This window comes from Amia ocellicauda, chromosome 14 (assembly GCF_036373705.1).
Source record: "Amia ocellicauda isolate fAmiCal2 chromosome 14, fAmiCal2.hap1, whole genome shotgun sequence".
In the NCBI taxonomy this organism is placed as follows: Eukaryota; Metazoa; Chordata; class Actinopteri; order Amiiformes; family Amiidae; genus Amia; species Amia ocellicauda.
This window is the reverse complement of record NC_089863.1, coordinates 15,115,319-15,259,497: the sequence shown is the minus strand read 5'-3', so window position 1 is coordinate 15,259,497 and position 144,179 is coordinate 15,115,319. Positions and strand designations below refer to the sequence as shown.

Genomic DNA, 144,179 nt, shown 5'->3' with positions numbered 1-144,179 from the left:
ATAATAATAATAATAATAATAATAATAATAATAATAATAATTTAGAAATACATTGTTCGTTAATATCACCTCCTAGTTTTATAGGATACTACTTCAGTAATTAATTAATTGATAGGTGCCGAAATGTTTTTTGGCTGAACTTTCTAATCATATATTTAAATCATGATTATACAATAACTGTATATTATCTATCTATGTATTATAATGTCCTCGATACATAATTGAACAATTTCTACAACTGTCTAGATAGCATTACATTACATTTATATGCACCGCTGCTGTTATATTTTCCCAGTTGACATGTCTCCTCCTATAACACACAGAGATCTGGGACTTCAAATTTAAACAAAATGGTCAAATGCATTGAAATTTACTGAAAATGCACCAGATAAAACCAAAAACAAATAAAACAATAAAATAAAAACAAAAGCAAAACAATCTTATGCATTTAAAATTAAAATCCACACGGTCAATGCATTTGACAAAGGAACAGAACAAAAACAATAACAAAAACAAAACAAAACAAGTGTTTTTAAAATCAAAACATTCTTTAAAAGCAATTAAAATTCATTTTTGAAATAATTTCTAAAAACAAATCAATCAGTAATAAAAGATTAAAAGATCTCGGACTCAGGCTCCAGCAGGGGGAGATGGCCGTCCTTGGAGGTGGGTCCCATCACGGGATTCTCTCTTTGTTGATCTTTCAGGTCGTAGAGTCTGGAAAGGCCACCAGAGGGGAGCGAGGGGAGACAGCAAAAAGTCCAGGGTCTAAAGTGCAAATGCAAATCTTATCCAAGACAACCGTTCTGTCATTACCACTTCCTGGTGTGTATTTAATAAAGTATTCCAAGGCCGTGTCAGTCTCTTAATTTCAATGACCAATACTGCTTCTCTCTTTCAACAAGAATTAAACAAAGGTACTTATCCACGCAAAGAGCCTCTGCCTTTGTCCACGGTCTCCCAACGCCAAGTCTTTGCTTCTCTGGTCTAGTTCCATAACTTTAATGACTTATTGTGAATGAACTAAAATAAATACATGTTTAAACCATAAACCAATTCAAAAGCAATTAAGGAAATAATGGTGAAAGAAACCAAAATCAAGGTGGATTTATAAGTGAAAATAACAAAGGAAAACAGTGAATTATACTAATACAGTGCACACAGCAAACCAAGTGAATAACAATCAATAATTCAATATTAAAGTAATCAAGCCAGTCACGCCTCGCTCGTGACACAAGTTGTATATAGTCTGTTTGTTATATCACAGTAGAGCTTGTGTTGCCCCGCTCTCAGTTGGTGGAGCAGGAGGCTGTTGCTAATGTGTCGGGCAGAGGGTGTAAGAGTTGCACTCTTCCCATCCCGCCTTGTGCATTGTTAGTCGTAATGACGCAGTCAAGCTCATTGTTACTTTGCTCCTAGCTGTTCTAGTTGAACAGGAGGTCCCTGCTCCTGTGTTAAGCTGAGGACTCACGAGTGCTTCTTGTCATCTAAAATCCGTATTAGCACAGTAGAGCTGTGTTGGCCTGCTCCTGGTTGTACGAGTTGAGCAGGAGGAGCCCTGCTAGTGTGCTCGACTGATGATGCAAGAAGTGATGTCAGTACAGTAGAGCTCTGTTGACTCCGATATAAACTGCTGGTACTTCCTTTCTCAGATAACCAGGGAATCTTTCACAACCTATCTTTTTATAAAGATCTTATCTGAAAAGAAAGCAGCACGTTTTTGCAAAATGAGAGTGTTTCATAGAGTCTGAATATAGCTGTTAATGTAGCCTAATGGTTAAAACACACATAATATACCGTAATAAATGTAAAACATATTAGTTATTATCCCAACAGCAGAGCTTAATTTGTAAATGAGGTGCCGGAGCTCAATACGATTGGGAGAGAGCAGATGTACCTGATGGAGTGGATGAACCAGAGTACTAAGTTTGCAAAGCTGGAATGGGGGGTGGGGGCTGTCAATGGATTCATATATTTGCAGAAATGTAATTAAGAAGTCAATGAGGTAAAACAATTACTGTTTTCACTATTATTTTTAAATGATTACATTTTTCATGTCAAATAAAGTATCTGTGTTATGTTTGTATGACAGAATATTAGCTTGCAACCCACTTCTGCCACTTCAGGTCCTCTATAGTTTGCGCCTGAAAATAATGTTTCCAGTTTAACCATTGTGAACACTAAGGGCCTGAATATACATTGTGGATAATTTGTCAACATACATTTACTATGGCATCTGCAATTAGCACACAGTGGAAAATATAGGCCTAGATGTTTACAATGTTGATTGATATGGAAATCCTAGTAAATGTTCACTTTACAGTAACTACAGGTGTCTAGACATGCTTATTTAAAGTTTACATAATACTCTACTGCGCAAACTGTACACAAACCTAAATTGTACAACCTGATGACCTACAATGCTTGTGTAATTTAACTTTTGCAAACATAATGTTTACAACCCATCATGTTTGTGAACTGATGTTTAACCTTTCCGGATTCAGTAAACTTTGTGTGAAACATAACTTTAACAGTATGTAAAAGTGCTGTACAAATACACATTGTGAGCTAGAAGGTAATCAGATCTTTATAAACACTGTATAAACTAAATGTATAGAAATCAGATTACACACTGCGTAAATATATTAAACTTGTAGGTTACTTGAGTTTACAAAAAGTTTGCCGGTTTTGAAAACTTCTAATTTCATGCATTGTCAGTTAGTCCCACACCACCACTCTGTTATCAGAAAAATATACACATCTCTATTTTTACAGAAAAGCACCGAGCTGTTACAAAAATGTACAGCTACTCAGCAGATCATGATGGAGATTTCAAAGTTCAAACTCAGATAGTTGCCCTGAGAGAGTGACAAGGGTGGGGGAGGGGGATGGGAGAGCTGGAAGTGAAGATATGATGCTGCCGGGACTAGGATGCTGATCTGTCGCTACAGCTGTTGTTGCTTTAAACTGCTGACACCACTTTGAACGGTCCAATTGAATATGCTAAATCTAATCAACCAAACAATTGATCAAATAAGTGCAGCCCCAGACCAGGTGTTTGAAAGCTTTGCAGTTTTATTGAGCTGATCAGCAGAGTCTCAGTACAACTGATCTCTATTAGCAGAGCAGAGCGAAGAGCAGCAGCTGATATCACAGTGGGAGAGGAGAGAGCAGGGAGACCCTCAGGAATGAACACAGAGTCTGATTTGGAGAAACAGAAATACACTCTTTTCCCAGAAGTGTAATTACTGTATTATTATTATAATCGTCTGTTATTATCACTTTTCACTTTAATTTAGAATACTTCTTGGTATGTCAAAATTGTATACAACCTTATTTTAAATGTATGTATTTTATCACACTCTACTAATTATATATAGAATAGGTATCTTAATTCCATCTGTTATTGATTGTTATTGAATGTAGTGTGCTTGTTTTAGCAATAATGGAACTTGATTTTGAATATAATAGATGAGATAATGAGTCCCTCACTAATAACCACACTAGAGCAGAGCATGCAGTGAGACAGCCAGCCAGGTAGGGGGCGCTGTCCTCAGAAGGGAGCCTCAGACACCGCTGTGCTTCTTTATCCAGCGGCGAAAACTGGAGACCCGGGTCTTGATGCTAGGTCTCTTGGTTGTTGCACAGAGATAGCCCCTGCTGGTAATCCCGGCCTGGATCCATTTGAGCCTTTTTCCCTTCCTACACACCAGAGGCCCCCCAGAGTCACCCTGCAGAGAGAGAGACAGAGAGGAAAGAAACCAAGTACGATGAGACAAGCACTTCAGTCAGACATTTGTATAATTGTTATCTGTGCTCTAAAGCAGTACAGTTTTTCACATGTACTGCAGTATTTGGTTTAGAGTCAAAAATCAACACAGAAAAATTCACAGTTAAGAGATGTGATTGCTGAAATCAAGAAGTGCTTTAACATTATATATGTTTAGTGAGTATAGTTGGGGGATGGAAAATATAATAATAATCATAATCATAATAATATTAATAATATAATAGTGTAAAGGCTAATTGCCTTGGCTGTGACCCACCTGGCAGGTACCCTTCCCTCCACTCCCAGCACACAGCATGTCATCTCTGGTAGGAAGACCACGCAATTCATTACATCTGCTGTTGCTTATGACAGGGGTCTGGACTTCCTGTAGGGTTTTAGGGAATAGTAGAGACTCTGGAGAAAGAGAGTGTGTGTGTGTGTGCATGTGTGTGTGTGTGTGTGTGCGTGTGTGTGCATGTGTGTGTGTGTGCGTGTGTGTGTGTGTGTGTGTGTGTACGTGTGTGTGTGTGCATGTGTGTGTGTGTGTGTGCGTGTGTGTGTGTGTGTGCGTGAGAGAGAGAGAGAGAGAGAGAGAGAGAGAGAGAGAGAGAGAGAAGAAACACTCCTAGGATGTCACACTCAAAAGTAAAATGAGAGAATGGACACACTCCTGAAAACTGAAAATAAAATCTACAACCTACTACTGTATAACTGTGTAGTGTTGTAATCTAATTAAATCAGTGTAAAGTCGCTGCTCTCCTACCATTCACTCCGATTCTCCCCCAGCCTGTAGACCAGCACTCCCAGCCCCGGGTGAAGTCGTCAGCATCAGGCTCAGCCAGAGTGACAGGGCTGATGTACCGGGTGTAGGACACTGGTGGGATGAGCTCCACCAGGGCGATGTCATAGCCTTTGCCGGATTGATTTTCCATGTAGTTCTGGTGTATGATGGGCTTCCTCTTCATGGTAATTGTTTCTTCATGTGGATTGCGTTTATCTAGCTTGTATGCTCCCAGGCGCACACTAGATGTCTCAAAGATATAAGGTCTGGAAAACAGGAGATACAATTAAGGCCTGTGTAATAGAGTTCATTGTGACAGTATTGATAGTAGAACAATGTATAACAGGCCATTTTATAATGGATTTTCAGTTTTTTTTTATTATTTTATTTATTTTAGCTGATGCCCTTGTTGCAGTATATCACATTATTTTTACATACATCATCTTCTTTATCATCATTAATAAGACTACAAACAATGTTCATCTAAAAGTGTCAATAGTTGCAGGAGTGATACTCGAATAATCTGATTTATTCACTGCAGGAGATGTAATAGGGCTTATAGGTATAATAGTGGTAGTACCGTTTTATTGTTTGAGTATTTTACATTACATTTTAAAAAACATTCAAAATAGTAGTAGTAGTTGAAGTATTAATAAACACACAAAGAGAGACACAGGAGGAACTCACGTGTCAAAGCAGTGCGCCGCAGTGAGAACCCAGCGCTGACTGATCAGGGAGCCACCACAGCTGGTATGTTTATTATGCCCATATTTCTGACTAATCTTGAGATAGGCCTGCCAGGGCCACTGTCCCTCCTTTGCATCATAACCCCCGACTATGAAACTCCTGGACAGATGACTGCTGGACACTGGGGGGAGAAAGAGAGAGAGAGAGAGAGAGAGAGAGAGAGAGAGAGAGAGAGAGAGAGAGAGAGAGAATGAATCAGAAAGATAGAAGGGACTGAATTTATTTATTTCCCTGAGAAAGTAAAAGTAACCAGTGAAGCTTCACTTTAAGATGATGCTCCTACATACATTGTTTTTTTTATACTTTAAAGTAGTTTTTTGATTATTTTATTTAGTTTAAAAATGACAGTATACATATAATATAAGATATCTATGGCAGCCTATTTTGATACATTGTTGTTACAATCTGTCTATAACACCTTATAAACATTAGGGATGGTGAAAAATACAGTACAGTGTCAATATTAAAATCGATTCTGTCTCCACAAATCGTTTTCTTGTTTGCATTTTCAAGCTATTAACAGCATTGCATTGACACGCTCTCATGCTTACATAAAGATGTATTACATTCATATTTAATTTTGAGTTCAATCTTAGAAATTCTAAATAAATGTAATTGACAGACTCATGGTTTTAATGATATTATTCAATGTACTTCTGCAGAAGTTGGAAATTGGAAGTGTGATTTAACTGTTTGCAATGGTTCAATTATGAAAATAAGCAAAACAGCACAATACCGAGTCGCAATACACATAGAATCGTGAGGATTGTGAAAATCCTAAGTATCATGCTAATATTGTATCGTCTCTTGCAATTCCCAGTCCTAATAAACATGCTATAACATCATTATATGCAGTACAGTAATTCTGCATTTGTTTCAATATCGCAAGTTAGAGAGACTGTGTGGATAATAGAGTAAACCTCACTGAGAAACAGGAAAAACAGGAAAGGAAAGAGAGAGAGCAGGGAAAAGACTAAACATCCTGGAGTACTGCGCATACAACACAACACAAGAGACGGGGTGGGGGGAGAGGGGGACCAAGGTAAGAGTATGATTTGGCTTGAGTTACATTTTGTGTTTCAGGTTACAGATATTGTGTTTGATTCCTTTTTCTCTCCCCAGTTAGTTTCTACTTGCTCTCTTACCTTCCAGGGTGTTCAGTGTCAGCAGGCAACACAGCAGCTGCAGGAGGAGCATCTTAACCCAACAGGTCTGTGAGTCTGTCTGTGGGCCTGACTGTACAGCTCTCTGGGCTGGGGAATCGGTGGATTTCAGTGTTGCTTCTTTGTGCAGGTCTCTGTCGCACTGTGTACCTGGAGCGTGTGCACAATTAAGAGCTTTTTTGCAGCTGCCAGTGTTTCCTGTTGTCTCCGTTGGCTGATAAGAAAGTGTCTAATAGAGTCACAGTGAAGCCTTATGTGATGACATTATCTGTCTCAGTTTATCTCTACAGCTCACTTCTCATAAACACCCCTGGCTGTGGCTTCTGTCTTCTTCCCACTTTCCCCCTCACCAAATAGAAATGTGTTGCAGTTTGCTTCTTTATTTTTGATTAGAAAATGGTTTACAAGTGCATGGTTACGTAGGCAAAAATAAATTTAATTCACAAAGTAAAACATCAAATAATGTGTTAATAATGTGTTTTCAATATAGTACAGGGTGAATTGAATTGTTTTTTTTTTTTGCATTTTCCACACTGTCCCAACTTTTTTCGGAATTAGGGTTGTATTATTCTTGTCACGTGTATAATGATGTTTCTTTCAGCCTGGGCTGGCTAGGGCGTGTAAGCGGGTGTCTTGGGCTTCATCTGTCGATGGGGCGCAGACTGGTGAATAAAAAAAAGGCTCCGGCGCCCCCTTTCTCCCTTCACAGCGAGTCATGCGCTCACCTGTGTAGTACCTGACTGAGAGCAGTGTGGGATGGGCAGTGATTCAACTGTCTGCTTCTGGGCTGTGCACAGGGGCGCAGACAGGGGCTGGGCCACTGGGGCACTGTCCCGTTCTGAAATCTGATTGCCCCCTTGAGTGCCCACCCCCCATGTCACTCAGAACTTGTCATATAATTAATTGTCTGTTTCCCGTGTCTGTATTCTGGACAATGGGGTATGTTAGTTTCTTTCACCAAAGTTGACTTTTTGTGTGTATACTGCCTAGGAAAAAATCCAGGTGAGACAGCGCACAGCCACAGCCAGACTACAGGTTAGTTTCAAGACAGTTTATAGTAAAACGATCGTTTAAATGCTCTTGCTGTTCTGAATTTTATTTCTGCTAAGACATTGGCAATTTGATTAATGGTGAAAGCTTAACTACACTAGCTTAGGGTTAACATACATCCAGTTTATACCACAAATGCCTTGCTTGTCCTTTTTCCAACACTGAACTACAGTTCCCAGGGTGGTTGTTTAACCCTTCCACTCTGGCAGCTCTACAATTCGATCATCTGTGAATGATGATGTGTAAGGTGAGAGTGTTTGCCTATTTTAAGCCTTTTTGAACAACTGATGTCTGTAAACACTTCAACAACCAATCAGGAAGGTTTGATTTCATTGGGGTGTTATTAATTTACAAAATAAAAAAATATGTTAGGTGCAGACATGAAGGGAGAGTGTGAGTGAGAGGGCGGAATTTGACATGGCAACGAAAAGAGGGCGATTATTAATAGAAAATCTACATTAATTTATTAACTTCAAAAAACATGAACATAATTTGTTTAAAAAAAAAGACCAGTCATTGATGCTATTTATTGTTTATATATTATTGATTGTTATAAGTTTATATCACAATCTTTGTGTAGGTAAAGCATGTTTGCAATTTTTTGCCGTACAACCATGTATGAAGAACATAAGAACATAAGAAAGTGTACAAACGAGAGGAGGCCATTCGACCCATCGTGCTTGTTTGGTGCCAATTAATATCTGAGTGATCCAAGGATCCTATCCAGTCTGATTTTAAATGTCCCCAAATGTTCAGCTTCAACCACATCGCTGGGGAGTTTGTTCCAGATTGTGACGACTCTCTGTGTGAACAAGTGCTGTGTTTTATTTTACTTATTTTATATATTTGTACTGTATAGAATGTTTCATAAGGGTCTAGGGATTGAATATTACACTCATAACATCTTGTTCAGACATTAATGAATTGCATTTTTAATATTGAAATGTAAATATTTGGAATACTGAAATATTTTTTTCGGGGGGGGGGGTCACCATCTCCACAAAAGTGCCGGAGCCGGCCCTGCTTTCAGCAGAGGGCAAATGAAGAATTCTCCGGGACACAAAATTGTTTGCGACATGAGCATAAAATAAATGTTCCTGTTTTTTTTTTTTTTTTTCTTGTTTGTTTTTATTTTTTATTTTTTCTGGGTTTTGTTTTGCTAGTTGGGAGCAATATTTTAATATTAATTAGAACTAATGAATTACATGCAGATAAACAGAAATTCTGCACAGTCAGAAGATGGTCTGTGGTCTCAGTCATCTGATGACAGATGTGTCTAGCAGGGTTTCAGAGAACCCTTATATGGAGTACGGATTGGTCTCTGCAGCGCGCCTCTCCTTCTCCTCTCTCACTTTGGTTTCATTATCACTTATTTTCTGGTCTCCTATATATCTGCTCAGCATATCACAGAAACCACAGCTATTTGCTTCTGAGAAAATATCCGATATCAGTCTGATGGCTAATGTAAGAACTTAATGTACATCCTCTTGAGAAATGTGTGAAATTGTTAGTAATATGTTTATTTGTCCTTCTAGTTTAACCCTCCGCGATCAAACTTTCCTTATGTTGTCCCTGATATATATATATATATATATATATATATATATATATATATATATATATATATATATGTGTGTGTGTGTGTGTGTGGCAGCAATATGCTTCCGTACCTTTCTATATATCAACGCAGAAATTGAAAGTGATATCGCTAACCCATAACAGGAAATATAAAAGCAGAAACCTTGGCAAAGACTTATCGTCATTGTTGTCTATAATAAACTACATGAACCTTGAATGAAAAAAGTGTTTGAATGACGCCTTACTTTTATAAATTATAATGGTGATGACAAAAATGATTGACAAGAATGTCCTGAAAAATTATTGGCTGCATACAAAATTATTGACAATTGCTCCAACGACCAATGCCAGTGCTTTGAATCATGCGTGGGCGTGGCTTGCCGGGAGAAGGATTGGGGCTGTATTCGGAAGCGCATTCTACCCATATTATACGTACTACTACATACCAACATTTCAGTCACGTTTCAATGTTGGTATGTAGTATGTGTAGTATGGGTAGTATACGATTTCCAATACGGCCTGGGTTTCATAATAATGCCCACTGTACAGGTCAGCTCTGTGCGTCTGACGACAGCAGCATGTACATAAGCACGCATGCGCGCAAGCCATGGGATTCATTTCTCAATACCGGGAGGCTATTCTTTACCAAACAGTCCCCCAATATACAGCAATAACTCCATTTCAATAACACTATAATGCATCAGCAGAATATGAATAATTTGACTTCTGTCTCATCAGATAAGCGGAAACAACACAAGCCACGTAAGCCCCGTTTTCACTGGCAGACGTGTCCGGACTTGTGCAAACACGAAGAAATTAGTTTTATTAGCAGTTTTATTTTATTTTATCCACGCACAGAAACATTGCTTGCAGTTAATATCCAAGTGTATTAAAAACTTGGATTTCACAGGACCGGTGCAGTGGCGTGACTAGTTAAAAATAAACTGAAGTATTATAATTGGAGCGGCAGGAACAATTGGACGGTGTTTCAAAAAGTATTGTTTGCAGTTTCAAATCTGCAGAAAGAGTAATAAATTAAGGGAGTCATGTTGTGCCGTTTAAAATACATATATACCAGCACAAATGATAATAATACTAAATAGCAAATATGTATTGTTATTGTTGCACATGGAAACATATTCTTATGGGAACATGCTTGTCTGAATATAATGTTGTCTCTACACCTTTAGCTCGTCCTAATATATCTAACAGAAAAGTGTGTTTATTACACTGTTTACAATCATGTAAAGCACAAAGAATAAAATAGACACAAAAGTCCTCTCCACGTCAGGCTGTGTCGCTCGTAGTGTTGTTGTCTGTCTGTTTTTAAAACGAAACACAAACCAAACCCACAGTCGCTGGTCCTCCTCAGAGGGGATGGACTTCACAATGGTCTGGGGCTGCGTCACAAATCGCACACTCGCTCCTACACCCTTCGACAAGAATACACTTCGCGTGACGTTGCGCTGACGTCATAGTGTGCAATTGAGTGAGGAGGGTGCAGGTGAAGCTAAAAGCGCTCAATGGGACACACTTCATCGCCAGCATTCAGCAAAAAGTGCAAATGCAAATCTTATCCAAGACAACCGTTCTGTCATTACCACTTCCTGGTGTGTATTTAATAAAGTATTCCAAGGCCGTGTCAGTCTCTTAATTTCAATGACCAATACTGCTTCTCTCTTTCAACAAGAATTAAACAAAGGTACTTATCCACGCAGAGAGCCTCTGCCTTTGTCCACGGTCTCCCAACGCCAAGTCTTTGCTTCTCTGGTCTAGTTCCATAACTTTAATGACTTATTGTGAATGAACTAAAATAAATACATGTTTAAACCATAAACCAATTCAAAAGCAATTAAGGAAATAATGGTGAAAGAAACCAAAATCAAGGTGGATTTATAAGTGAAAATAACAAAGGAAAACAGTGAATTATACTAATACAGTGCACACAGCAAACCAAGTGAATAACAATCAATAATTAAATATTAAAGTAATCAAGCCAGTCACGCCTCGCTCGTGACACAAGTTGTATATAGTCTGTTTGTTACATCACAGTAGAGCTGTGTTGGCCTGCTCCTGGTTGTGCTAGTTGAGCAGGAGGAGCCCTGCTAGTGTGCTTGGCTGATGATGCAAGCATTGATGTCAGCACAGTAGAGCTCTGGTAACCAGGGAATCTTTCACAACCTATCTTTTTATAAAGATCTTATCTGAAAAGAAAGCAGCACATTTTTGCAAAATGAGAGTCTGTTTCATAGTCTGAATATAGCTCTTAATGTAGCCTAATGGTTAAAACACACAGAATATACCATAATAAATATATAACATATTAGTTATTATCCCAACAGCAGAACTTAATTTGTAAATGAGGTGCCGGAGCTCAATACGATTGGGAGAGAGCAGATGTACCTGATGGAGCGGATGAACCAGAGTACTAAGTTTGCAAAGCTGGAATGGGGGGTGGGGGCTGTCAATGGATTCATATATTTGCAGAAATGTAATGAAGAAGGCAATGAGATAAAACAATTACTGTTTTCACTTTTATTTTTAAATGATTACATTTTTCATGTCAAATAAAGTACGTGTGTTATGTTTGTATGACAGAATATTAGCTTGCAACCCACTTCTGCCACTTCAGGTCCTCTATAGTTTGCACAAATAGTATAAGCGCAAGAAAATAATGTTTCCAGTTTAACCATTGTGAACACTAAGGGCCTGAATATACATTGTGGATAAAGTGTCAACATACATTTACTATGGCATCTGCAATTTGCACAGTGGAAAAATTACGGTGGCCCTGAAGTGCAAAACACAAGAAATATATTTTGAGAACACAAGAAATAAATTCCGCAACACACGCAACAATTCTCACAACGGAAATGACATCACTCGTGAGACGGCAGGCTGGAGCAGGAGGAGCGGAAGAGAAACGGCTGGAAATCGGTGAGGAGCTTGTTTTTAATGTGAAATGCGCTTATTATTGAAACATGTCACTCGACACACGCTGTCCAGCAGGACCGGCAGCCTTTAGACACGGAGGCACAGCGCGTCTCATCACGGTGCTTCCCGGTGTGTATTTGATATGAATGGAGGCGGCTCCTCTCGCCGGGCTGCGGCCGTGATCACCCCACGCGTACAGGGTGCCGAGCCCCGCTGTGCGGCTGCGCAGTGAGAGAAATGCGCTGATACAGCTCTGGCTTTAGGGGTCGCTTTCCAACAGCACTGTGACGACACTGGAGTAGTAGGACACGTGTATAATAGTGTTTTATTAATGCGCCATTATTGTTTTTATGTGGAAACAAGGACACAGGTCGTGTTCTGTCCAGGTCGGCTGGACCTCCACTAGCATGACCTGAGACATGAGATCTCAGTGCAGTGAGCGGGCAGCGCAGGCCAGGCTTCACTGTCTAGCTCATATTCAGGATGTGACCAATACTTTTTGGATATAACTTAGATAATAGCATTTCTACCAATTGTGATCATTACCGTATGTGTTAATTATTCATTTGTACGATTTTAGGTATGACCGGAGATGGCCTGACTCAATTGGATATGATAAGGGAGTATTTCAGAAAAGGCTACAGCTGTGATGCTATGATGTAAAGTTGGATTTTCTAAAAGCACATCATGGAGGATGAAGAACTTTTCTTTAATGAAGTGGAGAAGTCGCTGAGAAGCAAATCAAATATAATCTTTATTATATTATAATAAAGGACGTCCAAATATAATACAGAGCGGTGTTTCAGGTGTTACAGCACAAACACCAGTTGCGTGTGAGGAGACGTGATGTAATGAAGCTGTATCTGACATGAGTACGTCCTGCACATCTGTCAGCAGAGGAGACGGTTCTGTAGATCAGCTATCATTAAAACCTTATGGGTAAGTGGATGCATGGACGGATTTTCGAGAAAATGTTATCATTAAACTGTTGTCCCACACAATCCAAAGCACACTGACCACTTTTCAAGTCAGGTTTAAATATATAATCCTGGTTGTCAAATTTTAGAATAAAACGGTAAAGTTATAGCCAATACATGTATCATTTTTGTTGTATATTTAAGAGATAAATATGATTACATTGTGCAGTAGTCGTGCACACGATTGTTATTAAAATACATAAATGCATTTATATGAACTTTGGTACTGTATATTACCCTTTCCTTGTTTTTGTACTTTTAAAATAAACTTTGCATATAATTTATTACAATTCAAATACCTTTCACACAATATGTTTAAAACAATGTGTCATACAAGTGAGTTATGTTGAGTAACTAAATGTCATCATATCTTCAGCACCCAGTTTTGGATGGAGCTCCTAGACTTGAAGGATGCAGCTTATTTCAATGGCAGCCATGAACAGGAGTGTTTTCTGTGCTTTGCTTTTGTTAACATCCTCCAAAAGGATTTCAATGAATACAAGCTGCTCTGCAACCAGTACAGAACTAGACCTTAGAGAATGTCAGCTTGTCCTTCCGGAATTCCTAATCAGATATTCAACCTGCTGCACAGGTCAAGTTTATTTTTTATAATAAATATAGTATAGTAAACAAGCGGGGAAACTATTTCTAATATTAGCTTCTTATAACAAACCAATTGAAAACAAACTGCCATACCAATGTTCTGTTGTAGATTTTTTTAAATATTAATGAGTACATCCAAATTTTGTTTTGTTACTTATTTTGTTTTAGCTTATATTTGAACATGAAATAGATGTATCTTGTGTAGCAGTGCAATTGTGCACAGGGACAGTGAATCATTGGTGTAATTGTAATATCTTGATTAGGTTTCAATTGAGGGATTGTGGCAGTGGAGTGTCTGAAGAACAGCTTCAGCAACTTTCAGCTCACTGTGAAGAGATTTGCTTCTGTGGAGATTAAAACATTCAGAACTATTTGAACTCAGTAAAAGAAAAAAAACAAAACACTTCCTAATCCCACTGACACGTGAATGTGCCCTTGACTTGTATTTGAAATTGAAAGAAATAGCTAATGTTTAAAGATTACATAGAAGCTATAGTTTTTAGGAATTAGTGAAAGGGCCATACTAACAGACAAGGGTTGAAAGAAAAAAACAAACTTGTATTTCAATTACAAATTACAAGCATTTGCAGTTTGCATGCAGTATTGGACAATATTTTGGTTTCAAATGCATTTAATTACTGTTCTAAACATTTGATAGGGTGGTGTTAAAATCTCATGGGACATGCCAGTCACACTCTACAAAACAATATTATCACTTTTTGTTTATTTGAGTAGGAGAAATTAGATGCTTACAAAAACAAAAGGCAATAACATTCCATTTTGTAAAGTATGATGGACAGGTGCCGTGAGATTTGATTAGGTCCCAGCCCAAGTCTGTAACTTAATCAAGGTGAGACTTAATCAAACTTCTACCAATTGCCATTGATTCAATCAAATTCACCTGTAAATGTGACAACTTTGCAGTACAACAATATTAATGAAATGTAACTAAATGTAAAGTATGACATGAACATAATTTGCATCTGCTTAATTTACCTGTCTAACTACCTCCTGTATATGTATTGTTCTTCTGTTTTGTATACTTTTCTGTCTGATTCCCTTGAATCAATTACCTTTTCCACCTCACTGCCAAAACCCAGTATAATAACAAAGATGGAAAACTGAGATGCATAAATCTTTTTATATGGTATTGCCATTTGGTCTTTAATGTGAACATGTCTACTCCATTGACCAGTGAAAAATGTTAATGCTTGCTTTTAGTGTACTTTCAATAATAAGGATGCCTTTATTGTACTTCTTACTGTAATTACTCATGTTTTTTGCATTGCAGTATAACAAATAAAACTTGTAGGTGATCCCTTCAGAATCTTTTCTTTTCCTTCAGAAGCTTAGGAGAAATACAAAAAGAGGCAGGGTTTTTCATCTCTCCTTTTTCAAAATGCCATCACACTCGGTCATGATCCCAACATTAACCTGAAAACATACAAAAGAAATCTTAAATACTGGCAAAATATATATATACACTCACCTAAAGGATTATTAGGAACACCATACTAATACTGTGTTTGACCCCCTTTCGCCTTCAGAACTGCCTTAATTCTACGTGGCATTGATTCAACAAGGTGCTGAAAGCATTCTTTAGAAATGTTGGCCCATATTGATAGGATAGCATCTTGCAGTTGATGGAGATTTGTGGGATGCACATCCAGGGCACGAAGCTCCCGTTCCACCACATCCCAAAGATGCTCTATTGGGTTGAGATCTGGTGACTGTGGGGGCCAGTTTAGTACAGTGAACTCATTGTCATGTTCAAGAAACCAATTTGAAATTATTCGGCCTTTGTGACATGGTGCATTATCCTGCTGGAAGTAGCCATCAGAGGATGGGTACATGGTGGTCATAAAGGGATGGACATGGTCAGAAACAATGCTCAGGTAGGCCGTGGCATTTAAACGATGCCCAATTGGCACTAAGGGGCCTAAAGTGTGCCAAGAAAACATCCCCCACACCATTACACCACCACCACCAGCCTGCACAGTGGTAACAAGGCATGATGGATCCATGTTCTCATTCTGTTTACGCCAAATTCTGACTGTCTCAACACTGTCTCAACAGAAATCGAGACTCATCAGACCAGGCAACATTTTTCCAGTCTTCAACTGTCCAATTTTGGTGAGCTTGTGCAAATTGTAGCCTCTTTTTCCTATTTGTAGTGGAGATGAGTGGTACCCGGTGGGGTCTTCTGCTGTTGTAGCCCATCCGCCTCAAGGTTGTACGTGTTGTGGCTTCACAAATGCTTTGCTTCATTCCTCGGTTGTAACGAGTGGTTATTTCAGTCAAAGTTGCTCTTCTATCAGCTTGAATCAGTCGGCCCATTCTCCTCTGACCTCTAGCATCAACAAGGCATTTTCGCCCACAGGACTGCCGCATACTGGATGTTTTTCCCTTTTCACACCATTCTTTGTAAACCCTAGAAATGGTTGTGCGTGAAAATCCCAGTAACTGAGCAGATTGTGAAATACTCAGACCGGCCCCTCTGGCACCAACAACCATGCCACGCTCAAAATTGCTTAAATCACCTTTCTTTCCCATTCAGACATTCAGTTTGGAGTTCAGGAGATTGTCTTGACCAGGACCACACCCCTAAATGCATTGAAGCAACTGCCATGTGATTGGTTGGTTAGATAATTTCATTAATGAGAAATTGAACTGGTGTTCCTAATAATCCTTTAGGTGAGTGTATATACCAACAACTTATCAAAACCATGGGTTTTACAAAATTAAACACTGACAACAAATATATTTAAATCCAATTCACATTCTCTACAAATGTTTTACAATACAGCCATGAACAGTAAAAACAAGTCATAAAAAATATAGCATGTTAGGGAAATATACTAAGCTATATTGAAAACTTTATGTAGATATTTGAATAATCAGGTAAATTTACTGATTTCATACTGCTCCTTACAGTAAGTGCCTACAGTCTACTGTTTTGGATTAAACAACCAACACAGTAAATACTACATAAACTTTCCTATTTAGAATTCCAATATTTGTAATGCAAGTGGAACAAATGTATTGCCTTCACTGATTCCTTAATGTGAATAATCCATGGAGACGTTTAGAAACAAACACCTTACTGATATGCATGAATCCCCGTTCTTTCCATTATTTATTTAAATAAAAGTTTTAACAAATATGCACCTTGCAAACAGATTAATATATATATATATATATATATATATATATATATATATATATATATATATATATATATATATATTGACTTCCAAACAGAAATGCCATCGATTACTTCGTTTAGGACAGAGTTTTAAAGTAAAAGCATACCTGAACTGTATTTCAAATCCTTTTAATGTTTATTTTCGGTTGACCATTTACGTTCATGTTGTTTTTGATCTTTTAATACAGTTATGCACATAATGTAATGTAACTTAATTAATACACGTGTCCTACTACTCCAGTGTCGTCACACTGCTGTTGGAAAGCGACCCCTAAAGCCAGAGCTGTATCAGCGCATTTCTCTCACTGCGCAGCCGCACAGCGGGGCTCGGCACCCTGTACGCGTGGGGTGATCACGGCCGCAGCCCGGCGAGAGGAGCCGCCTCCATTCATATCAAATACACACCGGGAAGCACCGTGATGAGACGCGCTGTGCCTCCGTGTCTAAAGGCTGCCGGTCCTGCTGGACAGCGTGTGTCGAGTGACATGTTTCAATAATAAGCGCATTTCACATTAAAAACAAGCTCCTCACCGATTTCCAGCCGTTTCTCTTCCGCTCCTCCGCTCCTCCTGCTCCAGCCTGCCGTCTCACGAGTGATGTCATTTCCGTTGTGAGAATTGTTGCGTGTGTTGTGGAATTTATTTCTTGTGTTCTCAAAATATATTTCTTGTGTTTTGCACTTCAGGGCCACCGTAAAAAATAGGCCTAGATGTTTACAATGTTAGGATTGATATGGAAATTATTATTATTATTATTATTATTATTATTATTATTATTATTATTATTATTATTATTATTATTAATTTTGTATTATTATTATTATTTCTTGGCAGACACCCTTATCCTCTGGACTGGGGAATCGGTGGATCTGAAGAAAGTAATACTTCTCTGATCTGGTCTCTGTTGCAATGTGTATCTGAAGACAATGCATGAGGTTTTTTATACAGATATCAGGGTTTCCTGTTGTCTGCATTGGCTGATGAGAAGATGCCTAGTGGGGTCTTAACCCTCATTCTACCAACATTGAACCCAGTCTGGATGCATAGATGGTAAATGCATTTATTTAACATGCCAGGCCTGGAAGGGGCCCGACATGGAAGCACTCTACCTCAGCAGAGACTTATTGAACAGCACATGTGGTCAGCCTTATATACATTGCTGGACATGTGGATCTGTGGCCGGGGTCTGTCACTGGGGGTTTGCCAGAATGTTATCTCAAGGTCAGATTTCTGAGCCTTGTAATGTTCATGGTAGTCTTCCTCAGAAGAGGTGTGGGATCCAAAGAACAGATGTCTTCCTTTGATATACTAGGAAAGGTCCGATCCCACGGATCTTATTTAACAACTGTCAATCGCTCATTAACAAAAACAGTTCCTGCCTATCTGGAGAAAAGATTAAGTCCACAGACTTTTAACAAAGAACTGTGGACCCTCTCTCTCTCTGCAGTTTGATATTTTCTATTATTGACAGGAATGTCTAGAGGGTATGCCCTGAACAACTTGCAAAATGGTTGTTGCTACCATAATACATTTACTTTGCTTGGTCTGCATATTATTATTAATATAAAACATAATACAGTTTATATAAAACATTAAAAAACGGCTCTATATTAAAACCATGTTATTGTAGCAGAATTACAGCTAATTTTCATATTATGTAAAATTAAAATATGTTTCCTCTGTATAACTTGCAGTTTTTTTCCCCAGTTACAATTCACATCAATATTCAAAACCTGATTTACTATCTGTAGACGCCAGGTATAAGAATCACGGAATCTCAGGGTTTAGGTCGGTGTTGTCCAGGCTTTATTTAGGGATTCGCAAACTGTCCACAGATGAAAATGTGAAAACCAAGGTAAACACAAATGAAAGGGAGTAACAAAACAAATGATGCTCCAGGCAGTTTTAAGGCACTAGAGTCAGTACTCCTATGTCTTGCAGAGCTACTGTCAGGGGAAGGAGAGAGGGAGGTAAAATAGCTGAAGCACAGCTCGTGCTGATGTCATAATTGCCTCGGTGCTCATTGCCTGCATCTGTGAGCTCGCAGGCTGTTTACGAGGCAGCGGATGAGCACCTACAGTAATTAGTGCGCATCAGCAACATCCATGCAGTGACAGACGGCGTCCTGTCACACTATCATTTGATTGTAGTATAATTTTATTTTCCAGAATTCTGAATTAAATGTGATTTTTTTAAAATTTATATACTAGAACCATTTTGACCCCAAAATTAAACTATTGAAATATACCCACAGTTATTCAAAATTCAACACTTTTTTTTAATATGCTTTCAATAAACAAGTAAATGGTTTGTTTTCCCTCAAAAACAAATAATACAATTTGAACACATTTATTGTAAATTTAAACAGATTTTTTTTTTTTTCATATTTGTAACCAGCATTTTGTGAAACATTGTCAATATCAGTAGTAAAAAGTTGATTTAACATCTGAATTCTTCTCTAATTCATACAGTATCATATATTGTGAAACATTTCATTTCAATATAAACTCAGTGGCCACTTTATTAGGTACACCTATTTAGTACTGGGTAGGATCTGCTTTTGTCTCTAGAACAGCCTGAATTCTTCACAGCATGGGATTTTGGTCCATGCTGACTGGATATCAGAAGGCAGTTCCTGCAGATTTTTCTATTGGATTAAGACCTGGGGACTGTGCCTGTCAGTGGAGTAAACTGAAGTCACTGTCATATTCGTTGAACCAGCTTGAGATGATGCGTGCTTTGTGACATGGTGCATTATCCATTTGAAAACAGGTAGACTGTGGCCATCAAGGGATGTACATTGTCAGCAACAATGCTTAGGTACACTGTGGCATTCAAAGTATACTCAATTGGTATTAAGGGGGCTAATGTGTGCCAAGAAAATTCCCTTCACCATTCCACCACCACCACCAGCCTGTACCATTGACACAAGGCAGGATGGATTCATGCGTTTTATGCCAAATTCTGACCCTACCAAATGCATGTCGCAGGAAAAAAAACGATTTTTCAGACCAGATGACACTATTGCAATCTTCAATTGTCCAGTGTTGTTGATCACATGCCCGTTGTAGCCTCATCTCCCTGTTCTTAGCTGACAGGAGTGGAACCCGGCCTGGTCTTGGGCTGCTGTAGTCCATCCACTTCAAGGTTCGACACATTGTGCATTCAGAGGATGCCCTTCTGCAAACTGCTGTTGTAAGATTGGTTATTTGAGTATGTGTGGCCTTTCTGTCAGCTTGAACGAGTCTGGCCTTACTCTTCTGACATGTCTCATTCACAAGGTATTTTGCCCACAGAACTGCTGCTTTTGTTTATCGCACCATGAAGTGTATGTTGAAATCCTGGAGGTCAGTTGTTTCTTAGATGCTAGAACCACTGCGTCTAGCACCAACAATCATACTACTGTCAAAGTCACTTAGATCACACCCATTCTAATGTTTGATCAAACAACAAGTAGACATCTTGAAATGTCTGCATGCTTTATATATTGAGTTGCAGCTAGATGATTCGCTGCTTGGCTATTTGCATTAATGAGCAGGTGTACCTAATAAAGTGGCCACTGTGTGTAGATGTGTTCATTTGCATATATAATTAATGGCATTTACAGGAACTAGGAACACCACCTATCAGGCCTTATCTGAACAATTCTTATCTGGTTAGGATGAACATCATTACCATGTCTCAAAGAGCTTCAAAAAACAATGAAAATAACACAAAACTTGACAGTCTTATATTGTAGAATAGAACACAAACATATAATACCCTTAATTTTTTTTATATATGAAAATCTATATGGTATTGCTGACTTTGAACATGATCTTGCCTAAGTAAGAGCAGTTTTAGGGATGCTGATAGAGCACATAAGGAGCTCTGTGTCTGCAGCTGATCAGTTTATCTGCTCCAAAGTCACTGACAGTCTACCCCTACCACCCCTGATTGTGTGTGACACTTTAAATTATTACCCCAGAGAAACATGAACTTTGTAAATACTCCCATGTATTAAAACTGCATAGATGGAATTGGTGCTATAGACTGGGCTCAAAATTACTCCGAAACATTGGTATTTGTAAAAAGCAGAAACAAATAAGTTATATGAAGTTCCCTTTCAAATCGAAAAACAGCCATTACCGAATGGGAAGAACCTTCTGACCTGCCTATCAGTGAAAACATGTACCAAAGCTGCCCAATAGGGGCCCTGCGGGCAGGAGGAAGACCCTCCCCTGGCATCTGTGAAAAGTCTCCTTCTGACTGCAGCTACCTGCCATTTCTTCTTTCTCCTTGCCAGTGACACATGCTTTTAGTTAAGTTTTGCTCTGCATGCGTGCTAAAAGTGTGCTCACCGCTTTTCTGAGTTTTTAGACTTCGGTCTTCTCATAGAGCTGTGCTCTTCTTGATGTCGGCACATCGATATCGACCTTGAAATCCATCGACATCGACACATTAAATTGACATTCATCGAGGTTGACACATCAGGATACACTGGAGAGTGTCTTGCTGAGACTTTATCCTATATCAAAGTCGACACTGGGAGACTCGATCTACGGATTGTATGGTAGCAAATATAGCAAACTTTAAAACTGTCTCTCACACAGAACTGTGAAAAGCAATTCATTTGCAGGTATTAATCTGAATTTCACATCAGCGAATAACTTATTTTTTCACACTGTACACAGAATACACCATCAGATTGAGAACCCTAGTGAGACATGACACTACTTTCATTTGATTCAAATATATTTAAACAAATAAGAAAATATAAATAGTTATATTTAACCGGCATCAGGTAAACATATATCTCAATGCATATAAGGCATTTCGATATTCAACATTTTCCATTATAAACTACAAGTGTTGTTACAGGATTTCACTGCCATTAAGAAAATATTCAGCTTCAACTGCTTAAAAGTTGAGGATGAAAGCTGGCTGGTTAAAGAGATTTGGCACATCCAGGGGCACCCTGGCTTTTGTTTTAGTGCCTTCTGTAAGTTAATTCAGTTAAACTGTTAAACATCATCTTACTTTGATTACATTGTCTTTATCTACATAAAAGAAAAATAAATAGTCTACACAGCATGGACAATTACTACTGCTTCTGCAAAGAGTACAATTTAATAGCATAACTACATTTTACAAAAGGTTAAACATGATGTTGATGCATGCTGAATGATAATGAAAGAGGGTTTAACTTTTTCCATGATTACCATTTCCATAATAATATTGAAAAGAATCAGTAACTGCTAAAACAAATAAACATTGAATAGTAGCCTTGTTATGAAACCAAGTTAAAGTTGCAGAAATATATAATTACATAAATAAATCAAAAGTACCCCAAGAAAGACAAAAAAAGGAAAGACTTGTAAGATTACCTAATTTCACTCCAATGATTGCATGTGTGCCCCCCGCCTCAATCTTGTAGAATTCAGAGTGCCAGGATGTCATCAGCTGGGGGGCGGGATGTATCTGGTGGGCATCCAGAGAAGCAGTTCACCTTGGAACTTAAAAATAATAACACATCTGTGCAGAGTTCATGTATTCGGTTTGCATAATGTATCTATTATGGGTTAATAGAGGGATTTTAATGAGAAATCAATAATTGAAGGACAAGGTGCATATCAGTGTAAAGCTTCTACAGGAGTTTGAATGCTTTGCAGGTTTATTGAGCTGTTCAGCAGAGTCTCAGTACAACTGATCTCTCACAGCAGAGCAGAGCCAAGAGCAGCAGCTGATATCACAGTGGGAGAGGAGAGAGCAGGGCAGCCCTCAGGAATGAACACAGAGAATGATCTGGAGACATCTGTAGAGAGAGAGAGAGCAAGAAAGGGAGAAAACAGGGCCATAGCCGGGATTTCATTGTGGGGGTCCCCACCTCGCCGCAAAACATTTTAATGCTGCCCATTTTTATGGCCAAGAGAAAATGTTTATGTAAAACTAAGAGAGACACAAACATTTAAATAGTGCACATCACAGAACATGTATTGCACTTTAACGTACACTTAAATAGATTTAGTAATACATGCACATGTAAAATTTGTAAATAGTGCACTGTGCACACTGAAATAACAACAATAACTAATCAAGAGTTAATGTAAAAACTGCCATAAATACTGAGTAAATACTGACTATATTACACAGTGCACATTAAAAAACTACATGTATTAAAAAAATATACAATACTATCAAAAATCATTAGCTGACAACTGGCAAACTACTGTAGTAGTTAACTACTAGCTAATCATTATCATTTGGATAGCAACTGGCAGTAGGCTAGCTATCACAGTGCTGCTCCACCACAATACCAGTCACATCACCAACATTTTCAAAAATAAGACTTCGTTTGATTGAGCTGGATTATTGCTTTATATATAATTTGTTAATATGTGTTAATTCCTCACACAGTTATGACATTTTAAATATGGAATTTACAAAACGGTTGTTAAAGTTGTGCTGACATTCTCTTCATAAACTCCTCAGCAATATACACTTACATCCAGAGGCGCAGCTTAGGACAAGGCAAGCCAGGGAGCTGCCTGGGGCCCCAAGAATCCACAGCATTGACAGCAACGCACCCCCGCTCTCACCGGGCCCCAATCGATTGTTCTGCCTGGGGCCCCCACAGACTCTAGCAGCACCACTGTTTATATCCATCATATTTACATGACATTTAGCACACATATCCCCTCTCCCTCGGGGTTACAGGCTCTTAGTTTATTGCACTCAGGACGAGCTGCTTTCCCGCAGCCATGCAAAGGAGTGTGTTGTGCATTGCGCCTTGTTTAATACCAGTGTTGGGGTTGTTACTGATAAAACGTTATATAATTGTTGTTATTCGTTTATTGAGAAAAAAGTAAAAATATTAGTATTACATATCAGTTAATTCAAAATGTAGCACATTATATTACTCGTTATATTACCCCCTACATTCCTTCCTTTGCCCTGCAAAACAATGTGACTAATCTCCATATTCTGGTACTGCGTGTTTTAAAATGTGTGCCAAACAAATAAACTGTAACTTAAGCCATGGGTTACCTTAGTTCTCACTTAACGAAAAAAAGTTTTTGAATCCCACCTTACTTTTATAAATGAAGATGGTGATTGGCCACATCAAAAGACTGACAAGTGTCTTTTGCAAATGATTGGCTGAATAAAAAATGATTGACAGTTTTAGTTGATTGTGAATATTTTGTGTAGCATTTGTGATAATTATTTTGTGTTTTGTCAATATAAGCTAGACCTACCTTATTTCAAAGTCAGAAGAGCTTGTTTACAGAAAGGTAAGGTCATTTTATTTGTTCTTACTGGAAATTGTTTGCACTAGAGAAAAGTGCATCTGTTTAACTACTGGATATTTAAAAAGAAATTGTAATAAATGTTGGAATCAGTTAATATCTTTTGAGATCTTTTTCTTGAATTAGAATGCATTCTGTAGGCAGCACTGACTGCATTTTAGCAGCAAGAAGCTAGCCATCTATTGGATAGACAGGCACACTGCATCTGCTAGACTACAAGGTAGTGGAGGGGTCTACAGTTAAAGGCATGTTGTACTCTAATTTAGAGTCTGTGCTGCACACTATTGAGAATATTGAGCTGAAGCTTGACTTTACAAAATTAAATCGCAAATCAAATCGTAATCGCAATATCTGTCAGAAAAATCGCAATTAGATATTTTCCCCAAATCACACAGCCTATAGTTTTAGATATGGCGCACATGATTAATAATTCTTATGGAATGTATTGCTACTTGCTTCCAATTTAAACACCACATCATTTAAATGAATGTATCGAGAAATGTCTTGTTTATTTTATACGGAAAGTAACTGTAATATTATTAGTCGAATTCAAACCCTACTGCGTTATATTAACTCGTTGTTAAGACAAGTAATATTTTTACAGTACCGCGTTACATTACTAACACGTTACCCCCAACTCTGTTTAATACTCAGTTTTAATGATCTTGCTGAGTGGTTTTCCATGTCACCGATGGATACAAAGCCTTGAATAGAAGTGTTTTATAAAGTTTAGATTACAACACGATGTACAGCACTAAACAATGCACAACAGACCCACAACAGAGAGCATAATCATAATAGGAAAACAACCAATAGAAATCGGCAACTTACTTTACCTTGAAATCCACGAAAAACGGACCAGTTCAGGATATATTATTTCACGTGGTGAATGGGCGTGTTTCTGACACGTGTTTGTGGTGGAGTGTCATTTAGACCCAGTCAGCAGGTCATTCATTCTCTTATTGCTCCTTAACATTTGGTTGGCTTGTTATCTGCTTACATGGTCTGTTGTTGATTTCAAAGCTGTACTGATGCATCGATTGAGGTCACACACAAGCATCACAAGCATCACTCGACACTCACTCGACACAACAGGTGAGTTGAAATAATGAATAACGTCTGATACATGCCTGTACCTTGCGCCATCTTGTCCTGGTGCTCTTTTCTGCACTCTCTTTTAAAAGATGCTATCTCTACTCTCATTAGCAGCACCACTGTAACCTGCGCCTCACCTGCCCCTCCACCACAATTTTATAGGCGTGTTCATGCTACATCTCTGTCAGTCTGCTCATAGACGGCAAATTGCGTGCAGTGCAAAAGTGCTCAGTTGGATTTTTTTTTTGTATGTCATATTTTGATATTCTGGGGCCTAGTTTGCCTGTACCTCGGGCCAGCCCTGAGTGGCAGGGGAGACTTGGCAACTAGCGGAGATGCATTAGCACAATTGGTGATTATAAACTTAGGGGGAGAAAAACAACAATAATTGGCGATTCAAAATTGTTAATAGAAGACAACTTACAATGTGGAACACAACACACAGCAGTGCCTGCACTAGCCACAGCGCTACTCATCTGATCGCCGCTCAGATACAGGCTGCCTTTGTGATGTAGAGATTGGCGTGTAAGATGTGTGGTCTGAGAAAGAGGACGAGTGTTGAGAGGAGCACAGTATTTATGTATTAACATTTATTAATGTATGTGCAAAGACTACTTAAAGAAAAATAGGGGACTATTTAAGACATAAGAATTTTGGAGAGGTCTACATGCAGTAATAGGTGATGTTTACATTGATATATTTTACATATACATATAGTATTTCTACTTATGTTAGATATACCATTATTTATATTTGTGTGTATGTGTGTGGGGGGGGGGGGTTGGGGGTGGTTTGATGATTGTGACTATGTTAGGGGGGTCTTTCTGTGACTGTGTGCATCAGTGAGGTCAGTTTATAGCACAGTGTCTCCAGTGGGGTACAGCAGAGTGGGGGGAGTGCAGTAGTTGCTTCCAGTGAGAAGCCCAGAGGGTTAAGATGATTTTCCTGCAGTCACCATCCCTTGTCCTGCTACTGAACAGTGTAGAATAATTAGGAGAGTTAGCAGTGACAATTAAAGGTCTACAATGACATTCCATTGATGTAATTTAATTTCATTTAAAGTCGTACTTAACAATGAGTAGGAGGTCAGGTTGCAAAGGAGAGACAGTAGGCCTGGCAGGCAGTGGCGTCCCCAGAAATGTTTCATAGGGGTGGCCAGATGGGACCACTGAAAATCTTGGGGTGGCACACCAAAATCAAAAGCCAAAACTGAATTTCAGGAATTCTATTATGCTGTTGTATTATGTCAATATCACAAACTGATATACTTTGGTTTCTTATTTTATGCAGTTCATTGTTCTTCAGATAGGCTAGTCCTTTTCCATGAGACAGACTGTCATGTGGCAGTGCACTGTGCAGTAGCAGGAGAGGCGAAGCGTAAGGACAGGAAAGGCAGGCAACTGCCTGGGGCTCCCAAGACTCAAGGGGCCCCCCAGAACCCCCCCAGCTAGTGTAAACATAACATCATCAGCACCCCCCTGCCCTTAAATAGCCATGTGCCCACACTTGGCCACCCCATTGAAAATGTTCTGGAAACGCCACTGGTGTGGGGGGCCCCCACATCTAATCCTGCTTAGGGCCCTCAAAAGGCTAGAAATGGCCGAGTGAGGGGTGACAGGGTTCGGAGTGTGACGCAGTGATGGACTGTCAAAAGTGGCTGGGTGGCTATGCATTTGTTATTTTCTTTCACATGAACTAATATGAAAAATATACATTATTGATTTAAATTAATAGTACCTAATGTAAAATATCAGATAGAAGCATATTATGCATATGCGACTCGCGAGGGGGGGCCAGTGAGGGGAGCAGCGATTGTATCAGGGTGGCCTGAATCACCCCCTGGCCACCCCTTGGTGGTGCCTCTGCTGGCAGGTCTTTCACCCAATATTTAGGATATGTGAGCTTGAACCTGGTGCCAGCCACAGGTAAGTGCTGTTCACACACACTGGAGATGGTACATTTCACGTTCGTTCCTCACCCCTGTATTGCTCTTCTCTCCCTCCCACAGCTGCCTGGTCCGGAATATGCAGTGCTGTCTGCCTCAGAGGGACCCCGTCACACCAGCCCTGTAAGATAAGTTCACAAATAAACTTGAATCCAATCCAATTTGTTACCAACACCAGGAGAGCAGAGCCAAACAGCAAGAGTTTGCCACGCAGCAGTCCACAGGAAAAGCCTCTGAGGCACAGGCTTCTGGCCTTATGTATTCTCCATGTCTGCACCTGAAGTGCATCCTAGGAGGTTTACCTCGGATGGAGCTACATTGAACTTCTTTCCCTTCCTCGGACTATGCCTTCCAGTAGAGCAACCACTGAGCTGCTCCTGGTCTGTGACTGCTCTGGCGAGCTCTGAATTCGGAGTTAGTTACAGTGAGGGAAAAAAGTATTTGATCCCCTGCTGATTTTGTACGTTTGCCCACTGACAAAGAAATGATCAGTCAATAATTTTAATGGTAGGTGTATTTTAAAAGTGAGAGACAGAATAACGCATTTCAAAAAAGTTATAAATTGATTTGCATGTTAATGAGGGAAATAAGTATTTGATCCCCTATCAATCAGCAAAGTTTCTGCCTCCCAGGTGTCTTTTATACAGGTAACGAACTGAGATTAGGAGCACTCTCTTAAAGGGAGCGCTCCTAATCTCAGCTTGTTACCTGTATAAAAGACACCTGTCCACAGAAGCAATCAATCAATCAGATTCCAAACTCTCCACCATGGCCAAGACCAAAGAGCTGCCCAAGGATGTCAGGGACAAGATTGTAGACCTACACAAGGCTGGAATGGGCTACAAGACCATCGCCAAGCAGTTTGTGAGAAGGTGACAACAGTTGGTGCGATTATTCGCAATTGGAAGAAACACAAAATAACTGTCAGTCTCCCTCGGTCTGGGGCTCCATGCAAGATCTCACCTCGTGTAGTTTCAATGATCATGAGAACAGTGAGGAATCGGCCCAGAACTACATGGGAGGATCTTGTTAATGATCTCAAGGCAGCTGGGACCATAGTCACCAAGAAAACAATTGGTAACACACTATGCAGTGAAGGACTGCTCCTTTGTTAAGAGAGAGCTGGTCTCCTCTTGCCCTGCTTGTGTGTTATATCTTAGTAAAGCTTGCTGTCACTCGCTCCTAGCTGTGCTAGTCAAGCAGGAGGTGACTATTCCTGTTTAAGTGTGAGTCACAAGACCTGTCTCTTGTTGCTCCACTATGTATACTATTGCACAGTAGAGCTGCTATCGCCCCACCCCTAGCTGCTAGTTTGCTCCTGTGTTCAGCGGAGGGTACATCCTGTACATCCTGATCTCCTGTCAACCCCACTCCTTATATGGCCTTAGTATTGTTGAAGATGAGGGTAGAGGTGCTCGGGCCATTGCCACATCATGGGTCCTTTTTCAAGGAGCCCCCTTGGCAGACATTTGTGCAGCTGCAGCTTGGGCCTCGACGCTCACATTTGCCCGGTTCTACAGGTTGGACGTGACAGGACTGGTCCCTTCCATTGGGAACCTGGTGTTGGCTTCAGTCGAGCCCCAGTAGCCTGTGGGCTCTGGCTCCTGATCTCTATTCCTAGTCTGCCCCTGTTAGCGCATGCTGGATGGAGTTAGTTTGAACCGTGGTTTCCCTTCATACCGGATTATGCCTTCCAGTCGAGCACCCACGAGAGCTGCTCCTGGGCTTGCTGACTGCCCTGTCAATGTGTTCCCACATGCCTCCATGCCTTAGCTGTGCTAATCTGCAGGTGTCAGCTGCTCCTGTGTTACGCGAGACGTGCATGAACTGGCTCCTTTGGTTCGTCACAACATGGTCGAGCTGGGTGTGGCCACGCTGCTATCTGTGCTAGTAGAGCAAGTGGCCACCGCTCCCATGTTGCGTGAGAGGTGCATGAACTGTTTCCTGCAACCCACGATGTATGTAGTTCAATTGTTATGACATTGTAGAGCTGGTGTGGCCTCGCTCCTAGTTGTCTTAGTGGAGCAAGCAGCCACTGCTGTTCTGTCTCCTGCACCCCGCGATGTATATATATTTTTGTAATGGTAGAGCCCGCTGTTGTCCTGCATCCAGCTTCGCTAGTAGGTGACAACTGCTCCTGTGTTATGCGGAGGGTGCATGATCTGCTTCCTGCACCCCGCGACATATATATTAATATGACAGCACAGTGGAGCTGGCCGCTCTGTACTGATTGCTCCTGTGCTGTGCGGAGGTGGCATGAATGTTCCTGCTGCCTATGTTGTATTTACTGTTTTGCTCAGCTGTGGCCACTCTAGTGTCTGACTAGCCAGCTGTATATTATGTTGAATTACAGTGGGTCTGTGGCTCCACTACTGCAACGGGGCAGAGGTGCACTGCCACGTTAATGCACGGAGGGTGCACAAGTTGCTTGATTGCCTGTGCCATATAATGTGCAAGTAGATTTAGAGACTCGATCCTAGATGCACTAGTAGAGCAGCCAGCATTGCTATTGTGAGCGGAGGGCGTAAGAGTTGACCTCTGTAGCCACGCCTTGTATATGCTGATTGCAGACAGTTCCCCGTAGAGCGTTACTGTGGTCCTCGCTCCTGGGCAGCCCAGGTGTGGCCCCAAGGGGCCTCTGTTACTCCTGTCTGGAGTTGTGTTGCCGAGGCCTCCTAGCGGTACACCTTATCAGCTCGCTGCCTCTTCCCTTGCGACAGTTTTGTTATACAGTCTCCCAGCAAAGAGGAAGTTCCTGTACAGACGCCACGGAAGTAGGAAGGGACCTGTTTTGAGTGATGTGCACAGGGGCCAATGGCAGCTTTGATATAGAGATGTTTTGATTGGGTTCCAACGGAAGTGCGCTGAAACCCCTCCCCCTTGGGCAGTGCTTCCTTTTTCAGATAAACAGGGTTGCATTCGCAACCTATCATTTACATGAAGCTAAAGTGTACAATTTGTAAACCTCATGACCTACAATGTTTGTGTAATTTGTGTAAAAGTTTTGAAAACATAATGTTTACAACTCACCAAAGGTGATGTATATGTTTATGAACCTGAAGATTAATATTTCATTATTCAGTAAACTTTGTGTGAAACATAACTTTTACAGTATGTAAAACTACTGTACAAATATATATTATGAGCTACAAAGTAAGCAGATCTTTGTAAACACTATGTAAACTTAATGTTTAGAAAGCAGATTACACACTGTACACATTTAGTAAACGTGTAGGTTACTTTTGCAGGAGTTTGCAGGTTTTGAAAACTACTAATTTAATGCATTGTCAGTTCCTCCCACATCACCTCTCTCTTATCAGACAAGCCTGAGAAACAGATACGCATCTCTTATTTATAGAAAAGTGCTGAGCTGCTGCAAAAATTGACAGCTACTCAGCAGATAATGACGGAGATTTCAAAGTTGCACTGATAGAGTGACAAGTGTGTGGTGGGGGGCGTGTGGGATGTGATGTGGTCAGGACTAGGATGCTGATCTGTTGTTACTTTAAACTGCTGACACTGCTTTGAGAGATCCCATTGAATATATTATTTCTACATCTAATCAGCCAAACAATTGATCAAATAAGTGCAGCCCCAGACCAGGAGTTTGAATGCTTTGCAGTTTTATTGAGCTGTTCAGCAGAGTCTCAGTACAACTGAACTCTCATAGCAGAGCAGAGCCAAGAGCAGCAGCTGATATCACAGTGGGAGAGGAGAGAGCAGGGCAGCCCTCAGGAATGAACACAGAAATACAGTCCCTCCAAAAAAGTTGTATTACTGTAATTCATAATCGTCTGTTATTATCACTTTTCACTTTAATTTAGAATTCTTCTTGGTGTGTCAAAATATAAACTAATTTTAAATGTATGTATTTTAACACACTCTACTAATTATATATAGATTAGGTATCTTAATCTCTGTTATTGATTGTTATTGAATGTACTGTGTATGCTTTAGCGATAATGCAACTTTGATTTTGAATATAATAGATGAGATAATGAGTCCCTCAGTAATAATTACACTAGGACAAAGGGGGTGGAGTGGGGGGCAGTGCAGGTGATATAAACTGGTGATCTGTACAGATATCAGATCTGGGTGCAGCAGGGTGCAGTGAGTCAGACAGCCAGGTAGGGGTCGCTGTCCTCAGCCAGGTGCTTCAGACCCCACTGTGCTTTTTTATCCAGCGTCGGAAGCTGGAGACCCGGGTGTAGACGCCAGGGAATTTAGGTTTTCCACAGACGTCCCCAAAGCTCGTGATCCCAACCAGGACCCAGGACACCAACCTTTTTCTACAGACCAGAGGACCCCCAGAGTCACCCTGTAAAGATATATATATATATATATATAGAGAGAGAGAGAGACCAGTTGCTACTGACAGTTTATTCAATATATATACCTATTTAAAATACATTCTTGAACCTGAGCTACCTTGAACAACCACAGTTGTAAATTAAATAAACAATAGATGCATATCCATCCTCCCAGCATATCAAACCACATGTAAACTTGTATATAGAAGAAGAGAGCATTAACAGCACTGTGCTCTGGGGTGACATGGTTCTGCAACACTGTCAGAAGCAAAATACAACTGAACTGAAACCAGAGCAAAATATGTGTGCTAGCTTGGTACAACCTTTCTATTTGAGTTCACTCTTTAATTTAGGAAACTTAGAATGAAGGCATTTGCTGATCCAATCAACCAATTAATTAATCAATCAAATAAAACATATAATGAATTACTTAATTAAATACATAAATAGATGGATGGTTAAGATAGATAGATACATAGTACCACATACTGCTGGCGACCCACCTGGCACGTATCTTTTCCTCCATCCCCAGCACATACCATCTCTGATTTGATCCCACCATAGACTTTATCACAGAGTGCATTACCTATGATGGGGAGCTTAACTTCCTGCAGAGTTTTAGGATCAGGTAGAGGCACTGCAGAGAGAGAGAGAGAGACTTTGACTTTTATCAAACTTTATTGTCTTTGTGCAACAAGCCATCATTTATACAAAAATAAAAACCTCACAGAAAGATATACATTTTCTCTCCTTTGTTTGTCACCCCACTCCACCTCCCCAGCATACTATTTTAACTCAGTCTCTGATCTTTACACCTTCAAAGAAAGCAAACCAATACACACAACAAAAACAACCATCGGGTAATAAAACCCAATAAATTAATTACATGGTAAAAAACAACTCCCCTTCATACAGTTCGGAAAGGTCGTCATTAATACACCAGACCTGTTCAAACCTCTCCAAATCAATAGTCTGACTCTACACTTGACCAGCATGGCAACCACTCTCACTGCATCCATCCTCACTGCCCTACCCACACACTCTGTTCCTCCTGCTCTTATAGACAGCCATTTTGGCCTGGCCCAGCAAGACGTTTGCTGGTCCACATGTCTGGTTTTTCTGGAGTATCTCGCCCTTTGTGTTAAAAACCATTGTGTTAACCGTTGTGTTAAAAACCAGGTAAAGATTGGTAAAAAGACGAGTTAAAATACTAAAAAGGGGTGACAACCGAGACCATGTGCTAAAACAGTGAAACAAGGTCTCTCTCTGAGCACAGAATGGGCAGGCGTTGGACACAGCAGGGTTAAGAACATTATTGCGGTCAATTGTTTTATTACTGGAGTGTAAAACCCTCCACTGCAGATTGCCAGCTCTCTTATTGAGGGGGGGCTTATACAGGCTGCTCCAGGCGGGCTCAGTATGCCCCCCCACGCCCCAGCCTGGCTCTCCAGGGCGTATCAGGAAGGGAGGAGAGCTGGCCTTGGTGCTGCACCTTCACATAACGCATTTCCACCAACATTTTTGTGAACCAGTTTTCCGGAGCTTTTCCACCGGTTTGGGAACCGAATGCTGACGTCACTGGATGTGTGGTGTTCCCAAGCACGGAATAGAAGTGGAGAAACACACGGAATAATATTCAGCACCGAGGCGGACTGCGTCTTTAAAATCCTATTTAACCATCAAAATGTTACTCATTCAGCGTGTACACACAGAACAGATACATTGTAAAAAACAAAAACAAAAAACGTGAGATCACATGTAGACAAGCAGAAACGAAAATACAACTATACGAATATGCAAGGATAACTCCTAATAAAGCCTTTTATTTTTATTTATTTTTATTTATGCATTAAGAGATTTACACTGATTTGCTATTTCAGACACTTTTATTGTATTGAATAAAATACAAGTTAGAGTTAAAATGAATTCGTCACTGCGCACACAGTTCATTATGAATATACTTTGTATGAGTGGATACATTTTCATTCATTTTGTGGCGTATTTTTACTTTTATTCTTGTTTAAAAAACAATGACTATAGGCTAGCCTATTCATTATGAATGCGGTTGTTTTGGGGGTATTTGCGGCGCACTCATGGGCAAATCAAGTGCAGCCTCAGCACACCATGCAGACATGCACTCAACCAGCTGCCCTGCTGCAGATCCAGCAAGTGGACTATCTTGGTAAGCCAGTCCCCAACTAGCAGGTGGACAAAGGCGGGGGAGCGGGTGCAGGGCGTGTCCAGCCAGGGGTTGTACACAATCGGCTCTTCCAGGAGCCCCTGCAGCATGAGGGCCCCTCCTCTCTCTTGGCCCTCAGCTGGCCCCAGGCCTTCAGCAGGCTACAGTGGAATCTGGGAAGCATTGACAGGTCCAGTCTGCTACAGTCCATCAGGAACAGCGCTGTATCCATCTGGAGCGCCCCCACCTGGCGAAGCAGGGTGCAGCCCAGCGCCCTCTGGGGCAGAGAAGGGGGGCCATACAGGAGCCGCTTTACTGACTACAAACGAAAGGCAGACACCGAGGTGATACCGATCAGGCCCTGCCCCCCCTCCTCCCGGGGCAGGTACAGCACTCCTCTCCTCAGCCAGTGCAAACCGTCCCAGAAGAAATCCAGGATGGCTCTCTGCAATTCCCCCAGCAGCCCAGGCGGTGGCTCTTCACACACAAACCGGTGCCACAGTGTGGAGGCCACCAGATTGTTGGCGATCAGTGTCCTGGCTCTGTAGGAGTAGGAGAGCTGGAGGAGCAGCCAGTGCCAACAACTCAGCCGCCCTTGTACCCCCTCCAGCACCCCCTCCCAGTTCTTCTTTTCATTGGCCTTGTCCCCCATGTGCACTCCCAGGTACTTACAAACTCCTCTGCTCCAGGTGAGCCTGTCCGGTAGTACTGGGGGGCCGCAGCCTTTCCACTGCCCCAGCAACAGGGCACAGCTGTTAGCCAAGTTCACCTTGGCTGAGGACAGAGTCTGAAAGTCTGTGGTGTGCAGCGCCCTGATGTCCCGCTCCCCCCCCACCATTACCACCAGGTCGTCAGCATAGGCCGACACCTGGACGGTGGTGCTAGGGCAGTGTAGCCAGGGCCGGTGCTACCTATAGGCAGAGTAGGCAATTGCCTAGGGCCTCGGGCTTGGGGGGGGGGCCTCCATAACCGTAACATCCCTATACGCGAGTGTAACGGGGCTCATTCGTGTCATATTGACATCGTTACAAAGTGAGGTAACCCCTCGGTAAAAATAGTATAGTGTTAATTAAGTGATGACATTGCGCAGTTCATGGAGCAGGGGTTCGATGGTAGAGCATGTATGAGAGAGCACAGCCCTGACTGACACCCCTCTTCACAGGAAAGGGAGCACTCAGCCCCCCATTGATCTTCAGTACACTGTAAATATCCCTGTGGAGCACCTGAATGATGGCTACAAAGGCAGGGTTGAAAAGGATCGCCTTTTCCTGGTCTAGAGAAATCACCCCAGTATTCAAACCCAATAACTTGGATACTGCCAAAACATCCCTGATCAGAAAAATTTTGTCAAAAATGTACACAGTACATCTCGTCAGAGTGTACCACAGACCCCATGACCTCTGTTGGCCAGAGCTTTGGAGAGCAGCTTATAATCCACACACAGCAAGGCAACGGGTCTCAAGTTCTTCATGTCACAAGACACTGACCCTCACCTACCGCTGTCTCGACCACACTGCACCAAGTTACCTTCAGACACTCATCTCTCCATACATCCCCTCCAGACTACTGCACTCCTCCAGTGCCAGAAGACTAACTCTGCCACCTCTCCACTCTCCTTCCTCCAGAGCCACTCCTTCTCATCCCTGGCCACTAAATGGTGGAAGACCCTTCAGGGGGTCTGGCCCCCTGAACCGGCCAACCTGGTCTGGAAAAACTACCACCACTTCCCCCTCCCCTCCCCTGTATCCAAACAATAAGAAAAACTAAAAACTGCAAAAAAAGACAATATAAACAAACTGAAAAAAGTAAAACATGAAAAAAAGAAACAGCCAAAGGACAGAGCTCTCAGCAGTACTCCCGCTCACTCCAAGCCCCTCCCACACACTCCCAGCATGCACCAGAGAAAGGGAGAGGCTGTCTGCATCAAAGGTTGTAAAAGTATTCAAAATTGAAAACAGCTTAATTGGAGGAATGGTTAGTGGTGATTGGTGAAAACTAAAGATAAAGTGCTAAGATTGCAAATAATTTTTTTTTGAAATGTGAGTTTTCCAACAGTGATTTGAGTATCTCTGTGGAGAGCTCCGAACATATGTTGCTACAGCAGAGAATTGACTCCATATGCTGAGGCTAGAGAGTTGTTTGCAAACAGGTCACGCATTTGTCTTCATGCCTTTGTCTTTGTGTGTTGTTTCTTTTCATGTGTGAAACGCTGTATCAAGGGAACCCTAAGATACAGAGAATCTTGCAAGTATTAATATTTAATATTTTTTTCTTTTTAGCTTGTTTCTCCTTCCAATAATTAATATTCATGCATACCTTTTTAAACAGGTAATTACATAGAATAAAAATATAAAGAGGATTCTGACCACTTCATTTGCTACTCTCCTACCATTGTCTCCGATGTTCCCCCAGCCAGTTGCCCAGCACTCCCAGCCCCTGGTGAAGTCCTCAGCATCAGCCTCAGCCAGAGTGACAGGGCTGATGTAATGGCTGTAGGACACTGGCAGGATGAGCTCCACCAGTGCGATGTCATAGCCTTTGTGGGTTTGGTTAATCACATACTTCTCGTGTATGATGGGCTTCCTCTTCATGGGAATTTTTTTTTCATGGGAATTGGATTCTTTTAGCCTGTACGCCCCCAGGCGCATCTCAGATCTGTCCAAAACATAGGGTCTGGAAAACAGAAGATGATGATTGTGTTTAAATAATGGTCTGTGTAACAGAGGTCATGTGGCAGCAGTGATACCACAACAATTTATAACAGGCCTCCTCTTCATGTAAAGTGCATTTTCAAATGGAATTTATTTTGGCAGCTCGTACTTAACAGGAATCAGCAGGGATTTCTCATAGTAGTTCTAAGCTCTGAGAAACACAATCATTTTGATAACTATTATTTAGACAAAAAAAATGGTCACCAGAATACAGTTAATAGCAGCAGCAGTGATACTAGACTAAGACATATTAGCAGTAGAAATTAATAATAGCACCAGTAGTTGTAAGAGTATTAATAGTTAAATTATTATTTACACACAGAAGACACTCACATGTCAAAGCAGTGAGCTGCAGTGAGAACCCAGCGTTCACTGATCAGGGAGCCGCCACATGAGATAATATATCTAGGCATATTCTTCAGTATCATCTTGATATAGACCTGCCAGGGCCACTGTCCATCTTTTGCATTATAACCCCCCACTATAGAGTTCCTAGACAGAGGACTGCTGGACACTGGGGAGAGAGAGAGAAAGAGAGAGAGAGAGAGAGAGAGAGAGAGAGAAAAAAAGAAAAAAGAAAGCAGATCACATTGAGTCCCTCAGTAGTCAACTCATAGAGAGAGACTGAGAGAGAGACTTCAGTGATATTTTATTAATGCTTAATTGGAGTAACCCTAATTTGGTCATTGAAGACTCTGTATAGGAAGTTGAAGAAAGTGTTTTGTGATAATTATATAATGTTTTATATTAACACTATCATTAGAAGTAGCTTGTATACAGACTGAGTAGATTAGCTTTAGCAGGCTAAGCAAAAGGTCAACAAGGTTCATTTGTTAGAAACTCCTGTCACTAATAAAAGATCACACAGTGCCGAAATAGCCTACAGCTGTTTTGTTGAAAATCTGTTTGTGACTTAATTGTTTCTCCAGATAGGCAGGAACTGTTTCTGTTAATAAACGATTGACACTAGGTAAATGACGACCGTGGGATCGCATCTTCCTAGTGCACATCAAAGACAGACATCTGCTTTTTGGATCCATCACCTCTCCACGGGAGGACAGATCGTAAACGGACACTGAATTGTACATTCTGATTGGATGAACGACCATAAGATTTCACGTCACTTTCCTATAAAGCTGCACTCATGTTTGTAAACATTAAGACCTCACTGAAGGAGTTTTCCTGACGTGGGGCTTCCAAGCCGGCTTGATTAAAGTTCTATTTGCTTTATCTCGACGACTTCTCCACTTATTTCCGAGATGGTTCTACAGTCACTTGAAATTAAAATAGAGAAATAGTCTGCCTCACAACAAACTTGATATCAACATAAAACTATCAGTAGTCAGAAAACCCACTTTCCAGTATGAGATGAGACGCAAAGCACATGCCACAGCTGTACAATGTTTAATTTGAACAAGTTGTCACAAACCATGGTCTATGTGTCTCAAGTATTATTCTCGCTCATGTAAACCACCCATTCTGTCATTTTCCTGCAAAAACAGCACAAGACCTTGATTTAATTTACATATGAATTTATATATTAACTCCTTTGATCTTAATTTGCATGATGTCAGGTAAACAGCAGCTCATCCCAAGTGCAATAAACTAAAACCATGTCAAACCCCAGTGGGAGAGGGTCATTTCATCTTTGACTCAAACATATTGTCTGGAGTAAAGTCAAAACACACATGTAAACTCTGCCAATGAGACCAAAGGGGGTGTTGACATAATGGGTCAGATAGTCTGTACCTATTCCTGCAAGAGACAAACAAGAAGGTGGCTTATGATACTCAGGTACAACTTAGTTGTTGTTGCCAGATGGAATGCTTTCACTGTGTGCACATCACAGGACAGAACCTGTGCGGGAACTCGTCACGCCACACACAAGGAGTCCATTGGAAAGCTGTCCCAAACTCCCAACTCCTGATGCAACAAAGAAGTGTGGATGTGTGAGGCAAAAACAACAGCCACAGATCCAGAGTTCAGGTCCACCCCAGGAGAGAAGCCTCCACCACTGCCATCACATCACAAGGGCCACAAAACCTCAGTGACATGTATGAAAATGCAAGCATCATGTGTACAAGCCACATTGTGAGAAAACTATATGACAGGTAGTCCAAATACAAAAGAGGAAGTAAGTGTCAAAACCAAAAAAAAAAAAAAGGTACAAATATGTTTAACAGCAAAGTTTCTCATGGAACTATCTGGGTGATATTTAGTTCATCTTTGCCTTTTAATCATTGTTCTTATAAACATTTTATCAATAAACAGATTTGTATCCATCAAAATATTCTGTGGATCCATCCATAAATCTGATGTAATTAAATAATTGAATGAATAATTAACATGTTTCAAAAGAAAACAGTATACTCATATAGGGGTATTTTTAATAGTCTTTTAATAATTATGTTATGGAGTATTAAAAGGATATTATGGATAGAATTGTAACAAGGGTATTGTTTAGTTCTATATTTTACTTTCCCTGACTGTTTTGATCTGTTATTGATCTCCCTGGCTGCATAATTGACCGCATGTATTGTTTTGCATCAAAGATTGGAGACCTGACCCTGGAGACCTGACGCACTTGTCAATTGGTGTCTGCCCGAGGAAGATGAGTGTGGTGTCATTTAAAAAGGGGATTTTGCTGTGTACAAGGGGGGTGCTGTACAGGAGCAGCTGAGCTGGGAGGACGTGTTGATCACCAGCTACACAGAGAAAGAGGCTGTTTGTTTGCTGCCTTAAAGGAGAGCGACTATTACATGAGTCTGTGGCATAGGTTTGAGAAAGTTGGGTTGGTGAGTGACGTGGTTTAGCACCAATCTGTGGATATTATTAGTTGTACACTTCTCCCACCTCAGGTGCTCATTGGTTTTAGTTTGTATGTCTGATTTGTATTGTTTGATCACACGTGCACATATAGTCCTCGTGTGGTATTGCTTTTAAAATATTATTAACGCTATATGTTAGGTAATTGATTGTGTACCCCTGTCTTGTATTTTAAATAGCTGTTATTGTCCGAGTTTTTTCTTGTTCTGGTTCATTTTTAGAGTCTGAGAGTAACATCTGCAATTATTGTGCCCTAGGGTTTTCTTTTGTTTGTTTAGTAAAAATTAATTGTTTTGCTTAATTTATTCTAATCACTGGTTTATAATTTATTAAGATGTGTGTAGGATGTTCATTTCATTTTCAGTTTGGTAGTAGATTTAATCATTTGATATTTTAGAGGTGTATTTTTATAGATTTGTTAATTCACTTACCTCCTGTGGTGTGCTAGTTTGAACTTGCTATCTCTGACTCTTGAGTTAGTAAAATTGTTAGTCCAACTGTGAGGACAATATTTTAACCTTGTGCGTAATAAATAAATATATTATTATAATTGTGGTCTCATAGTCTTGCATATCAATCCCTGCAGTTGCCATTGGTCCACACAGTTGAGATCTGTGCGGGAGATCCTCAGAGGTCCCTCACCTGTTCTAGGGTGGCGTAGTCATTTATATTCATTAAAATTATATTGGTTTAATAGTAGTAACACGCTACAGAATATTATAAGAAAACAGATCACAACCTAATTTGATACCTTGTTGTGATAATCTACCTATATGAATGTATTAATTTGCTATAACATTATTATTGGCAGTTGCATACACAGTGAATATGCATTTGTTTCAATCTTGCAGAGAGATTGTGGAGATAAAAGAGTATACCTCACTAAGGAACATGCAGAATAGGATACAAAAGACAGAGAGAGAGAGAAGTGAAAGAGGGTGGCAAGGAGGCAAGAGTAAAGCTTTCACTTGAGTAAAATGTAATCAATCAGGTTACAGATATTGTATTTGATTATTTGTTGTCACCCCCAGTTAGTTTCTACTTTCTATATTACCTTCCAGGGTGTTCAGTGTCAGCAGGCAACACAGCAGCTGCAGGAGGAGCATCTTAACCCAACAGGTCTGTGAGTCTATCTGTGGGTCTGATCGTACAGCTCTCTGGGCTGGGAAATCGGTGGATTTCAGTGTTGCTTCTTTGTGCAGGTCTCTGTCGCACTGTGTACCTGGAGCGTGTGCACAATTAAGAGCTTTTTATACAGCTACCAAGGTTTCCTGTTGTCTCCATTGACTAATAAGAAGGTGTCTAATAGGTTCACAATGAAGCCTCATGTGATGACAGAGTTTGTCTCTGCAGCTCACTTCTCATAAACACCCCTGGCTGTGGTTTCTGTCTTCTTCCCCCTTTCCTCCCTCATCACAGAGAATTGTGTTGCAGTGTTTGCTTCTTTATTTTCAATTCGGAAATGTTCTTAATATCTCATCCATCAATCCTTGATCTAACTCAGATGTGTAACTGTACACAAAATTGTGGAAATAAGGAAAACAGATTGCATTATAAAAGTCCTAGCAGAGAAGGTCAGGCCATTACACAAGAATGTTATTATTCTTGACGTGTGTATTATAATGTTTCTTTCAGCCTGGGCCAGCTAAGTTGTATAAGGCGGTCACCTTGGGCTTCATCTGTCGAAGGGGCCCAGACTGGTGAAAAAAAAAAATGTCTCTCTCCCTTCCCAACAAGTCATGTGCTCACCTCTGTAGTACCTGACTGAGGGCAGTGCGGGATGGGCAATGAGTCAACTGTCTGCTTCTGGGCTGTGCACAGGGGCGGAAACAGGGGCTGGGTCACTGGGGCACTGGCCCATTCTGAAATCGTATAATTATTAATTGTCTGTTTCCCGTGTCTGTATTCTGGACAATGGGATATATTAGTTTCTTTCACCAAAGTTGTCTTTTTATGTGTATACTGCCTGGCAAAAATCCAGGCGAGAGAGCAGTTATGCATTTAAGTTACCACACCCGTGTTGCTGCTGTTGTGCTCTGCTCTCCTCTCCGCATGCACACAGCCACAGCCAGACTACAGGTTAATTTAAAGAAAGTTTATGGTAAATCGATCCTTTAAATTCTCTTGCTGTGCTGAATTTTATTTCTGCTATGTCATTGACAATTTGATGAATGGTGAAAGCTTAACTACACTAGCTTAGGGTTACCATACATCCACTATTTACCAGACATGTTCAGTTCTTTAATTTTTTAAAAACTATCTAAAAATGCCTTGCTCGTCCTTTTTCCAACACTGAACTGCAATTAAAGGGTGGTTGTTTAACCCTTCCGCTCCGGCAGCGCTACAGTTTGGACATATATGAATGTTAATGTGTAAGGTGAGAGTGCTTGCCTATGTTAAGCCTTTTTGAACAACTATTGGTCATTAATAAATGACTGATGTCTGTAAAGACTTCAACAAACAATCAGGAAGGTTTTATTTAATTGGGGCTGTGACAGGTTGGGGGGCCTGTCGCAAAAAGGGCTTGTTTGTAGGTGGGGTGTGGTCTTGAAACACACAGTAGGGAGGCAGGCAGAGGGTACAAAACAGGCTTGCTGTTTATGGTTTCCCTCAATGGCGGGCGCATTGTGAAAACATACAAAACAAAACCTAGCTCTGTCCGAGCTAATAATAATTACAGTAAATGCAGAGCACCGGGCAGGCTGAAGTACAAAAGGGATAAGGCAGGTTTGTAATCAAACTTTGTTACAGGCAGGAGGTTGTCAGAGAGTCCGGCATTCAAGAGGGAGAATGATCCAGGTCCAGAAAAAGGGTCTCAAGCCAGTGAATTTCTCAACTTCTTTCTCCTGCTCTTCCACTCTCTTGCTCTCTTCCCTTGCTCTCTTCCCTTGCTCTCTTCCCTTGCTCTCTTCCCTTGCTCTGCTCTCTCTCCGTCTTCATCTCACCCTCCCATGCACCTTGTTACCCCAGCCAAGAATACACCACCTGGTCTGTTTCCTGTTTCCTTTTATAGAGGAAGTGGTGGGTGGGGCTATGGCCATCAGGAGCCCTGTTAGCTTCTGGGGTTTGGAGTCTAGGAGGAGAGGTTTTGTAGTCTCCTCCCCTGACAGACCCGGCCTGCCTCCGGCCGTGTCCCTCACACCGTCACAGGGGCATTTACAAATGAAAAAAGTTATGTTGAGATATGAAGGGCGACAGTGAGTGAGAGGGCAGAATTTGACATGGTAGGGAAAAGACATGGTTGCCAAGGGCTATTATTAATAGAAAATCTACAGGATGTTTTAGACATTTTCTTTGAAGAAACGACGACAGCAGTGACAGGCGCGGGTCACAGCAGACTGAACACCTTCTCAAATCACTAGTGTTTAGTTGTTGTTACTGTTTCTTCAGAGTTCTATATTTGTACTATATTACCTTGTTATAGTGTTAAAATGTTTTTTTCATATAATCGTGTTTTGTTCTGCAGTGAATACTTTTGTATTATTCATTAATTTAATAACTTTAATCATGCACATAATTTGTTATTTATTGTATATATAATATATATATATATATATATAAGTTATGTTTTAGCACACAATTTGTGTTGCTAAAGCATGTTTGCATCTTTTTGCTGTACAACCATGTATTATTTTATATATTTGCACTGTATATAATGTTTCATACGTGTGTAGGGATTGAATGTTACACTCATAACTTCTTGTTCAGACATGAATAATTTGCATTTTAAATATTGAAATGAAAATATATGTAATATTAAAATATTTTTTTCAGGGGGGCGCCATCCCCACATCTCACCTAGGGTGGTAAAAGTGCCGGAGCCGGCCCTGCTTTCAGCAGAGGGCAAATGAAGAATTCTGTGGGACAAATAATTGTTTGCAGCATGAGCATAAAATAAATGTTTCTGTTTTTATTTTTATTTTATTTTTTTGCTGGGTTTTGTTTTGATAGTTGGGAGCAATATTTTAATATTAATTAGAACTAATGAATTACATGCAGATAAACAGAAATTCTGCACAGTCAGAAGATGGTCTGTGGTCTCAGTCATCTGATGACAGATGTGTCTAGCAGGGTTTCAGAGAACCCTTATATGGAGTACGGATTGGTCTCTGCAGCGCGCCTCTCCTTCTCCTCTCTCACTTTGGTTTCATTATCACTTATTTTCTGGTCTCCTATATATCTGCTCAGCATATCACAGAAACCACAGCTATTTGCTTCTGAGAAAATATCCGATATCAGTCTGATGGCTAATGTAAGAACTTAATGTACATCCTCTTGAGAAATGTGTGAAATTATTAGTAATTGTGGGGGGGCAGAGGGGCTGTCTATTGCGCTATACAACATTTTCTTTCTCTTGATATTTTTTTGCATACTTCTATTAAACCATTTTGGCCAATGTTTTTTGGTACACATTTCTCCTGAGTCTCAAGTAGTATATTCTTAAAATACAACCATCTATCTTCAACTGACTCTGTATCCAATGTGCTCCAGTCTACCTCTTCTAAGTGCCACCTCATACCTTCAAGGTTTGCTTTTCTAAAATTGTAGACCATTGTTTTAGACTTGGTCCTTATTTTTTGAAAGAATGCCTCAAAGCTAACCATATTGTGATCACAGTTTGCCATTGGTTCTTTAACTAGTGTCCCTCTGACTCAGGGACATGCAGAGGGTGGGTGCCGGGGAGGAGCAAGCCACTGCCCCTTTTCATTCCCCTTTATTCCTGAAGTGCCCTATTTGTCCCGAGTGTCCCTAAGTATACCGATCACCCCTCCCCCGATCCATGTCATGATCCTCAACTCAGAACTTGGACTGCACCTCAGCAGCAACCCTCCTCCCTTAACCGCACTTCGCCAGCACCCCCCCGGCATTTTGCCCCCCAGACTGCACTTCACCAGCATACTAACTCCCCACCCTGGACCGTACTTCGCCAGCACCCACCCCTCCGAACCAAAGTGCCCCTTCATTTGTTTTCGGCTACTGACATTATCATCACTTAGCAGACACCCTTATTCAGGGCAACTTACAATTGTACCCATTTATACAGCTGGGTATTTTACTGGAGCAATCTAAGTGAAGTACCTTGCTCAAGTGTACAATAGCACTGCCCCACCCAGGATTTTACCCACATTTATTGCTAGAAAGCTGACATTTACCATTGATAGCCTAACCACTACTCCACAGTGCAAACCTATGGTAACATGTTAACGGCTATCAATGGTAACTGTCAGCTTTCTAGCATATCTTCAGCTATGGACAATGTAACTTTTAATTATCAACCTTGAGATAGATAGCTAAATAATCCAAGCTTCCATTCAAGATTGCATGTAGCTATGAAAGCCTGAAGAAACTTTACATTTTAAAACTTTTGTGATGAGTAAATTGTAGGCATATGTACTGTGAGGATAACAAATATAATTATAAAAAATAGGTTTGAAGCAAATTTAACCATTTAACTCAAAACATTACATGCAACTTGTATTTTTTTCTCATTGTGTTTATTTGCAAGTCTATATTGTTATACTGCACCAATTATAACAACCTGCCACTAAACAATTATAAATGTAATATATAATTTATCCTCCTATAGAATTATCTGAATCTCAAAGCATACTTATCTCATATAAATGCAATAATTAATGTGAAATAATGCAATATTATCTTGTATTAACACAATAATTAATGCAAAATAATGCAATATTATCTCATATTAACGCAACACATTTGCTAATAAGCTTCCGTAATCATCAACATGAGTCAATGAAGCCTCAAATACATTTCCTAATACTACAAGAGTGGACATTTAATTTGTATCTATCACAGTCATGCACATTCTATCTATGTGTTTTTTTTCTTCCTTTCATTGTAAAGAAGTGTTTATTACTAGGTTTGTATCAGGTTTTTCAATGCTTCCTCATAGTTCTGCTACCTGGTGTAATTTTCAGGAAAGGGTTACACTGCAAAAGGTATGCAGGTTTCCTTTCTTTACGTTAAATCTGTTAATTTCTTTACAATTCATAAAATGAAGTGTTACAAATCACAGGTCCCTGGTGCCCGTGAGAGCAGTGGTTTTAATGCTGTTTGCTAAGTCTGGAGCCAAATAGTGGCCAGCCACCTGTTTGAGTTGTTGGCAGGGGATTAATACTATTATTGTGCTATACATATATTAAAAATAATTACTCATGTGTGGTTATTTTTAGTTGGAAGAGTGCCTTCTTCACCTATGTTGATGTACAACTGCAGAAAAAGAACAAGAGAAAATATGAAAACAAGAGAATTTTAAATTAAATTAAATTCATACAAAGAAAAATATAATATTTTAAAATAAGGAGGAAGACAGCAGGGGCTTAGATCAAAGTGACATTAGTCATTAACACCATTTACTTATAAATTACAGTTAATCTTTCTTTTAGCATTTTAAAAATATGAAGGAAATATAATGAGGGGAGGACACAAATACCATTGTTTATTATTTTAAAATGCAATCTTACCAGAGAAGTCAATTCAATTCTGTGTTATTCAGATTGAGCAGGTTTCTTCTGAACAGGAGAATCCTTGAAACAGTGAAGCTTCAAGGGATTGTGTTGAACTTTTATAGTCTGCTTAGATCTGTATTTTGCATTAAACTGAGTCATTTATTTCAACAGTGAAAGAAAATGTAGTATATTATTGTTATGAATGTTGCCACAAGATGGTGCTGATTGGTGAATTTAATTGAATTTGTAAATGCAGCTGATTCCAAAGGTAGTTTTGTGTTCAGGCACTTCTTAGGATGGATTTCAATTTACACTCACCTAAAGTATTATTAGGAACACCATACTAATACTGTGTTTGACCCCCTTTTGCCTTCAGAACTGCCTTAATTCTACGTGGCATTGATTCAACAAGGTGCTGAAAGCATTCTTTAGAAATGTTGGCCCATATTGATAGGATAGCATCTTGCAGTTGATGGAGATTTGTGGGATGCACATCCAGGGCACGAAGCTCCCGTTCCACCACATCCCAAAGATGCTCTATTGGGTTGAGATCTGGTGACTGTGGGGGCCAGTTTAGTACAGTGAACTCATTGTCATGTTCAAGAAACCAATTTGAAATGATTCGACCTTTGTGACATGGTGCATTATCCTGCTGGAAGTAGCCATCAGAGGATGGGTACATGGTGGTCATAAAGGGATGGACATGGTCAGAAACAATGCTCAGGTAGGCCGTGGCATTTAAACGATGCCCAATTGGCACTAAGGGGCCTAAAGTGTGCCAAGAAAACATCCCCCACACCATTACACCACCACCACCAGCCTGCACAGTGGTAACAAGGCATGATGGATCCATGTTCTCATTCTGTTTACGCCAAATTCTGACTTTACCATCTGAATGTCTCAACAGAAATCGAGACTCATCAGACCAGGCAACATTTTTCCAGTCTTCAACTGTCCAATTTTGGTGAGCTTGTGCAAATTGTAGCCTCTTTTTCCTATTTGTAGTGGAGAGGAGTGGTACCCGGTGGGGTCTTCTGCTGTTGTAGCCCATCCGCCTCAAGGTTGTACGTGTTGTGGCTTCACAAATGCTTTGCTGCATACCTCGGTTGTAACGAGTGGTTATTTCAGTCAAAGTTGCTCTTCTATCAGCTTGAATCAGTCGGCCCATTCTCCTCTGACCTCTAGCATCAACAAGGCATTTTCACCCACAGGACTGCCGCATACTGGATGTTTTTCCCTTTTCACACCATTCTTTGTAAACCCTAGAAATGGTTGTGCGTGAAAATCCCAGTAACTGAGCAGATTGTGAAATACTCAGACCGGCCCGTCTGGCACCAACAACCATGCCACGCTCAAAATTGCTTAAATCACCTTTCTTTCCCATTCAGAGATTCAGTTTGGAGTTCAGGAGATTGTCTTGACCAGGACCACACCCCTAAATGCATTGAAGCAACTGCCATGTGATTGGTTGGTTAGATAATTGCATTAATGAGAAATTGAACAGGTGTTCCTAATAATCCTTTAGGTGAGTGTATATCGCATGGCAGCAGGAACATTCATGCCGCCTGCGCACAGCACAGGGGCATCCAAATCAACTGAATAGTACAGAGTGGAAGAGCTCTATTCTGCTGACAATTAGATTTTGTACAAAAGAACTGTATACACCACGGGGTGCAGGAGCTGGCTCATGTGCCACATGTGGAACACAGGAGCAGTTGACACCTGCCAAATAGCACAGCTAGTGCAGGGCAACTTACCGTGTGAATAAATGAACTATGTACACAGCAGGGCACTGGAGAACTCAAGCACCCTCCGCTGGAGGACAACAGCAGCGGTCCCCTGCTCTATGGAATTCACATGCAGGAACTCCACCAAGCCCGCTTCTGCCATGCCCTGGGTCCTGGCATAAGTCTCCCTTGTCCTGGTTAGGGCAGGGGCTGTTGCCAGATGGTCCCAGGTAGCTCTCAACTCCTCAAGGAGGTCAGGCAGCAGCGGGAGGGCCTGTGTGGGCCGCTGCGCGCACTGACCCCTTTCAAACCTGGAGCGTGGCAGGGCAGGGTCTGAGGGCCAGGTGAGCTGTAGAGACTCCACAGCCCTCTGAATGACCTCCCAGAAGTTCCTGTCCTGTCCCGTTGGAGAAGGAGGGATGTCCATGCTCAACGGAGGAGGAGGGGTGGGAGCGACCAACTCTGAGTCCAACTCGTGAGGACCCAGAGACAGGCGGTCCTCCTCCCAGGTGGCCCGTTCACTGCCCTCATCCTGGGATGGGGCAGACAGACTCCCCTCAGTCTCAGTACCCTCATCCAGCGCCCCCGAGGCCTCCCCGTCACTTGCCGGAGTGGGTTTTTTTTGGGTGTGGTGGCGAGTGCGGTGGCGCCCGGTGGAATGGCAGACCTCTGGGCGGCAAAATCGGGGGCAAAATGTGCCAGACAGACGGGGCATAAGACTTCCCCATTCCAAGCCGGCATGGTGTGCTGGTCGCAAGCGGCACAGTGGCGAGATTTTACGCCTTGGATTTTACTGCTGCTGCTAGCGCTCCTGCTGTGGAGAAAAAAGCCCTGTCCACAAAAAACCAACACAGCAAGCAGTCAGAATATATATGGCACTATATAAACAGGACTATTATTTTTAAAGGGTGCTGTTTGTGGCAGAAACTGAAACCGAAGCACACGGAGCCACGGAGAGAGGACACAACAGATTCGGGTTAGCTATCAATAATACTAAACAATACAAATAGACACAAAGTAAACGGTGGTGACAACACAGCCGTGAAGCCAACCATGCGGATAATAATAATAATTATTGTAAAAACAATAATAATATTATTATTATTATTATTATTATTATTATTATTATTATTATTATTATTAAGTGTAATGCACAGACAAGACACAGAGAGCTCACGTTCTGGGTCCAGGCGAAGTGGGAAAAGAGGATGTCATGTTTACGTCACGTTTAATGGAACAGGATGTGGGAAGGGATCTGTTCTGAGTGACGTTTCGATCAGGTTCCTACGGCAGTGTGCAGAAATCCCTCCCCCTTGGGCAGTGCTTCCGACTTGAAAGATAACTAAAGACAGCTGCAGTGCAGGCCTGGCAGAGCATCACCAGGGAAGAAACCCAGCATCTGGTGATGTCTATGGGTTCCAGACTTCAGGGAGTCATTGACTGCAAAGGATTTCCAACCACGTGTTGAAACTCAAAATTGTATTCATGATTATGTTAGTTTGTCCAATTACTTTTGAGCCCCTAAAATTGGGGGGACCACATATAAAAATGGGTGTAATTACACCATTCACCCAATTTGGATGTAACTACCCTCAAATGAATGATAAAAGTCTACACTTAAAGAACATCTTGATTGTTTCCTTTCAGATCCATGGTGGTGGCGTACAGAGCCAAAATTATGACAATTATGTCACTGTCCAAATATTTATGGACCTGACTGTATGTTGTCATGGGTGTGTGTGTGTGTTACTCTGCTACCCCGTTGTACACAGTTCACTGAGCTGGTCTCCCCTTGCCACGCTTTGTGTATGCTTCTTGTCCACAACACAGTAGAGCTTGCTGTTGACCACTCCTTGGTGTGCTTGTCAGGCAGGAGGGGGCTGCTCCTGTAGTAAGTTAGGGTGCATGAGCTGGTCTCCTGTTGATCCACTTCTTTATTAAGCCTTGCTGTCACAGTAGAGTTTGCTGTCACTCTTCTCCTAGCTGTGCTACTGAGCAGGAGGTGACTGCTCCTGTGGTGGGTGAGGGCACAAGAACCTGCCTCTTGCTGCCCCACCTTGTATATTGGCTCCATCTTTTCATACAGTAGAGCTTGTCGTCACCCCACTCCTAGCTGTGCTAGTCGAGAAGGAGGTGACTGCTCCTGTGTTAAGCGAGTGTGCAAGATCTTGGCTCTTCTTGCCCCGCTTTGTAGATTATAGCACAATAGAGCTTGCTGTTGCCCACTCCTTGCTGTGCTGGTCAAGCCGGAGGGGGCTGCTCCTGTGTTAAGCAAGGGCACATGAGCTGGGCTCCTGTTGCCCTGCTTCCTTAATTAGCTTTGCTGTCACAGTAGAGCTTGCCATCACTCCTTCTCCTAGCTATGCTATTTGACCAGGAGGTGAATGCTCCTTTGTTAAGAGAGAGCACAAGAGTTGGTCTCTTCTTGCCCTGCTTGTGTGTTATATCTCAGTAAAGCTTGCTGTCACTCGCTCCTAGCTGTGCTAGTCAAGCTGGAGGTGACTGTTCCTGTTTAAGTATGAGTCACAAGACCTGTCTCTTGTTGCTCCATTATGTATGCTATTGCACAGTAGAGCTGCTATCGCCCCACCCCTAGCTGCTAGTTTACAGAAGGTGAGTGCTCCTGTGTTCAGCGGAGGGTACATCCTATACATCCTGATCTCCTGTCAACCCCGCTCCTTATATGGCCTTAGTTTTGTTGAAGATGAGGGTGGAGGCGCTATTTGCCCTCCCCTCTCTGCATTACTGTTCCTAGTAGAGTGTGACTGATGTCCATACTCCTGGGCGACCAGAATATGGTACCTGGGGGACCGACGCACTGTATCACACTGTACCGCACTCTATAGACCAACCCAACCCCCTGGGTTTAATTTCCTGGCTGCATAGTTTCTGAAGGGAGGTTGGTGGCTACAGCCTCCTCTCACTGCATCTCTGCCTGCATGGCGTCTTCATGTAGTGCTGGAGGCACTTTCCCAAGCCCCATTTGAGCCACTGAACTCAGCTGAGCTGAAGCTGGTGTCACTTAGGACTGTGTTTTTGCAGGCAATCACCTATGCAAAACGTGTGAGCGAGTTACATGCCCTGTCCATACACCCATTGTGTGTCCGTGAGATGGCTCCAGGGACACGCTACGGCCTAACCCTGTGTTCCTCCCGGAAGTGCTGTCTCCATTCCATGTCAACAGGTTTATTGAGTTGATGGCTTTCTATCCTCCTTCCTTTTCTTCTGAGCAGGAGAGTCGGCTTCACCTGCTCTGCCCTGTGCGGGCCCTCAGGTGCTATTTGGGACGCACTATGGACATTAGGTGTTCGGACGAACTGTTTGTGTCTTATGGAGCGTGGACACAGGGCCAGGCGCTTTCAAAGCAGCACCTGTTAGCGCATCCTGGATGGAGCTAGTTTGAACCATGGTTTCCCTTCCTACTGGACTATGCCTTCCAGTCGAGCACCCACGAGAGCTGCTCCTGGGCTTGCTGACTGCCCTGTCAATGTGTTCCCACATGCCTCCATGCCTTAGCTGTGCTAATCTGCAGGTGTCAGCTGCTCCTGTGTTACACGAGAGGTGCATGAACTGGCTCCTGCGCCCTGTGGTGTTCCTCTGATTCGTCACAACATGGTCGAGCTGGGTGTGGCCACACTGCTATCTGTGCTAGTAGAGCAAGTGGCCACCGCTCCCATATTGCGCGAGAGGTGCATAAACTGTTTCCTGCAACCCACGATGTATATAGTTCAATTGTTATGACATTGTAGAGCTGGTATGGCCTCTCTCCTAGTTGTCTTAGTGGAGCAAGCAGCCACCGCTGTTCTGTCTCCTGCACCCCGCGATGTATATATATTTTTGTAATGGTAGAGCCCGCTGTTGTCCTGCATCCAGCTTCGCTAGTAGGTGACAACTGCTCCTGTGTTATGCGGAGGGTGCATGATCTGCTTCCTGCACCCCGCGACATATATATTAATATGACAGCACAGTGGAGCTGGCCGCTCTGTACTGATTGCTCCTGTGCTGTGCGGAGGTGGCATGAATGTTCCTGCTGCCTATGTTGTATTTACTGTTTTGCTCAGCTGTGGCCACTCTAGTGTCTGACTAGCCAGCTGTATATTATGTTGAATTACAGTGGGTCTGTGGCCCCACTACTGCAACGGGGCAGAGGTCCACTGCCACGTTAATGCACGGAGGGTGCACAAGTTGCTTGATTGCCTGTGCCATATAATGTGCAAGTAGATTTAGAGACTCGATCCTAGATGCACTAGTAGAGCAGCCAGCATTGCTATTGTGAGCGGAGGGCGTAAGAGTTGACCTCTGTAGCCATGCCTTGTATATGCTGATTGCGTTACTGTGGTCCTCGCTCCTGGGCAGCCCAGTTTGGCCCCAAGAGGCCTCTGTTACTCCTGTCTGGAGTTGTGTTGCACAGGGGCCAATGGCAGCTTTGATATAGAGATGTTTTGATTGGGTTCCAACAGAAGTGCGCTGAAACCCCTCCCCCTTGGGCAGTGCTTCCTTTTTCAGATAAACAGGGTTGCATTCGCAACCTATCATTTACATGAAGCTAAAGTGTACATTTTGTAAACCTCATGACCTACAATGTTTATGTAATTAACTTTTGCAAATGTAATGTTTACAACTAACCAAAGGTGATGTATATGCTTATGAACCTGAAGATTAATATTTCATTATTCAGTAAACTTTGTGTGAAACATAACTTTTACAGTATGTAAAACTACTGTACAAATATACATTATGAGCTACAAGGTAAGCAGATCTTTGTAAACACTATGTAAACTTAATGTTTAGAAAGCAGATTTCACACTGTGTACATTCAGTAAACGTGTAGGTTACTTGAGTTTACAAGGAGTTTGCAGGTTTTGAAAACTACTAATTTAATGCATTGTCAGTTCCTCCCACACCACCTCTCTCTTATCAGACAAGCCTGAGAAACAGATACGCATCTCTTATTTATAGAAAAGTGCTGAGCTGCTGCAAAAATTCACAGCTACTCAGCAGATAATGACGAAGATTTCAAAGTTCAAACTCAGATGCCCTGATAGAGTGACAAGTGTGTGGTGGGGAGTGTAGGGTGTGATGCTGTCAGGACTAGGATGCTGATCTGTTGCTCGAGCTTTAAACTGCTGAAACCGCTTTGAGAGGTCCCATTGAATATGTTATTTCTACATCTAATCAACCAAACAATTGATCTGATAAGTGCAGCCCCAGACCAGGTGTTTGAATGCTTTGTGGTTTGATTGAGCTTTTCAGCAGAGTATCAGTACAACTGATATCTCATAGCAGAGCAGAGCCAAGAGCAGCAGCTGATATCACAGTGGGAGAGGAGAGAGCAGGGCAGCCCTCAGGGATGAACACAGAGCAGGATATGTCTCTCCCAAAAAGTCTCTCCTAAAGAGTAGTATTACTGTAATTTATAATCCTTCTGTTATCACTTTTCACTTTAATTTAGAATACTTCTTGGTGTGTCAAAATTGTATATAACCTTATTTAAAATGTATGTATTTTAACACATTCTACTAATTATATATAGAATAGGTATCTTAATTCCATCTCTGTTATTGCTTTTTATTGAATGTAATGAGTTCCTCAGTAATAAGCACACTAGGACAAAGGGGGTGGGGTGGGGGGCAGTGTAGGTGATATAAACTTGAACTATGAACAGATATCAGATCTGGGTGCAGCAGAGTTCAGTGAGCCAGTCAGCCAGGTAGGGCTCGCTGTCCTCAGTCAGGTGTTTCAGACCCTACTGTGCTTTTTTATCCTGCAGCAGAAGCTGGAGACCCAGGTGTAGACACCAAAGGATTTAGGTTTTCCACAGACATCCCCAAAGCAGGTGATCCCAGCCAGGACCCAGGACACCAACCTTTTTTTATATACTAGATAACCCCCAGAGTCACCCTGTAAAGAGAGAGAGATACCGATTGCTACTAACAGTTTATTCAATATATATACCTCAATATATACCCTCACCTACCGCTGTCTCGACCACACTGCACCAAGTTACCTTCAGACACTCGTCTCTCCATACATCCCCTCCAGACCACTGAGCTTTTCCAGTGCCAGAAGACTAACTCTGCCTCCTCTCCACTCTCCTTCCTCCAGAGCCGCTCCTTCTCATCCCTGAACCCTAAGTGGTGGAATGACCTGCCCACCGAAGTCAAAACAGCAGAGTCCTTGACCTCATTCCGGTGCTTATCAAGACACATCTCTTCCGACAGCACTTGTAATATTAGTCCTCTATCCCTGCTAGATAGCACTTCAGCTTATTATGCTCCTCGCGTTCTTGATTGTTTTCCTTCTTGCTCCCTTTCCCATTGCCCTTGCCTGTAACCCTACATCTTGACAGCACTTAGCTTTCACCGTCCAGGATGTAGGAAGTCACTTACTGTACTTGTGTAAATTGTAATTGGAATTTGTAAAATGTATTATTTTGAATTGCTGTATTTTAGCTAAGTTGAATTTGTAATGATTGATACCTTGTACTTCTCTGTATTTTTGCACTTATGTTGTAAGTCGCCCTGGATAAGGGCGTCTGCCAAGAAATAAAATAAATAAATAAATAATAATAATAATAATAATAATAATAATAATAATAATAATAATAATAATAATAATAATAATTGTATTATTGATTGTTTTCCTCCTTGCTCCCTTTCCTGTAGCCCTTGACTGTGACCCTACATCTTGACAGCACTTAGCTTTTACTTTCCAGGATGTATGACCTCACTTACTGTACTTGCCTGTGTAAATTGGAAGTTGTAAATGTATTATACTTTGAATTGCTTTGTATAATGTAAATTTGAATTTTTAATGTTTCATGTCTTGTACTTAACTGTATTCTTGCACTTTGTATTGCACTTATGTTGTAAGTCTCCCTGGATAAGAGTGTCTGCCAAGAAATAAAAAAAATTAAAAATTAAAAATAATAATAATAATCTCACAGTGTTCTCAGAATAGCTGTGAAAGCTCTGTGTATCTGCTCTTCTGATCACAGCAGAGATAGTTTATGGGGCTTATGGGAACTGCAGAGGTGACGGCAGTGATGCTACTTGCAAAATCTGAGACAAGATGGGGAGATCCAGTGAAATACAGCATACAATTTAACCCTAGCTGTGCTGTGTGTGTGTGTGTGTGTGTGTGTGTGTGTGTGTGTGTGTCATGGCCACCATCTAGCACTTACACTGTATCCCCACTAGATGTCGCCATCACCCTGCCTTATCCATGACTTCTCCCAGCTCCTATCATTCAGTTAACATTCCAGAAACCCTTGTGCACTTCTGTGATCACCCCCTGCTCCCATTCACCCTGCACCTCTCATCCTGTTTCTCTGCTCCACATTTAAACCCTTCATTCACTCCCAGTCACTGTGGAGTTTGTGTCAGTTTACTCACAAACGTTTCCGCTCATTACCTTTCCTCATTACCCTGTTTGCCTGATCGCCTGACCCATGCCTGTGACCATGACCATGTCTTTGTCTTGCCTTGATTGCCCTGTTACGCCTGTCTGACCACCTCTACCACGCAATGCAACTGGGTCCCCTGTTCCTGTGCCCCGCGGTACGTTACAGTGTGTATGTCTGCTTGTATGAGTGTATGTGTATAGTGGAGGGGAGTTGGTTTGTATGACTGTTGGTGTGTTGGTGGGTTTCACCCTGTGACAGTGAGGTCAATATAAAGCGCGTTGTCTCCAGTGGGGTACAGCACAGTGGGGGAGAGTCAGTCCAGTGTCCAGGACTGAAAGGACAACTGCAAAATGCTAAATTTAATTTAAAGCAGTTTTGTTTGGATTTCCCTGCCCTGTTTTGTGTGTTAAATTGACTTATTTTCCCCTTTGAATCTCAAGTCTACATCAGAGCTTGCATAGTTGTAGTTTACATTGGGCTCTCCTCTCTCTCTCTCTTTCACTGTTCTTTCCTGAGGGCTGCCCTGCTCTCTCCTCTACCACTGTGATATCAGTTGCTGCTTTTTGCTTTGCTCTGCTATGAGAGATGAGTTGTACTGAGACTCTGCTGGACCACAATAAAAACATTAAAACACCTGTTTTTTTCTTTAATTGACCCACCAGGATTGGCAGGGAATCCCTCTACTCTGCTGCAATCAGAGGACATTAATGGCACCCTGTGGTCAGGTGTGTTATGTTTCTACTGTATTTTTCTCCTGTTGTTTTTCAGAACCAAAACATGACCAAACTACAACCCCCAGTGTTAGTTGTGCAAAATCTGGATCCAGTGCTACACAATTTAAGCAGTTTAGGATATTTAGATATCCTAGCTTATATATCTATGCAAGTGTATATCCTAAATCAACTGAAATATCATTTACAGTAGGAGACTGCAGAAATTGTAAAATAGCCATATTACAATAGAAGGTATAGTACCAACTGAAGTAGAATACTTAAATAATAAGCACTATAGTATCAATAGGGTAAAAGTTAAAAGCAGACAAACATGGAAGAATTTAAAATGTTATATATATATTTGATATACTAAAACTTGCAACTGTAATTCTGCCAAATGTGTTGCCACCAAATATTGAGTTGACAGGTCTGAATACAGATGCAATCAACATATGTAATTGTGTTCTGCTTAGTTCTTGCTAAGATGTATTGCTTATCTATTCTTAGAAGTCTTCAGTTTGAGCATATAATTAAATTAATCTGTATGTATCATTCTGTAATTTCACAAAACTAAATAAAAGTAAATGTCATATATCACATATGGCGAGAAGGTTCAGCTTCAATATAAATTATTTATTATATAATTTTTTTTGGTTTCTTAATCTATATATTTTTTTCATAGATTTTCTTTTCACTTGCAATGGATTTGATTATTTTGATTAGCTTGACACATGTTTTATTGTTTAATTGGTTGCTGTACATTTGTTGTGCTAAGACACTGAGGAAGGCACATGTGTGCTGATTAGGGGATTAGTGTGTCTGCAAGAAGTGGATGAAAGAAAATGAAAACAGTCACAATTAGGGAATAACTTTATTGTCCATCCTTAGATGACAAGCGCTGCTGTTGTTGCCATGTTAACATGAAGAGTTGAGTAACCTAGAAAACAGAGAATAGAAAAAGATAACTATTTTTAGGCAAATGATTGCTTCTCTTTCAAATACTTATCCAGATGTTTCATGGGGGGCATGGCTCTTCCGGACGAAGATATGCTTCCTTCTAAGCTATATGGGGGTGGGGTGGGGGGAGAGAGACAGTGACAGGCAGAGAGGAAGGAACGAAAATAGTGGACTAGCTTTTGTGTGAGTGTGTATCTACCAACTTGGACTGTGCTAGTGGTATAAGCACTGTATGGAGGCCTGCATTGTCTCTCCTGAGATCCGCCATGAGTGGTCACCATGGAGAAAGGGGCCAGCTGGAGACCAGTGAGAGTAAAGCTGGGCACACACTACACGACTTTTACAATCCGACCTGAATTTGAGACTGGTCGGCAGCTCACACTTAACGACCGGCATTCACCGAATATATGTATTTTGCATCTTAAGGAGTGCACACTACATGATCGGTAGTGGGCACATGCCCCGATCAGGCTTATTGTCATCACCAGGAAAACAGACAATTTACTTGTACTGGAGACAAGGACAACTGGACTGTGCTGAAAACAAAGAGAACAAAACAGATAAGCAGGGTGAAGGGTGGGGGGGCGTTTAGTGGAACAGGTGCACCGCATTGGTTTCCAGTGTCCCGTGTACTCAAAGAAACACCCAGGAAAATAAAACGAAACAATCCAACAATCAAATAAATCAATTAGTGATAATAAAACAATAATCAGTGAAGAACAAAATCTAAAGAACAACAATAAGAGATAATATGAGTGCATAGAAACACAGAACCCCTGGCACCGGCTGTGACACATCTGCTCTGTGGTTTTGTGGTTTTCTGATCTGACAACTAATCTCCCATAGCAGAGAAGAGCCAAGAGCAGCAGCTGATATCACAGTGGGAGAGGAGAGAGCAGGGCAGCCCTCAGGAATGGAGACACAGAGTCGGATCTGGAGACACAGAAATACAGTCATTCCCCAAAACTATTATTACTGTAATGTTTAGTTGTCTGTTATTAACACTATTCATTTAGAATTAATCCATGTCAAGTGTCATGTCATGCCAAAATTGTATTTTATGTGATTTATTTTCATTATATATAGGTTATTATGACCTACTAATTTATATGTATATAAAATCTATTTTTATTTTAAGTTTTGTTTTTTAATGTACTGTGTAAAATTGCTTTGGCAAACTCTGCTCATGTAGGTCATACTAATAAAGCAACTTTGAATTTGATAAAGACAATAAGTGAAAAACACATAGTAATAAACACACAGAATAGGACAGGGAGACACAGGTAGAGGAGGGGGCAGGGAAGGAGTGCAGAGGATTTAAACTGATGGTATAAACAAATATCAGATCTGGGTGTAGCAGAGTGTGCAGTGAGCCAGCCAGACAGGTAGGGGGCTCAGAAAGGAGCCTCAGATGCCACTGTGCTTCTTATTCTTATCCTGAGTCAGAGCGGAAAACGTCAATCCCCAAAACTTGCCTGAATCGGCTACACAGTGGAAAAAACGTAAAGTGTAAGGGGAGGAGGTCAAGCAGTTAAAGAAACATCTAAATCACTATGTGATTTAAGAAAATAGAATTAATGTAATATTTCACATCAGCTATAGTTAGTTTAACTTGGTCTTGCTTTGTTTACATTCCCTGTATGTAAAACACCTGCAAGAGCTTTACACTGCATTAGTTAAGAGACTCCACTAGCTATGCAATTGTAACTTGTCAATTAAAATCCCACTGTTAGCCCCTGATAGATAGATGTTTGCCTAGCTATGAATATGTGTTATAAACATTTGTAGAGGGTGTTATTAAAAGCCATTGTTGATACTGTAAATCTGCACATGAAACTGACACAAAATAAATGTTTAATACAGTTAAATAACTATTATTTAGAACTCTAACCATTACCAGTGTATTTAGTATATATACAGTACTGTGCAAAAGTTTTAGGCAGGTGTAAAAAAATGCTGTAAAGTAAGAATGCTTTCAGAAATAGACATGTTAATAGATTATATTTATCCATGAACTAAATGAAAAGTGAGTGAACAGAAGAAAAATCTACATCAAATCCATATTTGGTGTGACCACCCTTTGCCTTCAAAACAGCATAAATTCTTCTAGGTTCACTTGCACACAGTTTTTGAAGGAACTCGGCAGGTAGGTTGGCCCAAACATCTTGGAGAACTAACCACAGTTCTTCTGTGGATTTAGGCAGCCCCAGTTGCTTCTCTCTCTTCATGTAATCCCAGACAGTCTCGATGATGTTGAGATCAGGGCAGGCCAAGTCACTCCACGGATAGTGGGGTTAAGGAGACCAGCGCGGCGATGGTGGAGTTCACTCATAGGAAGTCCAGGGCCCGCTTCAGCCGCACCCTGGGTTCTGGCATAGGCCTCCCTCGCCCGAGCCCAGGCCATTACTGGATGGTCCCAGGTGGCTCTCAGGTTGTTCAGAAGGTCTGGCAGCAGCGGGAGGGCCCTTGTGGGCTGCTGCAGCCGGTGCTCCCTCTCAAACCTAGATTGTGGGGGGAGGGGGGGTCAGAGGGTAGGGGGATCTGCAAGCAGTCCACAGCCCTCTGGATCACCGCCCAAAACTCCCGATTCCGACATACAGGAGAAGGGGGAGTGTTGTTGCTCAATGGAGTGGGGGGGGTGAGGCTGGTTCCCCCTCCATGGGCTCCGCCTCCGACTTCAAGCCTGCAGGCAGGTTGAGTAACAGGTGGTGCTCCTCACAGATTTCCTGTCTGCTGCCTTCATCACTCCACCGCTTTTCCCTGTCGCTCATGTGCTTGCACGAGGTCGGCCGCCAGGTACAGCACCACTATATACCAGCCTGCCAGGCACATCAGGATATATTATTAAGCAAACTTACCACTTTATAAACAAATACTGTATTTTAGAGCTACCAAGAGCTAGTGTAAGCTGTCGCAATAATGGTACATGATAATGCAAAATGAATATACAATATTCAAAACATTCGAACATTTATGATCCATCTCTGAACAAGTAATTCATGAGTCGATAAGAGACCAACCCCTGCATACTTACAATAAGTAAAACAACCACTATGAAATTAAATTTTTGAAAGAGAATTAATTTGAGGGCAGAATGCTTCTGCATTCATCTGGACTATTTATTAAAAGTCTATATCTTTGGAAAATTAAATCAACTCACCATTTCAAGTTGTACTTTGCTGCTGCAGATGATTTTGCCACGGTTTTCAATTTGAAAATGCAGTATTGAAAAGAACAAAAAAAGTCATTGATACCTTGTAGGCATGTTGTGGGTGTGGTGTAACAGGTGGGGCGGGTTCTCTAGTGCAGTGTTTGAACTCAAATTAGCGATATAAGTAACAAATTAAAAATTAAAAATATTGTAAACAAAAAAAAAAGTTTAGAAAAAATTAATGCTGAGATCAAAAATGAAACAATTGAAAGCAAAATGTATAGAAATTGTAAACAAAACAAAAAACAAAAAAACTTGAAAGCAAATAATGTTAAATCAAGAGCAAAACTCGAACTGATTGAGTCCATGTCACTGCCCGCTCGCCTGCGGTCCCTGTCTGTGCTGCGCTGCTGCCATCTTTGCTTTCGCCGCCAGTTTCTTTGCTTTCGTCTTTTTTTTTCCATTTACGAGTTTTGGTGCTGTTTTGCCGTGAGGGCGGGATTTACAGGGAGGCGCGGATCATGGGTCCCCATTGGTCCAGCAGGTTTGAGTGGTTTGAGTGGTTCTTCCTAAACCAATAGTAGCTTAGTGGGTATAGGGTCTTGTGCGCAAGTTGTAGTTTTCATTGTATTAAGTAATGAGACTAATTCCTGATGATTTACTTGTTCTATTCCTCCAATAGTGTAATTATAGTGGACAATTTTGTGTAGTTTTAACTTTTAATACATTGTTGAAGCGAGGGCCCTGAGAGGAAGGAATGCATCCAACCCTAGGAAAATATATTGTTTTAATAGTATATCTATTCATTTTGTTGGTAAATATTTAATTTCAAGACTATGTACTTTATTGAATGCCCCCAGGCAGGGATAGGATCGGGTCATGCTGTGCTGGGAGTTACAGGCAGACTGCAGTGCAGGACTATGAGGCTGCAGCCTGACCAATGCTCTGAAGAGTCACATTCTTAAAGCAATGTACTACTAAACACATATGTCCTAATAGATCTATAAAGTCTCAATAAGGCAATTATAGAATGTTTGTATATCCCAGTAGACATGTTTTTAATAGTTTAATGTAATGTATTTATATAAAGCAATCATTCATGTTTATTTACTCTTTGCTGGGGGCAACATTAATTATTAGTTTCTTGAAGTTGTATATATGTTATGATCAGTGCTTATTTACTGTATTGCACTTTTGTAATGCTTTTGTATTTTGTAAGTCACCCTGGATAAGGGCATCTGCTGGAAAATATAAATATTTATATTTGTCTTAAAATGGTTGTTCTGGATCTTGGTACAGAATGTACACTAGTGTTTTTTTTATCTTTTTTTTCCTGAAACTGACCATACAGGTGGAACTTTATACAAAACCAGGTTTCTAAAGTTGACCTTTCAAATAATGTCAAACAAGGTAAAACACAATGTAAAATAATCAAATGTCCTTTATTGGTAAAAAAAAAAAAAACTATTCTTTGCCATCCTTTCTATCTGTGACATTTCTTTTGTGATGCCTATTAATGTTGATTTAAGGGTTTATATCTTTGTGTTAATGTATTGTAGATCTGAAGAGTTGCACACTTTAGATGGGGTACTGCAAAACAATATAGCTGATTTACATACAGACTATAGATGTCTGCTAGGATGTACAAACATTCTATAACTGCCTTATTGAGACTTTATAGATGTATTTTGTGCAAACCCTATGAGTTTAAGAAATGCAGTACACACCCAAAATATAACTGTTACTGTAGCCTAATGGTAAAAATACACATAATATAACATTTTTGATATTGTCCAACAGCAGAGCTCCAAGGTGCCAGAGCTCAATATGATTGGGAGAGAGCAGTTGTATGGGATGGAGGGGAAGTACCGGAGCACTAAGTTTGCAAAACTCGACTAGGGGGTGGGGGCTGTCAATGGATTAATGTATTTGCAGAAATGTAATCAAGAGATAAAATAATTACTGTTTTCACTATTATATTAAATGATTCAATTTTTCATGTCAAAAAAGTATCTGTGTTATGTTTGTATGACCGAATATTAGCTTGCAATCCACTTCTGCTACTTCAGGTCCTCTATGGTTAGCACAAAAAGTATAAGCACCGGAAGATAATATTTCCAGTTTAACCCTTGTGAACACTAATGGCCTGATTTTCCATTGTGGATAAATTGTCAACATACATTTACTATGGCATCTGTAATTTGCACACAGTGGAAAATATAGGCCTAGATGTTTATAATGTTAAGATTGATATGGAAATCCTAGTAAACTTTCAGTTTATCAGTAACTACAGGTGTCTGCACATGTGGTTACTTAAAGTTTACATAATACACTGCTGCGCAAACTGTACACAAACCTAAAGTGTACAATTTGTAAACCTAATGAACTACAATTTTTTTTGTATTTTGTGTAATTGAACTTTCGCAAACTTAATGTTTACTACTCACCAAAGTTGATGTATATGTTTGTGAACCAGAAGTTTAAACTTTCATGATTCAGTAAACTTTGTGTTAAATGTCACTTTTACAGTATGTAAAACTGCTGTACAAAAATACATTGTGAGCTAAGGTAAGCAAACTATTGTAAACACTGTGTAAACTTAATGTTTAGAAAGCAGATTACACAATGTAGATTTAGTAAACCTGATGTTTTTATGAGTTTACAAAGAGTTTGCAGGTTTAAAATGTCATGCATTGTCAGTTCCTCCCACACCACCACTCTGTTATCGGACAAGCCTGAGAAATAGATACACATCTCTTTTCTAGAGAAAAGCACTGAGCTCCTCCAAAAATTGACAGCTACTCAGCAGATAATGATGGAGATTTCAAAGTTCAAACTCAGATGCCCTGAGAGAGTGACAAGCCACCTCACTTCTGTACTGTCAGCACATTCCTTCATCTTTTCCCCCAGCCCCCTCTTTGCTCAGAGGGGCTACTGTCCATTTCTGGTCCCTGAGAGCTGAGCTGGAGGTAGGAACCTGAGGGTCCAACAGCCTCTCCGGAAGATTCTGTTGGAGTCAGAGGGGACTGGAGGACTGGTCTGGGGAGGGGAGCTGGGCCAAAGTGAAGATATGATGCTGCTGGGACCAGGATGCTGATCTGTTGCTCCAACTGTTGTTCCTTGAAACTGCTGACACTGAATTGAGAGGTCCCATTGAATATGCTATTTCTACATCTAATCAATAACACAACTGATACAATAAATGCAGCCCAGACCAGGTGTTTGAATGCTTTGTGGTTTTATTGAGCTGTTCAGCAGATTCTCAGTACAACTGATCTCTCATAGCAGAGCAGAGCCAAGAGCAGCAGCTGATATCACAGTGGGAGAGGAGAGAGCAGGGCAGCCCTCAGGAATGAACACAGAGTTGGATCTGGAGACACAGAAATACACTCTTTTCCCAGAAGTTTATAATCATCTATTATTATCAGTTTCATTTAGAATACTTTATGTCAAGTGTTAAAATTGTGTATAACCATATTTTCAATGTATGTATTTAAACATACTTTACTAATTGCTATATATGGAACAGGTATTTTAATTATATCTTTGTTATTGTTTGTTATTGAATGTACTGTGCAACTTTAATTTTGAATATAATAGCAATATAATGCATATAATGAAGCGTCCCTCAGTAATAAACACACTAGGACTGGGGAGGTGAAGAGATGACAGAGAGTCCCTCAGAAAAACACACACAACAGGACAGGGAGACACAGGGACAGAGGGGACAGGGGGAACAGTGTAGGTGATATATTATCTGCCGGTCTAAACACATAAGATCTGGGTGCAGAAGAGCGAGCAGTGAGCCAGCCAGCCAGGTAGACTGTCCTCAGTAAGAATCTCAGACACCACTGCGCTTCTTTATCCAGCTGCGGAAGCTGGAGACCCGGGTCTTGATGCCAGGTTTCTCAGTTGCACAGTGATGACCCCAGCTGGTGATCCCAGCCTGGATCCATTTGTCTCCTTTGCCCTCCCTACACACCAGAGGCCCCCCAGAGTCACCCTGTAGAGAGAGAGAGAGAGAGAGACAGAGACAGAGACAGAGAGAAAGAGACAAGCACAACAGTCAGACATTTTATAATTTCTTGTCTGTGCTCTTATGTCAGACTAAAGATTTTCTCTTCTGAAATCTATTCTTAACCAGTTTTTCACATGTACTCAACTGTTTGGTTTAGACCAAAAATCAACACAGAAAAGCCTGCAATTAAGAGAGCTGACTATGTGGCTGTTGAATTCAAGAAGTACTTTAACATTATATATGTTTATTGAGTACAGCTGGGCAGTGGGAAATCATAATAATAATAACAACAACAATAACAATAACAATAACAATAATAATAATAATAATAATAATAATGCAAAAGCTATTTGCTGGGCTGTGACCCACCTTGCAGGTACCCTTTCCTTCACCCCCAGCACAGAGCATGTCGTCTCTGATATTAGATCTACGCAAATGCTTACATCTGATGTTTGTAATGACAGGGGTCTGGACTTCCTGTAGGGTATTAGGTGATGGTAGAGAGTCTAGAGACCAAGGAGAGAGACAGAGAGTGAGTGTGTGAGTGTGTGTGAGAGAGAGTGAGAGAGAGGACACACTCCTTTTTTATCTTTATTTTCCCAGGCAAGTTAATTAAGAACAAATTATTATTTATAATAACGGCCTGTCACACCCACAGTAAAATGAGAGAATGGACCTACTCCTGAAATTTGAAAATAAAATCTACAACAAAATTTGAAGGACTATCCGCTTTTTATTGAGCATACATAGAGCATAATTTGCATAATCACAATCTCACAGTTGGACGATCCTCCACTTCTCTAGTGGCAGAGTTGAACACTGATACAGAAATCAATTTGTTGAACTTTCATTCTGCCTGGAGAGAATGGTGCCAGATTACTGAACTAACTTTCCAAGTTAAGTTAGGAAAGTGTGTGGGTTTGTGTGTGAGGGTGTATGGGTTAACCATCACATAATTAAAATCAATGAAAGGTGAAAACTACAGCTGTATAATTCAATCTAGTGAAATCTAGTAATCTAGTCGCTGCTCTCCTACCATTCTCTCCGTTTCTCCCCCAGCCTGTAGACCAGCACTCCCAACCCCTGCTGAAGTCGTCACCGTCATCCTCAGCCAGAGTGACAGGGCTGATGTACCGGGTGTAGGACACTGGTGGGATGAGCTCCACCAGGGCGATGTCATAGCCATTGCGGGATTTATTAACCAAGTACTTCTCGTGTATGATGGGATTCCCCTTTATGGGAATTTCTATTTCATGTGAATTGTGAATTTTTAGCTTGTACGCTCCCAGGCGCACACTAGATGTCTTCAAGACATAAGGGCTGGAAGACAGGAGATACAATAAAGGCCTGTGTAATGGAATTCACTGTAACAGTTGTGATTCTAGAACAATGTATAACAGGCATGATTTCATGTGATGTACATTTTCTAATGGAATGTATTTGTATATATTTTTTTATATTTCTCTTCAGTGATGCCCTTATCCAGAGCAACTTACAATTGTTAAATTACTTTTACATGCATTATCTTCATTATTAAGACTACAAACAATGGTTATCTAATAAAGTCAGTAGTTAAAAAACTTAATTGTTAACAGCAGGAGATGTAATAGTGCTCATAGTTGGAATAGTAGTAACACACACACACATAGGAGGCACTCACTCATCAAAGCAGGCCGCTGCAGTGAGAACCCAGCGCTCACTGACCAGGGAGCCGCCACAGATGGTAGAATATCCAGGCTTATACTTCAGACTGATCTGGAGATAGGCCTGCCAGGGCCACCGTCCCTCTTCTGCATCCTGACCCCCCACTATAAAGCTCCTGGACAGAGGACTGCTGGACACTGGGGACAGAGAGAGAGAGAGAGAGAGAGAGAGAGAGAGAGAGAGAGAGAGAATGCATGTATTCCAGTGAGACAATAAAAGTAACCAGTAATGCTTCACTTTAAGATGGTACTTGTAGATAAATGATGAATGTTTGATAAATACATTTTTTAAATTATGATATTATGGAGTAATAGAATGGTAATATCACTAGACCATTTTAACAAAATATAAATGTCCCTATTCTGACACTTTTGTGTGACAATCTGTCTATAACACTTTATAAATCTGTTATAACATTATTTTCATCACAGAAATTCTGCATTTGTTTCACTATTGCAAGTGAGACAGAATTTGGAGATAATGGAGTAAACCTCATTATGAAACCTGTAGAATACAAAAGGAAAGACAGTGAGTGAGAGCGGGGAAAAGACAAAGCATCCCTGAATAATACACAAACAGGACAACACAGCAGAGGGGATGGGGGAGAGGGGGACAAAGGCAAGAGAATGATTTGGCATGAGATACATTTTGTCACTCGGGTTGCAGATATTGTATTTGATTCTTTTTTCTCCCCCATTGAGTTTCTTAATTGCTCTCTTACCTTCCAGGGTGTTCAGTGTCAGCAGGCAACACAGCAGCTGCAGGAGGAGCATCTTAACCCAACAGGTCTGTGAGTCTGTCTGTGGGTCTGGCTGTACAGCTCTCTGGGCTGGGGAATCGGTGGATCTGCAGAAAGTGGTGCGTCTTTGTACAGATGTCTGTCGCAATGTGTATCTGAAGATAATGTACGATCAGAGGCTTTTTATACAGATACCAGGGTTTCCTGTTGTCTCTGTCATCAGAGGTGGATATGAAGGTGCCTAGTGGGGTCTCAGCGAAACGTTATATGATCAGTATCTGTCTTACAGATCACATTAACATTACCTTTCACATTAAAGATACAATCATGTGTGCCACCTCTCAGGTAATACATTTTTTTAAATGTCCATGTAGTCTAAGTTATTATTCCCACCAAAAGTATGCAAACACATCTCTGGTATTTTTAATAATGTTCCCAAGTTTTCTCTGCAATGTTTGTTTATGTATTTGTTTTTGTTTTGCACTAATCATAGGTCCTTCTCTGGGACCACACATATCAAGAGCAACTGTATTATTTTGTTCATATCTACACAGTATATTCTGTTACATTTTTTATTTTTATTTTTTATTTTACTGTTTATTCCTTGTGTTTTGATTTTGGCATTTGTGAAGTGAATAACACTGATGATCTCATTATCATCACAACTGTCAGTGGGTGGGACATATTAGGCAGCAAGTGAACATTTTGTCGTCAAAGTTGATGTGTTAGAAGCAGGAAAAATGGGCAGTGTAAGGATCTGAGCGACTTTGACAAGGGCCAAATTGTGATGGCTAGACAACTGGGTCAGAGCATCTCCAAAACTGCAGCTCTTGTGGGGTGTTCCCGGTCTGCAGTGGTCAGTACCTATCAAAAGTGGTCCAAGGAATGAAAAGCGGTGAACCGGCGACAGGGTCATGGGCGGTCAAGGCTCATTGATGCACGTGGGGAGCGAAGGCTGGCCCGTGTGGTCCGATCCAACAGACGAGCTACTGTAGCTCAAATTGCTGAAAAAGTGAATGCTGGTTCTGATAGAAATGTGTCAGAACACACAGTGCATCGCAGTTTGTTGCGTATGGGGCTGCGTAGCCGCAGACCAGTCAGGGTGCCCATGCTGACCCCTGTCCACTGCTGTAAGTGCCTACAATTGGCACGTGAGCATCAGAACTGGACCACGGAGCAATGGAAGAAGGTGGCCTAGTCTGATGAATCACATTTTCTTTTACATCACGTGGATGGTCGGGTGTGTGTGTCGCTTACCTGGAGAACACATGGCACCAGGATGCACTATGGGAAGAAGGCAAGCCGGCAGAGGCAGTGTGATGCTTTGGGCAATGTTCTGCTGGGAAACCTTGGGTCCTGCCATTCATGTGGATGTTACTTTGACATGTACCACCTACCTGGGCATTGTTGCAGACCATGAACACTCTTTCATGGACACGGTATTCCCTGATGGCATTGGCCTCTTTCAGCAGGATAATGTACCCTGCCACAAAGCAAAAATGGTTCAGGAATGGTTTGAGGAACACAACAACGAGGTGTTGACTTGGCCTCCAAACTCCCCAGATCTCAATCCAATCGAGCATCTGTGGGATGTGCTGGACAAAGAAGTCCGATCCATGGAGGCCCCACCTTGCAACTTACAGGATTTAAAGGCTCTGCTGCTAACGTCTTGGTGCCAGATACCACAGCACACCTTCAGAGGTCTAGTGGAGTCCATGCCTCAATGGGTGTAGTTTCACAGAAATACTGTTACATTTTTTTCTGGTTTGTGCGAAAATTTTCCTGTGTGTGTGTGTGTGTGTGTGTGTGTGTGTGTGTGCCCAGCAATGGACTGGCGTCCCATCCTGGGTGTATTCCTGCCTTGCGCCCTATGTTTGCCGGGATCGTCTCCAGCGTCCCCCGCGACCCACATGGATAAGTGATTATGAAAATGGATGGATGGATGGTGTAATAATTTGATTCTCTTTTTTATTTGTATTTATATACTACAGGTTGTTTCTATTGGTCTTTGTTACTTATTTTTGATTTTATGAGTCTTATTTTTGTAGTTATTTTTATATTTATATAGTTTTAAATGTTATGATTATAAAATTACACTTAGTGCAGAATGGTGCTTTTTTTGTTGTTACTGAAGGGGGGTTTGCCTAGGGAGCCATACAAGCTAGAACCGCCCCTGAAACTGTCTATTCCTTGTGTTTTGATTTTGACATTTATTAAAATTGTTTCTCTTCATTGTGGTTATTTATGTCATTTTCTAATGTTTTAGAAACATCCCTGGAGTCTGCACACTTCTAATGCCACGTCACTTTTTACTGTGTTCACTTGTTGCCACAGCATTATTCAGTTACTATATTATAGTTACAGTCCTCCCAAACCCTATAAGACAGGGGATTAAAATCCGTTCCTGGGAAAAAGGAAAAAGTATAATCTTGGGAAAACCATCCAACAGTTGCAGAACGGCTAGAGAAGGTCATGACGACTAAAAATTATAAAAACTAAGTTTCCAGTATGGAAGACAGACTTACACTTTCCAAAACAAAATAAGAAACGTATATTAGTAATAATTGTATCATACGTGACTCAGTAGTGGTCAAGTTGGGTAACCAATAAACAAGACTCCTCTTTCCTCACTACTGGTCTCTTGCAATCCATCTCTCACCTGCCTGTCTTCACCCTTAGGTACAGTGCAGTGCAGGGAAGTAGGTGCTGTGCTTGTTTTATGCAGTGAGAGATGTAGCATTAAAGACCTGCAGCTGTAGGCTCTTATCTAAGTGCACCCATTTCTCCGGAATATCTCCTTTTCGTGTTGTTGTTAATCAGCTGGGAGGGGGATCTTATATAGTATCCGTCATATAAAGTACCCCACAATATTCCATCATGTATAGATATGCATTTAAACTTGCCTCTGCATGCTGTTACCTTTGAAATGATTTGCTGACCACAACACCTTTTTCTTTATATTGTGTAGCTCACAGAGTCCATAGTAATTATATAGTTAAAAAATGTACTTTAATAAAATAATACACAATGTATTATTAGTAGTAGTAGTCATAGTAGAATGTTGAAAAGAGTGTTGCATTGCTTCTGGAGGTTCTAAATCGATTCAGTGTAAAGCTTGTACAGGTATTTGAATGCAGCCCCAGACCAGGTGTTTGAATACTTTGTGGTTTTATTGAGCTGTTCAGCAGAGAGCAGGGCAGCCCTCAGGAATGAACACAGAGAATGATCTGGAGACACAGGAATATAGTCTTTCTTCAAAAGTGTCATTAATGTAATTAATAATTGTCTGTTATAATCAAGTGTCAAAATTGTATATAACTATATTTTCAATTTATGTACTTAATCATACAGTTAGGATACAGTTAATGATACATTAAGGTATCTTAACTGTATTTTTGTTATTGATTGGTACTGAATATACTGTGATTGCTTTAGCACACACTAGGACAGGGGGAGAGGAGATGACAGAGAGTCCCTCAGAAAAACACACACAACAATACAGGGAGACACAGGGACAGAGGAGGGGACAGTGGAAACAGTGCAGGTGATATAAACTGCTGGGCTGCGTCCCAAATCGCACACTTGTTCCCTCGTTCCCTCGTTCCCTTCCCTTGCAGGGCGGAAGTACTATGGTGGCCATCTTAAAGGGTGTCCCAATACCTTAGGGAGTGGTTTGTGCCCTTAAGTGCTCCCTTTGATGGAGTGAACAAAAGAGCACACTTATGCAGAAGTGTTTTAGTGCTGAAGTCCCAGAACTCTTTGTGTTAAAGGCGGAGACACGTCAGCTGGGAAAATATGGCAGCGGCGGGTTTATATAAATGTTAGCTAGACAGTTGTAGAAATTGTTAAATTATGTATAAAGGAAATAATACATAGATAGATACAATAAAATGAATATATAATCATGATTTAAATATATGATTAGAAAGTTAAACCAAAAAATGTTTTGAAAACTATAATTTAATTAATTACTGAAGTAGTATAATATAAAACTAGGAGGTGATATTAATGAACAGTGTATTTCAAAGTTATTATAATTATTATTATAATTATTATTATTATTATTATTATTATTATTATTATTATTATTATTATTATTATTAATACTACTACTATTTTAATTAAATACAAATACAAGAAAAGACTGCACAGGTACTTTTTCAGTCAAAGGCAAAGGTGCTGAATGCTGATGCTGAAGTGTGTCCCGCTTTTGAGTGCTTTTAGTTTCACCCTACACCCTACACCCTCCAAGTGCACAACACGTAAGCACAACGTCACACAAAGTGTACACTTGTCGAAGGGTGTAGGGAGCAAATGTGTGATGCAGCCCTTGTCTGAACAGATATCAGATCTGGGTGCAGCAGAGCGTGCAGTGAGCCAGCCACCCAGGTAGGGGGTGCTGTCCTCAGTATGAGACTCAGACACCACTGTGCTGCTTTATCCTGGGGCGGAAGCCTTGGTCTTGATGCTAGGTCTCTTGGTTGTCGCACAGTGATAGCCCATGCTGGTGATCCCAGCCTGGATCCATTTGTGCCCTTTGCCCTCCCTACACACCAGAGGCTTCCCAGAGAGAGAGAGAGAGAGAGAGAAATTAGTACAACAGTCAGTCTTTTTATTCATTTTTGTCTGTGCTCTAATGTCAGAGCAAATGTTTCCTCTACTGAAATCTATTCTTAACCAGTTTGTACTGTTCGGTTTAGAGCTAAAAAACAACAATGAAAGCCTGCAGTCAAGAGAACTCAGTATGTGGCTGTTGAATTCGAGAAGTGCTTAAAACATTATATATAACAAAAGTAATAATAATAATAATGCAATGGCTAATTGCCTTGGCTGTGACCCTACTGGAAGGTACCTTCCCTCCACTCCCAGCACACAGCATGTCATCTCTGGTAGGAAGACCACGCAATTAATTACATCTGCTGTTGCTTATGACAGGGGTCTGGACTTCCTGTAGGTCTGGATTTCCTGTTTTAGGTAAAGGTAGAGAGTCTAGAGACCAAGGAGAGAGAGAGAGAGAGGGAGAGAGAGGGAGAAAGAGTAAGTGAGTGTGTGTGTGTGTGTGTGTGTGTGTGTTAGAGTGTGAAAGAGACTGTGAAACATACCTTGCAATGTCACACCCACAGTAAAATTAGAGAATGGATGCACTGCTGAAAATTGAAAATAAAATCTATAACAAAATTTGAAGAAATATCCACTCATGATTAAGCATAACTAGAGCATTACTAGCATAATCACAATCTCACAGTTGGATGATCCTCTGCATCTCTACTGGCAGAGTTGCCCACGGAGACAGAAATCAGAGACATCTTCTCAGAATTTGTTGAACTCTAATTCTGCCTGGAAAATATGGCAGCGGTGCCAGGTTACTGATTACTTACCAAGTTAAGTTAGGAAAGTGTGCGTATTTGTGTGTGAGGGTGTATGGGTTAACCACCACATAATCAAAATCAATGAAAGGTGAAAACTACAACTGTATCATTCAATCTCGTGAAATCAGTACACAGTCGCTGCTCTCCTTCCATTCACTCCGATGTTCCCACAGCCTGTAGACCAGCACTCCCAGCCCCAGGTGAAGTCATCAGCATTAGCCTCAGCCAGAGTGACAGGGCTGATGTACCGGGTGTAGGACACCGGCCAGCTGAGCTCCATCAGGGCGATGTCATAGCCTTTGAGGGTCTGATTAACCACATGCTCTTCGTGCACGATGGGCTTCCTCTTCATGGGAATTCTTTTTTCGTGTGAATTGCGTATTTGTAGCTTGTACACTCCCAGGTGCACACAAGATGTCTTAAAGATATGTCGTCGGGAAAACCGAAGATAAAATAAAGGCCTGTGTAATAGGGTTTATTGTGACAGTAGTGATACTAGAACAATGTATAACAGGCCTCCTCTTCATGTGACAAGCATTTTCAAATAGATATTTTTTTAAATATTATATTAATTTTAGCTGACACACTTATCCAGGGTGATTTGCAATTGTTACAATATATTTTACAAATGAAATGTGTAATTTTGGCAACATGTTTTAGTTTGGGGCTGCATGTTCATTGTTTTGAAAAAGCTAATTCTGTTTGGTCAAATGTGCTCAAGTAATCGAGAAAAACTATTATTATACAATATATCATTATTTGTACAAACATCATCATCTTTATCATTACTATTAAGACAAATGGTTATCTAATGTCAATAGCTGCTGTAGTGATACTATAATAAGCGGAGTTATTAACAGTAGGAGATGTAATAGTGTTCATAGTTGTAATACAGACACAGGAGTCACTCACTTATCAAAGCAGTGCGCTGCAGTGAAAACCCAGCACTCACTGATCACAGCTGGTACTGTATCTAGGCTCATACTTCAGACTGATCTTGAGAAAGACCTGCCACCATCCCTTTTCTGCATCCTGACCACCCACTATTGTCTAGACTGTCTGAGGAAGTGTGGAGAGATGTAACAGAACCCCCCTCCACTGGCATCCCAGATAAAGCGCCTGTAAGAATTAGCAAACCCCAAGAAACATTGCAAATCCTTGACAGTCTGTGGCTGGGGCTACTGGGGCTAACAGCACTCACTTTATCCTGGTTCATGTGGAGTCCATCAGCGTCAAGGATGTAACCTAGGACACCAATGCTCTGGCGATGGAACTCACATTTCTCTGCCTTGATGTAGAGGTCATTCTGCAACAAGCAATGGAGAACCTGGCAAACCTGGGAGATATGGTCAGAGAGGGTCTGGGAATAAATCGAAATATCGTCAATGTACACGATGACAAAACGATGTAGAAAACTTCAGTACTTCATTGACGAATGCCTGGAAGACAGAGGGAGCATTAGCGAGACCGAAGGACATGACTAGATATTCATAATGCCCACTATTCATGATGAACGCCGTTTTCCATATGTCCCCCTCTCTGATTCTGATCAGATTTTATGAGCTGCGTAGGTCTAGTTTGGTAAAGAACCGAGCTCCTCCAATCTGCTCCAGGGCTGCAGGTACCAGGGGCAGTGGGTAGTGGTTTTTCACACGTGTTTAGTCCACGGTAATCTATTCATTCTTCTTGGCCACGAAGAAGAAACTTGTGATGTGGAGGTGCGGACAATGCCCAGTTCCAAGGCCTCCTTGATATACTCCTCCATGGCACGAGGATCTGGGAGGAAAACAGGATAAATGTGACCTCTAGGTGAAGAGGAGCCCGGGAGGAGATCTATGGCACAATCCCATGACAATGAGGAGGCAATTTGGTGGCCTGGGTTGTTGAATATGGCAGCCATGTCCTGATACTCAGGGGAAATGTCCGATGGCGTGGAAAGCAGCGGACTCTCAATGTACGTTCCAATTGCATGGACTCCATTTTGGACAGCACACTGGTTACAAAGAGAGGAGGTCTGATTGGCAAGGAGGATCAGCAGTGGGACATCTCCGTCTGGATCTCATCAGGTTATCAATCTTACTGCCAGCTGAATGAGTCATTCCAATCCTAGAGCTTCGTCCCTGCAAGCAAGTTTGGACTGTAAATCATAGTGGAGAACTTGGCAGAACACAGTAAGGAGAGCCTGCTCACCCCATCCACTGCTGGCTGTGAGGATATGGAACTTGAGGGCATAATCCGCTGTGGATGATGTGCCCTGGCGAAGAGTAAGTAGTTGCTCACCAGAGTCCTTGCCCTGAGCAGGGTGGTTGAACACTTCCCTGAAGTGTGTTAGAAACGCTTTCAAGGACCTAGTGATGTCTCCCTGCTGGTGCCACACAGCCATTGCAGCACCCTGCCCATGCGGAGGGTGAAGACGAAGGCTATCTTGGCTTCCTCAATGGGAAATGAAGCAGGCTGTTGAGCGAAATACAAAGAACATTTATCTGGGGTGGCAAGACGAACAGGACACACTGCTGCATGTACTGCTGCCAAGGGGGTTGGTCTACATGGAGGCACTGCTGGTGGATCGCTGGGAGGGAGCCTCCATAGTAGTTCATCAAGGGCACTGTGCAGATGTGCAGCTGAACTTCATATTTTTCAAGTAATGAGCTCTGATGGTTCAGGGCGGTATGGAGCTCGGGTTGTCCCGCTGCATCCATGGTTTGGCTAAGTCTTCTGTCACGGAAGTGGTGGACTCAAGTGTGGGAAGAAGCAGGTGTGTAACAGTCCAGGTCAAAGAGCTGTCAAACAAGGCAATGCAAAAGCAGTGGTAGGGGTCATAGGCAGTAGGTCGATCGATCAGGTGTACAAACAGTCAGAGGGCAATCCAGGAGTCAAAAACACAGAGCGTAAATAAAGGTCAGGAAACCGTGAGATCAGCATACAAGAGGAACACTTAGAAATACAGAAAAACTGAGAAGACTCAGTATAGAATGAAACTAACAGAGGGTTTAAATACAGAACAGAGGGAAGGGATGTGTGGTGCTGGTCCAATGGGAGTTTAGTGAATGTACACTGAGGAATGTTAATTGGGTGATTGATCATTGTTGGCTTGAGTTACATTTTTATTTTATTTCAATGTTGTGTTTCTCTGAACATCTTATTCATCCTTGAGTAAGTTGGACATCTGACTGTACTAAATGGTGACAAGAAGGTAAAACTAGTGTTCCTATTACACAGGAAAGGTATTATTCTTGACAATGCATTTTATGATTTTCTTTCATAAGCATGCAAAGAAATAATTATCTGGGTCATTAAATATCATTCACAGGTTTTGTCTACAATTGTTGCTGATTTTTATACAAGGAATTCATATATTCTTTATTTGTATAAGTACTGCAGAGTCAGAAGGTGGCCTGTGGTGTTGGTCATCTGATGACAGATATGTCTAGCAGGGTATCTGTGAATCCTTATATGATGGTGTGATCCACCTGATCTCTCTCTGCAGCAGATCTGTCACTGTGGGTTTCTTATCTCTCCCATCTGATCTATACATCACAGAAACCACAGCTCCCTGTTTCTGAGAAAAGATCATGTATCAGTATGCGGGCTACTCGAGAAACATCACATACATCTTTTTGAGAAATGTGAGTAATCCTTAATCATTTTTTATCTGTCCATCTAGATAGCCCCTCCCCACTCAACACATTTGGTTCTGGCAAGGTTGTGTGAAGCTCTATATTGTTTTTAGTTTTTTTTAGTTCTGACAAATAAAATGTGAACTGAACTGTCAAAATAATTAAATTGACAGAGTAATCCGGAGCTCCTCTCTGGACAAAGACTAGGGGCCGGTTGCACAAAAAGTCTTAAATGCTTTTAAGACCATTTTTAGGCCTTAGACTTAAATTTAAGCCCAAAATAAATAGGCCTGTTGCACCAAAAAAAAAAAAAAAAAATCAGTTTGGTCTTAAATTGAAGTCATTTTTTAAGCCTACTCTACACCAGGCTTAAATGGGGGAAAGGTATCTCTTGCTATAGAAACTGACATGAAACCAACATGGCAGCACATATGCCAGGTAATTTCGATTTTTTTATATGAAAGGGCATACATACAAAGTAATGGAAGTTTAACTAATAATAGTTGCAACTAATTTGACACTGAAATGTTTAATTTAATGAATACAAACTGTATTCATACTTTAGGTGAACTATGACAAACCTATTATCTAGTATCTATTATAAAGAATGACAACTGTATTTACAACCAACAACTCTTAATAAATTACAATAATACTTTTCTCCTTCCCCATTAAACTCGAATCTTGCCATTTATAACTTTTGATTTCTAAATCAAGTTCTTCCCTTTACAACAAAAGATTTCCCTTCTGTATTTCCAACAATTCAATGTAATTAAAGGTCCTCTCTTTGAACCTAGTTTTAATTTTTTTGGTTTGAATGGGGCCGACATCTTCAGAATCGTATTATTAGTATTATTAAATATGTAAATGTCCTGTTGTTATGTAGTCAGTAAAACAGCTGTAAAATAAGCAATATATATATATATATATATATATATATATATATATATATATATATATATATATCAATAATTGTAACTATACAAATAAGCATACTTTAAAATGAGTATTTGTATTAAACACCACTCCCAAACAATATGCATATTATGTGATGTATTTATATATGTTTAATAGAACAAGTGTTTCAGCTATTATATCAGATGATGCTCAGTGAGGTTTGTAACTAGAGGGTTAGAAATGTACTGAGGAAAAGCAGGAAGTGTCGCCCCCTCGACGTGCTTATTAAACGTAAAAACGTAGTATACACTTTCTATTATTGATTGTACTGTATTTGAACATAACATGAACAGTGACGTGAAACGAAGTGCTTTTAAAAACGAATTTAAAAATACATTTACAGTGCGCACTACGGCGGGGTTGATGGCATTTCATTCCAGGCTTTATTTTTATACCCGTTTTATTATAGTTGCTCAACTATCGCAAATGTTTCATTTTCTGTGAAATTTGTATTTTTTACTTTACAAGCAGATTTTTTTTTTTTTTTTTTCGTTCTTCATAAAAATAATAAGACCAGACTTTGCTGCTGAGCAACATCAGGTGAGCCAGGGCTGACGTGAGACCCGCGGGGTTGTGTGTCGTGCAGCGGTCTCACCCACAGGTCTAACGCAAGTCCAGTTTCACAGGACTTAGACTAAGGCTAAGACTTAAAATAAGACCTTTTTAGTGCAACCGGCCCCAGAAGCCCCTCCAGAACCAGAGTCCGACAGCACTTCTCTAAGAGCAGAGACATCAATCCACTAAACCGGCCTGGATCGGCTACATAGTGAAAAACACCGCGCATTGTAGGAAAGGAGGTCAAACAGTTAAGTGTTTAAAGTGTCGTGTTCAGCCCTAGCCAGAAGTAGTTGCGCTTAATGTTGAACTCGTGTTTTACTGTACTTTAAAATAGAACCATTCATATTTAAACTTTATAATTAACAAGACTGGCACCACCCAGGCTGATAGACAAATTATGTAATGTTCAAATTGATATTAAAAGCAGAAGTATCTCGTTAAGCCTTTCTGTAGCCAAGTGTGAATTGTGCTTCATATTGAAAACTTATATGTGGTTATTGTACTTAAGCAAAGCACTTAGATCCAGCTTTACTAACGACAAGACTCGCACTTACCAGGCTTATACAAATGAAGAGGCGTTTAATTTAACACAATCAAAATCAACATCACGTCAGTCTTGTCATTTATTAAATTTGGATATCAATGGTTAAGTTTTAAGTACAGTAAACCACATTAAGCACAATGCAGCTTGGCTACAATACAATAGGGCTTAGAAAAGACAAGACAGTTATGCTTTTAATGTCATTTTAAACATCCAATCTTTTGTGTAACAGTTTGGAAAGTGTCAGTCTTGTCATTTATAGATGGGATGTAAACGGCTGTTTTAGTACAGTAAGTCACGTTGAGCGTTTTCTAAGTGATATTCACCTAAGTGAATTGTTATACACAGAGTAAGGTCATAATCATATTGTCTGTGTTAGTAAAAACATATCCATCCTTTATTCATAGTAGGACGTGCCTACCTTTAAACGTACAAACTCTGCAAAGTAATGGTTATGCTTAAAGCACATTAAAACACGTTAAGCTGTTTTAGACTGTCCCTCTGCTGCCGTGTGCTCAGCCATGTGTGATTTAATGGAGATCGACAGTGCGGTGATCATCTAGGATGCCTGACTACGCGCTGTGTTTGAGTCGGTGTGAAAACAGTCAGAAAGAACTGCGCATGCGCATACCGAACTGCAAATGTGAAAACGAAACTGCAAATATGTAAACGATATTGAACGAGCGCAGAATTGAATTTGCAAGCGTAAAATAAAAACCGTAAGTGTAGTTTTGAAGGTACAAGTTGTATTTCTGTGCTCGCTAATTTTTACAGTGAATTCACTCCATAATTTGGGACCATTAATGATCAGGCACATCCAGGGGCACCCCAGCTTCTGTCCATAGGATCTTCTGTAAGTTAGTTCTCAGTTCATGTTCTTACTTTGTTTCATTGCCTTTGTTTCAATTACAAAAAAATAACTATTTTACACAGCATGGCCACTTCCTATAGCTTCTGGTAAGAGTATATTGAAATAGCATAACTGGACATTTAACAAATTGATAATGAAGAGGATTTAACTTTCTCTCAATTATTTTTTATTTTTATTGTATTTTTCAATAATGTTTTAGGTCGTTTTCCACCATTTTCTACTTAAATTGGAAAATAAACATTGAAAATAATCAATAACCGCTTTTCTGATAATCAGTATAAGAACAAAAAAACAAGAAACATTACAAACGAGAGGAGGCCATTCAACCCATTGCCGCGTTTCCACCGGCGGAGCGTCCGGACGCGCCTGTTCTGAGCCGGTTAACAGCGCCGTGACGTCCGTCCACTGAGGACACGAGTCTCTATCAGAGGAGCGAGTCTGACTGAGACACAGGAGGACAGCAGACACAGTGTGAAGATCTCATCTCAAGAGCCGAGCGATCACCAAGAAATGACAGCATGGAGTGAAATCCAGTACAGAGACAATGACTGATACAGTTCATACCAGTGCATTAAACACTGTGATTCACAGACTAGTGACAATAAACTGCAGGATAATAATGTATTAATATTGAATGACAGCTGTGTGTGTGAATGTGTGCAGGACAATCCAGACACAGTCAGTGTGAAGGAACACGAGTCATTAACGTGTCCATTTACAAGTTAAATTAATGAGTAAATTAATACAGCAGATCTGGGTTTCCTCTAAAACATAAGGACTGGATTCATAAATGTGTCCATAAACGCCATGACTGAGACGCGCACTTTAGTTCAATTAAAGCTGCTATATTGTATCTGGATGATTAATGTGAAACGTGTGGATTTTGTCTCAACTGTAACTTGCCCTGGTTAAGGATCTGATAAGTACATTATAAATAATACGGCAAAAAGTATCGTTTGCATTACAAATCTGTAGTAAGAGTAATAAGTGTGCGTTTAAAATACATATATATACCAGCACAAAATGATGACGATATTAATATCAATACATATTCGCTATTTAGTATTATTGTCGCGCATGGAAACGTATTCTTATGGGAACATGCTTGTGTGAATATAATGTCGTCTCTACACGTCCAGCTCTTCTAATATCTCTAACAGAAACGTGTATTTATTCGCTGTTTCCAGTCCTGTAAAGCACAAATAATAAAACAGACACACAGTCCTCTCTCGTCAGGTGAGTCGCAGTGTTTCTGTGTGTTTGTAACACGAACACAAATCAAACCCACAGTCGCTGCTGCTCCTCAGGACGGATCTCAGCGACTGCTTTTGCAAAAAAAGCTCTGGGACTCCGGTACGTCATGACACGACACGACGCTTAAACCAGTGGAACCGAGACATTAGTGAACCAAGGATCCTATCCAGTCTATTTTTGAATGTCCCCAAATTGTTGGCTTCAATCACATCTCATTAGTATTAATAGTTGAGTTGGCAACAAAATAAACATGAAATATCAGCCTTTTATGAAACCAAGTTATAGTTCCAAATTAATTAATAAATTCATTAATATATAAATAGTACCCCAAGAAACAACAAAAGATCTAAATGAAGATGGTTTATTGAAATATCTATTGCATTGAAATTCGAAGTTCAAGTGTAATATCTCAGAAACAGGAGCTGCAGTTTGAGAATCATAAGAGAGTAACTGTGCTGTGTGTTATCAGTGCACAAAGGCAAATGAGCAACTATAATGAATTAACGCTTCAATAATGCAAAAAAGAAAAAAAAATGTTATATGTATTATGTAGACTGAAAATATAAAAAATATATATTTGTATTATTTTATATTTACGTCTCTTTGGCATTCATTGTACAGTGCTATGGTCTCCTGTAATCTGACCTAAGATGTACAATGCTAGTGTTAGAGAGCCACATTATTTTCATTGGCCCTTAACTTGTAACAGCTTAAATTGTGTCGTTATTTTAACTGGAACAATTGCACAACTTTTCCAGATTTGTGGAGAAATAAATCATTAAAGAAGTGCAGCCCCAGACCAGGTGTTTGAATGCTTTGCAGGTTTATTGCGGTTCAGCAGAGTCTCAGTACAACTGATCTCTCATAGCAGAGCAGAGCCAAGAGCAGCAGCTGATATCACAGTGGGAGAGGAGAGAGCAGGGCAGCCCTCAGGAATGAACACAGAGAATGATCTGGACACACAGAAATACACTCTTTTCCCAGAAGCGTTTTACTGTAATTTAAAATCGTCTGTTATCACAGTTTCATTTAGAATAATTTATGTCAAATAACCATATTTTCAATGTACAGTGGGGGAAAAAAGTATTTGATCCCCTGCTGATTTTGTACGTTTGCCCACTGACAAAGAAATGATCAGTCTATAATTTTAATGGTAGGTGTATTTTAACATTGAGAGACAGAATAACAACAAAAAAATCCAGAAAAATGCATTTAAAAAAGTTATAAATTGATTTGCATGTTAATGAGGGAAATAAGTATTTGATCCCCTATAAATCAGCAAGAGTTCTGGCTCCCAGGTGTCTTTTATACAGGTAACGAGCTGAGATTAGGAGCACTCTCTTAAAGGGAGTGCTCCTAATCTCAGCTCGTTACCTGTATAAAAGACACCTGTCCACAGAAGCAATCAATCAATCAGATTCCAAACTCTCCACCATGGCCAAGACCAAAGAGCTGTCCAAGGATGTCAGGGACAAGATTGTAGACCTACACAAGGCTGGAATGGGCTACAAGACCATCACCAAGCAGCTTGGTGAGAAGGTGACAACAGTTGGTGCGATTATTCACAAATGGAAGAAACGCAAAATAACTGTCAGTCTCCCTCGGTCTGGGGCTCCATGCAAGATCCTCGTGGACTTTCAATGATCATGAGAACGGTGAGGAATCAGCCCAGAACTACACGGGAGGATCTTGTTAATGATCTCAAGGCAGCTGGGACCATAGTCACCAAGAAAACAATTGGTAACACACTACGCCGTGAAGGACTGAAATCCTGCAGCGCCCGCAAGGTTCCCCTGCTCAAGAAAGCACATGTACAGGCCCGTCTGAAGTTTGCCAACATCTGAATGGTTCAGAGGAGAACTGGGTGAAAGTGTTGTGGTCAGATGAGACCAAAATCGAGCTCTTTGGCATCAATTCAACTCGCCGTGTTTGGAGGAGGAGGAATGACCCCAAGAACACCATCCCCACCGTCAAACATGGAGGTGGAAACATTATGCTTTGGGGGTGTTTTTCTGCTAAGGGGACAAGACAACTGCACCGCATCAAAGGGACGATGGACGGGGCCATGTACCGTCAAATCTTGGGTGAGAACCTCCTTCCCTCAGCCAGGGCATTGAAAATGGGTCGTGGATGGGTATTCCAGCATGACAATGACCCAAAACACACAGCCAAGGCAACAAAGGAGTGGCTCAAGAAGGAGCACATTAAGGTCCTGGAGTGGCCTAGCCAGTCTCCAGACCTTAATCCCATAGAAAATCTGTGGAGGGAGCTGAAGGTTCGAGTTGCCAAACATCAGCCTCGAAACCTTAATGACTTGGAGAGGATCTGCAAAGAGGAGTGGGACAAAATGCCTCCTGAGATGTGTGCAAACCTGGTGGCCAACTACAAGAAACGTCTGACCTCTGTGATTCCCAACAAGGGTTTTGCCACCAAGTACTAAGTCGAAGGGGTCAAATACTTATTTCCCTCATTAACATGCAAATCAATGTATAACTTATTTTAAATGCATTTTTCTGGATTTTTTTGTTGTTATTCTGTCTGTCACTGTTAAAATACACCTACCATTAAAATTATAGACTGATAATTTCTTTGTCAGTGGGCAAACGTACAAAATCAGCAGGGGATCAAATACTTTTTTCCCCCACTGTATGTATTTAATCATACTAATTGCTATATATAGAACAGGTATTTTAATTATAATATTTGTTATTGATTGTTATTGAATGTACTGTGATTGCTTTAGAAATAATGCAGGAAATAATGTGGAGTCCCTCAGTAATAAACACACTAGGACTGGGGGGGACCTGGGGGGAGAGATGTCAGAGAGTCCGTCAGAAAAACACACACAACAGGACAGGGAGCCACGGGGACAGAGGGGACAGGGGGAACAGTGCAGGTGATATAAACTGCTGGTCTGAACAGAGATCAGATCTGGGAGCAGCAGAGTGTGCAGTGAGCCAGCCAGCCAGGTAGGGGGCGCTGTCCCCAGTAGGAACCTCAGACCCCACTGTGTTTCTTTATCCAGGTCCGGAAGCTGGAAACCCGGGTGAAGACCCCTGGGAATTCAGGGTTTCCACAGCCGTACCCAATACTGGTGATCCCAGCCAGGACCCAGCAGCTTGCTCTCTTACATACAAGAGGACCCCCAGAGTCACCCTGTAGAAAGAGTGTGTGGGAGAGGGAGAATGAGGGAGAGAAGGAGAGAAAGAGAGACAGAGGTTCACTCCATCAATCATTCTCAAATTTATAGAAGATCTTCTCACAATCAGCCAGTGCTGTCTGGATTATACATACCAGTTTGGAGAGAGCAGTGTCTGGAGTATAAGGCCCAGTGAATTTACGTGAATTTTACCCTTACTTTTCATCATAACTAGTATTTAAGTTTAAGTGTTTTGCATAAAACAACTTAAGTAAACTCACATAAGAGGGAGGTAAGGAAACATACTTAAGTTGGTCACATAAATATATATACTTAAATATTTACTTAACCCTGCTGTAGTACCATGGGGTCTCTGTGACCCCACCCCAATGGTACGGTCAATGTAACTTTTTTCATTGTACCAGAGCAGGGTTAAGTTAGTTTATGCAAAAAATAATACATTTTGATTAAAAACATAAGGGAACAATTCAGGTACCGTAAAGCCTTTTTATAATGGCCACATTTCTGCACATTGAAAATGAAGGTGAAACAGTGCTTCACACAAGGGTATTCAGAGAGAGAGAATCCTGTGGATACACTGGATAATGAAATGATAAAAAACTACTGGTTGAGACATTCAATATGTCAAATATCTGCAATGCTGATGGGTTTAGAAGCACAAACTAGAAGGAATCACACATTGCTCCCTGTTCTACAGGTACTAGTAGCACTCCAATGTTATTTATTATTTTATATATTCACAAATCTACAGTTAGCAATATAATACACAAGTTCTTTATTTTATTTCAGTAATTGTCCTCAGTAGTTTTCCTCTGCATAATGATGTTTTGTTGGTTTACATTTTCTGTTATTTCATCCCTCAGATTTTAGTGTCACCTGAGGATTGAATCTGGACATCAACATATTTTTCCTTTCACTGTACTCGTCAAGTCAAACATTTTTGTTCTTCTTCAGACCATTTGGGGTTTCGTCTCTGCCACTTCCTAGAGCAAATCTACATAAAACACTTATCTGAGGCGTCCTGCCGTTTCTATGGCAACCAGCCCGAAGCGCTCAGTAAGCTTACAGTCTATTGGCTGTAGAAACAGTTGAGGAGCAAGACACATAAGGGATTTTCCTAACTAAGGGGAATACTTAAGGTGATCTATGCAATACTCTAAATTAATCCCCTTAGGTAAAGGAAACATTTCCTTAAATTAACAACTTAAGAGAAGTACCTCTAGACTATAGAGCCCAGATTTGAAAGAGTGCTGCCTGGAATATTAGGACAAACCTACTCTGCAAAATGGGTTACCACCTTATTTACTTTTCAATGTATTGCTCTTGCTGCAGGCATGACACCAACAACATAAATACATTTCAGCCACAAACCTTCCAGTTACACTCGTATAACAACAGGAACAGATTGCAGATTTCTCCATCATGCTCATTGCCATTATATCCCGCATGGTATGCCACCTGGAAATGTGTGCTATTTCATCTTTGCCATCGCGGATGTCTGTTCTATGAGGTGCCAAATGACTGTTGTCTACAACTCACTTGGCAGGTATCCTTCCCTCCAGCTTTGTCTCCAGCACACATCATCTTTGAAGTGATTTTGATCTTGGGCAGATCTGTCTTCGGTGGCTTCTTGTACATCTGTTCGCAGCGCTTGTTTTTTATGATGGGCAGCTGGACTTCTTGCAGATTATAAGGCTCCTTCAGTTGCACTGGAGACAGAGAAACACACACTTGCATATGTATCTTAATTGTATGAACCTGTTGTCATCTTCGGGATTATGCAACAGAAGCATGTTTAACCTACAATGACAAGATAGAGTTATAGAGTGAAGTTTATAGCCCTGAGACCGATAGAGACCAGCTGTGTGTTACTGCTGATGGATACACTGAGGATAAAAACTAATTAAAGATTTTATTTCTTCTTGCATTAACACGTGTACAACTATGTAATGAGTTTTGCTTCATGTGATGTATTCCGTATATACACTCACCTAAAGGATTATTAGGAACACCTGTTCAATTTCTCATTAATGCAATTATCTAACCAACCAATCACATGGCAGTTGCTTCAATGCATTTAGGGGTGTGGTCCTGGTCAAGACAATCTCCTGAACTCCAAACTGAATGTCTGAATGGGAAAGAAAGGTGATTTAAGCCATTTTGAGCGTGGCATGGTTGTTGGTGCCAGACGGGCCGGTCTGAGTATTTCACAATCTGCTCAGTTACTGGGATTTTCACGCACAACCATTTCTAGGGTTTACAAAGAATGGTGTGAAAAGGGAAAAACATCCAGTATGCGGCAGTCCTGTGGGCGAAAATGCCTTGTTGATGCTAGAGGTCAGAGGAGAATGGGCCGACTGATTCAAGCTGATAGAAGAGCAACTTTGATTGAAATAACCACTCGTTACAACCGAGGTATGCAGCAAAGCATTTGTGAAGCCACAACACGTACAACCTTGAGGCGGATGGGCTACAACAGCAGAAGACCCCACCGGGTACCACTCATCTTCACTACAAATAGGAAAAAGAGGCTACAATTTGCACAAGCTCACCAAAATTGGACAGTTGAAGACTGGAAAAATGTTGCCTGGTCTGATGAGTCTCGATTTCTGTTGAGACATTCAGATGGTAGAGTCAGAATTTGGCGTAAACAGAATGAGAACATGGATCCATCATGCCTTGTTACCACTGTGCAGGCTGGTGGTGGTGGTGTAATGGTGTGGGGGATGTTTTCTTGGCACACTTTAGGCCCCTTAGTGCCAATTGGGCATCGTTTAAATGCCACGGCCTACCTGAGCATTGTTTCTGACCATGTCCATCCCTTTATGACCACCATGTACCCATCCTCTGATGGCTACTTCCAGCAGGATAATGCACCATGTCACAAAGGTCGAATCATTTCAAATTGGTTTCTTGAACATGACAATGAGTTCACTGTACTAAACTGGCCCCCACAGTCACCAGATCTGAACCCAATAGAGCATCTTTGGGATGTGGTGGAACGGGAGCTTCGTGCCCTGGATGTGCATCCCACAAATCTCCATCAACTGCAAGATGCTATCCTATCGATATGGGCCAACATTTCTAAAGAATGCTTTCAGCACCTTGTTGAATCAATGCCACGTAGAATTAAGGCAGTTCTGAAGGCGAAAGGGGGTCAAACACAGTATTAGTATGGTGTTCCTAATAATCCTTTAGGTGAGTGTATATAGTATATCCAGGATATAAATGCTAAGGGCCCATATGGAAAATATTAATATTTTTAATGTCTTGCTGAAATGTGTGAGCCATATCTTTTTCATATGACACAAGTGGCCCCTTTTTTGTATATAAGAAATAAATTAGATACATTTCAAAGATGTTTTAGTCTGTAAACCATATTATAGCGATTCTGAAACCTCGCTAAGAGGCTGTGGACAGTTGCATCAAACAACTTAGTTTTCATCATACATCAGAATTTTTACTTTTACTGTACTTGTTTCTATGGTAAGTGGCATGCAGCACTGAGTAAGTTTACAGTCTATTGAGGAGCAAGACACCCAACAGGATCTCCCTAACCTAAGGGGAATACTTAAGGTGGTTTACGCAAAACTCTTATTCAATCCCCTTAGGTAAGGGAAAGTATCCTTAAGTTAACTACTTAATAGTACTCAAGGTGTTTCATGCAGCCAGACAATAGGCCTTTTAATGATATGGTAAAGTCACTGCACTGTGGTGCAGAAGAATGGGGTTTGAGTCTGTGGCCGGAACCCTATGGTACGTTACAGTACATGTATTTAACTTGTTGTACATATATTATAGAAATGAATAAATGTAAATATATTTAAATATATCCAATGTATTTTAAATATACAGACAAAGGCCCACATTCAGGCTTGAAGCAAAGGATCACACATATCCAAGCACTTAGTTCGGCCAAAGCTGTACTAAGGTGGGACTTGCGGGCTCTGGACAAAACAGTCTTTTAATTGTCTCATTTATACTGAGCACCTGCTCTCCTTGTTTTGCACAGCTCACTCCACTGAGACGGCTCTCCTGGCAGTCACTGACTCCCTCAGCTGTGCTCAAGCGGCCTCCCTCTCCTCAGTCCTCATCCTCCTTGATCTCTCCACATCATTTGACACCATCAATCACTCCATCCTCCTCTCCTGCCTCGCTGACCTTGGAATCTCTGGGACTGCTCTCACCTGGTTCTCCTCCTGCCTGAGCGACCGGACCTACCAAGTGCCATGGCGAGGTTCCTCATCCACCCCCCAACCTATCCTCAAAGGCGTACCCCAAGGCTCTGTCCTGGGCCCCCTCCTGTTCTCTCTCTACACTTGAACCCTGGGCCCCCTCATCGCATCCCATTGTTTCACTTACCATTTTTACGCAGATGATGCCCAGATCTTCCTGTCTTTTCCCTCTTCTGACCCTCTCATCCCCTCTCGCATCTCTTTCTGCTTGTCTGCTATCTCTGCCTGGATGCACTCACACCACCTCAAGCTCATCCTCTCCAAATTGGATCTTCTCTCACCTTCTGCTGATCTCTCCATCTCAATCCCCTTGGAATCTACAAATATCTCTCCCTCTTCTTCCTCTAAGAACCTAGGAGTCACCCTCGATCCTGCGCTCTCCTACACTCAGCACATCACCACGCTGACATGCACCTGCAGAGTCTTCCTGAGCAACATACGCCGAATCCGTCCCTTCCTCACGAACTACTCGACTCAGCTGCTCGTCCAGTCACTGGTCCTCTCCTGCCTGGACTACTGCAACTCCCTCCTGGCCGGCCTGCCTGCATCTACTACCCGCCGCTCCAGCTCATCCAGAACTCTGCGGCTCGTCTGGTATTCTCTCTGCCTCGATTCGCACACGCTGCTCCACTGCTCCGCTCCCTCCACTGGCTTCCGATAGCGGCACGCATTCAGTTCAAGACACTGACCCTCACCTACTGCTGTCTCGACAACACTGCACCAAGTTACTTTCAGACACTTGTCTCTCCATACATCCCCTCCAGACCACTGCGCTCCTCCAGTGCCAGAAGACTAAACCTGCCTACTCTCCACTCTCCTTCCTCCAGAGCCACTCCTTCTCATCCCTGGCCACAAAGTGGTGGAACGACCTGCCCTTGAGTCCTTGACCTCCTTCCTTTATATTGTTTACTGTATATCTCATGTACACTTGTGTAAATTTGAATTTGTAAATGTATTATGCCTTGAACTGCACTGTATTTTTGCACTTTGTATTGCTCTTATATTTTGTAAGTCGCCCTGGAAAAGGGTCTCTGCTAATAAATCAATAATAATAATAATAATAATAATAATAATAATAATAATAATAATAATATCTATCATATATTCTTAATATATGTTTGATCTATATGTGTGATCCAGCCCACTGTCTACCACTGGATCAATCTGAGTATTTCAGCTTTGCTCCTACCGTTCTCTTTGATTTCCCCCCAGCCTGTAGCCCAGCACTGCCAGTGCGAAGTAAAGTCATCAGCCGCAGCCTCGGGCAGAGAGACTGGCTGGATGTACTGGGTGAAGTACACTGGCTCGCTGAGCTCCACCAGGGCGATGTCGTGGCCCTTCTCGCTTTTGTTAATCACATATTTCTCATGTCTGATGAACTTCTTCATGGTCCGTGTGTGTAGATTGGGGTCTTTCAGCTTGGACACTCCCAGAATCACCGTAGCATTATCCAGCTTATAGGGACTGAAATAATACTATTATTATTATAGAACAGAACAGCATTGACAGATCTGTAATGGGGCTCATGATGTATCTGACCTTTGAAAGTGGAGATTAGAGATGTCACACCTCCCCACTGCAAACAGATGTAAGCAATGAACCTCATTTTGCACATATAAATAAATCTGCGAATGACAGACTGAAATATATTCAAAGCATATCCCAGTATATTTTAAATAAAGGGCCCAGTCTTGGTATATGAATTGTATTAGGATCTACCATATGTTAAAAAAAAAATCCACAAGTGTATCCTTTGCTCTGGAGGCTGGAGTCTGATGGGCTGCAACACGCTGCTGGTGTGCGTGTGTTTCGAGAGCTTAAGACACACAGGAGACACTCACCTGTCAAAGCAGTGCGCTGCCGTGAGAACCCAGTGCTCACTGATCAGGGAGCCTCCACATCTCCGAGCTTTTGTAGGCTCAGTCTTCAGACTGATCTGGAGAAAGACCTGCCAGGGCCACTGTCCCTTCTTTGCATCTTGACCACCGATTATAGAGCTCCTGGACAGAGGACTGCTGAACACTGTGGAGAGAGAGAGAGAGAGAGAGAGAGAGAGAAAGAGAGGAAGTAGATTACATAAATTACATGACACAAGCCTGAGTTGGCTTGAGAAACATGTCACAGGCTGACGTTGGTGCATAATTATTTGAGCATTTTTTTTATTTCATGATTGGACTTATTTTTACATTTTGATTATCACTACTATTATTATTACTATGTTTCTTATTTTTTTGAATGGTTTTGTTATTGTACACTCCTTATATTTCATGAGATTTATTTTGTAGCATTAATGGCACTGATTTGAATGCACTACACGCCGCACCTGGAGACTCGTAATGGATGTGCTCTCCCCAGAGCCAATATGAACCAATGGGACATACTGGTTCAGTTTCTGCCGAGTGGTGATTGGATTGAATGGGGGGGGGGGTGGTTCGAGTGTTAAACACGTATTTCATAAAACGATAGTGATAGTTTTATTTCCCGTACCCCACTGATAATTGTTGCTGAACCCAGGACTGGTTTTAAAGATTTTAGATTATTTTAACCAGGGTTTTTATAATTTTAAGAACAGTGACTGCTGTTTTTATTTTGTCTTAGCCTAGGAGAAAGTGCGGCTAATGATCTGGAGTGGAGCCCTAAACGGAAACGCTAGAGCCTGCAGAGGACTGACTGGCTCAAGACTATAGGGACTCCAGTTTTATCCACTGGCTTCTTTGATTTGCTGAACTGCCACTTCCAGAAATACACTGGACCCTTGCTGCTATTTATTTTATATTTTTATCTTTGTTAAATTTTACTTTTGTTTTTAGAGTTCTTATGTGAGAATAATATACTGTTCATTGATGCTTGTGCTGCCTATGCTGTGGTGTTTGGGTGGTGGTGTGGCTCCCATTCAAAGTTATTTCGAACCTGGGCAGCATTTGGTGAAGGGCAATATATTTCTGGGATGCAAATCCCCAGTGGCATAGTCGGAGCTACAAACTTTAAGAGTGCCACTGTGACAAACATACATTTAGTCAGATGGGCTTGGAATTTTGTGTCCCCCAAAATACCCAGCTGTAGAAATGTAAGTCGCCCTAGATAAGGGCGTCTGCTAAATGACGATAATGTAATTTTGTGCCCTCCTTTTCAACCCCCTCCCCATGTGAGTTTCTAAATTGCATTCTTACCTCCACAGGTATTCAGTGTCAGCAGGCAACCCAGCAGCAGCTGTGGGAGGAGCATCTTAACCTTGTGGATCTGAGGGGAGTCTGTCTGTGCGTCTGGCCGTCCAGGATCTCCAGAGAACAGCACTCCTCTGTGCAGGTCTCTGGGGTGAGTGGGCCGTCAGAAACCGTTACACCACCACTGTTTCCTGTAATTTCTAGCAGGTGACGAGAGGGCGAGGGGTTTAGAGGGGTCTCTGAATCCTTACAGGCTCCTCCTCTGTGCTGTGTACACATTATTTCTTCCTACACACCTCTCACTGTGGTTTCTGCATTCTTCACCTCTGCTTCACACATCACTGTTACCGTTTCACATCAGCTTCTTAGATCTTGTCACTTTTCGGTCTGTGCTAGCTGCTGAGAAACAAACAAATACATCTTCTCGAGAAGTGTGTGTACCTGTTAGTGTGCTTATTTGCTTTGAGTGTGTGCTTATGTGCCCCCCACCCATAAGGCTTTAGAACTGACAGTTGCAACACAAAGATAGCAAGGAGCAGTGGTGTAGTGGGTGAAAGAGGGGGCACATATTATTATATGTGTGCAGCAGGCCTCATTGGAGCCTGCTGCACACAAACGCAGTCAGAGAGCTGCACAGTTGCAACACCTCTACCCCCTTTGCAATGTTTTTTATGGTTATGTATTTCCCATCATGCTCCACCTGCCAAAGTTGGAGCTTGCACGTGCGCACTGCAGACTCCAGCCAACACCAGGGTAGCAGTACAGCAAACCTTAAACCTGTCTCTCGCCCAGAACAGGGAAAGGCAGTTGAGATGTAGGGGTTTATCTAACTTTGACATCAGCAATTATCTCCTTTTTTCACACAGTACACTGTATACTCCACCCAGGAGAGAGATTATCACAGTCCTCGTGATTATTATATTTTTATTGCATTCCAAATAGTTTAGATAGTTTTTTTGTTTTTTCTTCTCATATTCTATGAGATTCAAGTGAACAGAAATAAGGCATTTATTTTACAGGCATCAGATAAGCATATACATCTCAATGCTTACAATCAATTGTAAACACGTCATACAGCTTCACACACTGGTGGACACAGGTGTGTCCACGGTGTTCCCAGATCATGTAAACAAAAAATAACAACAAACTGTACCCAAACAAATCGAGGATGTGGAGGGGGGTTGGGTCTGAGAGGGGTTTTATGAAAGATGTGGAGGGGGAAGATTTGTAATATGGTGGTCCTAGGGGGTGGGGGTGGTGCAGAGGTCATGGAGGAGGCAGGGGGCAGTGCTGGTAGAGAAAAGAAACTAAAGGACAAACTTATAAAATCCATTTTTACCTACAAAACATTCATAAACTTTCCCTTTCATTTTTTCAGCAGCTGTCTTCAGTTTGTGCCTGTGTGCATCACCCTAAACACATAAGCCTATAAAATGTCATGTTAAACAATACTAGTTATAATATAGAGTGCATGTGCTTATAACACATTATACATATGCAGATTCACACACATGATTATTTCTGAGATTACAAAAACCCAAAAATCAAGTGTATTTACGGTTCTGCTAAATTGACACGTTTGTGGGTGAGTGCAATATGAAACAGCATTCACTCTGACATGGCAGCGTGCTAGTGTGGGGGAGCAGGGCAATAATTGCATAGAAAAATTCCATCTCAGGTTCCCCTCATTGAAGAGTGAAGACATTGAAGTCTCTGAGACAGCCTTAGAAACTGTCTTCCAGTGAATGTATTAAGTTAATTACAAATAATAAGACGCTCTGCATTAATTCAATTCATAGATAATGAATTGGAATGGATCAACACTGCATCTGAGCTTAAAGATACAATATTTTTTGCACAGTTCCTTGTCCATTTACAAGGAACTGCTGCTACTACTACTAATACTACAAGATAAGTAAAAGCTGAAGACTGAATACTGAAGGTATTCAATACAAGGGCACAAAAAATGACTCCAAACAACACAAGGAAGCATGGAGGCATGCCCAGGGGCAGCAAGCAGAGATAAAGTACACAAGAGCAGAGAAGCAACAGAGACATGGGGCATCGGTGAAGGAGTACCCTGAGAGCATGCCTCCTTTCCAGACATTTTAACTGAAATGTCATTTAACAGGTGTAGGTAAACAGAAGTTGTAGTCACACATCCAACTTATAACAGCCCTGTTTTTATTTTTAAAAATGCAATTACAATGTAAGCGAAGCCAGCCTCTGAAATGTTCTACAACAGACTGATTGAGTTGCTGTGATGGAATGAATACCAGGAGAGGAACAATGTGACCAAGAACAAGAGGAGACAGGAGGAGTGATCTGGAGTCAAGAGGGGCAAGTGGGGGAGTCTCACGGAGGCCTTGGTCCAGCAGTGGCTTGGCGACCATGATGATGATGATGATGATGTTGCTGCTCATGCAACTGGCCTAATGGTTGACCCTCAGGAGGGCATGGTTTACAGGGGGTGGATCACAGAGACGCGAACCAGGCATTGGGTAGTGGAATGAGTGTGGCCAACAGAAAGGCAGCACCAGAGGCGGAGTGGTGGGCGGCATTCCCTGAGTTCTTGGTGATAAGGGGCAAGGTGGAGCCCACCTTGTCCTGCAGGAACTTGTCAAACATAGACATCTTGGTGAACTCCCTAGGCTGGGAGGTGCGGGTGCTCTTGTCGGCTGTCGTGTTGACCAGTATGCTGACCTGGGACCAGACAGTGTGCTTTGATATAATCTGCTTGCACATCAGGGGACCCCCAGAGTCTCCCTGGAGAGAGAAAGAGAGAGAGATAGAGAGAAGGATAGAGAAATAGTGGAGAAATAGAGGTGGGGGGTTAATAAAGATACTTAAGAACATGAGAAAATATGAAAGTTTACAAACGAGAGGAGTTCATTCGCCCCATTGTGCTCGTTTGGTGTCCATTAATAACTAAGTGATCCAAGGATCCTATCCAGTCTATTTTGAAATGTTCCCCAATGTTCAGCTTCAACCATATTGCTGGGGAGTTTGTTCCAGATTGTGAGGACTCTCTGTGTAAAGAAGTGTCCCCTGTTTTCCATCTTGAATGCCTTGAAGCCCAATTTCCATTTGTGTCCCTGGGTGCGTGTGTCCCTGCTGATCTGGAAAAGCTCCTCTGGTTTGATGTGGCCGATGCCTTTCATGACACATGTACTGATAAACTTGACTGACTGGACTGCACAGCACATTGACTCTGCAGTGAAACTACGAGATATGAACTGACTGAAAGGACTCTACAGTGTATTATCCCTGCACTGAGCTTCAGGAAGGAGATTAACAATAGATGTACAATAGAAGAAGGAAATAGAACATGAAAGAGTGGATTTTTTAAAAAGGAAAAGGGAAGGGCAGTTACCAGTTCCAGGTCCAGGGCTGAAGTACAGATCTTGTCCGTAGAGGAGGTATTTCCACATGCTGTGATGGACGTTTGCACTTCCTGGAGGATCTGCTCCCCTGAGGACATAGAGACACATCAGGGTTTAGTCTCTTTGAAACATGCTTACAGTTCCCATTTTAAAGCACAGCTAGTGTTGCATAGTACTCCCACTAGAGGGCAGCATTTCACTTAGAGCTTCATTTAACTGAGTTCAACGACCTAACTCAGCTCCAACTGCTTTGAGGGAAAAGCGGATCGGTCACCATGAAAGAGTTTTGTAGTCGAGTATCGACCAGGCACAGGCTGCCTCTGACTCATGAATTTGGGTCTTTCATCTTGTAAATAAGTGAATGGACATTCAATCTTGTATTTGCCTCGTGATTAAGCCGTCAGGTAAACTCTCAAGAACAGTTGTAAAACCAAGCTAACATTGACGCCGTTACAAATGAATTAATCATAATTAGGCTTTTGGGGTATTTGCTATCATTGACCCTGTTTATAACTGTGCTATAACTCCATAGCATACAGTGCAGGGACACAGTGTCGAACACAGGAGTTGTGATCACATATCCAACAGCATTATCAACAAAACATGTATTAATCTATGTATTTTGTTTTTTCATGTAGGCCTATGTATTCATTTATTTATTTATTTATTCTACCCTCCATATGTATTTACTGACTACAACTGCCGGTCTAAAAGTCTGGGTGTAATTTGTAACTGAATACGTAAATTGCTGATGAATATGCAGATTGATGATGAACTGACGCTGGTGATGTCCGTGACGAAAAGACTGGATCCCATATGAAAACTAGGTGGGCAGGTGCTCCCTTTCCTCAGCCTTGCCAAACCATAAACTCTTCGACAGGCCGATTGAGATGCAAGCGCAAGAACTCACCCTGCCCGTTTGCGTTGCCCCAGCCCATGACCCAGCACTTGGTGCCAGGGCCGAAGGAGCTGCTCCCCCCAGCCAGGCAAACGGGCAGGATGTAGTCGCTGAAGGAGACGTTGGTGTTCAGCTTCAGGAGGGCGATGTTGGTGCCGTTAAGGGTGCTGAAAGTGACACTCACAACCCCAACTGACACCTCGAAGGGGTTGGAGCCATTCTGCTTCAATCTGCCCAGGTACACTTTCCACTCGCTGACATTCACAGGGCTGGAATGAGAGGGAGACGATGGGGAGGGAAAGGGGGTCAATACAGATTCTGGAATGCGATGTTACTGTGGTTACTGTGCTTGAAGTCATTAATGTTACCGAGTGTAAAGTCAGCAGCATTCTAGTCCCTAAGGTCACCAGTTGGCTACAGATTCCCAGCTCCCACTATTTAAGGTCATCATTGTTAAGTTCTCTAAAGCAGCGGTCCCCAACCTTTCTTGCACCACGGCCCGGTCTCATATATACTCATATATACGGGGGACCGCTGCTCTAAAGCAATCTTTACTTTATGGTGTCAAATCATCGCTGCTATGCTGCCTAGAGCCATCTGAGTTCCTTTGTCCTTAGTGTCAGTCTGTCTGAAGTCACTGGCCTGGCCCTGGTACAGTGCACAGAGCAGCTGATAACTGGAGCTGTGTGGGCGGGGGCGGGTGATCTGTGGCTGAGTCTACCTGGGTATGCACTGTGCGGCTGTCATCACCCACTGGCTGGTGAGCAGTGATCCCCCACAGACGTGTGTCCCATTGCGGTGCAGACTAGCCAGCCAGGGCCAGTACCCGGCCTGGGCAGGGCCTCCCCCGAGGAGGCGTGTGTTCAGCCTGGGCCGCCCACAGGTCTGTACTATTAGAAGCAGAGAGAGAGAGAAAGAGTCACCTACAGGGAGATGGGGACTAGATACACATTTCTATACATTTTTTATGTTTTTAAGTAGCACAGTTTCTGACTGTTATGGTCTTAGGTCCTTTAGCAGTACAGTGCAGACAACAGTGAGAAGGTAGGTTTTTTGTCTTTCCTATTAAGAGTTTTACCATCACTGCCAGGAATAATATATATGTGACTCTGGAGCAGCAAAATGAGATTTAAGTTGCACAAATATATTTTGGAAAAAATATCAGTAAGTGTCGCACATTTTAAGTATTTTGATAAGTTAAAATATAAATTAAAATATTGGTTTCATGAATAAAACATTATTAAATTATACATATTTATTGGCTGTTTGATTTATGTATTCCAACCCACAGATATCAATATACTTGAAACAATACAGAAATTCCATCGCAATATTGCATGTTTTCAGCTGCTGGGGAACCACCCCATCGCACAGAACTCAAACGAGGTGCCGAATTCCCCCTGCAAAACCCATCATAATAATGAACATTATATTCAGCCAATGAGAGTGTTGTGAGCCAGACCTTGGGCCAGATTAAATCAAAACTTTGACCCACCCGCTAATAGAAAACTTCAGAACTGTACTGTACAGAAGTTCATTTTTAATAAGACACTTTATTCTAATCAGAAATGTAACCGCTATGATGTACAGGTTTTTAGTTTACTATTAGTTTTGATTTAATCCAGCCCCTAGATAACTTTGAATGGCCGTATTTCAGTGAGGGATTCAAGTTTAGATTCCCTTGTTTAAGATGGCACATGGAGTTCGCTTTTCTAATTGTTATCATTATGATTCATTTTGCTGTCCTGGGACACGTGTTTTGTAGGCTTTGAATAGGAGATTGTTTCTGGGGTTTAACTCACCAGGGGATGCAGTGGTTGTAGTGGATACAGGAGATGCAGTGGTTGTAGTGGATACAGGGGATGCAGTGTTTGTTGCTCCACATTTGAAACTGCTGTCAGAATCAGTGCCAGAGGAGATGAAGGTCACGAACCCTGCAGTACTGGCCCCCACCTGCCCATTGATCCAGTCCTTGTACTGGGACACCCTGGTGTACACCCCAGGAAGATTGGGTAGGGCACAGCCTTCTCCAAAACTCACAATGCCACCCTGAACCCAGACAGAGCCCTGCTTAAAGACCAGGGGACCCCCAGAGTCTCCCTGAAGAGAAAGAGGGACACTGTAAGGGGATACAGTAAAGCTAATAAAGAACTTAAGAAAGGCTACACACATCAGAGGGTGACAGTGTGTTTGTCTTAGGTTGTTTAGTATTTATTATCACAGGCAACAATTGTTCAAATGGTTTATTTTTGGAACTTATAAGAGAATACAGAATATCAGAAAGTTTCTGTACCTGACAAGAGTCCTTGCCCCCCTGCAGCAGTCCAGCACAGAGCATGTTGCTGCTGATGCTGCCTGCTCCAAATGCCACATCATTCAGACAGCCACACTGTTTGTTCCCAATGATGGGCATCTGTACCTCCTGCAGGGTCTGGTTACCTCCCAGAGACACTGAAAATCAATGCAATTTTGAAGTTAATTTAGTCTGTATTTGTACATTAATTAATTAAGACAGTTTAATTTTTATTTTAAGTTGTGGTGAATATCTCTATGGGTCAAGTCTCAGATACAAAACTTTCAAACCTCTCAAATGGGGTCTAGGACTGTTCTAGTCCCTCATGACCTATGACCAATAAACATGATGGATCTCAAAAGACTCATGAACTGTGACAGTCTCATGGCCTCACCTGCAGTTGTTTATTCTCTGGGCTGACAAGCTCCTCCAGTATTCTGGGAGTATTCACTTTTCTTTGAGACATGGGTGGTGAGAATTAATTGTATTACCTCCAGAGGCAATGTTGCCCCAGCCAGTGACCCAGCAGTTAGTGCCATTGTAGAAGGTGCTGTTGCTGTCTGCCAGACAGACAGGCTGGATGTAGTTGGTGAACGAGACAGGGCTGCTCAGTCTCATCAGGGTGAGGTCATTGTTGTGGGTAGCTGAGTTGTAACTTGGGTGGATGGTGATCTGCTGGACCCCCCTGGACTGTTCGTTGGGGTTAGAGCCCTGCTGTGTCAGCCTTCCCAGATATACAGTCCACTGACTGAGAACAACAGGGCTGGACAGAGAGAGAGACAGAGAGGCCATCAGCGTTAGGATCTCCAAAGTGAAGAGGGTCTGACATCTGAAGTCTTCTTTCCAATTCTCTCTAACCCACCACATGTCATTTCATTTAATACCCCCAGTGTGACTCTGTCTGATGTAACACTGTCTTTTCAAAAGTGTCACAGCCAGAACAAAAGTGTTGTTCTGTTTCAACCTACCTTGCGAAGCAGTGTGCGGCAGACAGCACCCATTCACTGGAGATCAGGGAGCCTCCACATATGAAGTGCCCGTTTTTGTAGAGAACCACCTGCCAGGGCCAGTACCCCGCCTGGGCAGGTCCACCCCCCACAATCCTGGGGTTGAGGGAGGCCTGCCCACAGGTTAGAGCTGAGGGACAGAGAGAAAGAGAGAGAGAGAGAGAGAGAGAGAGAGAGAGAGAGGGGGGTCAGTAGAATGATCCGGTAATTGAGTGCAGAGAAGCCAGGTTTACACAAGAGTGTGCTTTGAAGAACAACAGCCACCTACCTCTCTGAGAATTGGGTACAGCATCACTGAGATTCTTGTCAGAATCTGGAGGATTAGTAATGGAGACCGTCGTTGTTTGTGGTCGTTTAGTAGTGTGAGAACTTGTTGTAGGCAATGGTAGCCCTGCACAGGTAACACTGCTGTCGCTGTCCATGCCACTGGAGGTGAAAGTAATGAACCCTGGAGTGTTGGACCCCACCTGCCCATTGATCCAGTCCTGGTACTGGGACACCCTTGTGTACACCCCAGGTAAATTGGGTTGGGCACACCTTCTCCGAAACTCACAATGCCAGCCTGAACCCAGGCAGAGCCCTGCTTACAGACCAGGGGACCTCCAGAGTCTCCCTAGAGAGAGAGAGAGAGAGAGAGAGAGAGAGAGAGAGAGAGGGAGGGAGAGGGAGAGGGAGAGGGAATGGGTCCTTAAAAGAGTTGCAGAGTGAGGGTGGGCAACCCCAATCCTCAAGGGCCCAAATTCCTGCAGGTTATCTCCATGTACCATTAGATTAGCAACTGATCAACTCTTAGAAATTACAAGGAATATACGTTTTTTTCCAACTAATAAATTACATAATTACGATCTGGGGGTGCAACGAAATCCAACTGCAGCCCTCAAGGATTGAAACTGCCCTGCTGCAGGGCATTAACACTGCATTGAGACTGGATGAGTGTGAGCAGCAAATTCCGACACATCCACTGAGAAGAGTTGAAAAGGTTCTAGATTGTACATGCAAGGATCAACATTTCGTGAGGAAGAAGAAGAAGGAGGCACCGTTACCTGGCAAGCATCCTTGCCCCCTGCCAGCAACCCAGCGCAGACCATGTTCTTAGTGATCGTATCCACTCCATACAGGCAGTTACACTTTCTGTTCCCAATGATGGGCACCTCAACCTCCTGTAGGGTCTGGTTACCTCCCAGGGCCACTGAAAGACATGAGAGATTTCTTGATGTTTTTGTTTCTGTCTTCCATTATTAATTGAAACTCATTTCCCCCACTTTCTAGTTTTCAAAATTAGCCACAGCTAGGATTGGACATTTCTGGCCATGCTGTTCTTTTTTGCTTGGTTGTTTGTTTTCATCTGGAGCCCCTGGCCTGTCTAACCATTGCAATGCTGATGTCTGTTAGGTGCATGACGGGTGATCACCTCCTTCAGCAGTGTCGCCCCAGCCAGTGACCCAGCAGTCAGTGCTGTTGTAGAAGGTGCTGTTCTTGGACGGGAGGCAGATGGGCGTGATGTAGTTGGTGAAGGACACGGGGCTGCTTAGTCTCAGCAGGGCAAGGTCGTTGTCGTTGGTATAAGAGTCGTAGTTAGGGTGGATAATGATCTTCTGGACCCCCCTTGACTGTTCGTTGGTATCAGAGATTCGCAGTTTCAGTCTTCCCAAGTATACTTTCCACGGACTGACAACAACAGACCTGGACAGAGGCAGAGACAGAGAGGTCGTCTGTGTCTAGAGTCTAAAGTCATTCTCTTACTGTAGCTTAATATTGACTTGTAACCAGTGAGGCTAGTTTAGTTCACAAGCCCTCATTAACTCTGCACATATAAGCTAACTTCCCAGTGTGCTCAGCAGCTTTTATTTTGCTGCATGTCAAGTCACTCGATCAATCTTGCCTGTTTGTGGTGAAGGTATGGCTTTGTTTTAATTATATTTATATTTGTATTTATGCAAAGTATTTTATTAGTAGTGATGGGGGAACAAAGCATTTAACCATTTTAAGTTATTGTACCAAAAAAAGGTTCACAAGGCAACAGTCCTCGAGATATTAGGCAATATACACATGAATCCATAGGCATCTTTGATCTGTAATAAAGGTTATGTGAAAATAATGTGTCCATGTGTACATGTCCACAAATATGTGTCATAAATCTTGCTTCATCACCAAGGTTTAAGTAATATTATGTCATAGTTTAGCTATGTGATCAATATAGAGACTCAAGACTGGATGTTGAATTTATAGAAGGCAGTCATATTTACATGATGAATGTTGTACGTTAAGTATATAGCGATGTGAAATACATTAACTGTAAGTATAGTCTACATTTCAAATACCCTAGATATAGTCAACAGTTACATGTATTTCCTATTCATGAATCTAGGGATGTGGTTGTGTAATGATCCAAGGGATGCAGATCTACAGTTTAGCCTACATTTTGTTTATCAGACAGATATGCTTGTGCAAACGGGGAAGTGATGGTGTATATAACAGAGGGCAAAAGAAGACTATATTTTGGGAACTGTAGAGAGACGTATGTGTTTGTTAAAAGAATAATGATTGTGACTGAAGAGGCAAATATTTCGGAGAGAATATCCAACTGGACAATTAGTGTAATTTAAATATTTTTATTTGTAAAAATAATTTTCTGCACTCCTGGGGCTGACTCAATATACTACAATATATTTCTAAATTGCTAAATCTGTCACTATAACTATTTCTAAGTCTATCTCTATCTAACTCACTATCTGTACGTCTATCTAAGTATCTCTATCTCTCTCTGGCTCTCTCTTAATAAATGTATTCTGTAGCGTCTGCAAATCTGCCTTCAATTGGCTTCGAACCATTGTATCAATACATTGTGCTTCGGAAGTGTTGGCAGTGCTTTGTGAAGCCTGCTTGGAGCGCCTGCTTGGAGCGCAATATCACTATTTATTTTAACCGCCATTTGTAAGTTGCATGGTGCAGGATATTGCAGTATAGAGTGGTAATGATTTATATTGCATACAGGTATTGGGTAGGGCAAGCCTAGTGCTGCCTGAGGTGAATACACTGTAGGGTGGGTTGAACTCTCTGAGGTGTTTTGTGTAATTATGCTGACATATTTCAGATATAACAAGTGTCAACTGTTGTTTTTACATTTGTTTAATGTATTTGTTTTCTTTGTGATTTGTTTTTTGTGGATGTTTGTGAAGGGGGGGGTCGAGAGAACCTGCCTTTTGCAATTTTCCTCTGTTGCTATATTATGAGCAAGTGATTGAGTTATTTTATGTTGTTGTTTCTCCTTGGACTTGTTTCATAGTTTAACGGTTTTGACTGTTTTGTAATTCGTTTTTGTAAGAAGTATAAACTTGCAGTGTTTTTTTTTATATATATATAAACTCAGTGGTGACTTTGTCACTACAGACTATTATAATAACAATCTTATTGTTCTTGATGGGGTTGAAGTGAGTGCTCCTAGTGGTGATTGTCATATTGTACTTGCTGTATATACTTTAATCCTTTTGAAAAATAATTGTATTATATTTAAGTGTAGGAAATAAATTGTTAATTTTATGCACGTCTCTGCTTACTATTTAAGAGGGATTTCCATTGGGGAACCTAGCCTTATACACAAGTGACTCTGGTGTAACACTGTCTTTGTGTGCCTACAATGTTGTGTTCTGTTTCTCCCTACCCTTGGAAGCAGTGCGCAGCAGACAGCACCCATTCCCTGGAGATCAGGGAGCCTCCACATGTGGAGACCCCGTTCTTGTTAAGATTTGCCTGCCAGGGCCAGTACCCATCTTCGGTAGGCCCACCCCCCACGATCCTGGTGTTGAGGACTGCTCTCCCACAGACTGCAGAAGAAAGACACAGAGAAATAGGAGATTAGTCAGTGTAGTCAACTGAGACTTGCCATGCATGCTGAATGATTACACTGATATTCGCTGTAGACAAGTGCCTTTAATATAATCTTCCCCTGGTACATACACTACAGGACTGTTGCACTTTTAATTTGGTTTTACTGTAGTTGTACCACAGGTTCACAGTAGGGATCCTATGGGCTCAACATGCTTTTACTGTGCTTTACTACATTTTGTAGTTGTTTCTGAGTCTAAGTGTATAGGAACGGGCTTCTAATTGTCCCTTTTGAAGTGTGTACAGGCTTGCAGTGTTTTGTGTCTCTACATGTGTGTTTGTCTGTCTGTAAGTGTTCCTATTTGTGTTTTCAGCCATTTCGGTGTGTGTGTGTCTGTTTCCTATGGCTTTGCTGGGCTTTACTGCACTGGGCCTTGAATCAACCACAGTCAACAGACCTTAGAAACATGTACCATGGGATATCATTGATATTCCCATGGGCCACTGCAGAGAAGCACAGTGCAGGCGGGTTATGTAGCTGATAATCTGATAAAGACCTGGCCACCGTTCTGTTTTGTCAAACAGATGTTTTGGTAAATTCTGATGAGTCTCACTGTGCCCCCCTGCTCTGTGTTGTTTGTTCATTAGTGAAGGATTCTGGGAGAGACTCCATTGTGTGCCAGTGTTATTGAGGGGATTTTCCCAAACACATGCCGGCGGCCTTCTTACCACTAGATGAGACCTGCATCTCTGCCTCTGAAAAGAAAAGAGAGATAGAGAAGGTACAATTTAGAACACAATGGCCATTTTGCGGTTGAACAGCAACACAAAGGCTGAAGGGAGAGGAAATACCAGGTGTGGCCAAGAATGTATCAACTCTGCATTTATCATGAGACTAATGTGCCTAATATAATGCATCCATTAGTTTGTTAATTAATATATGCCTTGAGGAAACATACTTTCTTCTCCTGTCTGGCCTCTGTGATCAGAGAAATACGGGTCAGGTCTGGTCAGGTGACAGGAGGCATTCCTAAAACCTGATTATGTCTTACATCATACGTCACAGATTAAACTGGACTAGGTTCTGGTATCAGCAAAGTGCTGTAGTAGACTTGGTGAGTATCTCTCTGGACCCCACAGTACATAGTTTTCTGAAATCATCCTTGTAGTCTTGCTCTGTTCCAGGGACCAGTAGGTCAGTGCTGCTGGAAATACACAGGTGTAACTTTTAGACTCAAATAAGGTTTGTAAATGAATCAGCAGCCTGTGAGGAAATCTTGACACTCTGAGGAACAATGTACCTTAGATTTCACTGAAACTCAGTGTTTAAGATCTCAAACACACACTAAGCATTGACTAATCTCTAAATGAGCTGGTTTATACAGCAAAGAGAGATAAAGAGTGAGCGAGAGAAAAAAGAGAGACTTAAGTTGCTTAAACAGGTCTTAAATCAGCATTTTGAAAAATAAAAATAACGCAGTGTTTCTATTCAGGGGAAATTCCAGACTAATCTGACAAATGGAGTGAAAGGTTAATTCTCTTAGTCAGTGTAACAGCAACATTGACAGCAAAGCTCCTAGCTTAGCTTAGCCACAGCTCCAGTTAAACAGCTCCGTCCCTCTCAGGCCTGTGTTCAAACATACCTACACATGTACACATACATGCATGCACACACAGTTGTGCTCATTTCCTTCATGGGCAGACACTCACACAAACACTGAAATGGCATGAAAACTCAAAAAGCTGCACACCGAAACACTGAGACGCAGACATGGAGAGACAAACAACAAGTCATGCAGGCACATAGACAGACACACAGACACTAACCTAGAGACATGAAATGCAGAGATACTGAACGTAAGTATTATTCCTTCACACTCTCATGATATCACATTTGGAAACAGCGTTTTACTACTCTGGACCATGAATTAACCCTGATCTACCACAGTCAACAGGCCTTAGAGATATGCATCATGGTGTATCATTGGAATCCCCATGGTGCAGTGTTCGTGAAGGCAGGTGGATCCCACAGGAGACCACGGGAACACTAGGGCACGGCAACAACAGTAAAATCCATGTTTAAAGTGCCAATACATCCTATGGTTATACAATGGCCAACATGCAGGAGGGCAGTCTTGTTAGTTTACATTATTACTGAATCAAAATAGCTAACTTTATTTTTTCTCAACATGCACACCAGGGCACACAGTCGGCTTCACCGTGCGGACTGGTCCATTGCTCCGTGCTAGAGCACACTGCCCAGCGCTGTGGAACAACCTACTAAATGGCACTGTATAAGAGCACTTATAAAAGCACCCAAAACATACTATCCTCTAGTGATATGCTAATCATATACAAAACCTAGGCCAGTGTGACTCGGAACAAGCAGCCAGAGTTGTGCATTAAAAGCTCACAACTCAGGAGTGCAATACCTGTGTCAAGGAAATGGATGAGGACATCAGAAGCAATGATGCGTGCTTCTACATGTGTTTCTCTGAAAGTTTAGTCAACAAGATCAAAACCAGACAAAAGCTCTGTATTTCAAAATACCATTTTCACAAAATTCCTTCCTGGAATAGATAGAGAACCGGTTTGCAGAATGATTATCTGGATTTTCCACATTGTTCCACACACATAGACAGAAGAGCATTTTGACATTCTTTTGTTTATTTTCATTATTTATTTATTTTTAGTTTGGTTCAAAACAAAACACAAAGAACAGGTTCATAATGAGTCAAGTGTCAAGTGTCTGACAATGAATTATGTAACTCAGATATCTTATATTTGTGCTACCTATTCTCGGTTTAAAGGGCAGACATCAATGCTAAACTAACCGTGCATGTTAGAAATTATTGTATGAAGTATTAGTAAAATTCTTATTGATAGCAAGATTTGCAAACAGAAAAGGAATATATTAAATACATATTTCAGTACAAATGTCCCAGCCAGGCCTATACAGATATTCTTAATTGATCCTTAATTACTGAATTGGTTTTGCTGCAGAGGATTCCTTGCATTATTAAGGATGAATAGGAAGAACGGCTTGTCAGGGGACTGTGACGTGTCAAATTGCCAGACCCTCATGAATAGTGCTAACTTTAATATTTGGTGCTTGCTTTATTTCAGTGTGTTGCCTTTTCCATGGCTGTCCAATTGAACCGGGTGACTGCGCGGATTCTGTTCAGGTTGCTACCACTAGACAACCTTGGGCGGTCGCTTAGGGCGCCATCGCTAAGGCTGCGCCAAAAGGGGCGAAGTTTCCTTTAAATACAACCTGCAAATCCTGCAATTTAAAATGACCCAATTGTATTTACCAAGTCATACAGCAAATAATAATTAACATACAACAAGTTCCCAACAGCAAGAAGAAACGTACTAGTACTACTAGCAGTAGCAGTAGCGCCCACAGCAGGGGGGCACTTTGTTACAATGCTTGACGTAGCCTATATCTTGCATTGCACAACACATTTCCCTGTAAGGTGATAAATGATATATATAATACATACTTGAATTGCACTAATACACAAACCAGTCAATTTACTGCTTTAGAAAAAAATAGGATTCATTATAAGTTGTACACATTATGATTTTGTATTTTATGTTGATCCTCAGATATATTGTTGTTTCATTTTTATATGCCGACTCAACGTGTATATTAATTAGTGCCTCTCTTGATGATAGTAGATACTCCTTATAAGACTCATTATATATGATCTTCAACTGTTAAGTGAGTGGTATCGGATTCGTATCTTTAGCACTTATACTTAAAGTTTTGATTTATTTAAATTATTCCAAGATTAATTCTGTCTGCTCAACGTAACATTTTAGTTATGAACTTCGTGTTACAATTTACCAAATTACAACACAGGAATGTATATATTTATTTATATATATATATATATATATATATATATATATATATATATATACACACACACTGTATTCTTCTCACACCGACGTTGTGTTAAAAATGTTTGTATAATTGTGCAATCAAACAAAGCCGACACCAGATTGATTTACTTATATGCTGACACTAATGCCCTACGAATTATGTTGTCTCCCAGTTCCTGTTACTAGTGCGGACCGTAGCTTTCCAAAGCCAAACTTTACCAAGATATACCTACGATATTCAGATAGACTTGTTGTACTGGCTAGTGTGTCAATATAGAAAACATTTTTTGGATTGCTGTCTTAAGGCATTTGTGCTCGAATTTGGCAAACAAAACTAACTTTGCTGTGCCTTGGTGGCATCCTATTAGTACCCTAGTACCCTGGCATCCTATTGGTATACATAGTTCATTCAGGGGTGTCAGACTCCAGTCCTGGTTTTCTGTCCAACAGGAGCTCCCAATTACTTAAGCGTATTAGTCACTAATGACATTAATTATCTAAATTAAATATTATCCCACGGTAAAGGTGAAATTCACCATTGATACAGAGTCTATGACCCTCCGGGTGGGGGTAATGCCAAAGCTACCCCATGAGGTAATTCTGGGTAGACACTTCCCAGGTTTAAGACCTTAGTACAAAACAAAGATGAATTGGCTAACCCTGCGGTACACTCAATAATGAAAGGAGGGCCCACAGAGAGCCCAGCAGAAGGTTTCCCATTTGCCGACTTAGAGGTCTTTGAAGCGCCTTCCGAGAAGTTACGGAAGACGAAGATGCAAAAACGGGTAGATAAACAGCGAGGGGCTCCCATACAGGTAGCTTTAATAGGGGAACCGGGGAAACAACAAGGGAAGGGAGTGGCCACACAGTGTACGGAAACAGAAATCCTGGGGGAGACACCCGTCACCCCTACCTCTGTTGATCCCGTAGATGGGACGGAGGATTGGACACCACCATTTAGAACAGAGGGGACCCGATTTGTTACTGAACAGGCTAATGACCCCACCTTGGCTAACATCAAGACCCGAGTGACGGAGGTAAATGGGGAGGCTGTAGAAAATGTACTAGTTAACCTTATAGAACATTTTATAATAAAAAATGACCTGCTCTACCGGTGCACACAGCTAGAGGGAACTCCAGTTGAACAATTCCTAGTACCTAGGGCATATCAAAATACAGTCCTATGACTGGCACACACACATCTTTGGGGCCCACCTAGGGGTAGAGATTTATTGGTTAGGCATACGGAAAGCCGTAGAACGCTACTGCAAGTCCTGTCCGGAGTGCCAACACGCTAGTCCGAGGCCCTCTCTACGAGCACCTCTGCAGCCACTAACTATAATAGAAATTCAATTTGAGCGCATCGCCATGGATATCGTAGGGCTGCTTAACAAGTCGGCTCGGGGTCACGAGTATATACTGGTGATTATGGACTATGCCACTAGGTACCCGGAGGCTATTCCATTACGTAATACAGCCACAAAAACTATAGTTAAGGAGCTAGTCCCTGGGTGGGAATCCCAAAAGAGGTCCTAACTGACCAAGGGATCCCATTCATGAGCAAACTTATGAAAGATTTGTGTAAAACTTTGCACATCACAGCATTTACACACCTCTGTGTACCACCCACAGACCGACGGACTTGTCGAAAGATTCAATAAAACCTTAAAATCCATGCTGAGGAAAGTAGTAGGCAAAGAAGGCAGGGATTGGGACCTGCTACTACCCTTTCTAATGTTTGCCATTCAAGAGGTTCCGCAGGCATCAACAGGGTTCTCCCCATTTGATCTGTTATACGGACGCCACCCACGGGGCATTCTGGACCTCACTAAGGAAACCTGTGAGGAACAGGGCCTAAGGGGGTGTAATGTAGGATAACATATTCTCCAGTTACAGGACCGAATAGATACGGTCACCCCAATCGTCCGCAAACACCTTGAATGTGCACAAGAGATCCAGGCATATCAATATAACAAAACTGCCCAGATCAGAAAATTAAGCCCAGGAGATCGTGTGATGGTCTTAGTACCTACCCCAGAGAGTAAGCTCTTTGTCCATTCTCAGGGGCCGTATGAAATCATTGAGCAGATCGGGGAGGTTAATTATAAAGTACATCAACCCAATCATAGAAAGACCGAACAAATTGACCATGTCAATCTCCTAAAGCCATGGGTTGACAGGGAGGCTGAGAGTGCGCTGGTGGAAATGGGGATAGAGGAACATATGGTAAATATAGGGCCAGAGCTGGATGAGGGTCAAATTCAGGAGGTCCGTGAAATGGTCAGGTCCAACCAGGACGTGTTCTCAGACAAACCAGGGAGAAGGTTTGTCCTGATTATTTGTCCTGATATAATAACCGTCCCAGGGGAGCGCGTCAGAATAAGGCCATATCGACTACCTGAAGCAAAAAGGTTAGACGTCCATAGGGAATTGGATAACATATTAAAACTAGGTGTGATAGAAGAGTCTAAGAGTCCATGGAACAGCCCCATCGTAATGGTCGCAAAACTGAATGGCAGTTGCAGGTTCTGTAACGACTTCAGAAAATTAAACAGTATTTCCAAATTTGATGCCTACCCCATGCCCAGGGTAGACGAATTAATCAAGCGTCTGGGGAAGGCCAATTACATTACGACTCCTGACCTCACGAAAGGGTACAGGCAAATCCCTTTGAGTGAGGAGAGCAAAGAAAAGACTGCATTTTCCACCCCACGGGGCCTGTTCCAGTATAGAGTTATGCCCTTTGGACTTCATGGCGCACCGGCAACATTCCAGCACCTGATGGATTGGGTGTTGAAGCCACACCAGGCTTACGCGGCTGCCTACATTGACGACATAGTGATTTTTTCACAGGTGGGAGGATCACCTACAAAAAGTTGAGGCGGTGGTACAGGCACTGGCATCCCTCACGGCAAATCCAGATAAATGTTTTGTGGGCCTACGGGAGGCTAAATACTTGGGGTTTGTAGTGGGGAGGGGAAAGATAAAACCACAGATAGGAAAAGTGGAAGCTATTAGCGCTTGGCCGACCCCAAAGGACAAGAAGCAAGTACGAGCCTTCTTAGGGTTGGCTGGCTACTATAGACAGTTTGTTCCCGATTTTTCGACCATTGCAGCCCTGCTGACGGACCTTTTAAAGAAAGCCTGCCCGAATAAAATAAAGTGGACCTCGGAGGCTGAGCTAGCCTTCCAAGAGGTCAAAATGACATACATGTTATAATGACATACATATATGTGTAGCGTAAGGTACACTTATAAATTTCAATTAAAGAAGTGAATTTATAGTATCACCTTATCACGAATCCTGGAATCTTGTAGAACTCAATTTCTGTAATAATTGGACACAGACACCAATTCCAAAGATATAAATTGTCAAATGTATTCAAAAACAAAGACTAAATGTAGCACTACACTAATTATACAAAAGGGAAAAACTAATTAAAATTCAACTCTAGATCAACAAATCAAAGACAAATCACTTCCGTGACCAAATCAAAGACCATGGGATCGCATATGATAACACACAAATCGTTAAACAAAAAAGGTTATAAACACATTGACTACAATACCGGTTAGTAAGACGAAGGTGAGTCTCTCGTTAGTATTATTAGTCAGACATTAAATAACTACGCAGGTTAGTATTTATGTCTGGTAACTTCTCGTTATATATATATATATATATCAGTCTCATTTACGTTTAGGTGCCGAGAAAGATCCTATCATTACTTGTTACCACAATTTCCCTTAACTGATTATTATTCAATGATTAAGGATAGGCAGGGCCACCAATAATCTAATGTCTATTAGCTTGTGTCAATTTCAGACTAAACAGTTACACAGGAATGAGAAGATATTTCTCAGCGTTGACAGATTTTATTTCTAAAATTATCAACAAAACAGTTTAATGCAACACACATTTATATTTAAGAAAACTAAATGATATTACACATTCTAGAGTTATGAATCACAAATCAACATTTCTAATTGATTTCTCTCTCATGAATCATGAACTCCAAACTGTTAAACTTATCTGAACTTCGTCGCAGAGAGGCCTCTCTGCTTCGGGCTCAGATAACAGCACACGGCACGAGGTCCGTGTGGTTTGGAACAAAGGCAGTCCGGTTCGGCTTTGTCCAAGAACTTCCACTCAGTCGATGCACCTGGAAGTTGGGGTTTCGCGAAAGTAGAGTCGTTTCCAAACAGATTTTCCACTGGTTTGAAGGCTCCAAGGTTGTGCACAAAATCTTCTTTGTAAGCAGGGGTTCCACCGTAGTTACTTGAAGACAAAGTCTTTGAAGAAAGCAGGGCCCTGTTTGTTCCAAGGGTCAAGTTTCTTAAGACTCAAATAGCTATTTAAATGACTGACACTTTCGTATACAGTCGACTTAGTCAATTGTCCATTTATGACTGATGTCAATCCATGCCATCTTTTGGAAATGCCGGTTGGCCTGGGTTCGTAGCTCTATGTCGGGATTTCGGCTCTCGTCCACTTCAAAGAGTTTTTATCACCTACAGGCCCCTTTCTCCAGACATTTCACAGCAGGACTCTAAACCATTCGGCCCATTCTCGGTGCCATCCTCCCCAAAACTGTCACTTTGATGCAAACCAGTTCCAAGCTGATGAGCTAAGGAAATCTGATAACTTTGGGGGGTGGAGAGGTCTTCTTTAGATCAGTGCTTCAGCTCAGAGCCCAAATGCACCCAACATAACGCTACATATGTAGCATAGGCTACATTTCTTCTGTTAACCATGTAGCTCTCAGTGATTGTTGGTCCAAATTGAAATACTCCCCAGCTTCTGTAAAGTATTTATGGGCATTTTAAGGTGTGCGCCCAGCAGAGCGATTGAGACGGTGTCGAAAAAAAGAAAATAAATGAAAACAAAACTATTTTCAATGTAGCCTATGTATGCATTGTTTCCCACCATTGTAGGATTCTAGAATATCCCTAGAAAATTGGATTCACAGGATCGACAATGTATTGCAAACAAAACACTGAACAAGGAAGGCGATAGAAGCCATATAGTGTTACAGTCAGACAGGTCCGTGCTGTTTTCTTGTTCCTTTAGTGGGTATACTGTAGATATATAGAGAGATGGCATAGATAGAGATGGATAGATAGGTATATAGATATGGATGTATGTCTGCATATCTGCACCCTTTTCAACTCAATCGAAGTTTCTTAAGTGATAACAGGTATTGGTTTCAAATAGGACGAAACTTAAGCTTTGTGCGCCTTCAGAAATGTGAATGCGACTTTGGGGGTATTTTTGTCAGGATTCACTTACGTTCAGTCACCTCCAACACTACCTCAATACATGGACCTACATGACTGATGATACGTAGAAAACCTTTGCAGTGCGCCGTAGCATTGCAGACAGGCGCAGACACCCACACATCACCTTAACCACAGAGCAGCCTACCTTTCACTAGCAGCATCAAGGTCGCTGTCGCCAGCAGGTCTCTCCAGGACGCCATGGCTCCAGTCTGCCTTCTCCAGCGCATCTCTGCTTTTTGTGAATGATTGTGAGTCCCTCTTCCCCCTCTCTCGCAGATACCATTTCTCATCCATGCACCTTGCGCGACACACCTTCTCTCGCCACCCCCCTCCCCGGCACCTGCCTTCCCTCCCTCTTTATGTTTCACTCGCTTGACAAGGAAATCAAAAGAAGAAAAATGTTTGTGTCTCCCGGAGTTTACAGTACATACAGTACATACAGGTGCAATGACTCACGCACACAGGTGAACAGGTTAATGCACAGTAATGGATCACATCAGGTGAGATACAGAAGAAAGGAGGTCCCCTGTCACTTTGTGTTGAGTCAATGTTTCTCTCGAGGTTTAAATTGTGGTGGGGTTTGGAGCCTTGGATAAAGGGAGTCGGGCAGCTCAATACAACAATTGCTACTAGATTACGACTACCAGCTACTATAACTATTACTGATACTACTATTGTGGCGACAATGAGGATGATGATGATGAAGATTAATATTACACAACTTTGCATTCCTTTGCCTCGCTTTTGAGACAGTGTTTTAAAATGATGTCCTATACATCATATTTTTCGTTCAGTAAACCAAGCTACGAACGATCAGTCATTTCTATGTATGTGTGTATGTACGTATCTACGCATGTTAAAAAGTCGTTAAACAAATAAATGCATAATTGTTATTAACAATAGCAAATATACGAATTTATTTGAACACATTAGTCCGGTCTATGCACAAGCAGTGGTGGTAATAAGATGCACAGTTCCCGTTTGCGGTGCCAAACAGCCGGAGGACTCGCAGATTAAACTGGTCATTATTTTGATTGATGAGGGAGTAGGTTGTATTGCACCGACCTGGAATTTTTTCGGATTACGCATCAAAACTGGCATCTTTTCCAAAGGGCCGTTTGAGGCTTTTGCGATTGAGTCATACAGTAGGGGGAAAAAGTATTTGTTCCCCTGCTGATTTTGTACGTTTGCCCACTGACAAAGAAATGATCAGTCTATAATTTTAATGCTAGGTGTATTTTAACAGTGAGAGACAGAATAACAAAAAAATCCAGAAAAACGCATTTCAAAAAAGTCACAAGGCTGGAATGGGGTACAAGACCATCGCCAAGCAGCTTGGTGAGAAGGTGACAACAGTTGGTGCGATTATTCGTAAATGGAAGAAACACAAAATAACTGTCAGTCTCCCTCGGTCTGGGGCTCCATGCAAGATCTCACCTCGTGGAGTTTCAATGATCATGAGAACGGTGAGGAATCAGCCCAGAACTACACGGGAGGATCTTGTTAATGATCTCAAGGCAGCTGGGACCATAGTCACCAAGAAAACAATTGGTAACACACTACGCCGTGAAGGACTGAAATCCTGCAGCGCCCGCAAGGTCCCCCTGCTCAAGAAAGCACATGTACAGGCCCGTCTGAAGTTTGCCAATGAACATCTGAATGATTCAGAGGAGAACTGGGTGAAAGTGTTGTGGTCAGATGAGACCAAAATCGAGCTCTTTGGCATCAACTCAACTTGCCGTGTTTGGAGGAGGAGGAATGACCCCAAGAACACCATCCCCACCATCAAACATGGAGGTGGAAACATTATGCTTTGGGGTGTTTTTCTGCTAAGGGGACAGGACAACTGCACTGCATCAAAGGGACAATGGACAGGGCCATGTACCGTCAAATCTTGGGTGAGAACCTCCTTCCCTCAGCCAGGGCATTGAAAATGTGTCGTGGATGGGTATTCCAGCATGACAATGACCCAAAACACACAGCCAAGGCAACAAAGGAGTGGCTCAAGAAGAAGCACATTAAGGTCCTGGAGTGGCCTAGCCAGTCTCCAGACCTTAATCCCATAGAAAATCTGTGGAGGGAGCTGAAGGTTCGAGTTGCCAAACGTCAGCCTCGAAACCTTAATGACTTGGAGAGGATCTGCAAAGAGGAGTGGGACAAAATCCCTCCTGGTGGCCAGCTACAACATCTGACCTCTGTGATTGCCAACAAGGGTTTTGCCACGAAGTACTAAGTCGAAGGGGTCAAATACTTATTTCCCTCATTAACATGCAAATCAATTCATAACTTTTTTGAAATGCGTTTCTGGATTTTTTTGTTGTTATTCTGTCTCTCACTGTTAAAATACACCTACCATTAAAATTATAGACTGATCATTTCTTTGTCAGTGGGGAAAGGTACAAAATCAGCAGGGGATCAAATACTTTTTTCCCCTAACTGTATGTACATTTCATATAATCTGTAATATAAAGTTGATGTATTTTTTATTAAACTTGGACATATAGGTGTCATCCAGTAGGGTAATACTAGTAACAATAATATGCCAATGAGGAAGTAGGAATAGAAGCAGAGAAGGGACATTATTACTATTACTATTATTAATAATTGTTTATTACTGCATTAATAAACAATTATTATTATTATTAGCCTATTATTCTTATTTTTTTCATTTATTTTAATACGAATATGAGTTTATATCCTCAAAACAAAAATAATATAAAATAATATAATTGCGATAATAGTGCACAAATAACCAAACGATGTTCGGTAACAAGGTACATGGTAAAGACCAAGAGTTCTTGCTTCGTAAAATCTAACACCAATAGGCTACTATTTTGTCACTGTTTCGAGACAAAATTAGGTATTTCATTGCATTTTATGTTATTATATTAAATATTAGTAGTAGTAGTAGTAGTAGTAGTAGTAGTAGTAGTAGTAGTAGTAGTATACTATAATAATAATAATGTAATACATTATTCACTGTTCACTGTTGTCTGCAGACACTCATTCATGTACCACTGTCCAGCCCTGCGGTGAGCAAACTGCCTTCTGCTACAGCCAGATATTTCACATTTTGACTCATCAGTCCAGAGCACCTGCTGCCATTTTTCTGCACCCCAGTTCCTGTGCTTGGGGAGGTATGGCTTTTTGGCCACAAGTCTTCCATGAAGGCCACTTCTGACCAGACTTCTCTGGACACTAGATGGGTGTACCAGGGTCCCACTGTTTTCTGCCAATTCTGAGCTGATGGCATCGCTGGATATCTTCCAATTGCGAAGGGAAGTAATTAAGTCTTTCATCTGCTGCAGTAAGTTTCCTTGGCCGACCACTGCATCTACAATCCTCAACTTTGCCCATTTCTTTGTACTTCTTCAAAAGAGCTTGGACAGCACATCTGGAAACCCCTGTCTGCCTTGAAATTTCTGCCTGGGAGAGACCTTGCTGATGCAGTAGAACTACCTTGTGTCTTGTTGCTGAGCTCAGTCTTGCCATGGTGTATGACTTTTGACAGTAAACTGTCTTCAGCAACCTCACCTTGTTAGCTGAGTTTGGCTGTTCCTCACCCAGTTTTATTCCTCCTACACAGCTGTTTCTGTTTCAGTGAATGATTGTGTTTCAACCTACATATTGAATTGATGATCATTAGCACCTGTTTGGTATAATTGTTTAATCATACACCTGACTATATGCCTACAAAATCCTTGACTTTGTACAAGTGTACCTAGAAAAATTGATGCTGTTTTGAAGGCAAAGGGTGGTCACACCAAATATGGATTTGATTTAGATTTTTCTTCTGTTCACTCACTTTGCATTTAGTTAATTGATGAATATAATCTATTAACATGTCTATTTTTGAAAGCATTCTTACTTTACAGCATTTTTTCACACTTGTGTAAAACTCTTGAACAGTACTACTGTATATGTGTGTGTATGTGGATTTTTTTCATTTTTGTCCCTCGTCTGTTGCCTTAGAGAAGGCTTAAAGGTACTTTATTGTACTGAAATTCACTGTGTTATGAATATGTTGTACTGCATTGTGATACACTATACTGTACTATATTATTCTGTACTGTAATTAAATTGTCTAAATGTACTGTACTCTGCTGTGCTGCACTACACTATAACATCACAAGAACTCCGATGGTCTTTGGCCCGCTTCGAGATTGCTTTAATTAATTCGAAGCAGATTTTAAAAATATATAAGTTATATAAACAATAAAAACAAACAAACAAACCCGCTGGTCGGTGTGTGTGTGTGCCTCGGTGCTGGTCAGTAAGGGGGTGTGTTCCGCTTAGTAGTGCACTGCCAAAAGCACAGAGAGAGCACAACAGCGCAACTTAGTGATGCTTTGGAGACTTTGCACTCCTTTTTTTAATCCGATAGTTGTAAATTATAGACTAATCCTTTGAATTGCTTTTTTTTTCAGATTCATATTGTTAGGTGCCACAGTCTGTCGTAAAAGACACCTATTAAATCTGAAATGCTTTAACAATAGACATAACCAATTAGCCAATAATATTGGTCTTGTATTGATCATGTCAAATACGGAGCCCTGGAGGGGGCGGCCAAGGCTCATTGATGCATGTGGGGAGCGAAGGCTGGCCCGTGTGGTCCGATCCAACAGATGAGCTACTGTAGCTCAAATTGCTGAAAAAGTGAATGCTGGTTCTCATAGAAAGGTGTCAATGGAAGAAGGTGGCCTGGTCTGATGAATCACAAGGGTGTTCAGGGTGTTGACTTGGCCTCCAAATTCCCCAGATCTCAATCCAGTCGAGCATCTGTGGGATGTGCTGGACAAAAAAGTCCGATCCATGGAGGTCCCACCTCGCAACTTACAGGACTTAAAGGATCTGCTGCTAATGTCTTGGTGGCAGATACCACAGCACACCTTCAGAGGTCTAGTGGAGTCCATGCCTGGACGGGTCAGGACTGTTTTGGTGGCAAAAAGGGGACCTACACAATATTAGGCAGGTGGCCATAATGTTATGGCTGATCAGTGTACATAGGTAAGAACTTCAGCATCACTATAATAAATTCAGCTAGAAACAATGATTATCAAAGTACAGTAAGAGTAAATACAATTAGGTCCATAAATATTTGGACAGTGACACAATTGTCATCATTTTGGCTCTGTACGCCACCACAATAGATTGGAAAGGAAACAATCAAAAAATGCTTTAAGTGTAGACTTTCATCTTTAATTTGAGGGTAGTTACATCCAAATTGGGTGAACGGTGTAGGAATTACACCCATTTTATATAACTGTATATGGAAAATCAAAGAAATAAATACAGTAAATGTATAGAACATACAGGAATATGCAATAAGATAGCATACTGTTGTATTGTAGGAACACTACTATTTATTATTACAACATCAAGGCTGAAAGTTAAGATACAAATCTTAAATATAGCTGCAAGCAGCAATGCAGCAATGCAGGGGGCCACATCTACATAGTACCACTGAGTCTAACACATTCTAATGTACTTCAAACCTGCTCTTTATGACACTTTATGCAATTTAAACATTCCTCAAATTTGATTGGCTCATTGAAAACAACTCGTTTCATCAATCATATTGTCTTTAACAAATCTGATGGAGGATCTAGCCAAGGGTATGTGTACAAAATTCCACATTAATCGTACCTGCGGTTTCAGAGAAGAAAACACATGAAAATTCTCCAAAATGTGTCACTTAAACCAATCTGGCAACCAGCCCATGTGACATATGGCTTCCATATTACATATGGCATCGCTCTACTCAGCTGTGTATCATTGTATGAAGTCTATTGTTTGTATGAGCTTTTGAAAATAAAGGCAGAAAAATTATAATAATAATACTATTGAGGCTTCCACGTGATTCCAGTGAAGAAATGTATGGTTTCAGGCTCCTAATGCTATAAATCAGACACATTTTGACAAAATCGGCAGTTTTCATGGTCAAGTTCCCGCTCTTGTGGTCCAATATGTTAAAGTACAAGCCAGTATTAATCTTAAAAAATCAACTACCCTGATTTCATTTCAATGTATCTGTGACAGCCCGCTGTCTGTCACGGCACGGCCGCTGATGAGGTGCTCATGTGTCGCAGCTGTGTTGTCGCTCCCTCGCTAACGGGCTGCGGGCAACGAGCACCGAGGCGATTGTGACGTCAGCGGCAGGGGCAGCTAACCGCCGAGACGGAGGATTGACACTCCGAACCCTGACTGCCCGGAGCCCCCTGTTTTGCGTGGACATTTTGGTTTGGTTTGGTTGTTTTACCCCCTTGTGTGTTCTCCCTGTTTTTCCCCTGCACTGTAATAAAGCCCGGACACCAACGGAACCGAGACTCTGTCCCTCCTTGTGTCCGGCTTTTACAGTATCATTTTTAATTGATTTAGTTATAATATAAATAGCTCTGGTATCATAATAAATGAGTAAACACTTTATTCTACGTCTCGTTTGTGTACATCAATCTAAAAACTTGTATAGCTTAGAACTGCTGCAGCTTTTCAATTCACAGTTTCCAACTTAACCTCAGTTAGTTGCTTACTTTGTTTCATTGTATTGTCACATTGATTACCGATGTGCACGTTATATATAATTACAGCTTGTAAAAGCAATGTTTTTCATAAAGGGGGAAATATCTCCAATTATTAATATTAAGCGCCTCAGTGAGTAGGTCCATTTTTTCGGGTATAGATCGCACAGTAAATATCTGGATGATTAATGTGAAACGTGTGTATTGTGTTTCAAGTGTAACTTGCCCTGGTTAAGGATCTGATAAGTACATTATAAATAATACGGCAAAAAGTATCGTTTGCATTACAAATCTGTAGTAAGAGTAATAAGTAATAAGTAATAAGTCACTGTGCGTTTAAAATACATATATATACCAGCACAAAATGATGACGATATTAATATCAATACATATTCGCTATTTAGTATTATTGTCGCGCATGGAAACGTATTCTTATGGGAACATGCTTGTGTGAATATAATGTCGTCTCTACACGTCCAGCTCTTCTAGTATCTCTAACAGAAACGTGTATTTATTCGCTGTTTCCAGTCCTGTAAAGCACAAATAATAAAACAGACACACAGTCCTCTCTCGTCAGGTGAGTCGCAGTGTTTCTGTGTGTTTGTAACACGAACACAAATCAAACCCACAGTCGCTGCTGCTCCTCAGGACGGATCTCAGCGACGCGGCGCTCAAACCGGCGGAGCCGAGACATAAGGTAGCAAATACAGCAAACCTGAAACACTACTTTCATTGTATTCAAATATATTTAAATATTTAAGAAAATAGTATTAGTTATATTTAACACAGGCATCATCTAAACATACATCTAAATGCATATAAGGCATTTCACCATTAACTTTCAACTGCCTTAATGTTGAGGATGAAAGCTAATGAGTTATAATGAAAGAGATTTGGGACCATTAATGATCAGGCACATCCAGGGGCACCCCAGCTTCTGTCCATAGGATCTTCTGTAAGTTAGTTCTCAGTTCATGTTCTTACTTTGTTTCATTGCCTTTGTTTCAATTACAAAAAAATAACTATTTTACACAGCATGGCCACTTCCTATAGCTTCTGGTAAGAGTATATTGAAATAGCATAACTGGACATTTAACAAATTGATAATGAAGAGGATTTAACTTTCTCTCAATTTATTGTTATTTTTATTGTATTTTTCATTCATGTTTTAAGGTCGTTTTCCACCATTTTCTAATAAAATTGGAAAATAAACATTGAAAAGAATCAATAACCGCTTTTCCGATAATCAGTATAAGAACATAAGAAAGTTTACGAACGAGAGGAGGCCATTTGACCCATCGTGCTCGTTTGGTGTCCATTAATAACTAAGTGATCCAAGGATCCTATTCAGTCTATTTTTGAATGTTACCAAATTGTTAGCTTCAATCACATCTCATTAGTATTAATAGTTGAGCTGGCAACAAAATAAACATTAAATATCAGCCTTATTATGAGGCAAGTTCAATTTAAAGTTCCAGATGTTAGAAATGAATAAATAAATTCATGAATATATAAAAGTACCCCCAGAAACAACAAAAGATCTAAATGATTTTTTGAAATATCTCTTGCATTAAAATTCGAGGTTCAAGCGTAATATCTCAGAAACAGGAGCTGCAGTTTGAGAATCATAAGACAGTAACTGTGCTGTGTGTTATCAGTGCACAAAGGCAAATCAGCAACTAAAATGAATTAACGCTTCAATAATGCAAAAAAGAAAAAAAAACATTTTTTTAAATGTATTATGTAGACTGAAAATATTAAAAATATTTGTTTTCTTCATTTACATCTCTGGCATTCATTGTACAGTGCTGTGGTCTCCTGTAATATCCCTGGTATGACCTACTGCAAAAGATGTACAATGCTAGTGTTAGAGGGCCATATTATCTTCAGCTTTTCATTGGCCCTTAACTCATAACATCAGTAAAGAAGTGCAGCCCCAGACCAGGAGTTTGAATGCTTTGTGGTTTTATTGAGCTGTTCAGCAGAGTCTCAGTACAACTGATCTCTCATAGCAGAGCAGAGCGAAGAGCAGCAGCTGATATCACAGTGGGAGAGGAGAGAGCAGGGATGAACATAGTCTGATCTGGAGAAACAGTGAAAGAGAGTGAGAGAGTCACTTAGTAATAAACACACACATCTGGAATGAGAGAGAGATTTGGGTGTATCAGTATAGGTAATAAAATATGGGTGCAGCAGAGCGTGCAGTGAGCCAGGCAGCCAGGTAGGGGGCGCTGTCCCCAGTAGGAGCCTCAGACCCCACTGTGTTTCTTTATCCAGGTCCGGAAGCTGGAGACCCGGGTGAAGACCCCTGGGAATTCAGGGTTTGCACAGCCGTACCCCATACTGGTGATCCCAGCCAGGACCCAGCAGCTTGCTCTCTTACATACAAGAGGACCCCCAGAGTCACCCTGTAGAAAGAGTGTATGGGAGAGGGAGAATGAGGGAGAGAAGGAGAGAAAGAGAGACAGACATTCATTCCATCAATCATTCTCAAATTCATGGTGGATCTTCTCACAATCAACCAGTGCTGTCTGGACTATACAGCCCAGATTAGAGAGAACAGCGTCTGGAGTATAAGGCCCAGTGGCATAAAACAACTTAAGTAAAATCACTTAAGAGGGAGGTAAGGAATCCTACTTAAGTCGATCACATAAGAATATATACTTAAGTATTTCCGTAAGTTAGTTAATGCAAAACATGACTTTTTGATTTGAATAAAAAAAAAATGTAAGGGAACAATTCAGGTACCGTAAAGCCTTTTTATAATGGCCGTATTTCTGCGCATTGAAAATGAAGGTGAAACTGTGCTTCACACAAGGGTATTCAGAGAGAGAGAATCCTGTGGATACACTGGATAATGAAATGATAAAAAACTACTGGTTGAGAAGTTCAATGTGTCAAATATCTGTGATGCTGGAAATGCTGGATTTAGAAGCATAAACCCGAAGGAATCACACATTGCTCCCTGTTCTACAGGTACTAGCAGCACTTTATTTAATATTTTTTCACAAATCTACAGTTAGCCATATTATACACAAGTTCTTTATTTTATTTCAGTAGTTGTCCTCAGTAGTTTTCCTCTGCATAATGATGTTTTGTTGGTTTACATTTTCCGTTATTTCATCCCACAGATTTTAGTGACTGCTGTCACCTGAGGATTGAATCTGGACATCAACATATTTTTCCTTTCACTGTACTCATCAAGTCATATATTTTTGTTCTTCTTCAGACCATTTGGGATTTCGTCTCTGCCACTTCCTAGAGCAAATCTACATAAAACACTTATCTGAGGCGTCCTGCCGTTTCTATGGCAACCAGTCTGAAACGCTCAGTAAGCTTACAGTCTATTGGCTGTAGAAACACTCGTATAACAACAGGAACAGATTGCAGATTTCTCCCTCATGCTCATTGCCATTATATCCCGCATGGTATGCCACCCAGAAATGTGTGCTATTTCATCTTTGCCATTGTGGATGTCTGTTCTATGAGGTGCCAAATGACTGTTGTCTACAACTCACTTGGCAGGTGTCCTTCCCTCCAGCTTTGTCTCCAGCACACATCATCTTTGAAGTGATTTTGATCTTGGGCAGATCTGTCTTCGGCGGCTTCTTGTACATCTGTTCGCAGCGCTTGTTTTTTATGATGGGCAGCTGGACTTCTTGCAGATTATAAGGCTCCTTCAGTTGCACTGGAGACAGAGAAACACACACACTTGCATATGTATCTTAATTGTATGAACCTGTTGTCATCTTCGGGATTATGCAACAGAAGCATGTTTAACCTACAATGACAAGATAGAGTTATAGAGTGAAGTTTATAGCCCTGAGACCGATAGAGACCAGCTGTGTGTTACTGCTGATGGATACACTGAGGATAAAAACTAATTAAAGATTTTATTTCTTCTTGTATTAACATGTATAATGAGTTTTGCTATATGTGATGTATGCCGTATATATACACAGAGAGCCTAATTGATTACTTATCATCTTTGTTATGATAGATTATGTGGTGCATGTATCCATAATGTATATAAAACTATATAACATATATAACAATGTTACAAATGTATCCCCATTTCACAATATGGCAAATTAATGTGCTGTATGTTCTGTGTATGTTGTTAAAATGCATTTGGCATTGAGAGAATGGTGAGGGTTTGTTTTTCAATGGGGGGTGTGAGAGAAGTTAGGGGAAGGTAGACAGGGAGGGGATGACAATGAACTGACCCTGTATTTTTATGATTGTGATAAATATTATTTAATTTTTAATGTTATTTTGCACGCAAAAAAAAAGTGATGCCACCAAATATTGAGCAGTTGAGGATATAAATGCTAAGGGCCCATATGGAAAAGAGATATATTTTTAATATCTTGCTGAAATGAGTGATCCATATATTTTTCATATGACACAAGTGGCCCCTTTTTGTATATAAGAAATAAATTAGATACATTTCAAAGATGTTTTAGTCTGTAAACCATATTATAGTGATTTGAAACTTAGTTTTCATCATACATCAGAATTTTTTATGTGAATTCTATGTGAACTGGAAAACTGAGTAAGTTTACAGTCTATTGAGGAGCAAGACACCCAACAGGATCTCCCTAACCTAAGGGGAATACTTAAGGTGGTTTACGCAAAACTCTTATTCAATCCCCTTAGGTAAGGGAAAGTATCCTTAAGTTAACTACTTAGTAGAAGTACTCAAGGTGTTTCATGCAGCCAGACAATAGGCCTTTTAATGATTTGGTAAAGTCACTGCACTGTGGTGTAGAAGAATGGGGTTTGAGTCTGTAGCTGGAACCCTATGGTACGTTACAGTACATGTATTTAACTTGTTGTACATATATTGTAGAAATGAATAAATGTAAATATATTTAAATATATCCAATATATTTTAAATATACAGACAAAGGCCCCCATTCTGTCTTGAAGCAAAGGATCACACATATCCAAGCACTTATTTCAACCAACGCTGTACTAAGGCGAGACTTGCGGGCTCTGGACAAAACAGTCTTTTAATTGTCTCGTTTATATTGAGCACCTGCTCTCCTTGTTTTGCACAGCTCACTCCACTGAGACGGCTCTCCTGTCAGTCACTAACTCCCTCAGCTGTACTCTGGCGGCCTCCCTCTCCTCAGTCCTCATCCTCCTTGACCTCTCCCCAGCATTTGACACCGTCAATCACTCCATCCTCCTCTCCTGTCTCGCTGACCTGGGACTGCTCTCACCTGGTTCTCCTCCTCCCTCTTATTTTGCTAAAAACCTAGGAGTCACCCTCGATCCTGCGCTCTCCTACACTCAGCACATCACCATGCTGACAGGCACCTGTAGATTCTTCCTGAGCAACATACACCAGATCCGCCCCTTCCTCACCGACTACTCGACTCAGCTGCTCGTCCAGTCACTGGTCCTCTCCCGCCTGGATACTGCAACTCCCTCCTGGCCGGCCTACCTGCATCCACTACCCGCCGCTCCAGCTCATCCAGAACTCTGCGGCTCGTCTGGTATTCTCTCTGCCCCGATTCACACACGCTACTCCACTGCTCCGCTCCCTCCACTGGCTCCCGATAGCGGCACGCATTCAGTTCAAGACTTTGACCCTCACCTACCGCTGTCTTAACCACACTGCACCAAGCTACCTTCAGACACTCGTCTCTCCATACATCCCCTCCAGACCACTGTGCTCCTCCAGTGCCAGAAGACTAAACCTGCCTCCTCTCCACTCTCCTTCCTCCAGAGCTGCTCCTTTTCATCCCTGACCCCTAAGTGGTGGAACGACCTTCCCACTGAAGTCAAAACAGCAGTCCCTGACCTTCCTTCATATTGTATATCTCGTGTGCACTTGTGTAAATTTGAATTTGTAAATGTATTATGCCTTGAACTGCACTGTATTTTTGCACTTTTTAATGCTCTTATATTTTGTAAGTCGCTAATTCTTGTCTGCTAATAAATAAATAATAATAATAATAATAATAATAATAATATCTACCATATATTCTTAATATATGTTTGATCTATATGTGTGATCCAGCCCACTGTCCTACCATTCTCTTTGATTTCCCCCCAGCCTGTAGCCCAGCACTGCCAGCGTGAGGTAAAGTCGTCAGCCGCAGCCTCAGGCAGAGAGACTGGCTGGATGTACTGGGTGAAGGACACCGACTCGCTGAGCTCCACCAGGGCGATGTCGTGGCCCTTCTTGCCTTCGTCAGTCACAAATTTCTCATGTCTGACTAGATTCTTCATGGTCCGTTTGTGTAGATTGGGGTCATTCAGCTTGGACACTCCCAGAATCACCGTAGAATTCTCCAGCTCCATTCTCCAGGGACTGAAATAATACTATTATTATTATAGAACAGAACAGCATTGACAGATCTGTAATGGGGCTCATGATGTATCTGACCTTTGAAAGTGGAGATTAGAGATGTCACACCTCCCCACTGCAAACAGATGTAAGCAATGAACCTCATTTTGCACATATAAATAAATCTGCGAATGACAGACTGAAATATATTCAAAGCATATCCCAGTATATTTTAAATAAAGGGCCCAGTTTTGGTATATGAATTGTATTAGGATCTACCATATATTAAAAATATTTTTTTCTACACAAGTGCTTTGCTCTGGAGGCCGGAGTCTGATGGGCTGCAACACGCTGCTGGTTTGCGTGTGTTTAGAGAGCTTAAGACACACAGGAGACACTCACCTGTCAAAGCAGTGCGCTGCCGTGAGAACCCAGTGCTCACTGATCAGGGAGCCTCCACATCTCCGAAATGTTCTAGGCTCAGTCTTCAGAATGATCCAGAGAAAGACCTGCCAGGGCCACTGTCCCTTCTTTGCATCATGACCACCGATTATAGAGCTCCTGGACAGAGGACTGCTGAACACTGTGGAGAGAGAGACAGAGAGAGAGAGGAAGTAGATAGCAGGGGAAGGGATAAGGTTAATTACATGACACGAGTCTGAGTTGGCTTGAGAAACATACATTTAGTCAGATGGGCTTGGGGTTTTGTGCCCTCCTTTTCAACCCCCTCCCCATGTGAGTTTCTAAGTTGCATTCTTACCTCCACAGGTATTCAGTGTCAGCAGGCAACCCAGCAGCAGCTGTGGGAGGAGCATCTTAACCTTGTGGATCTTAGGGGAGTCTGTCTGTGCGTCTGGCCGTCCAGGATCTCCAGAGAACAGCACTCCTCTGTGCACGTCTCTGGGGTGAGTGGGCCGTCAGAAACCATTACAGCACCACCGTTTCCTGTAATTTCTAGCAGGTGATGAGAGGGCGAGGGGTTTAGAGGGGTCTCTGAATCCTTACAGGCTCCTCCTCTGTGCTGTGTACACATTATTTCTTCCTACACACCTCTCACTGTGGTTTCTGCATTCTTCACCTCTGCTTCACACATCACTGTTACCGTTTCACATCAGCTTCTTAGATCTTGTCACTTTTCGGTCTGTGCTAGCTGCTGAGAAACAAACAAATACATCTTCTCGAGAAGTGTGTGTACCTGTTTGTGTGCTTATTTGCTTTGAGTGTGTGCTTATGTGCCCCCCACCCATAAGGCTTTAGAACTGACAGTTGCAACACAAAGATAGCAAGGAGCAGTGGTGTAGTGGGTGAAAGAGGGGGCACATATTATTATATGTGTGCAGCAGGCCTCATTGGAGCCTGCTGCACACAAACGCAGTCAGAGAGCTGCACAGTTGCAACACCTCTACCCCCTTTGCAATGTTTTTTATGGTTATGTATTCCCAACATGCTCCACCTGCCAAAGTTGGAGCTTGCACGTGCGCACTGCAGACTCCAGCCAACACCAGGGTAGCAGTACAGCAAACCTTAAACCTGTCTCTCGCCCAGAACATGGAAAGGCAGTTGAGATGTAGGGGTTTATCTAACTTTGACATCAGCAATTATCTCCTTTTTTCACACAGTACACTGTATACTCCACCCAGGATAGAGATTATCACAGTCCTCGTGATTATTATATTTTTATTGCATTCCAAATAGTTTAGATAGTTTTTTTGTTTTTTCTTCTCATATTCTATGAGATTCAAGTGAAACAGAAATAAGGCATTTATTTTACAGGCATCAGATAAGCATATACATCTCAATGCTTACAATCAATTGTAAACACGTCATACAGCTTCACACACTGGTGGACACAGGTGTGTCCACGGTGTTCCCAGATCATGTAAACAAAAAATAACAACAAACTGTACCCAAACAAATCGAGGATGTGGAGGGGGGTCGGGTCTGAGAGGGGTTTTATGAAAGATGTGGAGGGGGAAGATTTGTAATATGGTGGTCCTAGGGGGTGGGGGTGGTGCAGAGGTCATGGAGGAGGCAGGGGGCAGTGCTGGTAGAGAAAAGAAACTAAAGGACAAACTTATAAAATCCATATTTACCTATAAAACATTCATAAACTCTTTCCCTTTCATTTGTTCAGCAGCTGTCTTCAGTTAGTGCCTGTGGGCAACGCCCTAAACACAGTAGCCTATAAAACGTCATGTTAAATAATACTACATATTATAGAATGCATGTGCTTAAAACACATTATACATATGCATATGCACACATATGAATATTTCTGAGATTACAAAACCCCAAAAATCAAGTGTATTTACAGTTCTGCTAAACTGACACGTTTGTGTGTGATTGCAATATGAAATGGCATTCACTCTGACATGGCAGCGTGCTAGTGTGGGGGAGCAGGGCATCTCAGGTTCTCCTCATTGAAGAGTTGAAGACATTGAAGTCACTGACACAGCCTTAGAAACTGTCTTCCAGTGAATGTATTAAGTGAATTACAAATAATAAGACACTTTGCACTAATTCAATTCATAGATAATGAATTGAATTCATGCAGATCAACACTGCATCTGAGCTTAAGGCAGTTGTGATTTTAAATGCATCTGGCCTAGCAGTACTACTACATCTGCTGCTACTACTACTACTACAAGATGAGTAAAAGCTGAAAAAAGCTGAACACTGAATAGTGAAGGTATTCAATACATAAGGGCTTGAGTGACAAAAAAATGACTCCAAACAACACACGGAAGCATGGGGAAGCAGAGAGAGCAGAGATAAAATACACAAGAGCAGAGATACAAACAGAGACATGGGGCATCGGTGAAGGAGTACCCTGAGAACAAGCCCCCTTTCCAGACATTTTAACTCAAATGTCATTTAACAGGTGTCTGAGAACAAGAGGAGGCAGGAGGAGTGTCCTGGAGTCGAGAGGGTCAAGTGGGGGAGTCTCGCGGAGGCCTTGGTCCAGCAGTGGCTCGGCGACCGTGATGATGATGATGATGATGATGATGTTGCTGCTCATGCAACTGACCTTAGGGTTGACCCTCAGGAGGGCCCAGTTTACAGGGGGTGGATCACAGAGAGGTGAACCAGGTGCCCAGTAGTGGAATGAGTGTGGCCAACAGAAGGGCAGCACCAGAGGCGGAGTGGTGGAAAGTGCACCCCAAGTTCTTGGTGATAAGGGGCAGGAAGGAGCCCACCTTGTCCAGCAGGAAATTGTCAAACACAGACATCTTGGTGAACTCCCTAGGCTGGGAGCTGCGGGTGCTCTTGCCGGCTGTCACAGTGACCAGTATGCTGACCTGGGACCAGACCGTGTTCCCTGATATATTCTGCTTGCACATCAGGGGACCCCCAGAGTCTCCCTGGAGAGAGAGAGAGAGAGAGAGAGAGAGAGAGAGAGAGAGAGAGAGAGAGAGGGATAGAGAAATAGTGGAGAAATAGAGGTGGGGGGTTAATAAAGATACTTAAGAACTTGAGAAAATATTAAAGTTTACAAACGAGAGGAGTTCATTCGCCCCATCGTGCTCGTTTGGTGTCCATTAATAACTAAGTGATCCAAGGATCCTATCCAGTCTGTTTTTAAATGTTCCCAAACTTTCAGCTTCTACCACATCGCTGGGGAGTTTGTTCCAGATTGTGACGCCTCTCTGTGTGAAGAAGTGTCTCCTGTTTACTGTCTTGAATGCCTTGAAGCCCAATTTCCATTTGTGTCCCTGGGTGCGTGTGTCCCTGCTGATCTGGAAAAGCTCCTCTGGTTTGATGTGGTCGATGCCCTTCATGACACATGTACTGATAAACTTGACTGACTGTTTTGCACAGCACATTGACTCTGCAGTAAAACTACGAGACATGGACTGACTGAAAGGACTCTACAGTGTATTATCCCTGCACTGAGCTTCAGGAAGGAGATTAACAATAGATGTACAATAGAAGAAGGAAATAGAACATGAAAGAGCGGATTTTTTAAAAAGGAAAAGGGAAGGGCAGTTACCAGTTCCAGGTCCAGGGCTGAAGTACAGATCTTGTCCGTAGAGGAGGTATTTCCACATGCTGTGATGGACGTTTGCACTTCCTGGAGGATCTGCTCCCCTGAGGACATAGAGACACATCAGGGTTTAGTCTCTTTGAAACATGCTTACAGTTCCCATTTTAAAGCACAGCTAGTGTTGCATAGTACTCCCACTAGAGGGCAGCATTTCACTTAGAGCTTCATTTAACTGAGTTCAACGACCTAACTCAGCTCCAACTGCTTTGAGGGAAAAGCGGATCGGTCACCATGAAAGAGTTTTGTAGTCGAGTATCGACCAGGCACAGGCTGCCTCTGACTCATGAATTTGGGTCTTTCATCTTGTAAATAAGTGAATGGACATTCAATCTTGTATTTGCCTCGTGATTAAGCCGTCAGGTAAACTCTCAAGAACAGTTGTAAAACCAAGCTAACATTGACGCCGTTACAAATGAATTAATCATAATTAGGCTTTTGGGGTATTTGCTATCATTGACCCTGTTTATAACTGTGCTATAACTCCATAGCATACAGTGCAGGGACACAGTGTCGAACACAGGAGTTGTGATCACATATCCAACAGCATTATCAACAAAACATTTATTAATCTATGTATTTTGTTTTTTCATGTAGGCCTATGTATTCATTTATTTATTTATTTATTCTACCCTCCATATGTATTTACTGACTACAACTGCCGGTCTAAAAGTCTGGGTGTAATTTGTAACTGAATACGTAAATTGCTGATGAATATGCAGATTGATGATGAACTGACGCTGGTGATGTCCGTGACGAAAAGACTGGATCCCATATGAAAACTAGGTGGGCAGGTGCTCCCTTTCCTCAGCCTTGCCAAACCATAAACTCTTCGACAGGCCGATTGAGATGCAAGCGCAAGAACTCACCCTGCCCGTTTGCGTTGCCCCAGCCCATGACCCAGCACTTGGTGCCAGGGCCGAAGGAGCTGCTCCCCCCAGCCAGGCAAACGGGCAGGATGTAGTCGCTGAAGGAGACGTTGGTGTTCAGCTTCAGGAGGGCGATGTTGGTGCCGTTAAGGGTGCTGAAAGTGACACTCACAACCCCAACTGACACCTCGAAGGGGTTGGAGCCATTCTGCTTCAATCTGCCCAGGTACACTTTCCATTCGCTGACATTCATAGGGCTGGACAGAGAGGGAGACGATGGGGAGGGAAAGGGGGTCAATACAGATTCTGGAATGCGATGTTACTGTGGTTACTGTGCTTGAAGTCATTAATGTTACCGAGTGTAAAGTCAGCAGCATTCTAGTCCCTAAGGTCACCAGTTGGCTACAGATTCCCAGCTCCCACTATTTAAGGTCATCATTGTTAAGTTCTCTAAAGCAGCGGTCCCCAACCTTTCTTGCACCACGGCCCGGTCTCATATATACTCATATATACGGGGGACCGCTGCTCTAAAGCAATCTTTACTTTATGGTGTCAAATCATCGCTGCTATGCTGCCTAGAGCCATCTGAGTTCCTTTGTCCTTAGTGTCAGTCTGTCTGAAGTCACTGGCCTGGCCCTGGTACAGTGCACAAAGCAGCTGATAACTGGAGCTGTGTGGGCGGGGGCGGGTGATCTGTGGCTGAGTCTACCTGGGTATGCACTGTGCGGCTGTCATCACCCACTGGCTGGTGAGCAGTGATCCCCCACAGACGTGTGTCCCATTGCGGTGCAGACTAGCCAGCCAGGGCCAGTACCCGGCCTGGGCAGGGCCTCCCCCGAGGAGGCGTGTGTTCAGCCTGGGCCGCCCACAGGTCTGTACTATTAGAAGCAGAGAGAGAGAGAAAGAGTCACCTACAGGGAGATGGGGACTAGATACACATTTCTATACATTTTTTATGTTTTTAAGTAGCACAGTTTCTGACTGTTATGGTCTTAGGTCCTTTAGCAGTACAGTGCAGACAACAGTGAGAAGGTAGGTTTTTTGTCTTTCCTATTAAGAGTTTTACCATCACTGCCAGGAATAATATATATGTGACTCTGGAGCAGCAAAATGAGATTTAAGTTGCACAAATATATTTTGGAAAAAATATCAGTAAGTGTCGCACATTTTAAGTATTTTGATAAGTTAAAATATAAATTAAAATATTGGTTTCATGAATAAAACATTATTAAATTATACATATTTATTGGCTGTTTGATTTATGTATTCCAACCCACAGATATCAATATACTTGAAACAATACAGAAATTCCATCGCAATATTGCATGTTTTCAGCTGCTGGGGAACCACCCCATCGCACAGAACTCAAATGAGGTGCCGAATTCCCCCTGCAAAACCCATCATAATAATGAACATTATATTCAGCCAATGAGAGTGTTGTGAGCCAGACCTTGGGCCAGATTAAATCAAAACTTTGACCCACCCGCTAATAGAAAACTACAGAACTGTACTGTACAGAAGTTCATTTTTAATAAGACACTTTATTCTAATCAGAAATGTAACCGCTATGATGTACAGGTTTTTAGTTTACTATTAGTTTTGATTTAATCCAGCCCCTAGATAACTTTGAATGGCCGTATTTCAGTGAGGGATTCAAGTTTAGATTCCCTTGTTTAAGATGGCACATGGAGTTCGCTTTTCTAATTGTTATCATTATGATTCATTTTGCTGTCCTGGGACACGTGTTTTGTAGGCTTTGAATAGGAGATTGTTTCTGGGGTTTAACTCACCAGGGGATGCAGTGGTTGTAGTGGATACAGGAGATGCAGTGGTTGTAGTGGATACAGGGGATGCAGTGGTTGTAGTGGATACAGGGGATGCAGTGTTTGTTGCTCCACATTTGAAACTGCTGTCAGAATCAGTGCCAGAGGAGATGAAGGTCACGAACCCTGCAGTACTGGCCCCCACCTGCCCATTGATCCAGTCCTTGTACTGGGACACCCTGGTGTACACCCCAGGAAGATTGGGTAGGGCACAGCCTTCTCCAAAACTCACAATGCCACCCTGAACCCAGACAGAGCCCTGCTTAAAGACCAGGGGACCCCCAGAGTCTCCCTGAAGAGAAAGAGGGACACTGTAAGGGGATACAGTAAAGCTAATAAAGAACTTAAGAAAGGCTACACACATCAGAGGGTGACAGTGTGTTTGTCTTAGGTTGTTTAGTATTTATTATCACAGGCAACAATTGTTCAAATGGTTTATTTTTGGAACTTATAAGAGAATACAGAATATCAGAAAGTTTCTGTACCTGACAAGAGTCCTTGCCCCCCTGCAGCAGTCCAGCACAGAGCATGTTGCTGCTGATGCTGCCTGCTCCAAATGCCACATCATTCAGACAGCCACACTGTTTGTTCCCAATGATGGGCATCTGTACCTCCTGCAGGGTCTGGTTACCTCCCAGAGACACTGAAAATCAATGCAATTTTGAAGTTAATTTAGTCTGTATTTGTACATTAATTAATTAAGACAGTTTAATTTTTATTTTAAGTTGTGGTGAATATCTCTATGGGTCAAGTCTCAGATACAAAACTTTCAAACCTCTCAAATGGGGTCTAGGACTGTTCTAGTCCCTCATGACCTATGACCAATAAACATGATGGATCTCAAAAGACTCATGAACTGTGACAGTCTCATGGCCTCACCTGCAGTTGTTTATTCTCTGTGCTGACAAGCTCCTCCAGTATTCTGGGAGTATTCACTTTTCTTTGAGACATGGGTGGTGAGAATTAATTGTATTACCTCCAAAGGCAATGTTGCCCCAGCCAGTGACCCAGCAGTTAGTGCCATTGTAGAAGGTGCTGTTGCTGTCTGCCAGACAGACAGGCTGGATGTAGTTGGTGAACGAGACAGGGCTGCTCAGTCTCATCAGGGCGAGGTCATTGTTGTGGGTAGCTGAGTTGTAACTTGGGTGGATGGTGATCTGCTGGACCCCCCTGGACTGTTCGTTGGGGTTAGAGCCCTGCTGTGTCAGCCTTCCCAGATATACAGTCCACTGACTGAAAACAACAGGGCTGGACAGAGAGAGAGACAGAGAGGCCATCAGCGTTAGGATCTCCAAAGTGATCAGGGTCTGACATCTGAAGTCTTCTTTCCCATTCTCTCTAACCCACCACATGTCATTTCATTTAATACCCCCAGTGTGACTCTGTCTGATGTAACACTGTCTTTTCAAAAGTGTCACAGCCAGAACAAAAGTGATGTTCTGTTTCAACCTACCTTGCGAAGCAGTGTGCGGCAGACAGCACCCATTCACTGGAGATCAGGGAGCCTCCACATATGAAGCGCCCGTTTTTGTAGAGAACCACCTGCCAGGGCCAGTACCCCGCCTGGGCAGGTCCACCCCCCACAATCCTGGGGTTGAGGGAGGCCTGCCCACAGGTTAGAGCTGAGGGACAGAGAGAAAGAGAGAGAGAGAGAGAGAGAGAGAGAGAGAGAGAGAGAGAGAGAGAGAGAGGGGTCAGTAGAATGATCCGGTAATTGAGTGCAGAGAAGCCAGGTTTACACAAGAGTGTGCTTTGAAGAACAACAGCCACCTACCTCTCTGAGAATTGGGTACAGCATCACTGAGATTCTTGTCAGAATCTGGAGGATTAATAATGGAGACCGTCGTTGTTTGTGGTCGTTTAGTAGTGTGAGAACTTGTTGTAGGCAATGGTAGCCCTGCACAGGTAACACTGCTGTCGCTGTCCATGCCACTGGAGGTGAAAGTAATGAACCCTGGAGTGTTGGACCCCACCTGCCCATTGATCCAGTCCTGGTACTGGGACACCCTTGTGTACACCCCAGGTAAATTGGGTTGGGCACAGCCTTCTCCGAAACTCACAATGCCAGCCTGAACCCAGGCAGTGCCCTGCTTACAGACCAGGGGACCTCCAGAGTCTCCCTAGAGAGAGAGAGAGAGAGAGAGAGAGAGAGAGAGAGAGAGAGAGAGGGAGGGATAGGGAGAGGGAGAGGGAGAGGGATTGGGTCCTTAAAAGAGTTGCAGAGTGAGGGTGGGCAACCCCAATCCTCAAGGGCCCAAATTCCTGCAGGTTATCTCCATGTACCATTAGATTAGCAACTGATCAACTCTTAGAAATTACAAGGAATATACATTTTTTTCCAACTAATAAATTACATAATTACAATCTGGGGGTGCAACGAAATCCAACTGTGGCCCTCAAGGATTGAAACTGCCCTGCTGCAGGGCATTAACACTGCATTGAGACTGGATGAGTGTGAGCAGCAAATTCCGACACATCCACTGAGAAGAGTTGAAAAGGTTCTAGATTGTACATGCAAGGATCAACATTTCGTGAGGAAGAAGAAGAAGGAGGCACCGTTACCTGGCAAGCATCCTTGCCCCCTGCCAGCAACCCAGCGCAGACCATGTTCTTAGTGATCGTATCCACTCCATACAGGCAGTTACACTTTCTGTTCCCAATGATGGGCACCTCAACCTCCTGTAGGGTCTGGTTACCTCCCAGGGCCACTGAAAGACATGAGAGATTTCTTGATGTTTTTGTTTCTGTCTTCCATTATTAATTGAAACTCATTTCCCCCACTTTCTAGTTTTCAAAATTAGCCACAGCTAGGATTGGACATTTCTGGCCATGCTGTTCTTTTTTGCTTGGTTGTTTGTTTTCATCTGGAGCCCCTGGCCTGTCTAACCATTGCAATGCTGATGTCTGTTAGGTGCATGACGGGTGATCACCTCCTTCAGCAGTGTCGCCCCAGCCAGTGACCCAGCAGTCAGTGCTGTTGTAGAAGGTGCTGTTCTTGGATGGGAGGCAGATGGGCGTGATGTAGTTGGTGAAGGACACGGGGCTGCTTAGTCTCAGCAGGGCAAGGTCGTTGTCGTTGGTATAAGAGTCGTAGTTAGGGTGGATAATGATCTTCTGGACCCCCCTTGACTGTTCGTTGGTATCAGAGATTCGCAGTTTCAGTCTTCCCAAGTATACTTTCCACGGACTGACAACAACAGACCTGGACAGAGGCAGAGACAGAGAGGTCATCTGTGTCTAGAGTCTAAAGTCATTCTCTTACTGTACCTTAATATTGACTTGTAACCAGTGAGGCTAGTTTAGTTCACAAGCCCTCATTAACACTGCACATATAAGCTAACTTCCCAGTGTGCTCAGCAGCTTTTATTTTGCTGCATGTCAAGTCACTCGATCAATCTTGCCTGTTTGTGGTGAAGGTATGGCTTTGTTTTAATTATATTTATATTTGTATTTATGTAAAGTATTTTATTAGTAGTGATGGGGGAACAAAGCATTTAACCATTTTAAGTTATTGTACCAAAAAAAGGTTCACAAGGCAACAGTCCTCGAGATATTAGGCAATATACACATGAATCCATAGGCATCTATGATCTGTAATAAAGGTTATGTGAAAATAATGTGTCCATGTGTACATGTCCACAAATATGTGTCATAAATCTTGCTTCATCACCAAGGTTTAAGTAATATTATGTCATAGTTTAGCTATGTGATCAATATAGTGACTCAAGACTGGATGTTGAATTTATAGAAGGCAGTCATATTTACATGATGAATGTTGTACGTTAAGTATATAGCGATGTGAAATACATTAACTGTAAGTATAGTCTACATTTCAAATACCCTAGATATAGTCAACAGTTACATGTATTTCCTATTCATGAATCTAGGGATGTGGTTGTGTAATGATCCAAGGGATGCAGATCTACAGTTTAGCCTACATTTTGTTTATCAGACAGATATGCTTGTGCAAACGGGGAAGTGATGGTGTATATAACAGAGGGCAAAAGAAGACTATATTTTGGGAACTGTAGAGAGACGTATGTGTTTGTTTAAAGAATAATGATTGTGACTGAAGAGGCAAATATTTCGGAGAGAATATCCAACTGGACAATTAGTGTAATTTAAATATTTTTATTTGTAAAAATAATTTTCTGCACTCCTGGGGCTGACTCAATATACTACAATATATTTCTAAATTGCTAAATCTGTCACTATAACTATTTCTAAGTCTATCTCTATCTAACTCACTATCTGTACGTCTATCTAAGTATCTCTATCTCTCTCTGGCTCTCTCTTAATAAATGTATTCTGTAGCGTCTGCAAATCTGCCTTCAATTGGCTTCGAACCATTGTATCAATACATTGTGCTTCGGAAGTGTTGGCAGTGCTTTGTGAAGCCTGCTTGGAGCGCCTGCTTGGAGCGCAATATCACTATTTATTTTAACCGCCATTTGTAAGTTGCATGGTGCAGGATATTGCAGTATAGAGTGGTAATGATTTATATTGCATACAGGTATTGGGTAGGGCAAGCCTAGTGCTGCCTGAGGTGAATACACTGTAGGGTGGGTTGAACTCTCTGAGGTGTTTTGTGTAATTATGCTGACATATTTCAGATATAACAAGTGTCAACTGTTGTTTTTACATTTGTTTAATGTATTTGTTTTCTTTGTGATTTGTTTTTTGTGGATGTTTGTGAAGGGGGGGTCGAGAGAACCTGCCTTTTGCAATTTTCCTCTGTTGCTATATTATGAGCAAGTGATTGAGTTATTTTATGTTGTTGTTTCTCCTTGGACTTGTTTCATAGTTTAACGGTTTTGACTGTTTATAATTCGTTTTTGTAAGAAGTGTAAAGTTGCAGTGTTTTTTTTATATATATATAAACTCAGTGGTGACTTTGTCACTACAGACTATTATAATAACAATCTTATTGTTCTTGATGGGGTTGAAGTGAGTGCTCCTAGTGGTGATTGTCATATTGTACTTGCTGTATATACTTTAATCCTTTTGAAAAATAATTGTATTATATTTAAGTGTAGGAAATAAATTGTTAATTTTATGCACGTCTCTGCTTACTATTTAAGAGGGATTTCCATTGGGGAACCTAGCCTTATACACAAGTGACTCTGGTGTAACACTGTCTTTGTGTGCCTACAATGTTGTGTTCTGTTTCTCCCTACCCTTGGAAGCAGTGCGCAGCAGACAGCACCCATTCACTGGAGATCAGGGAGCCTCCACATGTGGAGACCCCGTTCTTGTTAAGATTTGCCTGCCAGGGCCAGTACCCATCTTCGGTAGGCCCACCCCCCACGATCCTGGTGTTGAGGACTGCTCTCCCACAGACTGCAGAAGAAAGACACAGAGAAATAGGAGATTAGTCAGTGTAGTCAACTGAGACTTGCCATGCATGCTGAATGATTACACTGATATTCGCTGTAGACAAGTGCCTTTAATATAATCTTCCCCTGGTACATACACTACAGGACTGTTGCACTTTTAATTTGGTTTTACTGTAGTTGTACCACAGGTTCACAGTGGGGATCCTATGGGCTCAACATGCTTTTACTGTGCTTTACTACATTTTGTAGTTGTTTCTGAGTCTAAGTGTATAGGAACGGGCTTCTAATTGTCCCTTTTGAAGTGTGTACAGGCTTGCAGTGTTTTGTGTCTCTACATGTGTGTTTGTCTGTCTGTAAGTGTTCCTATTTGTGTTTTCAGACATTTCGGTGTGTGTGTGTCTGTTTCCTATGGCTTTGCTGGGCTTTACTGCACTGGGCCTTGAATCAACCATAGTCAACAGACCTTAGAAACATGTACCATGGGATATCATTGATATTCCCATGGGCCACTGCAGAGAAGCACAGTGCAGGCGGGTTATGTAGCTGATAATCTGATAAAGACCTGGCCACCGTTCTGTTTTGTCAAACAGATGTTTTGGTAAATTCTGATGAGTCTCACTGTGCCCCCCTGCTCTGTGTTGTTTGTTCATTAGTGAAGGATTCTGGGAGAGACTCCATTGTGTGCCAGTGTTATTGAGGGGATTTTCCCAAACACATGCCGGCGGCCTTCTTACCACTAGATGAGACCTGCATCTCTGCCTCTGAAAAGAAAAGAGAGATAGAGAAGGTACAATTTAGAACACAATGGCCATTTTGTGGTTGAACAGCAACACAAAGGCTGAAGGGAGAGGATGGCAGGTGTGGCCAAGAATGTATCAACTCTGCATTTATCAAGAGACTAATGTGCCTAATATAATGCATCCATTAGTTTGTTAATTAATATATGCCTTGAGGAAACATACTTTCTTCTCCTGTCTGGCCTCTGTGATCAGAGCAATACGGGTCAGGTCTGATCAGGTGACAGGAAAAATTCCTGAAACCTGATTATGTCTTACATCATACGTCACAGATTAAACTGGACTAGGTTCTGGTATCAGCGAAGTGCTGTAGCAAACTTGGTCCCCATAGTACATAGTTTTCTGAAATCATCCTTGTAGTCTTGCTCTGTTCCAGGGACCAGTAGGTCAGTGCTGCTGGAAATACACAGGTGTAACTTTTAGACTCAAATAAGGTTTGTAAATGAATCAGCAGCCTGTGAGGAAAGCTTGACACTCTGAGGAACAATGTACCTTAGATTTCACTGAAACTCAGTGTTTAAGATCTCAAACACACACTAAGCATTGACTAATCTCTAGATGAGCTGGTTTATCCAGCAAAGAGAGATAAAGAGTGAGCAAAAGAAGAAAAGAGAGACTTAAGTTGCTTAAACAGGTCTTAAATCAGCATTCTGAAAAATAAAAATAACGCAGTGTTTCTATTCAGGGGAAATTCCAGACTAATCTGACAAATGGAGTGAAAGGTTAATTCTCTCAGTCAGTGTAACAGCAACATTGACAGCAAAGCTCCTAGCTTAGCTTAGCCACAGCTCCAGTTAAACAGCTCCGTCCCTCTCAGGCCTGTGTTCAAACACACCTACACATGTACACACACATGCATGCACATACAGTTGTGCTCATTTCCTTCATGGGCAGACACTCACACAAACACTGAAATGGCATGAAAACTCAAAAAGCTGCACACCGAAACACTGAGACGCAGACATGGAGAGACAAACAACAAGTCATGCAGGCACATAGACAGACACACAGACACTAACCTAGAGACATGAAATGCAGAGATACTGAACGTAAGTATTATTCCTTCACACTCTCATGATATCACATTTGGAAACAGCGTTTTACTACTCTGGACCATGAATTAACCCTGATCTACCACAGTCAACAGGCCTGAGAGATATGCATCATGGTGTATCATTGGAATCCCCATGGTGCAGTGTTAGTGAAGGCAGGTGGATCCCACAGGAGACCACGGGAACACTAGGGCACGGCAACAACAGTAAAATCCATGTGTAAAGTGCCAATACATCCTATGGTTATACAATGGCCAACATGCAGGAGGGCAGTCTTGTTAGTTTACATTATTACTGAATCAAAATAGCTAACTTTATTTTTTCTCAACATGCACACCAGGGCACACAGTCGGCTTCACCGTGCGGACTGGTCCATTGCTCCGTGCTAGAGCACACTGCCCAGCGCTGTGGAACAACCTACTAAATGGCACTGTATAAGAGCACTTATAAAAGCACCCAAAACATACTATCCTCTAGTGATATGCTAATCATATACAAAACCTAGGCCAGTGTGACTCGGAACAAGCAGCCAGAGTTGTGCATTAAAAGCTCACAACTCAGGAGTGCAATACCTGTGTCAAGGAAATGGATGAGGACATCAGAAGCAATGATGCGTGCTTCTACATGTGTTTCTCTGAAAGTTTAGTCAACAAGATCAAAACCAGACAAAAGCTCTGTATTTCAAAATACCATTTTCACAAAATTCCTTCCTGGAATAGATAGAGAACCGGTTTGCAGAATGATTATCTGGATTTTCCACATTGTTCCACACACATAGACAGAAGAGCATTTTGACATTCTTTTGTTTATTTTCAACCTGCAAATCCTGCAATTTAAAATGACCCAATTGTATTTACCAAGTCATACAGCAAATAATAATTAACATACAACAAGTTCCCAACAGCAAGAAGAAACGTACTAGTACTACTAGCAGTAGCAGTAGCGCCCACAGCAGGGGGGCACTTTGTTACAATGCTTGACGTAGCCTATATCTTGCATTGCACAACACATTTCCCTGTAAGGTGATAAATGATATATATAATACATACTTGAATTGCACTAATACACAAACCAGTCAATTTACTGCTTTAGAAAAAAATAGGATTCATTATAAGTTGTACACATTATGATTTTGTATTTTATGTTGATCCTCAGATATATTTTTGTTTCATTTTTATATGCCGACTCAACGTGTATATTAATTAGTGCCTCTCTTGAATATAGTAGGTACTCCTTATAAGACTCATTATATATGATCTTCAACTGTTAAGTGAGTGGTATCGGATTCGTATCTTTAGCACTTATACTTAAAGTTTTGATTTATTTAAATTATTCCAAGATTAATTCTGTCTGCTCAACGTAACATTTTAGTTATGAACTTCGTGTTACAATTTACCAAATTACAACACAGGAATGTGTATATATATATATATATATATATATATATATATATATATATATATATATATATATATATATATATATATTATTGTGTTGTCCTTGAACAAATACATCATGTTTAAAATGTAACACATTATTCTATTTAATTGTGCACTGATTTCAGTATATTATGTGTAGATGTTGTGATTTTCGACTTGCCTATTTGATTCATGTTGTTTTAATTGTCATGTTTGTATAATTGTGCAATCAAACAATGCCGACACCAGATTGATTGATTTATATGCTGACACTAATGCCCTACGAATTATGTTGTCTCCCAGTTCCTGTTACTAGACTTGTTGTACTGGCTAGTGTGTCAATATAGAAAACATTTTTTGGATTGCTGTCTTAAGGCATTTGTGCTCGAATTTGGCAAACAAAACTAACTTTGCTGTGCCTTGGTGGCATCCTATTAGTACCCTAGTACCCTGGCATCCTATTGGTATACATAGTTCATTCAGGGGTGTCAGACTCCAGTCCTGGTTTTCTGTCCAACAGGAGCTCCCAATTACTTAAGCGTATGAGTCACTAATGACATTAATTATCTAAAACTCTCATATTTTATTTGTACAACTGATACCTTACGATTTGTTGATTACTTAAAACATTGAAACCACTGAACATTTCAGAGTCAGAAGAGGAGTTTTAAATGAATGCAGTTAATTGTTTAATTAGGGCTGGAAGGAAACCCAGCAGTCACTGCGGCCCCCGGGGACCGGAGTCCGACACCTGTGGTTGTGATCGATGCTCCCCAAAAAAACCTTCTATGCCAAGTGAAAGAGTGCGATGTGTGTCAGATAGATAGTCTTACCACGAAATCAGTATCTGAAACTAATAATAATTTTTAAAAATATATAATTCTTTCCCAGTCTAACCTGTAAGGAAACACACTGCTTTGTGAAATCCTGGTGATTGTGTGGAGAGAAAAGCCAATGCACAGCACAATCAAAAACACAGACTACACAAACAGTGACACAGAAGAAGCCAGCAGCTATAGTGAACATTTCAGGAGGCTACAAAACGACAGGCCTACTGGACAAATATGAGTGAGCCGTCAACCTATAGTCCAGGTTTAGCTCATATTTCGGAGCTCTCCAGTGCTGGGCTGTGCTGTCGCTTTAGCACAGGGGATTAGCACAGAGCCGGTGATGTAGTCAAGAGGAAACTAGAAAAACTGGTTCAGACACATAGGGCACAACTGATACAAATTGTGGTTAGCTGGCATTCCTAACATAGATTTAAACGGTGAGAGATGGCCATGCGTTTACTTACATTGCATTATTGTACGTATATATTATGTACTATACATGTATGTACTTCCATCGTTACATGACAGTCGGTCAGTGCAAATCAATATTGTGATTTCTGCTCTATAGAAAGTTTTTTATGAACGCTTATCAGTAGGTGGCGAAAAGCAATATAGGTCGGAGTAAAGGCGGTATTAACAAAGCAGTGATGGAGAGGACAATCAACAGGTACAATTAGTGTGGGAGGAGAAACAGTGGGTCTATTATTCCTGTTGTTATCATGTCATTCAAACCAAACCCCAAGGCCATTAAGGTCCAAGTCTACTGACATTATGTTATATATATATATATATATATATATATATATATATATATATATATATATATATATATATATATAGGCGTAGGCTACATTTCTTCTGTTAACCATGTAGCTCACAGTGATTGTTGGTCCAAATTGAAATACTCCCCAGCTTCTGTAAAGTATTTATGTGCATTTTAAGGTGTGCGCCCAGCAGAGCGATTGAGACGGTGTCGAAAAAAAGAAAATAAATGAAAACAAAACTATTTTCAATGTAGCCTATGTATGCATTGTTTCCCACCATTGTAGGATTCTAGAATATCCCTAGAAAATTGGATTCACAGGATCGACAATGTATTGCAAACAAAACACTGAACAAGGAAGGCGATAGAAGCCATATAGTGTTACAGTCAGACAGGTCCGTGCTGTTTTCTTGTTCCTTTAGTGGGTATACTGTAGATATATAGAGAGATGGCATAGATAGAGATGGATAGATAGGTATATAGATATGGATGTATGTCTGCATATCTGCACCCTTTTCAAAACTCAATCGAAGTTTCTTAAGTGATAACAGGTATTGGTTTCAAATAGGACGAAACTTAAGCTTTGTGCGCCTTCAGAAATGTGAATGCGACTTTGGGGGTATTTTTGTCAGGATTCACTTACGTTCAGTCACCTCCAACACTACCTCAATACATGGACCTACATGACTGATGATACGTAGAAAACCTTTGCAGTGCGCCGTAGCATTGCAGACAGGCGCAGACACCCACACATCACCTTAACCACAGAGCAGCCTACCTTTCACTAGCAGCATCAAGGTCGCTGTCGCCAGCAGGTCTCTCCAGGACGCCATGGCTCCAGTCTGCCTTCTCCAGCGCATCTCTGCTTTTTGTGAATGATTGTGAGTCCCTCTTCCCCCTCTCTCGCAGATACCATTTCTCATCCATGCACCTTGCGCGACACACCTTCTCTCGCCACCCCCCTCCCCGGCACCTGCCTTCCCTCCCTCTTTATGTTTCACTCGCTTGACAAGGAAATCAAAAGAAGAAAAATGTTTGTGTCTCCCGGAGTTTACAGTACATACAGTACATACAGGTGCAATGACTCACGCACACAGGTGAACAGGTTAATGCACAGTAATGGATCACATCAGGTGAGATACAGAAGAAAGGAGGTCCCCCTGTTAACTCAATTCTACGCCTACTACATATTTGGGGCTTTAGCTCGGTATTGCACGGGAGGCTATGTGGAATTTGAACCGAGGAAAAGGGGCTATAGCCCCCCACTCAGTCTCTGGGAGGACCTGCAGGTGTGAACAAACTGCACCACTGTCGAATGGCATGCATGTGCGTGTGTATGTGTATGTGTGTGTAGGTGTTGTTTGTTTTGCCTGAAAGATTCAAACATGCTTTTTGTCACCGTCTGTGTGCGCCTGGATTATATTGCAAATGTCAAACACGGTTCGGTGTTGACACATGACACACATTGTCCCAGGTCGGCCGAGTTTGACAGACGATACAGACGCACAACATATGTGCCTACATCACAAAGGCTTCCATATGTGTATTAACACATGCACGCAAAAGAGGAGACACATAATGCTCTAGCCATGCCATGTGTGTGCTGTACGTCCTGCGCTGTGGACTGCAGCAAAAGACAGCTGAGTGGGAGAAACGATGAATTATTAAATGAAATTAAATAAAATGCGGTAACCTGCTGTGTTTATCATTTCACTTTGTGTTGAGTCAATGTTTCTCTCGAGGTTTAAATTGTGGTGGGGTTTGGAGCCTTGGATAAAGGGAGTCGGGCAGCTCAATACAACAATTGCTACTAGATTACGACTACCAGCTACTATAACTATTACTGATACTACTATTGTGGCGACAATGAGGATGATGATGATGAAGATTAATATTACACAACTTTGCATTCCTTTGCCTCGCTTTTGAGACAGTGTTTTAAAATGATGTCCTATACATCATATTTTTCGTTCAGTAAACCAAGCTACGAACGATCAGTCATTTCTATGTATGTGTGTATGTACGTATCTACGCATGTTAAAAAGTCGTTAAACAAATAAATGCATAATTGTTATTAACAATAGCAAATATACGAATTTATTTGAACACATTAGTCCGGTCTATGCACAAGCAGTGGTGGTAATAAGATGCACAGTTCCCGTTTGCGGTGCCAAACAGCCGGAGGACTCGCAGATTAAACTGGTCATTATTTTGATTGATGAGGGAGTAGGTTGTATTGCACCGACCTGGAATTTTTTCGGATTACGCATCAAAACTGGCATGTTTTCCAAAGGGCCGTTTGAGGCTTTTGCGATGGAGTCATATATTTGCTTACAATATTGTTGCGGTTGTTTTTGTTGTGTTAGCCATTTTCTAATAGGTCTCCTGTTAAAAGGAAGCTGCAGCACACCAGTAATAATTTGTTTACTTAATTTTGTTCCCGCACATGGTGTAAATAAAAATTTGACCAATAGTAAACTTCAAGCATGTAAATCATAGAGGTTATATTTATTTGTTGAAAAGAGCATCTTTCAAACAATTTATCCGCCACCTAGTACATGTTTTTAGTTTTCCAATACACCGGGGTGGGTGAACATTTTGATTATTGATTGTAAATCAAATCTTTTACCTACCCACAAATCGGATAATGTGAAGTTACCATATTGCGTTTTGACATATAGTTTTATAAAGTGGCTTCTAACAATAAATTGAACTGTGATTGGGTACAGGTCTGTGCGATTTTATAAGTATAGGGTATAAAGGTTTGATTTAATCTCCATATATATGTACATTTTATATAATGTGTAATATAAAGTTGATATATTTTTCGTTAAAGTTGGACATATAGGTGTCATCCGGTAGGGTAATACTAGTAACAATAATATGCCAATGAGGCAGAAGAAATAGAAGCAGAAAAGGGACAGGAATAATAAACAATTATTATTATTATTATTATTATTATTATTATTATTATTATTATTATTATTATTTGTTTGTTTGTTTGTTTATTTTAATACAAATATAAGTTTATATCCTCAAAACTAAAATAATATAAAATAATATCGTTGCGATAATAGTGCACAAATAACCAAACGATGTTCGGTAACAAAGTACATGGTAAATAACAAGAGATATTGCTTCGTAAAATCTAACACCAATAGGCTAATATTTTGTCACTGTTTCAAGACAAAATTATGTATTTTATTGCGTTTTTAGTTATTATATTAATTATTATTATTATTATTATTATTATTATTATTATTATTAGTAGTAGTAGTAGTAGTAGTAGTAGTATACTATAATAATAATAATAATAATAATAATAATAATAATAATAATAATAATAATGTTAATATATTAGAAATATAAATGTAAGCACAAAAAAGTTATAATCCGTACAGTCCTATATTATGTTATTGTTTGATTAATATTTTAAAAGAGTAAAACTCATTGGCCCGTGGCCACGCAAAACTTTCGGAAATAAGGTGCGACGTAATTCAATCGGAATGTGTCTCAACAGCGTATCAGTTATGCATTGTGTGGGCTGGTGTTCAGCCATTTTTTGCCAATGCTCTTTTGCGCTGCCAACTAATTTGCATTGGGACATTTTCACATGTTGTGCGTTGTCGTAATGTCCATGAATAGGCTAGTCTTGGTCCCTATTAAATGGTAGTGTGATCAAATTTGACAATCGTTAAATGTTATTCCGAAATGTGTGTTAAGAAAGCGTTTAGTTGAACATTGTTTATTTTATTTTTGTTGCAATTTTTTATTATTATTATTACTGACTTTCTGTTTTGTTTCTTAGTTTTTACCGCAAATAATGAGAAATACTTTTGAGATTAACTGTTCAGCTCGGCGTGTTAAACGAAATCTTGTTGGCCTGTGCAGCTCCCGAATAACAGTGTGTATCCTTATTTTTTTTTATTTGTGACAATAATAATAATCATCATCATCATGTTATTTTCTCGCACGGGTTTGGTTAAAGCTCTGGTCTGCAGCGCTGAGAGGCAGCAGCTTGTTCTGAAAGCACAGAGCCGCCCTCGCTTCAGAGCGTCTCCAAAGCCACGCCCCCTCTGTCACAC

General features: G+C 41.4%; 7 protein-coding genes across 7 annotated transcripts; all 7 read right to left on the bottom strand.

The window, feature by feature from the left end:
* Nucleotides 1-3,055: 3,055 nt before the first annotated feature.
* Nucleotides 3,056-6,719, bottom strand: LOC136768818 (tryptase-like). Its single transcript, XM_066723198.1, has 5 exons — nucleotides 6,443-6,719; nucleotides 5,238-5,418; nucleotides 4,533-4,816; nucleotides 4,047-4,183; nucleotides 3,056-3,731 (listed from the first exon to the last, which is right to left on the bottom strand). Exons 1-5 carry the CDS (start codon nucleotides 6,492-6,494, stop codon nucleotides 3,567-3,569), a joined length of 819 nt encoding a protein of 272 aa, XP_066579295.1. The 5' UTR covers nucleotides 6,495-6,719; the 3' UTR covers nucleotides 3,056-3,566.
* A 24,001-nt stretch (nucleotides 6,720-30,720) lies between these two features.
* On the bottom strand, nucleotides 30,721-40,401 carry LOC136768821 (tryptase-2). The gene is made up of 5 exons (XM_066723202.1): nucleotides 40,213-40,401; nucleotides 36,666-36,846; nucleotides 36,011-36,294; nucleotides 31,946-32,079; nucleotides 30,721-31,450 (listed from the first exon to the last, which is right to left on the bottom strand). Exons 1-5 carry the CDS (start codon nucleotides 40,262-40,264, stop codon nucleotides 31,289-31,291), a joined length of 813 nt encoding a protein of 270 aa, XP_066579299.1. The 5' UTR covers nucleotides 40,265-40,401; the 3' UTR covers nucleotides 30,721-31,288.
* Nucleotides 40,402-62,805: 22,404 nt separating this feature from the next.
* Nucleotides 62,806-66,210, bottom strand: LOC136768820 (serine protease 27). The gene is made up of 5 exons (XM_066723201.1): nucleotides 66,028-66,210; nucleotides 65,263-65,443; nucleotides 64,639-64,922; nucleotides 63,972-64,108; nucleotides 62,806-63,587 (listed from the first exon to the last, which is right to left on the bottom strand). Exons 1-5 carry the CDS (start codon nucleotides 66,077-66,079, stop codon nucleotides 63,426-63,428), a joined length of 816 nt encoding a protein of 271 aa, XP_066579298.1. The 5' UTR covers nucleotides 66,080-66,210; the 3' UTR covers nucleotides 62,806-63,425.
* A 15,599-nt stretch (nucleotides 66,211-81,809) lies between these two features.
* On the bottom strand, nucleotides 81,810-89,967 carry LOC136768816 (tryptase-2-like). The gene is made up of 5 exons (XM_066723196.1): nucleotides 89,778-89,967; nucleotides 88,449-88,629; nucleotides 87,797-88,071; nucleotides 83,912-84,081; nucleotides 81,810-82,368 (listed from the first exon to the last, which is right to left on the bottom strand). The coding sequence occupies exons 1-5, from the start codon at nucleotides 89,830-89,832 to the stop codon at nucleotides 82,210-82,212; spliced, it is 840 nt and encodes a 279-aa protein (XP_066579293.1). The 5' UTR covers nucleotides 89,833-89,967; the 3' UTR covers nucleotides 81,810-82,209.
* Nucleotides 89,968-90,678: 711 nt separating this feature from the next.
* LOC136768807 (serine protease 53-like) lies at nucleotides 90,679-110,770 on the bottom strand. Its single transcript, XM_066723180.1, is given in 15 exon segments — nucleotides 90,679-92,537; nucleotides 93,145-93,242; nucleotides 94,065-94,321; nucleotides 94,774-94,942; nucleotides 95,855-96,152; nucleotides 96,346-96,503; nucleotides 96,837-97,108; nucleotides 97,314-97,482; nucleotides 97,621-97,887; nucleotides 97,890-97,965; nucleotides 98,396-98,541; nucleotides 98,764-99,035; nucleotides 101,014-101,176; nucleotides 101,907-101,933; nucleotides 110,491-110,770. Coding segments are annotated over 15 exon segments (2,808 nt in total). The 5' UTR covers nucleotides 110,636-110,770; the 3' UTR covers nucleotides 90,679-92,246.
* An 8,054-nt stretch (nucleotides 110,771-118,824) lies between these two features.
* Nucleotides 118,825-124,114, bottom strand: LOC136768815 (tryptase-2). The gene is made up of 5 exons (XM_066723195.1): nucleotides 123,925-124,114; nucleotides 123,567-123,747; nucleotides 122,908-123,188; nucleotides 120,382-120,551; nucleotides 118,825-119,271 (listed from the first exon to the last, which is right to left on the bottom strand). The coding sequence occupies exons 1-5, from the start codon at nucleotides 123,977-123,979 to the stop codon at nucleotides 119,113-119,115; spliced, it is 846 nt and encodes a 281-aa protein (XP_066579292.1). The 5' UTR covers nucleotides 123,980-124,114; the 3' UTR covers nucleotides 118,825-119,112.
* A 710-nt stretch (nucleotides 124,115-124,824) lies between these two features.
* On the bottom strand, nucleotides 124,825-141,052 carry LOC136768806 (serine protease 53). The gene is made up of 14 exons (XM_066723179.1): nucleotides 140,873-141,052; nucleotides 135,969-135,995; nucleotides 135,076-135,238; nucleotides 132,829-133,100; nucleotides 132,461-132,606; nucleotides 131,673-132,018; nucleotides 131,352-131,520; nucleotides 130,875-131,146; nucleotides 130,384-130,541; nucleotides 129,866-130,190; nucleotides 128,785-128,953; nucleotides 128,076-128,332; nucleotides 127,156-127,253; nucleotides 124,825-126,526 (listed from the first exon to the last, which is right to left on the bottom strand). Exons 1-14 carry the CDS (start codon nucleotides 141,015-141,017, stop codon nucleotides 126,236-126,238), a joined length of 2,838 nt encoding a protein of 945 aa, XP_066579276.1. The 5' UTR covers nucleotides 141,018-141,052; the 3' UTR covers nucleotides 124,825-126,235.
* Nucleotides 141,053-144,179: the final 3,127 nt, after the last annotated feature.

Coding starts and splice junctions, on each gene's coding strand:
- LOC136768816 (XM_066723196.1), bottom strand. CDS start 89,832: ATGCTCCTCCCACAGCTGCTGCTGGGTTGCCTGCTGACACTGAATACC. Junction 88,072..88,448: donor GCAGCGCACTGCTTTGACAG/GTGAGTGTCTCC, acceptor GTATTATTTCAG/TCCCTATAAGCTGGATAATG. Junction 82,369..83,911: donor GAGGGAAGGATACCTGCCAA/GTGAGTTGTAGA, acceptor CTCTTTCTACAG/GGTGACTCTGGGGGTCCTCT.
- LOC136768806 (XM_066723179.1), bottom strand. CDS start 141,017: ATGAGAAATGGTATCTGCGAGAGAGGGGGAAGAGGGACTCACAATCAT. Junction 135,239..135,968: donor GATGCAGGTCTCATCTAGTG/GTAAGAAGGCCG, acceptor TTTCTTCTGCAG/TCTGTGGGAGAGCAGTCCTC. Junction 131,147..131,351: donor GCCGCACACTGCTTCGCAAG/GTAGGTTGAAAC, acceptor CTCTCTGTCCAG/CCCTGTTGTTTTCAGTCAGT.
- LOC136768820 (XM_066723201.1), bottom strand. CDS start 66,079: ATGCTCCTCCTGCAGCTGCTGTGTTGCCTGCTGACACTGAACACCCTG. Junction 64,923..65,262: donor GCAGCGGCCTGCTTTGATGA/GTGAGTGCCTCC, acceptor CCTGTCTTCCAG/CCCTTATGTCTTGAAGACAT. Junction 63,588..63,971: donor AAGGAAAGGGTACCTGCAAG/GTGGGTCACAGC, acceptor CTCTCTCTACAG/GGTGACTCTGGGGGGCCTCT.
- LOC136768821 (XM_066723202.1), bottom strand. CDS start 40,264: ATGCTCCTCCTGCAGCTGCTGTGTTGCCTGCTGACACTGAACACCCTG. Junction 36,295..36,665: donor GCAGCTCACTGCTTTGACAT/GTGAGTGTCTTC, acceptor TCTGTTTTCCAG/ACCCTATGTTTTGGACAGAT. Junction 31,451..31,945: donor GAGGAAAAGATACGTGCCAG/GTGGGTCGCCAG, acceptor ATATCTTTACAG/GGTGACTCTGGGGGTCCTCT.
- LOC136768818 (XM_066723198.1), bottom strand. CDS start 6,494: ATGCTCCTCCTGCAGCTGCTGTGTTGCCTGCTGACACTGAACACCCTG. Junction 4,817..5,237: donor GCGGCGCACTGCTTTGACAC/GTGAGTTCCTCC, acceptor CCTGTTTTCCAG/ACCTTATATCTTTGAGACAT. Junction 3,732..4,046: donor GAGGGAAGGGTACCTGCCAG/GTGGGTCACAGC, acceptor CTCTCTCTGCAG/GGTGACTCTGGGGGGCCTCT.
- LOC136768815 (XM_066723195.1), bottom strand. CDS start 123,979: ATGCTCCTCCCACAGCTGCTGCTGGGTTGCCTGCTGACACTGAATACC. Junction 120,552..122,907: donor GGGGGAAATCAAAGAGAATG/GTAGGACAGTGG, acceptor CTCTGTCTCCAG/TGCAACTGAAGGAGCCTTAT. Junction 119,272..120,381: donor GAGGGAAGGACACCTGCCAA/GTGAGTTGTAGA, acceptor CTCTTTCTACAG/GGTGACTCTGGGGGTCCTCT.